We start from the raw sequence: 115,461 nt of genomic DNA on the forward strand, positions 1-115,461 counted from the left end.
AACTGTACTCCCAGATACTTGTAGGTCTTAACCTGCTCCACACATTCTCCATTAATGATCACTGGCTCCATATGAGGCCTAGATCTCCTAAAGTCCACCACCATCTCCTTGGTCTTGGTGACATTGAGACGCAGGTAGTTTGAGTTGCACCATATCACAAAGTCCTGTATCAGTTTCCTATACTCCTCCTCCTGTCCATTCCTGACACACCCCACTATGGCCGTGTCATCAGCGAACTTCTGCACATGGCAGGACTCCGAGTTATATTGGAAGTCAGATGTGTACAGGGTGAACAGGACCGGAGAGAGTACGGTTCCCTGTGGCGCTCCTGTGCTGCTGACCACTGTGTCAGACCTACAGTCTCCCAACCGCACATACTGAGGTCTATCTGTCAAGTAGTCCACTATCCAATCCACCATGTGAGAGTCTACTCCCATCTCCGTTAGTTTGTGCTTTAAGATCTTGGGCTGGATGGTGTTAAAGGCACTAGAGAAGTCAAGGAATGTAATCCTCACAGCACAACTGACCCCATCTAGGTGAGAGAGTGATTTGTGCAGCAAATACGTGATAGCATCCTCCACTCCCACCTTCTCCTTATACGCAAACTGAAGCGGATCCCGGGCGTGCCTGGTTTGTGGCCTCAGATTCTGTATTATCAGCCGCTCCATGGTCTTCATCACGTGCGACCACACTAATGGAATTATATTATTGACCACCGATAGTTAGTGGGAATTAGAGAAGAAAATATGTAGAGATCACAGACTGTTGCAAGAAACATAAGTTTGTCATAGTAGGTGATTTTAATTTTCCACATATTGACTGGGACTCGCATACTGCAAAAGGGCTGGATGGATAGAGTTTGTCAAAGGCATTCAGGAAAGTTTCCTTAGCCAACCGGTTCTAAGGACAGAAATGTCAAAGGCCCCCAAGAGGGAAGGAGAAGGGAGAAGGTGGCATACCACAGGGTAAAGGCAATGGGTGCCAGGGCAACCTAGAGAAGGGAGGGGTGTCATGGTCCTGGGTGGCATTTCCCACCTTTTCCCTTTCCTCCCTAATTGGTCCTTAATTCCCACACTTGATTCCCAATCTTTCCCAGTTCCTCTCAGTCACCAGCACCTGGTTTCCATTAGCCACTGGAGGATAAGACCCCGACAGCTCCGGTCAGCCCTTGTCAGATTGTTGGTCGACTCTCAGAAAGAAAGGAACCTTGCTCCAAGTCTTCAACCCCGTATCTCTTTGTGAATCAAGCCTCCCTAGTCCTGACTCAGTCTGGTCTCGATTCTGCGCTTGCTACGGAGACTCTGCCTCCTGATCCTGCCTCCGTGTCAGAGTCCTGCACTTGGGTTCATTCTTCCTGCCACGTCCCTGTAACAAGGGGAGGTGGCAGCCCAGAGACAGGAGGGTAAGGTGATGACCCAGAGATGATGGGAAGGAGCTGACTGAAGGAGAATTGAGGGGGGAGAGGCACGTCAGAGACAATGGGAGATGGGTGGATGAGGGGTACCGGAAAGGAGACAATCCAGAGACAGAAGGGTAGACAGAGAGTCAATGTGGAGGAGGCATCCCAGAGACTTGGGGGGCGTCCTTGTGACAGGCAGGATGGTGGGGAGGGTTTCATCCCGGGGCAAGAGGTGGATGAGTTTTGCGTGCTGGAGCTGAGATGGAGGAGGAAGAGGAAGTTCAGCGACGAGCTGGGGTTGGGGGAATGGAAGAGGAGGCTAGAGGCATCCCAATGCCATGGGGTGGGGCACAAGAGTCCAAAATCTGGGGAGGGGGTGGATGTTCCAGAGATCAGAGATGTAAGATTGCTTCCCAGAGATGGGGATGGAGGGATAGAGGCATCCAGGTTCAGGGGTCTTGGTCAGGTAGGGATATCACAGAGCTGAGGGAGTAGGTGAGGTGGGGAAGGGGACGTATCAGATCAAGAGGATGGGAAAGAGAGTTTCCAGAGGCTTGGGGGGAAGGATGTGTAGGGAAGTGGAAGTCCCAGGCTGGTAGGGGAGATTGTGTGTGTGGTGCAGTCACAGTCAATTCGGCACAGGAGGCCTCACGCAGGTTGAGAGGTGAAAATTTAAATGAAGGAGCTTTTGTGAATTTCAGCAGCACAGTCACAGATGAATCAGCGCAGGAGGCCTCGCGCCTGTAGTGTAATTAGAGATGGGCAGGAATGATGTTGTGGGCATCACTGAGTCGTGGCTGAAAGAAGATCAATCATTGGCAGCTTAACATCCAATGATATATGTTGCTTCAAAAGGACAAGCAGGTAGGCAGAGGGCATGGAGTGGCTCTGTTTGTAAAAACATGCAATCAAATCATTAGGAGCGAAAGATATAGAATCCTTGTGGGTAGAGTTAAGAAACTGCGAGGGTAAAAAGACCCTGACGGGAGCCTCTGAACAGTAGCCAGGATGTGGGCTACAAATTACACTGGGAGATAGAAAGAGATGCAAAAAGGACAATGTTGCAATAGCCACGGGGGGCTTGATATGTAGGTAGATTGGGGAAATCAAGTTGGTGCTGGATCCCAAGAGAGAGAATTTGTAGGATGCCCACAAGATGGATTTTTGAACAGCTTGTGGTGGAGCCCAACAGAGGATCACACATTCTGGATTGGGTGTTGTGTATGAACCAGATTTGATTAGGGAGCTTAAAATAAGCTAAAGTCTACCCTGCGTGTCATGACCAGGATGCATCACTCCTCGACTGGTTAAATGCCTTTTAAGCCCGGTTTGATGCACAGAAGAAAGTGCTGACGAGGAAGACACACTCCCCCCCCCCCCCCCCCCCCCCAGGGAGCAGACACTCCGTCTGGCTGAAGCTGAAGTGAGGAAGACCCTGGCCAGAGTCAACCCATGTAAAGCTGCGGGGCCCCGATAATATACCAGGTTGAGTTCTGAAAGACTGCGCAGCCCAGCTGACAGAGATGCTGATGTATATATATATTCAACATCTCCCTGAAACAGTCCATTGTCCCCTCGGTTTTCAAGGTGGCAACCATCATTCCAGTGCAAAAGAAGGTGACAGTAATGTTACGAATCCCTAAATTTCGTTTGCTGTGGACTGTCACTTTAAGAGAGTGCCTGAGTGAGGTGGGGCTAACAATGGCGTCAGCCGCCGACTTTCTCAGCTCACTTCTGATTTTTACACAGAGCGAGAGAGAGAGAAAAAAAGAAAAAAACAGCTACTCTCGTAGTCTGAGTAAGACTTGGATTTAAAAACTGCCGGGGCAAGGTTTGCTCCAGAATGTGTGTCTGTCACTTAGTATAATCCAAAGGAGTGGATTTAGGAATGTTCTGCGGGACCAGTCGAAGCTAATCCTTGCCTGCGTTTATTAGGTGGTAATCACTTGAAGATGACATCCCTGTGACAGGTCACTTTGGTGATTTATCGAAGTGGACTTTGGATCGATTCAACGGACAAGATCTTCGACGACGGTTTTCGTTTACCTGTGGAATTCGACATGATCGCCATCTCTCTACATTTACCCTCGATTACAAATATCTCTCTCCTATCATTTATTCCTTGGATTAGTGAATTTTCCTACCTTACCATCTCAAGACTCTAAGCCTTGTTCCCCCAGGCTCGATAGTTTGGGAGTTATATTTACACACATTTATACACATAACACGGTTAACTTTTGTTTATCTTGGTTAAGTTACTATAAGTACATACTGATAAAGATAGTGGTTTTAACGTCAAAACAAGACTCCAGGGTGAACTCTATTGCCGCTGGTTTGTTTCTAAAACGTTGCAGTTTCGTAACAGTAACCAGCCTAAATGACTATCGTCCAGTGGCGGTAACTTCAACCATTAAGAAATGCTTTGTACGGCTGGTCATTGAGAACATTAAAGCCTTACTCCCAGCCATACTGGACCCTTTCCAGTTCACTTGTTGCTCAAATCGATCCACTGACGATGCAATAGCCTCTCTTTTCAGCTCTGTCCTGTCCCATCTGCAAACCGGGGTCTCATATGCCTGGCTGCTGTTTATAGACTTCATTTTGCCATTTAACACCATCATACCCCAGAAACCGGTGGGGAAAACTGTCCTTGCTGGGTCTCAACACCTCCCTCTGCAACTGGATCCTGGGCTTCTTAACAGAAGGGCCACAGTCAGTCCGTGTGGGCAGCAACGCCTCTGGTCTCATTGCACTGGCACTCCCCAGGGCTGTGTGCTCAGCCCGCTGCTGTTCACAGTGCTGATGCATGACTGTGTCACAGGATTCAGCTCAAACCGTGTTATCAAGATTGCGGATGACACAACAGTAGTTAGCCTCATCAAGTAGAGAGAGGAAGCGGAGCGGCTGGTGAATTGGTGTGAGAAGAGTAACCTAATTTGAACATGGAGAAGACCAAGGAAATCATTGTGGACTTCAGGAAGATGAAGATAAGCCATCCCTCTCTGTGAATACGCGGCTCCTCTGAAGAGAGGGTTAAGAACACCAAATTCCTGGGAGTTCATGTCACGGATTACCTCACCTGATCCCTTAATATCACCTCTCTGAACAAAAAGGCACAGCAGAACCTCCACTTCCTAAAGAGATGGAGGCAAGTCAGGTTCCCCCCCTCCCACCGACCCCCCCCCCCCCCCCCGGCATTCTTAATTGAATTTTATAGGAGCACTATTGAGAGCATCCTGACAAGCTGCATCTCCATCTGGTACGGAAACAGCCGAGCATCGGACCTGAAGTCCCTACAAAGGACTGTGAGAAAGGCTGAGAGGATCAAAGGGGTCTCCCTACTATCCATTAGGGGCATTAATCAGGATTGCAGGGCCCTTAGTATTATCAAGGATCCCATCTATCCATCCAGTATCCTCTTTGGCTTTCTACGCTCAGGGAGGAGACTCTAAACGCATAAAAACAAGAACTTTCAGAATAGGAAAGTCCCTTGCCTCAGGCTTCTGAACTCCCTGCCACATTGCATTCAAAGTGTCACCAGTTAATCTGTTCTGTACCTTTCAATATTTAATTTATGCACTTTATTTTTTATTAATGCATAATTCATCTGTAGATTTTATCCTTACTTTCCTAAGTCATTGTGTGCTATATGTTTGTTGTGTGTACTTCTGTGCTTTACACCCTGATCCAGAGAAACTTTGTTTCATTTGATGGTATACATGTGCTGTATATAGTTAAATGACAATAAACTTGATTTGACTAAAGGATCCCTTAGGAGGAGTGATCATAATATGATAACATTCTCCCAGCAATTGGAGAGGGAGAAGCTAAAGTCAGGTGTATCAGTATTACAGTGGAAATGAGAGGCATGACAGAGGAGCTGGCAAAATTGTAAGAGGACACTAGCAGGGATGGCTAGAGTATCTGGGAGCAATCTGGAATGTGCAGGATAGATACATCCCAAGGAAGAATAAGTATTCTAAAGGCAGGATGACGTAACAGTAGCTGACAAGGGAAGTCAGTGCACGAAGCAGATGATTGTCTTGGATGTTTCTCTTGTGATCACAAGACCCTGTTGGACACTGGTAACATAAAATGCTGCACGTCCTATTCTGCTGTTTATCAGTGAGATAGAAGACAGGGAGCTGCGTGGCCTCAGTTGTAGTGAGGACTAGGCCTTAACACCATCATACCATCATACCCATCAACTAGGGTTGCAGGCAGTGGAGTGAGCCGGGAGTAGAGTGAAGGGCTTTGGCTCAACGGGCTTCGGCGGAACCGGGCGAGGCGAGGAAGACCGGAGCTGCAGAGCTCTCACAGCTAGTTGCTTGGTAAGTATTGGTAAGTAGTCCTGCTTCCTTTTACACTTATAACTTTAAAAGTATTGTTAAATAGTGTGATAGTTAGCTGTATTGGGGCAAAGGGTTCTTGCATAACTAATACTAGTACATTAAATTAACTATATAGCATGGAACAGGTGATGTGTTACTGCTGCGAGATGTGGGAACCGGTAGACCCCATTGAGGGACACGGTGACTACATTTGCAGCAAGTGTTTGTTGCTCGAGGAACTCCAGCTTCAGACTGATGAGCTGCAGTCCGAGCTTCAGACACTGCAACACATCAGGGAGGGGGAGAGTTACCTGGACTCTGTGTACCAGGAGATAGTCACACCTAATAGATTAACTAATGTAGATTGCAGTCAAGCACAGGATGGTGTGGCTATGAGTGAGGCAAGTAGGGGAATCCAGGAGGTAGGGCTGGAGGAGATGCAGGCCTTGCTCTTGTCCAACAGATTCGAGGCTTTAACCCCCTGTGAGGGCAGGAGCGGGGACTGTGGGGAGGATGAGCAACCTGCCCATAGCACCGTGGAGTGGGGGGCCATTCCAGAGGGGGGAGTCAATAGAAATGTTGTAGTAATAGGGGACAGTATCGTCAGGGGGATAGATAGGGTTCTCTGCAACCGAGAGCGAGAGTCCCGAAGGCTATGTTGCCTCCTGGTGCCAGGGTTAAGGACATCTCTTCTGGGCTGGAGAGAAACTTGCAGTGGGAGGGGGAGGATCCAGTTGTCTTAGTACACGTCGGTACTAATGACATAGATAGGACAAGGAAGAAGGTTCTTTTACAGGAATATGAGCAGCTAGGGGTCAAATTAAAAAAACAGAACCTCAAGGGTAATAATCTCTGGATTATTACCTGAGCCACGAGCAAATTTGGCTAGGTTAAATAAAATTAGGGAGTTAAACGCGTGGCTCAAAGACTGGTGTGGGAGAAGTGGGTTTTGCTTCTTGGGACACTGGCACCAGTACTTGGACAGGAGAGAACTGTTCCGGAGGGACGGGCTTCACCTGAACCAGGCTGGGGTTAGTGTCCTGGCGAATCATATAACTAGGGCTGCAGAGAGGTCTTTAAACTAACTAGTGGGGGGGAGGATTCTAGAGAGCAAATAATTAAAAAGACAATGGAGAAGGTAATGGATGTAGGTAAAAGTGGAGGAATAAAAAGACAGAGTGTGTCAGGAGGGGAAAGAATGTACGGAGATAAGCGTAAAGTTGTACAAAAGGAAAAGGTAGGAAATAAGTGTCAAACATATTTGAAAGTCCTTTATTTGAATGCATGTAGTATTAGGAATAAAATTGATGAGTTGATGGTACAAATAATTACGTATGGTTATGATATTGTGGCAATTACAGAAACATGGCTGCAGGGTGACCAGGACTGGGAATTAAACATACAAGGGTATTCGACAATTAGGAGAGACAGGCAAGAAGGAAAAGGAGGTGGGGTGGCTATGTTAATAAAGCAAGAAATCACTGCAATAAAGCGAAATGATATTGGCTCAAAGGATCAGGATAACGAAACAATTTGGGTAGAAATAAGAAATAGTAAAGGGAAAAAAGCAGTGGTGGGAGTAGTCTATAGGCCTCCAAACAGCTGTAACTCAGTTGGTCGGAGCATAAATCAGGAAATAGTTGGGGCTTGTAATAAGGGAACAGCTATAATTATGGGGGATTTTAATTTCATATTGACTGGACTAATCAAGTCGGACATGGCAGCCTTGAAGAAGAGTTTATTGAGTGTATTCGGGATGGGTTCCTTGAACAATACGTTACTGAGCCAACAAGGGGGCAAGCAGTCTTAGATCTGGTCCTGTGTAATGAGACAGGACTAATAAAAAATGTCCTAGTAAAGGATCCCCTTGGAATGAGTGACCATAACATGGTCGAATTCCATATTCAATTAGAGGATGAGAGGGTTGGATCTCAAACAAGCGTACTGAGCTTAAATAAAGGAGACTATGATGGTATGAGAACGGAATTGCTTAAGATGGATTGGGAAAATAGATTAAAGGGTAGATCGGTACTTGATCAGTGGTGTATATTTAAGGAGTTATTTTACAACTATCAAGAAAAATATATTCCACTGAAGAAAAAAGGGTGTAAAAGAAAAAATAGTTAGCCGTGGCTAAGTAAAGAAATAAAGCAAAGTATACGACTAAAAAGAAAGTTATATAAGGTAGCTAAATCTAGTGGGAAGATTGAAGATTGAGAAACTTTTAAAGATCAGCAGCAAATAACAAAAAGATTGATTAAGAAGGGGAAGATAGATTATGAAAGTAAATTGGCGAAAAACATAAAAGCAGATAGTAAGAGTTTTTATAGTTACATAAAAAGAAAAAGGGTGGCTAAAGTAAATGTTGGTCCCCTAGAAGATGAGACCGGGAAATTAATGGTAGGGGACATGGAGATGGCAGAAACACTGAACAAATATTTTGTATCAGTTTTTACAGTAGAGGACACTCAAAATATCCCAACACTGGATAAACAGGGGGCTCTAGGGGGAGAGAAGCTAACTACGATTCAAATCACCAAGGAAATGGTACTTGATAAATTAATGGGACTGAAGGTGGATAAATCCCCTGGACTGGATGGCTTGCATCCTAGGGTCTTAAGGGAAGTGGCGGTCAGGATTGTGGATGCATTAGTGAAAATTTTTCAAAACTCGCTGGACTCGGCAATGATCCCGGCAGATTGGAAAAATGCTAATGTAACTCCTTTATTTAAAAAGGGCAATAGACAGAAGGCTGGGAATTATAGGCCAGTTAGCCTAACATCTGTGGTTGGCAAAATGTTGGAATCGATAATTAAGGAGACAGTAACAGGGCATTTGGATAAACATAGCTTAATAGGGCAAAGTCAGCATGGCTTTACAAAAGGGAAGTCATGTTTGACAAATTTGTTGGAGTTCTTTGAGGACATAACATATAGGGTAGATAAAGGGGAACCAGTGGATGTGGTGTATTTGGACTTCCAAAAGGCATTTGACAAGGTGCCACACCAAAGATTATTACTTAAAGTAAAAAATCATGGGATTGGGAATAATATTCTGGCATGGGTGGAGGATTGGCTTTCTAACAGAAAACAGAGAGTTGGGATAAATGGTTTATTCTCAGACTGGCAGTTGGTGACTAGTGGTGTTCCGCAGGGGTCGGTGTTGGGACCCCAACTCTTTACAATCTATATTAATGATTTGGAGAAAGGGACTAAGTGCAACGTATTGAAGTTTGCTGATGACACAAAGATGGGAGGGAGTGTAATGAGTGCGGAGGACATTGAAACCCTGCAGGGGGACATAGATAGGCTGAGTGATTGGGCATACATTTGGCAGATGAAATATAATACTGACAAGTGTGAGGTCTTGCACTTTGGCAGGAAAAATAATAGAGCAAGTTATTATCTAAATGGAGAGAAACTGGAAAGTGCTTCTGTGCAAAGGGATCTGGGGGTCCTGGTGCAGGAAACACAAAAAGTTAGTATGCAAGTGCAGCAGGTGGTCAAGAAGGCCAATGGAATGCTGGCTTTTATTGCTAGGGGGATGGAGTATAAGAACAGGGAGGTCTTACTGCAGTTGTACTGGGTATTAGTGAGACCACACCTGGAGTACTGCGTGCAGTTCTGGTGTCCATATTTAAGGAAGGACATACTGGCTCTCGAGGCAGTGCAGAGAAGGTTCACTAGGTTAATTCCGGGGATGGGTGGGTTGATGTATGATGAGAGGTTGAGTAGATTGGGACTCTACTCATTGGAGTTCCGAAGAATGAGAGGCGATCTTATTGAAACATTAAGATTGTGAAGGGGCTTGATCGGGTGGATGCGGAGAGAATGTTCCCAATGATGGGTGAAACTAGGACTAGGGGGCATAATCTTAAAATAAGGGGATGCCATTCCAGGACTGAGATGCGGAGAAATTTCTTCACTCAGAGGGTAGTGGGGCTGTGGAATTTACTGCCCCAGAGAGCTGTGGAAGCTACTACACTCAATAAATTCAAAACGGAGATAGACATTTTCCTGGATAAAAATGGCATTAGGGGATACGGTGAGCGAGCAGTTTAGATCAGCCATGTGATCTCCTGGACCAGTTTTTGATAGCCTGGATGGGTCAGAGAGGAATTTTCCAGATTTCTTTCTCCTCAATTGGCAACTCGGTTTTTTTCCCCCGGGTGATCACATGGGTTTGGACGGGATGAATAATAAAATAAAATGGGCGGCATGGTGCCCTGTTGGTTGGCACTGTTGCCTTGTGGGATTCGGTGAAAACTAGAGTTAAGATTGGATCAGCCATGATCTTGTTGAATGGCGGAGCAGGCTTGAGGGGCCGATTGGCCTACTCCTGCTCCTATCTCTTATGTTCTTAAGCTGCGGTCTTGCCTGTTGCAGCAGTCTAGGAGTGGAGACTCCAGTGCCGATGTAGCACAGTGTCCATGCTGGGATGGCCGCTGGCCCCTCCACCAGTGCTGCCATCCCGTGTTCGATTGGTGGAAGGATGAGCTGGATCATATGCAGACTACTGAGATCCACTTATTCTTGCCTATAACACCCATGCACCATCGTCTTACAGGACACGTCACTCAGGGATGTGGGTTTTTATATATATATATATATATAAAATTCTTCATGGTTGATCTATTTCCTTCTTAACCCCTTTCTCCTTCCTTCTTGCCATAAACTATCACACCCTGCCCAATCAAGAACATATCAACATCCGCTTTAAATATACCAAATGACTTGACCTTCACAGCCACCCGTGATAATAAATTCCAGATTTGCCACTTTCTGGCAAAAATGATTCCTCATCTGTTTTAAATGAACATCCCTCTATTTTGAGGCGGTGCCCTCTGGTCCCAGACATCTCCACCAAAGGAAACATCCTCTTCACATCCACTCTATCTAGCCTTTTCAACATCAGATATATTTCAATGAGATCCCCACAAAATCTTCTAAATTTCAGCGAGTACAGGACCAGAGCCTTCAATTGCTGCTCATATAACCCTTTCATTTCCAAAATCATTCTCATGAATCTCCCCTAAACCCTCTCCAATAACAGCATATCTTTTTTTTTAAATAAGGGGCCTAAAACAGCTCACAATACTCCAAGTGAAGCCTCACCAGTGCTTTATACAGCCTCAGCATTCCATCCATGCTTTTATATTCTAGTCCTCTCAAAATTAATGCTAACTTTGCATTCGCCTTCCTCACCTCCGATTCAACCTGCAAATTAACCTTTAGAGAAACCTACACTAGCACTCTTTGCACCTCAGATTTTTTAAATTTTCTCCCCTTTTAGAAAATAGTTTATGCTTTTATTCCTTCTACAAAAGTGCATTTCCCTGCAATGTATTCCATCTGCCACCTCTTTGCCCATGCTCCTATTCTAAGTCCTTCTGCAGCATCCCTACTTCCACAACACTACATGCTCCTCCACCTATCTTCATATCATCTGCAAAGCCTTTAATTCTGTCATCCAAATCATTGACATACAACATAAAAAGCGGTCCTAAGACAAACCCTGTGTAACACCACTCTTCACCAACAGCCAACCAGAAAAAGATTCCATTATCCCCACTCTTTGCCCCCTTCAATCACCCAATGCTAGTATCTTTCCTGGAATACCCTTGACTCTTATCTTATTTAGCAACCTCATGTGTGGCACCTTATGAAAGGCCTTCTGAAAATCCAAGTACACAACATCCACTGATTCTCCTTTGTCTATCCTGCTTGTTACTGCTTCAAAGAATTTCAACAGATTTGGTAGGCAAGATTTTCCATTAAGGGCTATTTCCCTCAACTCCAACATCTTCCCAACCACTGTGGTCAGACTAAATAGCCAATAATTTCCTTTCCTCTACATCTCCCTTTCTGAAGAGTGGAGTGACATTTGCAATTTTCCAGTCCTCCAGAACCATTCCAGAATCTATTGATTCTTAAAAGATCATTACTAATGCCTCCACAATCTCTTCAGTCGGACCATTCAGTTTTCTAAGCACCAGCTCCCTAGTAATAGCAACTGCACTCACTTCCGCCCCCAACACTCCCAAATTTCCAACAAACTATTAGTATCTTCCAGTGAAGACTGATGCAAGGTACTTATTCAGTTCATCCGCCATTTTCTTGACCCCAGTTACTATCTCCCCAACTTCATTTTCCAGCTGTCCAATATCTACTCTCACCACTCTTTTATGTGCCTTGTGCAGCGTGTGACTGTTGGTTATGTGTTTTGCACCTTGGCCCTGGAGGTACACTGTTTTGTTTAGCTGTATACATGGGTATTCATGTATGGATGAATGATAATTAAACTTGAACTAAATTTATTTATGACAGATCCACATTAAACTCCAGTGCAATTAAAGGCTCATGTCATCAGAATAAACGCCTCCCATCCCAGTGACCAGAGTTCATCTCCAGATATGATGAACAGCAGCGATAACTGCAGAATCTGACACCAAGTCACTCTTCAACTTGCAACTGGATTCACCGAATATTATTGTTAAAGATTCAACATGGAGTTATTTAAATTGCCTCTCCTGTGTAAACCTCCTGCAGTTTGAGCAGGTGGGGTGACTGAGTAAATCTCTTTGCTCAAAGGGCAGATATGCATTCTCTCAGTCTGAACTTCCAAAGAAGGATAACTGAGTGAATCCCTTCCCAGTCTGAGTAGGTGAGTGGTTTAGCCCCAGTGTGAAGTCACTGGTGTATCATCAGGTGGGATAAATGAGTGAATGGCTTCCAGCGGTGTGTCTGCAGATGGGATGACCTCACACATAAAGAGCAACCATACAGCCTCTCCCCAGTGTGAACCCTCCAATGTGTCAGTAGCTGAGATGAGCTGAGTGAATCCATTCCATAGATGGAGCAGGTGAATGGCCTCTCCCCGGGGTGAACTCTCTGGTGTGACTACAAAGTTCTAAGTAAATTTATTAGCTAAGTACATACACATCACCATGTACAGCCCCAAGATTCGTTTACTTGCAAACATACACAGTAAATTTAAGAACCACAGTGGAATCAATTAAAGACCTTACCAAGCATGATGGTCAACAACCAATGTGCAAAAGGCAACACACTGTAAATACAAAGTATTAATAAACAAATAAGCAATAAGTATTGCGAACATGAGATGTGAGTCCTTGAAGGGGAATCCATAGCTTATGGGAACAGTTCAGTATTGGGGCAAGTGAAATTGAGCGAATTTATCACCTGTAGTTCAAGAACTTGATGGTTGCGTTATGGTCGGGTCCGAAGTCTGCATTCTGGTTCTTGATCCAGTCCGCGGACTCCGGACTCCGGGTCCTTCAACCGCCCCTCATTTCGCCTTGAACTCCAAATAGTCACACCTGAGGATCATCTTAACTTGGTTGGGCTCAAGGAGGCGCACCTGATGCCTATCGGTTGGCTGTGAATATAAGGGGCTCTGGGATTGAGTATAGTTGGGGAGGTCGTTCTGTCTGTCCCGGCTTGGAGTACCACTGTTAACGATGAGTTCTGGGAGTAAGTGATGGACTGGGCTGCTCCATAGCCCGCCCAAGTCTTCCAGCCGCAGTGAGTCTTGAAGTCACCCTGGACCTAGCTCCCTTCCTATCCCTTGCCTCCGTTGGGTAAGCCAGGCCAGATTGCCGTTGCCCGGCGGAGAGCTCTGCCTCTTCCTATACCTTGCCTCCGATGGGTTGTGCCCCACGACCTGCCCAGGCCCCTGTGTCCTGCCTGGGAGGTCCGGGCCCTGCCCAGGAGTTCTGCGGCCCGCCCAGGGGGCTATCCTCCCAGCATTCCTAGTTCCAAGAACCCATCCTCAAGCCAAGCCTCAAGACCCCTGCCTCTAGCCAAGCCTCAAGCAAGCCCCAAGACTTCAGCCTCAAGAACTCATCCTCAAGCCAAGCCTCAAGACCCCCGCAGACCCCAAGATCTCTCTGAGCTCCAAGATCGTCTCTGAACGCCACGGTCTCCACACCTTGTCCTATCCTTTAGCTTGTTCTGTCCTGCCCCCAGTACTTCAGTGCCTGCGTCCTGCAATTGGGTCCAGTCTCACGTCCCCTTATGACAGGTTGAGGGTGACTGAGGAAATTGCCTCACAGATAAAGAGCAAATGTTACAAAGGAAACATCTGTTTACTCCTTAAATAATTCAAAGACAACTTACAAGGTTTATCTCCAAATTGCTTCATCCAAATCTCATCCCTACACTCAACACATGTCCAGGTGTGGTATCTATCTCAATACTATCTAGCAGCTCCAACACCACATTCAAAAAATCAATGGTATTCAAGTTGTGGTGAACTGTTATTCAGACCAGAACAGATCAGGTGTTGTGTTTGAGATTGCCAAACACAACTCCTTTTCATTTTCTGCTGTGTAAAAAGTTTACAAAAGACATTAATGGATGAATGACAGCATTTCAGATGAGACAGTTTTAGTCTCCAAGATGAGCTCTGGCTTCACAATGAGGCTCCACACAAGTTAAGAGAACAAATGCTCATCTTCTATCTGGTCACAGTCCAAGCATCTGGACTTAGCATCGTTCCCTGACTGTCCACCTGTCTGTATCATAATGGAACAATCCTGCCCTTCATCTGTCTATGATTTGGCTCAGTGTGTCTCTGTCAATTGCTAGACCTTAACAGTTCTGGGTATGTCCCTCTGCCCTACCAGGAGTACACAGCATTTGTATGACTGCTCCAGGAGACTTTCTGATTACTGTGGCCCTGAGATGACTGACAGTTTGGAACTCAGCAATGGCAATGAATGTGAAGGGCAGGTGATTAGACTTTCTCAAGAGATTGTTAATGCTTGGTACTATCATGATATGAATGCCACAGGTCACTTGTCACCCAAAACAGAGGTATTCATTATCATCATACACCCAGACAGAATAGAAGAAACAATGGCCTCACTTGACAGAAGGATCCAGAACCAGCTAACGCTCAACAAAAGTGATTTACTCAAGAACAAAAAGTGACACAAGGAGTTTGTATATCCTGTGCAGCTCTAACTGACATTTTAATTCACTGGATGTTGAACCCAGTTCTTTCTTTTAGGCCTCATTCTCAACTATTCTCATTATATCTACTCAACTACATTTACTGAGCTATGGACATCAGCTGGTTCTGGACATCGGACCTAATCTCAATGCTCCACTTCAATTGGTAGAAAATCATGCATCTGCTTATCTAAAAGAGGCATTATATGTCCCAGAGCCTTTTCTCCACTGAACGCATGCATGCCTTTTGACAGAACTTTAGACTTTCAGCACCTGTGGCACAGTGACAGTAACTTTTGAAGCTCAGAGATTTCTGGGTAAGAACAGTGCCATTCAAAGTGTTTACAAGCATTGCCTCCCCTCTGCCAAATGGCACCAATCCAGTCAATATTTTTATGAGAACTCAGTAGACAATTTAACACAGCAAGCTTCCACAAGCAATACACTCAATGTCAACAGACATTGTGTGTGCGTGTCAAGTCAAAATCAACCTAATCTTTTTCAGTCAATCAGCTTACAAATGTTGCTACACTGCCATTCATTGCCATGCCCACTGCTCTGTTTTCTGCTCAACATTATGTTATTACCCCTACCACTGTCCAGAGCCCCAAACTCTGCCCAGTGCTGAATTAGCTCTGGTTTCTGACTCTGCTCCACTGAACAGATGGTTCCCCATTCTGCATTCAGACTTTAAGAGGACAGTGGTGAACCCAGCTGTGTAAGACCCACCCCTACAGGAGTGAAAATGACCATATCATATTGAAATGAGCAGGGAATAAGGAAGTTAACTACAAATCTCATCCTTCCTCAGCCCAGAGATTTGAGGGACGAAGAATGTGTCAAACCTGACTGAACTCAGGTCATCGTCATCTTCAGTCAACAGAAAGTCCTGCAGGAAATTCAAAGGAAACCTACAGAGTGGTGTCTGTTTGGATTCCAAACCATAGCGAGAGTGAGAGGTGGACAGCAGGGAAGGATTTAAAAGGACTTTTGTGGTACAGAAACACTGGCAGATCTGACTGGCAGATCCAGTGAAACGACTCCCTACTGTACACTGTGCTGTAGATTCACGAGGTACCTGAGACAGATTTTAAAGTAAAACTGATTTATTTGTCACAGATCCAGAATATTAAGCCCTAATCCCTTTAAAGGTGAACATTAACAGAAGAAACTCCTCTCATGTCCAGTGGGCAGGGTATAGAACTGGGTGTTAAAAGCAAAAGCAATAATTACTGAGTTCAACACCAACAGTGTCTTTTGGATTTGCCTCTGGATTCAGCAACCGCGATGGTTAAATATCCGGCATGCAGCTTATTTAAATTTTTTTCCCAGCGTGAGTTCGGTAGTGCGCCAGAAGGTGGGATGACTGGGTGAATCCTTTCCCACATTCAGAGCAGGTGAACGGCCTCTCCCCAGTGTGAACTCGCTGATGTACTTTCAGTTGATATGACTGAGTAAATCCCTTCCCACAGTCTGAGCAGGTGAATGGCCTCTCCCCAGTGTGAACTCGCTGGTGTGCCAATAGGTCAGATGATTGAGTGAATCCTTTCCCACAGTCTGAGCAGGTGAACGGTTTCTCCCCAGTGTGAATTGACTGGTGTCTCTGTAGGTTGGATGAGTGAGTAAATCCCTTCCCGCAGTCCGAGCAGGTGAATGGCCTCTCCCCAGTGTGAACTCGCTGGTGTGCCAGTAGGTCAGATGACTGAGTGAACCCTTTCCCACAGTCTGAGCAGGTGAATGGTTTCTCCCCAGTGTGAACTGACTGATGTGCCAGTAGTTGAGATGACTGAGTGAACCCCCTCCCACAGACTGAGCAGGTGAATGGTCTCTCCCCAGTGTGAACTCGCTGATGTACCTTCAATTGAGATGATGAAGTGAAACCCTTCCCACAGTCTGAACAAATGAACGGCCTTTCCCCAGTGTGAACTCGCTGATGTACCTTCAGTTGGGATGACTGCGTGAATCCCTTCCCACAGTCTGAGCAGGTGAATGGTTTTTCCCCAGTGTGAACAGACTGGTGTGTCTGTAGGCTGGATGACTGAGTGAATCCCTTCCCACAGTCTGAGCAGGTAAACGGCCTCTTCCCAGTGTGAATTCTCTGATGTACCTTCAGTTGAGATGACGAAGTGAATCCCTTCCCACAGTCTGAGCAGATGAATGGTTTCTCCCCAGTGTGAACTGACTGATGTGCCAGTAGTTGAGATGACTGAGTAAATCCCTTCCCACACTCTGAGCAGGAGAACGGCCTCTCTCCAGTGTGAACTAACTGGTGTGTCTGTAGGTGGGATGACCGAGTGAATCCTTTCCCACACACAGAGCAAATAAACGGCCTCTCTCCTGTGTGAACTCGCTGGTGTGTTTGTAGATTTGATGACCGAGTGAATCCCTTCCCACAGTCTGAGCAGGTGAATGGCCTCTCCCCAGTGTGAACTCGCTGATGTACCTTCAGTTGAAATGACCGAGGAAATCCCTTCCCGCAGTCTAAGCAGGTAAATGGCATCTCCCCAGTGTGAACTGACTGGTGTGCCAGTAGTTGGGATGACTGAGTGAATCCCTTCTCACACACAGTACAGGTGAATGGCCTCTCTCCCGTGTGAATACGCTGGTGCGTCTGTAGGTGGGAAAACTGAGTGAATCCCTTCCCACAGTCTGAGCAGGTGAACGGCCTCTCCCCAGTGTGAACTCGCTGATGTACTTTCAGTTGAGATGACTGAGTAAATCCCTTCCCACAGTCTGAGCAGGTGAATGGCATTTCTCAATGTGAACTGACTGGTGTGCCAGTATATCAGATGACCAAATGAATCCCTTCCCCCAAGTCTGCGCAGGTGAACAGCTTCTCCTCAGTTTGAACCGACTGGGGTATCAATTGGTCATACCTGATACCGAGTGTGAATTTGCTGATCGGTTGACACTTCTCATACACGGGAACAGTTGAATGGCCTCTTTCCCTTGTGAACTCACTGGTGTGTCTGTGGTGGGCTGAGTGACTGAATCTCTTCCCACAGTCTGAGCAGGTGCACGGCCTCTCACCAGTGTGAAATTCCTGATGTATTTTCAGCTTGGATGACAGAATGAATCACTTTCCACAAAACAGATGAATCATCTCACTATGGAACTAACTTGTTGGATGATCTTCAGGCTGGCTGCCTGAGTAGATCCCTCCCACACACAGAGCAGGTGAATGGCCTCTCCCAGGTGTAAACTCACTAGAGTCTCTGCAGGTGGGCTGAGTGAGTGAATCCCTTCCCACAATGAGAGGAGAATGATATCCCCCTGCGATCAATTTTCCAACAATTCAGAAAGTCAGATGTTGTGAATCCCTCGTACAACCAATGCAGTTGAAGACCTGATCTCCAGTGAACAAATGATGGTGTCCTTCTCAGCACCCCAGTTCCAATGGACTTGACTGAGTTAAAACAGAAAACTTCTTTTCAGAGACACAGCACATTTCCAGCTGGGTGATATAATTCCTCATCTCCAAGGATTAACAACAGATATATTGGTGTTACAAATCTGGACAGAGAGAGCAAACCACGTGTTGTTACATTTGAGATCCCCGTACACAAGTTCTTTGCCGTTTCTAACCTGTAAAAAGACTTACAGAAGTCATCAATGGGTGAAGGACTGCATTTCAGAAGAGATCATTTTAGTCTCTATGGTGAGCTCTGACATCACACTATTACAACAAGGTTCAACCCAAGATGATGGCACAGATCAGGCATCTAGAATAGCATCAAACTCTGTTTTTATCAGAATGGGCTATTTCTGCCAATTTTCAGTTTGTGCCTTGGCTCAGTTTGTCTTTCTCCAATGATACTATTTCAAATCCTCTTCATATCCCACTGCGCTACAGAGTACATGATATTACACGGCTGATCCTGGACATTTTCTAATTACAGTGACCACTCTCCCCAATTCCCCCCCCCCCCATGACTGAAGGAGATGAACTCACTAATGACAAAGGCAATCAATATGAAGGGGAGGGTAGTGGCCTTTCTCAATGGATGTGACCACTCTTTTGTGAAGTGAAAGCTACAAGTCATTCATTACCCAGGAGAAGTTGTTTGATATCATTATGTACCCAGTGAGAATGGTGCAAAACATGTTCTCACAGTTAGAAAGGTCCAGAACAAGATGAAATAGAACAAAGCTGATTTTTTCAAGAACTAAAGCTGATGGAAGGCTTTTTTCCCCCCCCCATGCACTAACTGACATTTTAACTGAGTGGAAAACAGACCAACATCCGCGATTAACTCGGATTTTTGTTCCAAATTCCTAATTCTTGTATTTAGATAGATGGAGCTCGGCAGAGTCTAGGACATCCGCTCCCATTTCCTCCGTCTGCGCTTCCAAAACGCCCTACGGACTGGCGGGGAAAGCGGTAGAATGTCATCCATGGCCGCCTCGGTACCCAGAAACCCCCACGAACGAGAGAGCTATCTATCGGCAACGAGCTCAGCGATGGGCATGCGCCGCAGAAATGGCGTAAGCAACTTCGCTCCATCATCAGAAAGCTTTCTGGGGCCCGGGTACAGATCGTGGGCCTGAGAGAGAGAGAGAAAGGACTGGGAATGTCCCAGATTTGCGGGACCACGGTATGTCCGGAGCTCCCAGCGATTGTTCCTCGGTCTCGGTGTGGACACCGGTGCTGATGAACCCCCACCGCCCGGAGCCGGTAAGTCCCCCACCTCCACCGCCCCGGAACCCCCGCTCCTACCTGCTACCAATCCCCCTGCGCCTCCTGTCTACTGAGCGCATGCGTGATTTTCAGCGCCCCTTGCGCCTGCGCATTTGATCGCTGGGCGCATTCCTAAGTGCGGTGTTTCTGCGTAAACAAGATTCTTTTAAAAGTGCCTGCAGGCACCGGTTCCACGCCACATGCCTCAAAAACAGTCAATATTATTAAGTACAGACAAGAGAAAATCTGCAGATGCTGTAAATCCAAGCAAGACGCACTAAATGCTGGTGGAACTTAGCAGGCTAGGCAGCATATGAGTAAATGTTTCGGGCCGAGACCTCATCAGGACTTACTATTAACACTCAGCCGCTACTTTAACACAACAAGTTCCCACAAACTACAGTACTGTGCGAAAGTCTTAGGCACATATATATAGCCAAGACTATTCCGCAGTACTGTAGTAATTTTATACGTTGCGCTGTACTGCTACCGCGATAAAGGAACACATTTCATTCCATACGTGAGGGATGATAAATCATCCTCAAATCGGTCTGTTGTGGACTGAGAATGGAAAAGGGGCAGGGAGTGGGGAATCATGATTGGGGAAAGGGTGGGGGAGGGGGAAGCACCAGAGAGACATTCTGTAATGATCAATACGCCAATTGTTTGGAACCGAATGACCTTGCTTGGTGTCTCAGGAATGGGTGTGTCTGCACTCACGCCCCCGCCCCGGCACTCCTCTCCCACCTGTCAAATAGCCTTCCCGCGGCGTCCACCCTCGCCATTCCCAACACCCTTTGTTCCTGCCAGATTCACAGTCTCGCTTTCCGCTCCACGTTGACAACTGCAGTTCTGTGCAAAAGTACAGCACCCTAGCTGCGTGTATGTGCTTAAGACTTTTGCACAGTACTCTATATGGTCAATATAAAATACAAAAGATTCTGCAGAGGCTGGAAATATAGAAATATGGAAATACAAAGTGTCGAAGGAACTCAGCAGGGCAGGCAGCATCTAAACAGAGTACGCATGGTGAATGGTTCCCGCCCAAAATGTTGGCTGTTTATTCCTCTTCCACAGATGTTACCTGCCCTGCTGAGTTCCTCCAGCATTTTGCAGAAATAACATTTTTCAGTCAATTAGTTTCGAAATGTTGCTGATTGTTCATTGAGAGCCACATCCTCCTGGCATGATTCCCTCCTCTCCCTCCCTGTAGCCTCCCAACATGTTCTGGAACCCCAAAGCCCTGACTTGGGCTCGCCCCTCTTTGGTTTCTCACTCTGCTCCAGTGAACATTTACCTTCCGTTGTGCTCTTGTACTTTAGGGAGCAGTTGTAATGGAAACGAGCAGGGAAGAAGAGGTTTTACCACCTTCTCCCTTTGCCCTGAGTCCTGAGGAATGAGGAATATTTGAGGCTAAATCCCAGAGAGCCTGTCTTCTGCAGTCTGCAGAAAGACATGGAGAAAATTCAAAAGCCACCAAGTGGTGTCCAATTCTAACCTGCCATCACAGGGAGAGTGAGAGGTGAACAGCAGGGATGGATTTGAAAATACTGACATGGAACAGAAACATGGGCAGTGACCAGCTATACTGAGTGGCCTCTCTGCTCTATGTTGGGCAGGTGAGAGAGACTCTAAGCACCTGAGACACTGGATTTGAAATAGAACTGATTTATAGGTCACAGATCCACACTATTAAACACCAGTTTAATTTAAAGCTGACATCAACAGTGCAAATCCATCCAATGCTCAGTGACCAGGGTTCAGTCCTGGGTGTGATGAGCAGAATCTCACATTAACATTTGGTTGTGAACTTACAAATTATTTCAGCAGGCTAAAGGTGTGAAGGGTAAAATTTTAACATAGAGCATATATGAACTTTCTCCCTGATGTGAAGTTGCTGGTGTTTCAGCAGGTGGGATAACTGAGTAGATCTCTTTGCTCACTCAGGATAGAAGGGTGGCCCCGACTTATTGCGAACTTGCTGCAGCCTCACAAGGCAGGTTAACTGAATGAAACCCTTCCCACACTTGGAACAGATGAATGGCCCCTCACATGAAATGGCTGTAGTTTCAGCAGCTCAGGTAATTTAGTAAATCCCTTTCCACACTTGGAATAGATAAACAGGCTCTCTGCAGCGTGAATCCTCTGGTGTTCCATCGGACTGGATGCTGCCTTCTCAAGCATCTTCTCCACACTTCCAGGATCAGTGGCATTCAAGTGCTGGAGAGCTGACAGACACAGTGGTGTGCTGCTGTGTTTGAGATTCCCACACACAAATCCTTTACCTTTTCTACCCTGTAGAATATCTGAGCTAAGATGATTTTACTCTTTTTCATTACTTCCAATATCGCAGTGATACAGCGAAGCTCAACACAGTTTGGAGTGACAAATCTTCATCTTCTAACTGAGCACAGTTCAGGCATCTGGACACAATATCAAATTCTCTTTCTTACTGTCTGCATCAGAATTGGTCATTGGTTCCCTTCATCAATCTGACTTGGCTTAGTTTGTCTCTCTCCATTACTCACAGAGAAGTATAGCACAGAAACAGGCCCTTCAGCCCATCTAGTCCTTGCCAAACCTAGTCCCATGGACCTACACTGGAACCATAGCCATCCATACCCATACCGTTCATGTACCTATCTGAACTTCTCTTAGACTTTGAAATCGAGCTCGCATGCACCACGTGCTAGAAGCTCATTCCACACTCCCACAACTATCTGGGTGAAGATGTTTCCCCTCATGTTCCCCTTAAACTTTGCACCTTTCACCCTTAACCCATGACCTCTAGTTGTCATCACACCCAACCTCAGTGGGAAAAAAACCTGGTTACATTTATCCTATCTCTACCCCTCACAATTTTGTATTCCTCTACAAATCTCATCTCCATCTTCTACATTCCAAGGAATAAAGTCCTAACGTATTCCATCTTTACTTATAACTCTGGTCCTCCAGTCCTAGCAACATCCTTGTAAACTTTCTCTGTACTCTTTCAACCTTGTTTACATCTTTCCTGTAGGTAGGTGATCAAAACAGTACAGACTACACCAAATTAGGCCTCACCAATGTCTTATACAAATTCAACATAACATCCCATCTTCTGTACTCAATATATTGATTTATGAAGGCCAATGTGCCAAAAGATTTCTTTACGACCCTATCTACCTGTGACACCACTTTCATGGGATTAAGGATCTGTATTCCCAGATCCCTTTGTTCTATCGCACTCCTCAGTGCTCTGCTCTTCACTGTGTAAAGCATACAAAAGTGCAACACATCACACATGTCTGCACTAAATTCCATCTGCCATTTATCTGCCCATTTTTCCAGGTGGTACAGATCCCGCTGCGAGCTCTGATAGTCTTCCTCGCTGCCCACTACACCCCCTATATTTGTGTCATCTGCAAATCTGCTGATCCCGTTAAGCACATTATCATCCAGATCATTATATAGATGACAAACAACAGTTGACCCAGCACCGATCCCTGCGGCGCACCACTAATCACAGGCCTCCATCTACTACCACTCTCTGGTTTCTCCCACAAAGCCAATGTCTAATCCAATTTACTACCTCATCTTGAACGCCAAGCGACTGAACTTTTTTGACCAACCTCCCATGCAGGACCTTGTCAAATGCCTTACTAAAGTCCATTGAGACAACAGCCACCGCCTTGTCTTCATCAACTTTCCTCGTAACTTCCTCGAAAATCTGTTTAAGATTTGTTAGACATGACCTACCATGCACAAAGCCACGCTGACTATCCCTAACAACTCTCACGAAATGCTGTAAGAACTTAGCATCTATGGAAAAGAGTACAGTCAACATTTGGGCCAAGACACTTCATCAGGACTGGAGGACTCTGACTCCTCATCTTTTTTTCTCCAGTCATGATGCAGGAATGGTTTCTACAATTTTTACAACGCATGAGTGGTCCTAGAGCTGTTGAAATACTCTTACCTCTCTTGACCATAATTCATTATGGATACTTCATGATGATCATGGAAACCTCATCCCACAGAAGTCTCTTGTCAACATCACAAATATTGTCATCGAATTTATTCACTAGGGTGTGACGGACATCTGCTGATTATCTGCAAACTCCAACTGCATTCATGTCAAATAAGTGATTTTTTTTCTTGAATTTCTCTAATATTGAAGTACCATCCTGGACAGCACCAATTGGAAAACTTTGCAAAATATTCAGTTGTGAGTACATGCAGACGATCAAGGATATTAACAGATAGTTTACAAACCTCTTGGATGGATTGAGGCTACAATAGAATGCAAATTTATTAATATTCATTTCTCCACTTTCCATTATTTTAATATTGCATCTTATGTGAAAATAATTCTTTTTCCATTCCCTGATTTTCTGTTATACTGTAAGTATTTCCATGACTGCCCATTTCGAACCAATATTTGCCCCTGCTAGTCTTTTGTATTTTGTGCCTATACAATTCTCTGATCTGTTTTGCATATTTCTCCATAGTTTGATAAAGAGAAACTGGATTGGAAATAAACATAGAGGAAACTTATTTCCTGACCATCTCTGCTGAATTATCAACATTCCAAATCCACAGGCTTATTGTTTTATTTTTGGGCAATTTGCCAAGTCTTTAGTTTTAATAGCCTCTTTAATTGTTACTATAATTTAAAACTGGACCACTTTTACAAAGGAATATACACTTGTTATAAATCAAAATTATTACCCTAATTGCTACCTGTCATCCCCCTTCAGATACATTTCTAATCTACCACAGCCAATCCTTTCATCTATTTAGTTAAGATTCCTGAATCCGGGTGGAACTACATCACCTGAATTTATTTATTTATTTATTTATTATTAGTTTTTCAAAACATTTTACAGAATTAAAAACCCCAAATCCCAACGAGGAGCATTAATACAGTGCAAGATTAAGCATACAATAACAATAGGCTACAAAGGAAGAGAATTTAACAAAAAAAGCACCTAAATTAAAGACAAGTGAGCTTAGCGTCCTCCCCAAGCCCCACAACACAAGAAAAAAACAACAACTACTCCCGACCAACCACCACACAGTATAAAGAGTATAAGTCCGGACAGTCAAACTCCCAGACTGTGAATACACTTAGCAACAGAGGATGATAATGCCTACTACCAGAAAAAAAAAGGGAGCTGAAAGCAAGGGACCGAAAAGAAAAAAAAACCCTAGTCAAGAGGAAGGTTATGAAAGTACTCGATAAAAGGTCCCCAGACCTTATGGAACTTTAGATCCGAATTAAGAACCGATTGAATAGCTAAGGCAGATTTAGTAGGTGATCTGGTAACAGAGGACGATCGGTCCAGTTTAGGATCCAACCAACAGTTGAAATCACCACCCAATATATGAGAGTATGAGTTTAAGTCTGGTAGTGAGGAAAAAAACCATTCAAAAAAGTTAACATCATCAAAGTTGGGGGCATACAGGTTTGCTAGTGCAACTTTAGTGTTATATAGTTTACCAGAAACAATAATAAAACGGCCATTTGTATCAGATATTTTATTATGGAGTTCAAAAGGAATATTTGAATTAATAAAAATGGAAACTCCCCTAGCTTTAGCGGCAAGGATGAATGAAAATGCTGACCCGCCCACTTTGACAGAAGCCGGGAGTTATCAAAACAACGAATATGAGTTTCTTGAAGGAAAGCAATGTCAGCTTTGAGTTGTTTGATATGTGAGAATACCTTCCTCCTTTTAACAGGGTGGTTCAGTCCCTTTACATTCCAGCTCACGAATTTAAGTGCACCAGCCATCATCACCTGAATTTAACAAGAGTTCAGCCAACCTTCATCCACAAAGCTAAAAGCAATTGCTCCTGCAGGTCACTACAGCTCAGCCTTGGCACTCCACTCCATACAGTCCCACCAGAAAATGATGCCTCATATGCCAGGATGCTCTTCATTGACTTCAGCTCAGTGTTCAATGTGATCATCCCTCAGAGGCTGGTGGGTAAACTGTCCTTGTTGGAACTGAACTCCCCTCTCTGTAACTGGATCTTGGTCTTCTTGATGGAAAGACCCCCGTCAGTCTGAGTTAACAGCAACATCTCAAGCTCCATCACACTGAGATTGGTGCCTCCCAGGACTGTGTGCTCAGCCTGCTGCTGCTCACGCAGTTGACTCATTGCCTCACTAGTCAAGAAGTCACAGCAGCGTCTACACTTTCTGAGGAGATTGAGGCATGTGAGGCCCCCACTTTAATGAATTTCTACAGGAGCACCATCAAGTGCACTGTTTGGCTGCATCATTGTGTGGTACAGAAGCTGCAAGACCCCACAGAGGGTACTAAAATTTGTTGAAAGGATCATTGGGATCTCCCTTGCACCTATTTGTGACATATACAGCAAGTGTTACTGATGAAGGACACAAACTATTGTTGAGGTTCCCCACCATCCATCCATAATTCGTTGACACACTACCATCAGAAAGGAGGTACAGGAACATCAGGACTAGGACTGTCAGACTGGGTAACAGCTTCTTCCCTCAGGCCGTGAGACTAATGACTACCCTGCCACAATCAAGGTCTTGTCACTAGGACAGTCAGCTGTTTACTGTTTACTCTTTACCTGTGCTACACACTACTTACATTTTTAATTTGTTATTTTATCTTTTTTATTTTATGCTTTCGTTATTTACTGCCGTTTATTTACATTTGCATTTGCATAGTTATGTGTTCATTAATCCTGTAAATTCCCCAGCCCTGCCCTGCCCAGCCCAGCCCTTCTCTGCCCTGCCCTGCCACCTTGCCTTGACCTGCATCGTTTGACCTGCCCTGCCCTGCTTTGCTAACCTAGTCAACTATTGTATGAAGATTCCATTTATTCTTTTAAACTTATCCTGATGATGTGGGCAATGAAAAGACCATTCAATGTTCAACGTTGATATAATTCTTGATAAACATTTCCCGTGACAAGTGTTCCTTGGTCAGAGTCAATGTGACATGGCAATCCCTATCTAGGAACATATTCCTTAATCAGAGTGTGTGTGGCCATAGCTTTTCTTGCTGGGATGGCTTCCACCCATCTTGAAACTTTGTCCACTATTACCAGGGCATCCGAATATCATTGGCACTTTGGTAAAGTAATGTACTTAGTCCACTTGTAGATGTAAAAGTGGACCAGGTAAAGCAGGAGTACTTAGCTGACGTAGTTTACCACTGATCCAGGGTTTGTTTTCTAGCATGTCATATATCTCTCAACTGTTTGTTGATCTTGCATCCTGAACTCTGGATTCCACCACCTCGGAGAGAATCTGCCAATCATCTTTTGCACTCCAATGTGTCCTAGGTAGTGAATCTGCTGTGCCAGATAAGCAAGCAATTCAGTTTGGACCATAGGTTTCCCTACTCATTCATTGTTTAACAACTGGCCATTTTTCATCCACGATCACTTCTCTTGGTCTGAGCACTGATTTTGCATTTTTCAAATATCTTGTATGTTCATCAATGTACAGAGTTTTAACTTGGTTTTCATAGTTATAGTTATCGGGTCTTCTTCAATTTCTTCTATTTTCTTTTTTCCTTCCCTAGTTGCCCCTTTTGCAGTTTCATCTGCGAATGCATTTCCACGGTCTTCCATTGTGGTCATTTCAGAGAGACCTTTACATTCCTGTGAGGCAACTTCTGATAGCAGTTGGATGTCTTTCAGAAGTTCTTCTACCAGTTGGCCATTCTTGATTGAAATTCCCATGGCAGTAAGAAACCCTTCTCATCTTCATAAGTTTCCAAAGTCATGAATTACTCTGAAAACACATTGAGAATCAGTGTGGATGTTAGCTGATTATCCTTCTACTAGCTTACCGGCATCAATCAAAGCTTTTATTTGAGCAGAGGTACCAAGAGCCATCACTTTACTTTCTGTGACAACAGCCCAATCAGCCATTCAAATTCCTCCATCAGGGGTTGAGGAGCCATCAGTGTACAGAATCGGATCTGGGCTCACCAAAGGCACTTCCTTATGGTCATTTGCATCTTCTTGACGTGTCATTGTTGTTGCAGAGTCATGATCACCATGGTCCACTGGCAAGAATGTAGCTGGATTCACTAGACTTGCTCATTGATTGATAATATTAGGTGCCTCGAGAATAGCAGACTACTTGTACCACTGAGCAGCTGTCACTTGAGAGGCCCTGTTCATAGTCAGTAGGGTATGCACTGAATGCAGACATCGAACATTTGAAGTTGGATCCAGCACAACGTTAGAAACAGTCATGACTGCCAGGTAAGTTTCCTGCACTGTTCGTAGATATGAACCCCATCCTAATGCTACACTGTCCAATTTGGCAGAGCAATAACCAATATGATGCTGCTGATATCTATGTTCTTGAGTTAAAACTGCCATCAGAAAGCCACATTTCTTGTTGCCATACAGGGTAAATGGTTCTTCCCGTATCAGGGATACCTTATGTAGGAGCAGTACTTAATATCATCTTTAAAGTTTGGAAAGCTTCTACTTGTTCTTCATTAAGAGTCCTAGGGTTGTCGAAGTGCTGCCTGCCTTTCAGCGGATTAGTAAGGGGTTGAGCAATTTCAGCATATGAATCAACCCATACTCCATTGTAGTTGCACAAACCCAGGAATGATCAAAGTTGCTGGACTGTTGTAGTTGGTCTTACTGACATAACTGCCTTTGCACAATCATCAGTGATTTTACGTTTGTCTCAGGAAATTTTCTGTCCCATCTAAATCACTTCCTCTTGTTGCAGTTGTGCCTTGGAGGCTAGATGATTGGGCAAATAAAGTACATCACTTTCATTTCTGACTAATAATTTAACATATTTCTGTGAATTCCAGTTCCACTTGTTCTATTGGTTAGCAAGTGTAGACTGTTGTTTTAACTGTACTGATCTTATTTAGACTTTGATCTCTCACTCCACTTACTTGGTAGTGTGCACCAGATCACTGCAGGAAATGGCAGTTTCACTCCAATTTGCTTTCATTAGATTCACCATTTTGGTAGCATGGCAGCTAAAATTTGGAAGCCATTCACATGGATGCAATTTGTATTTGTTCTTAATCCATTGAAATTCAGTCCAAGTCTTTAAGGGTCCTTTTTTAGGATGCGGAATTTCTTTGGACAAATGAATCAGAATCATGTTTATTATCACTGGCACGTGATGTGAAATTTGTTAACTTAGCAGCGGCAGTTCAATGCAATACATAATATAGAAGGAAAAAAGAACAAAATAATAATAATAAATAATCTATACGTATATTCAATAGATTAAAAGTTGTGCAGAAAACAGAAATACTATATATTAAAAAAGTGAGGTAATGTCTGAGAGTTCAATGTCCATTAAAGAATTGGATGGCAGAGGGGAAGAAGCTGTTCCTGAATCTCTGAGTGTGTGCCTTCAGGCTTCTGTACCTCCTTTCCGATGACAACAGTGAGAAAAGGGCAAGCACTGGGTGCTGAACATCCTTAATAATGGACACAGCCTTTCTGAGACACCACTCCTTGAAGATGTCCTGGGTACTTTGTAGGCTAGTACCCAAGGTGGAGCTGACTAAATTTACAACCCTCTGCAGCTTCTTTCGGTCCTGTGTAGTAGCCACCCATGCCCCCCCACCCCATACCAGACAGTGATGCAGCCTGTCAGAATGCTCTCCATGGTACATCTACAGAAGTTATAAGTTTCTGTGTATTTTTTTGACATACCAAATCTCTTCAAACTCCTAATGTAGTCGCTGTCTTGCCTTCTTTATAACTACATCGATATGTTGGGGCCAGGTTAGATCCTCAAAGATCTTGACACCCAGGAACTTGAAACTCTCTCCACTTCTGATCCCTCTATGAGAATTGGTATGTGTTCCTTCATCTTACCCTTCCAGAAGTCCACAATCAGCTCTTTCGTCTTGCTGACGTTGAGTGCCAGCTTCATCATGGGAACAAATGGAGGAACTGGTGGGAAGAGGTATAGTCAAGATAACTGTGAGAGTCAAAAGGTTTATAAAAGATATCAGTAGTCAATCTGTCTCCAGAGATCAAGAAAGAGGAGAGAGGTGTCAAAAATAAAGCAAGTGAATTTAAGTACAGGGTGGAAGATTCAGGCAAAGTTGATGAATCCGTCTGCAAGGTGGCTTCTGTAGGAGGTCAAAATCAAAGTAATTTTATTATCTAAGTATATATATGTCAACATATATGACCTTGAGATTCATCCCTTGCTAGCATCACAAGAAAATAAAGAAATACAACAGAATTTAAGAAAAGCTATACATAAACAGATTGACAACCAATGTGCGAAAGAAGACAAACTGTACATAAAATGCAAAAAAGGTGTCATCTGCTGATATAACCCACTGCTCGGGAAATCACTAGAGTTCCATTTGATGTCATGGCCTAAAGGGACGGAGGCTCTCTCACACTTTCGGTTGGACTCCCAGCTCCTGATTGGTTCCCTCCTCCAGATGGAAGACATTTGCTTCCACCTGCCTGATGGGAGGCTCCATCTTCACAATTCCAGGTGCCACATGCTTCGATACAAAAACCTCTGACTCAGCCTTATACTGATACTGACGTTCCTATCTCTGACCCTCAGGAGACATCAGTTTGTTTTCCACCAATTTAAAGAAAATGTAATTCATCAGTCAAATTCATTTCTCATTGTGCACTAAATAAATATATAATTGAAGTTGATGCATTCCTCTCTCAGCAATGAAGGGGCACAGGAACAGGAAAGAAGATCACAGTTCGAAGCTTAACATCCAAAGATATACATTGTATTGAAAGGATGGACAGATAGGCAGAGGGGATGATGTGGCTGTGTTGGTTAAAAATGAAATCAAATTCTCAGAAAGACGGGACATAGGATTGGAAGATGTAGAATCATTGTGGGTAGAATTAAGAAATGAACATGGGTAAAAAGACTCTGATGGGAGTTATATACAGAACTCCAAACAGTAGCCATGATGTTAGGTATAAATTACAACAGGAGATAAAAAGGGCATGTACAATAGTCATGAGGGGTTTCAATATGCACATATATTGGACAAATCTGTTTGGTGCTGGATCCCAAGAGAAGGAATTTGTGAAATGCCTACTAGATGGCTTTTTAGAGCATCTTGTTGCTAAGTCCCAGAAAATCCAATTCTGGATTCAATGATGTATAATGAACTAGATTGGATTATGGAGCTTTGGCAGCACTAATCACAGTATGCTTGCTGCAGTTTGTGTGGGTAAATGGAATTACAGAGGAATGAGAAGAGTAGCTGGCCAAAGTTGATTATAAGGAACACTAGCAGGGATGATGGCAGAGCAGCAATGGCTGGAGCTTCTTTGAATAATTCAGAAGGTGCAGGATAGATTCATGGCAAAGAAGTATTCCAAAGAGGGGATGAGGCAAATGCGGCTGTCAAGGTAAGTCAAAGACACCATAAAAGAAAAAGAGAGTGCATATAATATGGCAAAAGTTAGTGTGAAGTTAGCTAAAGAGATTGTGGAGGCATTACAGTGATCTATCAAGAATCACTGAATTCTAGATTGGTTCTGGAGGACTGGAAAATTGCATGACAAATCTTTTGAGGAAATAACTGACATGATAGACAAAAAAGAGTCAGTGGATCATGGATTTTGAGGCCTTTGACAAGGTGCTCCACGTGAGACTGTTAAATAAGAGCTCATGGTATTACAGAAAAGATACAAGCATAGAGAGAAGATCGGCTGACTGGCAGGATGCAAAGTGTAGTATAAAGGTTTTTTTTCTGGTTGGTTGTTGGTGACTAATGGTATTCTGTAAGAGGTCAGTGTTGGGACTTTTCATGTTGTCCTGTGGGGACATGCCTTATTCTGATTGTCAAAAGTTGTTTCGGTTGTGATTGATCAGTTTATTAGTTGCAGCTGCTTTTTCCTTTGGATAGCTGCCTGGTGTCCAATTTCAAATATCCTGGGTATATAAAATAGCACACAGAAGGGACTTGCTCTCTTCTTCATTTGTTTAAGACATGACCATTGGGAAGGTATGCTGGACATGCACTTTTAACAAAATATGTTTGTTGAATGTGCGTATGTCTGCTGATTATTCGGCTTTATAGTGTCTGTAACTTGAGGAACATGAATGTTTGGTTGAATTTTTGCTGTTGTAAATAAATACCTGTTGCAGAGAATGCTTTCTGTATCACTTGCCAGACGCACAAACCTGATTGAACATTACACATGTTGTATGTCAATCATATGAATGATAAAATTGATGGCTTTGTGGCTAAGTTCTTGGATATTACAAAGAGAGGTGGAGGAGCAGGTAGTGTTGAGGAACAGATTAAGAGAAAGGGAAAAGAAATAGCAGGTGGAATACAGTGTAGGGAAGTGTATGGGCATGCACATTGGCAGAAAGAATAAAGGTGTAGACTATTTTATGAACAGGGAGCTAGTTCAGAAATCAGGGGTGCAGTATTCCCTAAAGGTTAACTTGCAGGTGGAGTCAGTAGTAAGGAAAGGAAATGTAATGTTAGCATTAATTTCAAGAGGACTTTTTTTTATAAATAAAGGGTTTTTATTTATAGGGCATTTGTTGCAGTTTTGGGCCCCTTATCTAAGAAGGGATATGTTGGTATTGGAGAGGGTGCAGTGGAGATCTATAAGAATAATCCCAGAAATGAAAAGACTTAATTTATGGGGACACTGGTGGCTCAGATCCTGGAGTTTAAAAGAACGATGGGGATCTCATTAAAACCTATCGAATAATCAAAGGCCTAGATAGACTGGATATAGAGAGGATGTTTCTTGTAGTGGGGGAGTCTCAAACCAGTGAACACAGCCTCAGAATATGAGAACGTCCCTCGAGAACAGAAATGAAGATGAATTTCTTTAGCCAGAGGGGAGTGAAATTGTAGAATTCATTGTCACAGATGGCTGTGCAGGCCAAGTCATACAAAGCAGACGTTGGTAAGTCCTTGATTAGTAAAAGTGTCAAAAATCACAGGGAGAAGGCAGGATAATGGGGTTGAGGGGGGTAATAAATCAGCCATGATAGAGTGGCAGAGCCGACTAGATGAGCCAAAATGTCCTAATTCTAATTCTGTTCCTATGTCTTACAGGAAAATGGTAGTCAAAAACAAGTAAGCATCCGTAATATTTAGGAACCAAAGTTCAGACAGAGCTCTTGAGTGATGAAGCAGCCAAGGAGGAGCTTACAAATGTACTTATGGGTGCTAGAAGGGAACATGAGAAGGCCCTGATAGGTAGGATTAGGGTAAATTCCAAAGTGTTCTACACATACACAAAAGACAAGATGATGACTAGAGTGAGGGGAGGACACATCAGGGATAAAATGGGAAATGTGCCTGTTGATGGAGGCAGTAGGGGATATCCTTACTACATACTTTGCTTCAGAACTCACCAGCGAGAGGGGCCATAAGATCAGTGTGGAACTGGCTAATACATTGGAACATATCAAGGTTAAGAAAATGGTAGTGTTGGAACTCATGAACAAAGTAGGATAGGTTAAGTCCTGGGGCCAGCTGGGATATAGCTCAGGTGACTACAGAAAGTGAGGAAGAGAATGCTTTGTCATTGACGATGATCTTTGCTTCCTCACTGGCCACAGGAGGAGCACCATCAGATTGGAAGATGGCAAGTGTTATTCCTTTGTTCAAGAAAGGTAACCAGGATAATGATAGGAATTATAGACCAGTGAGGCCTGCATGAGTGTGGACAAACCATTAGAGATGATTCTTAGAGACCGAATTAGCTATAGTATGTCTTTGTGAGGGACAGGTCATGCTTCAGTGCCTGATGGACTTTTTCAAAGAGTGACAGAATTGCAGAAGGTATGGTGGTGGAGGTGGTGTATTGGGATACCAAGAATCCCCATGGATAGACTGTAATGTGAAGGGTTATTGTACCTGCCAGCCAAAAGCTGCTTCCACCATGCCGGTCATTGATTGGACCAGTTGAAGGATACAGCAGCTCCTTCCTTATTTGTTGCCTTGTGTGCCTCAGTACCGGTGTCTGACATAAGAGATATAAAAATAACATATATGAGAGACTGGTGGGCTTTCCTTTGTCTCCAGGGGCTCCTCTTCAAACTGAGGTTGTGACCAGTGCTGAAGAACCATTGGGAAAGTATGCAGAAGTTATGAGGGCTCAGTGCAAACAAAGCTGAGTATCAGTTGAATGTTTAGTTTTGTAGTTGCGTAATCTGCAGAGACTTAATGAAGTACCAGTTGAGTTTGAAGTGTTACTGAATGTTTACTGTTGTAGATTCTGTAGCATAAGGCGACTTAGATGTTTGGTTGAATGTTTTACTGTTTTTCTGTATATAAATGGTTAATGTGCTCTTTCATAATCAGTGTTTTCTGTCTCACTTACCAAACCTGTGAACTGCTTCCTTGTAACATTTGGCACTGCGAGGAGGGGTTGATGACTGAATGGAAGATGAATATCTTTAGAAGGTTATCTAAGAGAGAGACTTGCGTGTGAACAGTAGCGACTCCTGGAATAGACTAACAACAGTATGGGATTTGGGAGTCTCGCCAAATTGCTGGTGGACAATGAGACACCTGTAGACTGGTCAGCAAGCTGGAATCCATTTTAGTGGGTCCATCATCCTTTCCCCACCAGTGTGTCTGCAGGATAAATGAACAATTCAATCCCTTCCTGTACTCTAAGCAGGTGAATCGTTCCACATTCTCACCACCCTCTGAGTGAATAAGTTCCCCTCCTGTTCCCCTTACACATTTCACCTTTCAGCCATAACCTCTGATCTCTAATTCTAGTCTCACCCAACATCAGTGGAAAAAGCCTGTTTGCATCTTCCTGGTCTATTCTCCTCATAATATTGTATCCCTCTCTCCTCAGTCTTCTACGTTCCAGAAAATAAAATCCTAACCTATTCAATCTTTCTCTTTAAATCAAATACTCAAGTCCCGGTAACATTGTTGAAAATGTTCTCTCCACTTATTTACACCTTTCTGGTAGGTTGGTGACCAAAACTGCACTCAATTCTCCAAATTAGGCCTCTCCAAGATCTTATAACATTTCAACATACCATCCCAACTCTTATGTACAATATATTGATTCATGAAGGCCAATGTGCCAAAAGCTTTCTTTACAACCCTCTATACCTGTTCTGCCACTTTCAAGGAATTATGGACCTGTATTCCGAGATCCCTTTGTTCTACTTAACTCCTCAATGCCCTCCATTCACTGTGTGGTCCTCACAAAGTCAACACATTTGTCTGTATTAATTTCCCCCATCAGCTATTTTCAGCTCATTTTTCCAATTGGTCCAGACCCCACTGAAAGCTTTGATAGTCTTCTTCACTGTGCACAATATCCCTTCGAGATCCTTCTTCACCTTTCTGCCTACAGCAACCTCATGTCTTCTTTTAGCCCTCCAATTTCCTTCTTAAGGGTTCTCTTGCATTTCATACACTCCTCGACTACCTTATTTGTACCTTCCTGTCTATACCTGCTATGCACCTTTTTTTTTCTTAACCAGGACCTCAATATCTCTTGAAAACCATGGTTCCCTAAACCTGTTATCCTTGCCTTTTATTCCAACAGGAACATACAAAATTTGTATTCTCAAAATTTCACTTTTGAAGGTCCTCCCACTTACCAAATATACTTTTGCTGGAAAACAACTTGTCCCAATCCATATTTGCCAGATCTTATCTGATACAATCTCCAATGTAGAATCTTAACTCGAGGACCAGACCTATCCTTTTCCATAATTATCTTGAAACTAATGGCATTATGATCATGAGATGCAAAGTGTTCGCCTACACAAACTCCTGTCACCTGCTCAGACTCAATCCACAATAGATCTAGCATCACACACTCACTCCATTTGCGACTTCTATGAACTGATTAAGGAAACTCTCCCGAACACATTTGAGGAACTCTTTCCCATCCAGCCCTTTTACAATATGGGAGTCCCAGTCAATATACAGTATGAAAGGTTACAATCACCTACCATCACAGCCGTATGTTTCTTGCAATGATCTCTCTACACATTTGTTTCTCTAAATCCTGTGGACTGTTGGGAGGTCAATAATGTAATCCAATTAATACCTTCATACCTTTCTCCTTCCTCAGGTCTACGCATAAACCTCACTAGACAAGCTCATCGTCTGGCCTGCCTGAGCATTGCCATGACTTTTTCCCTGATTAGTAATACCACCCCTCCCCAACTGATCCTTCCTGATCTGACACATTTGAAACACTGGAACTCCAGAACATTGACCTGCTAATCCTGCCCCTCCTGCAACCAAGTCTTACCAATGGCTACGAAATCATAATTCCACATGTTGATCCATGCCCTAAGCTCATTTGCCTTTCCTACAATACTCTTGCTCTGAAATATACACAACTCAGGACATTATTAACACCATGTTGAACCTTTTGCTTTCTGACTCTATCTGAAGACATCATCTGACCCCACAACCTCTCCACCAACTGTTCTGGGACTCTGGTTCCCAACCCCAGCAACTGTAGTTTAACTCCACCAGCCCACCACTCCCCCCCCCCCCCCCCCCCCCACACACACACACACTGTGCAGCACAATCCTGCTAGGACAGTAGTCCCACTCCAGTTCAGGTACAAACTGTCTCTTCTGTATGGGCCCCTTCTTCCATGGAAGAGAGCCCACTGATCCAAAAATCTGAAGCCTTCCCTCCAGCACCAACTCCTTCACCACATGTTAAACTGTATGATCTTCCTGCTTCTGGCCTCACTAGCACACAGCATGGGTAGCAATCCTGAGGTCACCACCCTGGAGGTCCTGTCCTTTAACTTAGCACCTAATACCCTTAACTTACATTACAGGACCTTGTCACCCCTCCTACCCATGTCATTCGTAACAACGTGGACCATGACCTCTGGCTTCTCACACCCCACCTACTTAAAAATGCAGTAGACTCCATCTGAGATGTCCCTGACTTGGCACCTGGGAGGCAACATGTCATCCGGGAATCTAATTCATATCCACAGAACCCCCTTTCTGTTCCTCTAACCAATGAACCCCAGATCAAAACAGCTCATCTCGTCTCCCCTGCTTCCCTTCTGAGGCACAGATCCAGAGACTTCACTGCTGTGCCTTCCTACTGCTAGGTCATGCCCCCAACTATATACAAAGCAGTTTATCCATTGTTGAGGAAACAGCCACAGAGGTACTTTGCACTGGCTAGCTATCCCCTCTCCCATTCCTGTGGTCACACAGTTACCTGTGTCCTGCATCTTGGTCTGATCTATCAACTCCTCAGCCTCCCAAACAATCCGAGGAACAAGCTGTTCCAGTAGCAATTCCTTAAGAATTTAGCACGGCAAACTCTCAAACAATATGCTCAATGTTAACAGGCATTGTGTGTGTGTGTGTGTCAACAGTCAAAGTCAACCTAATTTTTCTGTCAGTCAGCTTCCAAATGTTGCCACTCTGCCATTCGTTGCCCTGCACCCCCCTCTGCATTCCTGCTCATCATATGCTCTTACCCCCTCCACTGAACAGAGCCCCATACTCTGCCCAGTCTGACCTGTCTCTGATTTCTGACCCTGCTCCATTGCACATCCAAAGAATGGTTCTCCAGTCTGCTTTCAAATTTTTGAAGATAGTGGTATATTCGGACACACAGCGCCTAAAAGATAATGTCCCATAATGTTGAAATAAGCAGGGATGTCATTCTCCCTCAGCCCAGAGAGTTGAGGGATAAAGAACCTGTCAGCCGTAACTGCACTCAGCTCGTCTTCTTCTTCAGTCTGCAGAAAGTCATGCAGGGAATTCAGGGGAAACCTCTTTACCCACAGACTGGTGACAGTTTGGAACCCATCGCCAGAGGGAGAGAGAGAAGTGAAGAGCAGGGATGGATTTAAAAGGACTTTTGTAGAACAGGAACACTGGCAGGGACCAAGAGGAATGAAATGACTCCCTACTGCACAAAGGATGTGTTGAGAACTCACTAGGAACCTGAGACAGAGTTTAAAAGAGAACTGATTTATTAGTCACAGACCCAGGACATTAAATTCCAGTCCCAATAAAGGTGAACATCAGTGGAAGAAACTCCTCCTATGCCCAGTGGCCAGGCTGAAGAACTGGGAGTGATGAGCAGCAGCAATAATTACTGAGTTCAACACCAACAGTTTCTTTTGAACCTCTGGACTCAGCAACTGTAATGATTATATCCAGCACACAGGTCATTCGTTTCCCCCAGCGTGAATTTGGTAATGCACCACCAGGTTGGTTAACTGAGTAAATCTCTTCCCATATTCAGAACAGGTGAATGACCTCTCTCTTATGTGAGCTTACTTATGTAGCTTCAGTTCAAATGACTGAGTGTAAATCCCTTCCCACATCCGAGCATGGTGAATGTCTTCTCCGCAGTGTGAACTCACTGATGAGATGAAGAAGTGACTCCCTTCCCACAATCTTAGCAAGTGAACAGCACCTCCCCAGTGTGAACTGACTCATGTGTCCAGCAAATCATATGACTGAGTGAATCTCTGTCCTCAATCTGAGCAGGTGAGTGGCCTCTCTCCAGTGTGAACTTACTGATGTACCATCAGATAAGATGATGAAGTGATTCCCTTCCCACAGTCTGAATAGGTGAATGGCATCACACCAGTATGAACTGACTTGGTGTGGTCTGTTGGCTGGACTATCAAGTAAATCCCTTCCCACAGACAGGTGCACAGCCCTTCCCCAGTGTCAGCTGATTGGTGTCCCTGTAGGTCAGTCGACTGAGTTGGTGAACAACTTCTTTCAAGTGTGAATTCGCTGGTGTCTCTGTAGATCAGATGATCGAGAGAATCCCTTCCCACAGTCTGAGCAGGTGAATAGCCTCTCCCCAGTGTGAATTGACTGGTGTGCCAATAGGTGACACTTTTGAGTGAATCCCTTCCCACATTCAGAGCAGACGTATGGCTTCTCTCCTGTGTGAACTCGCTGGTGTCTCTGTAGGTTGGATGAGTAAGTGAATCCCTTCCCACAATTTGAGCAGGTAAACGGCTTCTCCCCAGTGTGAATTAACTGATGTGCCAGAAGGTCAGATGACCGAGAGAATTCCTTCCCACAGTCTGAGCAGGTGAACGGCCTCTCCCCAGTGTGAACTTGCTGATGTATCTTCAGTTGGGAAGACCGTGGAAATGCCTTCCCACAGTCTGAACAGGTGAATGGTTTCTCTCCGGTGTGAACTCGCTGGTGTGTCAGTAGAACAGATGATCGATTGAATCCCTTCCCACAGTCTGAGCAGGTGAATGGTCTCTTCCCAGTGTGAACTGACTGGTGTGCCAGTAGGTCAGATGACTGAGTGAATCCCTTCCCACAGTCTGAGCAGGTGAATGGTCTCTTCCCAGTGTGAACTGACCGATGTGCCAGTAGGTGAGATGATCGAGTGAATCCCTTCCCACAGTCAGAGCAGACATACGGCCTCTCTCCTGTGTGAACTCGCTGATGCCTCTGTAGGTCAGACGATCGAGAGAATCCCTTCCCACAGTCTGAGCAGGTGAATGGCCTCTCCCCAGTGTGAACTCGCTGGTGTGCCAATAGGTCAGATGACTGAGTGAATCCCTTCCCACAATCTGAGCAGGTGAATGGCCTCTCCCCGGTGTGAACTCGCTGATGTATCTTCAGTTGGAAAGCCCGTGGAAATGCCTTCCCACAGTCTGAACAGGTGAATGGTTTCTCTCCAGTGTGAACTCGCTGGTGTCTATGTAGGTCAGATGACCGAGTGAATCCCTTCCCACAGTCTGAGCAGTTGAATGGCCTCTCCCCAGTGTGAACTAACTGGTGTGCCAGTAGGTTAGATGAACGAGTGAATCCCTTCCCACAGTCTGAGCAGGTGAACGGCCTCTCCCCGGTGTGAAGTCGCTGATGTTTCTTCAGTTGAAATGGCCAACGAAATCCTTTCTCACATTCTGAGCAGGTGAACAACATCTCCCAGTGTGAACTTACTGCTACGCCTGTACGTCAAATGACTGAGTGAATCCCTGGCCACAATCTGAGAAGGTGGGACGTGTATGTGAATCCCTTCCTGCAGTTTCTCTATCAGTTCTCTGACAATTCAGAACGTAGTGAATCTCTCATACAATGAATGCAGTTGAAGACCTGATCTCAAGTGAACAAATGCTGGTATGTTCTCAGCACGTCTGTTCCAGTGGATTACACTGAGTTACAACAAAAGGTCCATCTCAGTCACAAAGCACATTTCCAGCAGGGCTGAGATAATTCTTCACCTCCAAGGATCAACGAGAGATAATTGGTGTTGCAAAGGAAATCTCTGGCCACTCCTTAAATATCTGCAGAGACAGCAAAATTGATGTGTAGCTGAGTTTGAGATTCCCATTCACAACATCTCTGCCTTTTCTAAACTGTAAAAAGATTCACAAAACACATCAATGGGTCAAGGACAGTATTTCAGATGAGATAATTTTAGTCTCTATGCTGAGCTCTGACATCAATGTTGAACCCAAGTTGGCGGAACCACTCCTCATCTTCTAAATGGGCATCTGGGCTGACCATCAAGTTCTCTGGCTGTTTCCCTGTGTGTACTAGAATGGGCCATTTCTGACCATCTTTGGCTCAGCTTGTCTCTCTCCATCAGGACATGGAATAGCACAGCACCGAAATAAACTCCTTGGCCTACAATGCTGTGACAAACCTGCTGAAAAGCGAATCAAAAAACACCCAAATACTAATCCCTCCTACCTACACTATCCCTCCATCTTCCTTACATTCATCTAAACATCTCTTAAAAGCCTCCAATGCATTTGCCTCTACCACCATACCAAGCAGCACATTCCTGGCATCCACCACTCTCATTAAAAAGCTTACTACTCACAGATCCCCTTTGAACCTATCCCCTCTCACCTTCAATGCATGCCCCCTGGTATTTCTGGACATTTCAACTCTGGGAAAAAGATACTCCCTCACTACTCTATCTATGCCTCTTATAATCTTATCAGAACTCCCCTCACCTTCTGTCACTCCAAAAAAAAAATCTAAGTTTTTCCAGCCTTTCATGTTAGCACATACCCTCTAAACCAGGGAGCATCCTTGTAAACCTCTTCTGTGCCCGGAGAGCGCCCTCTTCTTTGTGGTGGCATGTTGGGGAGGCAGCATTAAGAAGAGGGACGCCTCACGTCTTAATAAGCTGGTAAGGAAGGCGGGCTCTGTCGTGGGCACAGAACTGGAGAGTATGACATCGGTAGCAGAGCGAAGGGCGCTGAGTAGGCTACGGTCAATCATGGAAAACCCTGAACATCCTCTGCATAGCACCATCCAGAGACAGAGAAGCAGCTTCAGCGGCAGGTTGCTATCGATGCAATGCTCCTCAGACAGGATGAAGAGATCATTACTCCCCAATGCCATTCGGCTTTACAATTCAACCGCCAGGGATAAGATATGTTAAAGTGCCGGGGTTAGGACTGAGCTTAAGTTACCATTCAATGTAGTTTAGTAAACTATTTAAGAACTTTTTAAAAGCTATTTATTAATGCTTTTTGAGAGGGTGATTTTAGATGCATATCATATTTATATTGAGTTAAGTATTGTATGTAATTAGTTTTGCTACAATAAGTGTATGGGACATTGGAAAAAAAGTTGAATTTCCCCATGGGGATGAATAAAGTATCTATCTATCTCTATCTATCAAATCCATCCTATAGTGGGGGTGACCAGACTGTTTGGAATACATCAGATGAGACCTAACCAGAGTTGCAACATAACTTCTTGACTTCACATCAATGCCTCGACTAATAAAAGTAAGTAGCCACTTTCTAGAAACTATGAACTTGGATCCCAAGATCTCTCTGCTTAGCAATGTTATTAAAGATCTTGCCCTTAACACTGCACTTTCTCCTTGCGTTTGCTCTACCAAGGTGCAACACCTCACATTTATCTGGGGGAAATTCCAACAGCCATTTCTCAGCCCATATCTGCAACTGATTTATATTGTGCTGTATTCTTTGCCAGTCTTCTGCACTATCCACAACTCCACCAATGTTGGTATCATCCATAAACTTATTAACCTACATTATCATCAAGGTCATATCTTTTCATCACAAACAGCAGAGGTCCACCACTAATTACAAACCTCCAACTCGAATAAGTCCCTTCAACCATTACCCTCTGTCTTCCATGCTAAGCCAGTTCTGAATCCAAACAGCCAATTCGCTGCGGACCCCATGCATCTTAATCTTCTGGATTAGCCTCCCATGAAGGAGTTTGTCAAATGCCTTACAGGTAGACAACATCCATTGTTCTACTGTCTCAATACCTTGTCAAAAAAACTCAATCAAGTTGGTAAGGAATGACCTGCACGCACAAACCCATGCTGTCTCTGCATAAGTAGGCCATGGGTTTCAAAATACTCATATATCCCATCCCTAAGAATTTTCTCCAGCATCCTCCTTACAACTGACCTGAGACTCACCAATCAATAGTTCCCAGAATTTTCCCTTGTTCCTTTCTTAAACAGAGGTACAGCATTAGCCACTCAACAATCCTCCGGGACCTTCCCTGTGCCTAGAGAGAACACAAAGATACTCAAGACCCCAGCAATGTCGTCTCTTGCCTCCTTCAATAACTTCAGGTAAATCCCACCAGGCCCAGGGATTTATCCACCTTAATACTCATTAAGAGGCCCAACACTTCCTCCTCCTTTGATCTCTAGGTGCCCTAACATATTAATACTCTCAGCATTGATTTCCTGGTCCTTCATCTTCTTTTCCATGGAAAATACTGAAGCAATGTAATCATTAAGTACCTCACTCACATTCTCCGTATCCAACCAAAATCTTCCTCCCTTTATCCTTCAGTGGTCCCACTCTCACCCTAGTTATCCATTTATGCTTGATGTATGTATAGAATGCCTTGGGATTCACCTTAATCCTACTTGACAAGGACTTTTCATGCCCCTCCATGGCTTTCCTCATTCTGGCTTCTTCATACCCCTCACATGGTTTGTTTTATCTCAACTTTAGATGATTTATATACTTTTTTTTCTCGACTAAATTCTTCACCTCTCTCTCCATCTTGTTTTACGGCGGTTGGCACCCAGCTTAATGGTGCATTACCGCCTCCTTCTGTTCTGGAGTATGCGATGGACTCACATTCTAAATCCCTTCACCCAATCACACATACACATACCCTAACCTACACTTTATCCTCCCCATCCTAGTACCCTATTTCTGTTTATCCATCATTTTCTATAAAAAAAACCCCTGTACCCCTTAAGAAAGCTAAAAATACCCTGACCTGTGTTCTCTCACCCATGCCCAGCAACCCTTTTAATGTGAATTCCTGCACCCCCAATTCCCTTAAATTAATTCTCATCATCTCTCTCTGTATCCCATACTTCCTGCAACTCAGAACTACATGTTCTACTGACTCCTCTTCCTGAAATTCCTCACACAGTCCTGTCTGGTGTTTCCCTGTCAATTTCAATGTTTGGTTTAGTGCACAGTGCCCCAGCCTTAACCTAGTCCACACAATTTCCTCTCTTCTGTATCTACTTCCTACCCTAGTACCTGCAACACTTTTTTGTATTTGATATAAATGCCTCCCTTTCCCCTCCCTGTCCCATCTTTCTTACCACATTTGGTTAATTTTTCCCCAGATTACACACTTAACCTCTGTTTTACTGATACTAATGTGCATTTCTATATTTTCTTTCTTTATTGCCCTCTTTGCCAACTCATCCACCCTTTCATTGCCCTTCACCCCTACATGAGCTGGAACCCATAGAAATTTAACCTGACCTCCCTGATTTGCAACTCTTGTGACTGACTGAAGGACTTCATGAAGTACATCTTGCCGGCTGTTTGAGTGAGAAGACCTTAAACTTGCTAGAACTGAAGATGAATCTGAGCATATCAACGCTTTGACTAGTTTCGTTTTCTCCACCCAACGCAACCAACACTGCCATCATCTCCACTGTATACACCGCTAACTTATCAGATGTTCTTCTGCTGATTGCAATTGCTTTTGCTGGTATAGCCACCCCAAACCCTGTCACTCCTGTCTCAGGTTCCTTAGCACCATCTGTATAGACCTGAGTATAATCACTATACTTTTCCATCACATAACAGTTAAATGCACTTAGCAAATCAGTTTTATACTTTCCTTTCCTTTTTACCTCTAACAAATGCCAGTCTACGTCAGGCCATACCAGCTTCCATGGAGCTACAACCGGATAAACTACTGAAGGACTTATCCTTAGATCAAACACTCCACATGATCTAGCAATATCATTCCCTACCCGACTAAAGTTTTCCCTCTGAAACCTCCCATTGTCCCAGGACTCCTGCAACACTCCTTTAGCAGGGTGAGAATCATTGTGTCCCTGCAGATTAACCCAGTAGTTTGCCATCAATTGCATCCTTCTTAATTCCAAAGGCATTATTCCCATTTCTACCTGCAGGGCTGATACTGGTGATGTTTTAAAAGCCCCACTGCACACTCTCAAAACCTGAGCCTGAATCACATCCAGTTTCCTTATAAGAGACCTAGCTGCTGATCCATATGCTACACTTCCATAATCCAACACAGATCTTACTAAAGCCACATACATTCTCTTTAATGCTGAACAACTTGCTCCCCATTCCTTACCAGTCAAACATCTCATCACGTTTATTACTTTTTTACATTTCTCCTCAACTTTCCTGAAATGGTCTGCCCATGTTAATCGTGAATCAAATATAACTCCCATAAATTTAAATGATCCAACCCTTTCTAATTCAATCCCATACATCCTTAACTTCTTCCCTACTTCAATTCTTTTCCTAGTGAAAAATACAGTTTGAGTTTTTTCCACTGAAAATCTACATCCCCAACCATAACCCCACTCTACCACTTCATCAATTGCTCCTTGTAGTTTCCTGATTATATGCTCCATGTTCCTGCCTCTTTTCCACAAGGCCCCATCCTCCGCAAACAGTGACCTACCTATATCCACTGGTACCTTTGTGAAGACATCATTGATCATAATGATGAAAAGTAACGGGCTAATCACACTACCCTGAGGTGTGCCATTTCCCACTATGTACTGTTTTGATAATTCTGATCCAATCCGAACTTGAATTTTTCTACCAAACAAAAAATCTTTAATCCAATTAAAAACTCTCCCCCCAACCCCCATCTTGTGCAGTTTAATTAATAATCCTTCCTTCCACATCATATCATAGGCTTTTTCAATGTCAAAAAACACTGCAGCTACTGATTCTTTATTTGCCTGGGCCTTTCTTATTTCAGTCTCTAACCTTATCACTGAGTCCATGGAATTCCTTCCCTTCCTAAAACCACTTTGATAACTTGCCAGCATTCCTCTCTTCTCAAGATCATATGATAACCTTTCAGTTATCATCCTTTCCATTACCTTACATATATTTGATGTTAGTGCTACTGGCCTGTAGCTAGTGGGTTTTGACGGATCCTTGCCAGGTTTCCTTATTGGAATTACTACAGCTTCTTTCCATGCACTTGCTAATCTTCCCTCCTCCCACACTCTGTTATAAAAATGCAGTAACTTCAAGAGCGCTCCTTCTCCTAGATTTTTTAGCATAACATAGCATATTAGATCTTTCCCTGGGGAGGTTGGTCTCGATCTCTTTATTGCTCTCACCATTTCTGCCAAAGTAAATGGATCATCAATTATATCATCTGTTTCTTTCTTCCTGTTTAACACACCTGGGTATTGACTCACTGTTCTTTCCCTTCTCCTTCTCCCTTCTTCAGACAAATTTTCTGAACTATGTATCTTTACAAATGACTTGGCCATGATCTCAGCCTTATCCCTGCTGGAGACTGCTGTTTCCTCCTCAGATATCATTACTGGATACTCCCAATCCCTTCTATCTCCCCCCATGTACCACAAAGTCTAAAGCTGGTTTCAACCAAGTTTCCTGAATACACACTACATCCAGTTTTACAACCATTTCCTTAATAAAGTCCTTAAGTTCCTGGCCATTGGCCAGTAAACTCCTTGCATTCCATTGCAAAAGAATCACCATAATGAGTACTAACCAACCTATGACACTTCCTGGCTTGACTGATTAGTGCGGTTCTCCCTCACTTCTTCCCATGTCAGTCCTACTAACCCTAAATAGTTTACTGCTGCTTTGAACACCAGCTGAATTTTGTCAATTTTTGACTTTATCTCTGCCGTACTATTAATGACTCCTGCAATGAATGTTACTAGATCTTCACGTCTCTGGACATCCAAGTTTTTTTACCTTGCCATCCCTGTCCTTCCATCTAACTGGAACACACCTTTTCTGTAATCTGGGCAATTGATCTTTAAACACCTTCCACATGTCTCATGTGGACTAGCCAGAAAACAGGTGTTCCCGATTAACTCTTCCTAGTTCTGACCTAATGCCCTCATAACTTACCCAATTCCAATTTAAAACTCTTCAGCAAGGACCATACCTATCCTTATCTGGAGCTATCCTGAAAGTTAAAGAGCTGTGGTCTCTGTTTCCTAACTGCTCACCTGGTCAATCATTAAGCACTAGGTCCAGTACAGCCACTCCTCTCTTTGGACCATCCCCCCCCCCCCCCCCCAGCTGTATCCAAAGAGGTATTCTTGTTGCTGAGGGGAATAGCCAAAGGAGAACTCTGCACTGACTTCCAAATCCCCTTAACTCTCCTGCTGTCACAATCCACTGTCTAAAGCCTGAACTCTGGGTGTGACCAACTCTTCAAAAGTCTCATCTATATTATCTTCGGCCTCCCGAATGATCCTGAGTACATCTCCAACAACTTGATCCAGTCAGTGAGGTGCTGAAGTTGGGTGCACTTCCCTTGGATGCAGTCATTGTATCATTCAAGTTCTAGTCATGTTCCACAATGATACAAAGAGCACATACTATTACATGGGTGATACTTGACACTTTTGAAATACTCTGACTCTCCCCCTCAGGTGATTGGCAGTGGTGAGCTCATCAATAGCAATGCCAAAGAATATGAAGGGGAGGACAGTAGTCTTTTTCATTGGAGTGTGGCACTTTTGTGATGTGAAAGCCACAGATTACTTATTACCCAGGACAAAGGTGTTTAATATCATTAATATACCCAGAAAGAATGGTCCAAGGGTAGAAAGGCCTAAAATACGAGGAAATAGAACAAATGTGATTTTCTCAAGAATTAAAGCTGATGCGAGGTTTCTTGTTATTTTTTTCCATGCAGCACTAATTTATATTATCATTGACTGTAGACTCTTTATCCGAGATTAACTCGGGAAGTATATTTTATGATCCCAGTTACTAATCCTTGGATTTCAGTAGCTGGAGTTCGGCAGTATCTGAGAGATCCAATTGCTGCGCTTCTAAAAACACCTACAGACTGACAACGAAAATGGCTGCCTCTTTACCCAGAAAACCCCACGAATGAGAGACCCATCTACTACGAACCCAGTGATGCGCATGCGCCACGAAACGCCAGCACCTTCGCTCATCAGCAGAAAGCTCAGCGGAATTCGGGTGCGGGTCGTGGTGCTGAGAGAGAGGAAATGGACCCGGACTGTCCCGAGTTTGTGGGGCCACAGTGTGACCGGAACTCACAGCAATTGTCCCTCAACCGCAGTGCGGACACGGGCGCTGATTAAAATCCCACTCGGAGCCATGTTCCTACCTGTTACCAAATCCTCTCGAGTCTTTTGTCAACTGTGCGCATGCGCGATATTCGGAACCCGGTCTCCTCCTGCGCCTGCGCATTTGATCGCTGGGTCTCTGACGGCGAATTCTGAAGTGGGGAACTTCTGTGTAAAACAAGGTACCGAAGTTCAAAGTAAATCTTATCATCAAAGTGCAAACATACAATCCTGGGATTCTTCTATTTCTGCGGGCATACTCACCAAATCTATAGAATGGTAACTAGTAGTACACATAAAATGCTGGAGTCCTGCTGAAGGGTCTCGGCCCTAAACGTCGACTGTACGCTTTTCCATAGATACTGCATGACCTGCTGAGTTCCTCCAGCATTTTGTGTGTGTTGCTTGGATTTCCAGCATCTGCAGATTGTCTCTTCTTTGAGAATAGTTACTAGAACAAGGTTCAATGAAAGATGAAGTAGAGTGCAGAAGATAACTGTTAGAAACATAGACATGTACAGCACATTACAGGCCCTTCGGCTTATAATGTTGTGTAGACCATGCAACCGACTCTAGAAACTGTTCCTAAACTCCATGTACCTCTCTTAAAAGATCCTATTGTATCCACCTCTACCACCGTCGCTGGCAGTGCATTCCACGCACCCACCGCTCTGTAAGAAAAACTGTTCAAAACCAAACAGACATAAATAACCAGAGTATGAAATAAGAGAGTCCTTAAAGTGAGATCATTGGTATTGGGAATATCTCAATAGGTGGGCAGGTGAGTGTAGTTATCCCCTTATGTTCAAGGGCCTGATGACTGAGGGGTAGTAACTGCTCTTGAACCTGCTGGTGCAAGTCCTGAGGCTCTTTTATCTTCTATGTGATGGCAGCAGCAAGAAAAGACGTGGTTATCTTTGACGATGGATGCTGCTTTTCTACAACAGCACTTCATGTACTTGTGCTGAATGGTTGGGAGGGTTTTACCAACGTATTTGGGATGAATCCACCATCTTTTGGAGCATGCAACACACACAAAATGCTGGTGGAACACGGCAGGCCAGGCAGCATCTATAGGAAGAAGTACAGTCGACGTTTCGGGCCCACACCCTTCATAAGGAATAACTGAAAGAACAAATAGTAAGAGATTTGAAAGTGGGAGGGGGAGATCCGAAATGATAGGAGAAGACAGGAGGGGGAGGGATGAAGCTAACAGCTGGAAAGTTGATTGGCAAAAGGGATACATAGCTGGAGAAGATAAAGTATCATGGGACGGGAGGCCTAAGGAGAAAGTAATGGGGAGGGGAGCACCAGAGGAGATGAAGAACAGACAAGGAGTGATTGTGAGAGGGACAGAGAGAGAGAAAAGAAGAAAAAAATGAATAAATAAATAGATAGATAAATAAATAAATAAATAAATAAAGGATGGTGTGATATACTGCGCCCGGTGCAGCCTTCTCTATGTTGGTGAGACCCGACACAGTCTAGACCCTTTCGCTGAACAACTACGCTCTGTCCACCAGGAAAAGCAGTATCTCCCAGTGGCCACGCATTGTAATTCCACTCCCATTCCAATTCTGATATGTCTATCCATGGCCTCCTCTACTGTCAAGATGAAGCCACACTCAGGTCGAAGAAACAACACCTTATGTTCCATCTAGATAGCCTCCAACCTGATAGCATGAACAGTGATTTCTCTAACTTCTGTTAATACCCCCTCACCTTCTTACCCCATCCCTTATTTATTTATTATTTCCCCCTTTTTTTCTTTAACCAGCAGAGGTGAGATAATATGGCCTTGAATTTCACATACAATCCTAAGGGGGCTTGATAGGGTACCTGTTGAGCATTTTGATGGACCTCTCTTCATTAGTAAGAGAGACACAAATTGGTTGATTACTGCAAAATAAGGGGCCACTGAGTCCAAATGGAGACCTATGAGAATTTCTAGAATTGTATGCCTGCGTGTACAAACTCCGGTATTCTCTGGCCCAGTAGGTGGGGAGGTCAGGTGACTGGATATGCTTCAGGTGGAGATAGATAAATATTTAATGAGTGAGGAACTGAGGGGCAGGGAAACAGACAGAGGAGCTGGGATCAGGGTAGATCAGCCACAACTCTGTTGAATAACCATGACCTAAGAGCAGAATTAGGCCATAGAGTCTACTCAGACATTCTATCATGGCTGATTTATTAACGCTCTTAGCCTCATTCTCCCATTTTTGCCCCATAAGCTTTGACACCCTTACCAATCAAGAGCCGATCTACCTCCACTTTAGTCATACCCAATGGCTTAGCCTAAACAGCCATCTGTGGCAATGAATACTGCAGATACACAACACTCTAGCTAAAGAAATTCATCCTCATATCTGTTCTAAAGGAATGTCCCTCTATTCTGAAGCTGTACCCTCTGGTCCTAAACTCTCCCACCATAGGAAACATCCTCGTCACATCCACTCTACCTAGGCCTTTCAATATTCAAGGTCCTCCCACATTATCCTAATCTCCAGTGAGTACTGGCCAAGAACTATATATAATGCAATTCATTCATTACTCTTTCAGTCCTGGAATCAATGTTGTGAACCTCCTTTGAAACCTCTCCAATGTCAGCGCATCCTTTCTTTGAAAGGGGGTCCAAACCTGATCACAGTACTCCAAGTGAGGCCTTACCAGTGCTTTATAAAGCCTTATTATTGCATCCTTGCTTTTATATTCTAGTTTTCTCAAAATGAATGCTAACATTGCATTTGCTTCCTCTCTACTGACTCAACCTGTAAATTAACCTTTAGGAAATGCTGCACAAAGACCCCCAAATCCCTTTACACCACAGGTTTTTGAATCATCTCTCCATTTAGAAAGCAGTTTATACTTTTATTTTTCTCTATCAAAATGCATGACCATAAACTTCCCAACACTGTATTCCATCTGCCACTTATTTGCCCATTATCCCAATCCAGGATTTCTCAACCAGGGTTCCGTGAGAGGTTGCTAGGGGTTCCGCAAGAGATCATGATTAAAAAAAATAAACATTGCTTTTTGAACTTGTCACGATGCACAATGCTAGCATTCTCAGTGGTGGGCAGTGGAACGGTGTTTATCTGATTGAGTCCATTTTCAGTTTTTGATGCAAGATAGGGGGAAGCCGTTGATAATTGGTAAGCGCTGTATTGCACGGAGGGGAGGACAGCAGGCTGATGGTGAATTCTGTATTGCACGGAGGGGAGGACAGTAGGACATTGGGGAGAGTGAAGTGCACTTTCCGTGTATTGAATGGACACACAACTTGTGCTGTGACATCAGCATCTCCTACTCGAATTAACTCTCCTGACTTCCCGTTACATGCCACCAACTGACTTATAGGAGTGAACAAACTCTACCGGTGTAGTAGAAAATTGAGGGAAATTTTCATTCTAAAGAGAGAATTTTTAAGTGCTGTATCTCAGCTGCTGGTCTGCCACTTTGCTTGTTGTTGTAAACGTTGCAAAAGGTGGATTGTGTAGGTTAGAAGTGAATTGTAAGGTGAAGCTATCGTACTCCTGCGGTTTTCTCATTTAGTTATTTATTATGCCATTCTTCTTATACAGTCTGTCTTTATAATGAAAGCTACTTATCACTGGCTTTTCCATGGATTGGGGATCCAAGTTGTCCTAGTCCATTGTACGGAGACTATCCAAACAACTTACACATGCAGCAATGGCTCCAGAAAAACTGAAAAGACACTTAAGTATAAATCACAGCCATATGACACATAAAAGTGCTGATTATTTTAAACCGCTGTTGGAATCTCAAAACAAATAGTAAAGCTTTTAATTAAAATCTGTTTACAATCTTTACTTAAATTAAATCTACCAAAACTACCTTTAGAAAAATTATATCCCATTTTGGCTTAAGTCAGTTCTTTAACAGGAATTTATTATTTTTGCCTTATGAGTTTTAAAAATTCATGAACGGGAAAGAAAGATTAATTTCAAGAAAGGTTGGCTAAAATTCATTCTCTACTCAAAAGAGCATTGACAATTATTTTTACATTATTATTATAACAACTTACTAACCACGCCAACGTACTGTAAGCTGTAGATATAATAATTTTTATGCAGGGGTTCCTTGAGACCTGAAAATTATTTCAAGGGTTCCTTCAGGTCAAAAAGGATGAGAAAGTCTGTCCTAATCTATCTAATCCTTCTATAGCCTCTCTACTTCCTCCATCTATCTTTGTATTGTCCTCAAACTTAGCCACAAACCCATCAATTCTGTCATCCAGATCATTGACATATAATGTAAAAAGAAGCAAACCCTTGTGGAACACCAGCAGCCAACCAGAAAAGGCTCCCTTTATTCCCTCTCTTTGCCACCTGCCAATCAGCCAATGCTCTATCCATACTAGTATCTTTCTTGTAACAACCATGGACTCTCAAGTTGTTAAGCAGCCTAATGTATGGTACCTTGTCAAAGACCTCCTGAAAATCCCAGTGCACAACATCCACCGATCCTCCTTTTTTTTATTGTACTTGTCATTACCAATAGATTTGTCAGGCAAGATGTTCCCTTGAGGAAATCATGTTGACTGCAGACTATTTTATCATGTGCCTCTAAGTATCCCAAAACCACATCATTAACAATCGACTCCAAGATCATACCAGCCACCGAGGTTACACTAACTAGCCTACAATTTCTTCTGCCTCTTTCCTTTCTTGAAGCGTCGAGTCATATTTGCACTTTTCCATTCCTCCAGAACCATGCCAGAATCAATTGATTCTTGAAAGATCATTACTAATTCCTCCACAATCTCTTCAATCTTTTACAGAACCACTGGGTGTATACCCTCTTTTCCAGGTACCTCAGACCTTTCAGTTTTCCAAGAACCATCCCTATACAGACCCCTGTGGAACATCACTAGTCACCAAAAGTCAATCCGAACAGGATCCCTTTATTCCCACACTTTGCCTCCTGCCAATCAGGCAATACTCTACCCATGCTAGTATCTTTTCTTTTATAACCTTGGCTTCTTTAGCAACCTCGCATGTGGCACTATATGAAAGGCCTTCTCAACATCCAAGTGCACAATATCCACTGACTCTCCTTTGCCTATCCTGCCTATTATTTCCTCAAAGAATTCCAACTGATTTCTCAGGCAAGTTTTCCCATTTGGCATATTTTATCATGTCCTTTCAAGTACCCCAAAATCTCATCCTTAATAATGGACCTCAACTTCTTCCTTTGGTTTCAGGTGTAACCCATCCTTTCTGTATCATTCATACCTCTTATGGTGAGTACTGGTAATAACTGTACCCAGGTGCGGAGGAATAACAGACTCCCTTCTCAACCTTGGACGTAGACCGGAGAAGTTTGAGACACTCGGAACATGGACTAGAATAGATGGCAGCCTCACCTTCAGCCAACTGATGTCCAATCCACAGTTCATCCTCCAGAGTCAATTATATCAAGGGTTCCTTTTGTCAAGGTGAGCGCTAACATTAACAATGCAGGTGTGAAAGAATGACAGAGTCCAATGTGGAGATGAAAAGTGTTTATACATAGGACTTCCAAATGAACATCAGTGCCTCAACTGAGTGACATTGTGAGATTAAACATTCTCAAAACCAGGACCCCACCCCCTCCAATAAGCACTATTTGGGAGTCCACTTTAAATAATTACATAACGTGGAAAACCCATGCCAGCCAAAGTCAACTGAAGAAGATGAAACAGAAATTGCCAAGGAGTCACAAGAATTAACAAATCCAGGTGCTCAAAGAAACCTTCAGAACCCAACACTCTCTGGCTCTCCACACAAGCCAGAAGAGCTCATTCCAATACCTTCCCCAGAAGAGATCCTAATGATCCAGTGTTACAAATTAGCAACAATGAATATATGATTTGAGACAGGTTTTTTTTATAACAAATAAAACATTTATTAAACACTGTAAAAAACCCAAAAGTAAACAAACGATTAACTTAACCGAAAGTCAGCTGCAATGCAGCAGCTCGAACAGTTCTTAAAGCAAGAATGCGAAAAGAGTTCTTCAAGCGATTATGCGAAAACAGTTCTTAAAAGTAGTAATGCAAAAGTCCAAATTGATTTACAGTCAGTTAAAGGAGAGGCTTTCCTTGAGAGAATAAATTCTCTTTTGTGGCGTTACTGCTGATCCTAGTTGATGCCCCATTAACTGTGTTTATGTTCCCAGCTCTGTCTATTGCATTGGGGTTATTCTTCCCGGTTATCCCGTCACCCTGGAACCAAGCGTACTCAGTCCTCCATCAGTCGGCGGTTCTGGTGGCCCTCCATGGGAGGTGACATCCACAACTTTGACTCAGCCTGCTTGGTCTGTGCTTAAGGCAAGAACCCTAACCAGTCACCAGCTGGTCTGTTACAACCCCTATCCCCAGGAGACCCTGGTCCCACATAGCCCTGGATTTTGTCACCAGTCTTCCCCATCAGATGGTAATACCACCATCCTCACAGCAGTTGATCGTTTCTCCAAGTCTGTACACTTCATTCCTTTACCTAAACTCTCCTCTGCCAAAGAAACAGCCAAATTACTAGTTTTGCATGTTTTTAAATTACATGGTTTATCTGTAGATATTGTGTCAGAAAGGGGCTCTCAATTCATATCTAACTTCTGGAGGGTATTCTGTAATCTTCTTGATGCCTCTGTGAGTCTGTCTTCAGGATTCCAACCACAGACCAATGGCCAGACCGAGCAGGCCAACCAACAGCTAGAGACTGTATTGCGGTGTCTAATCTCCCAGAACCCCTCTGCATGGAGTCAGCAGCTATGCCTAAACTCTCATCTGTCCTCACCTACTGGCCTGTTCCCCCTTCGAGTGCTGCCTTGGCTACCAACCTTCACTGTTTCCTGCAAAGGAGGAGGAGGTTGGCATTCCATCTGCTGAGGCACTCATCCGCCATTGACAGCGGGCATGGACTACTCACTACCCTCCTCTGTGCCTCTGCCAGGATCAAGCATCAAGCTGACCGCCGTCGTTCCAAGGCCCCACGTTACTGCCAGGGACAGCATGTGTGGCTTTCAACCCGATATCTGCTGCTCAATGTGGATTCCTGCAGCTCACTCCTCAATTCATCGGCCCCTTTCCCATTGCTGAAGTCATCAGCCCTGCTGCTCTCCGTCTCAATCTCCCCTCCACTCTCCACCACATTATCCCACCTTCCATCTGTCCTGCATCAAGCCTTTCATGGGTCAGGGGCCTTCACGATGCGTCAATTACTGGATGTTCGTCACTAAGGCCGTGGCATCTAGTACCTTGTGGACTGGGAGGGCTACAGTCCTGACAAAAGATGCTGGGTCCCCGCTCATAACATTCTGGACCGGACTTTCATCACCAGCAGCCAGCTCTACGTGCCATGATGCCAGGAGTGCTGTCAGTCTGGTTTTGTATTGCCATGTGCTCCTGTCCCTGTTCCTGTTCTACTCCATCTCTCACCTGTTTCTCATTATTACCTGTATTGCTGCACCTGTGTCTCATTGTGCTCCACCTATCATCTGCCTTTGTTTATTGCTCAGTGTATTTCAGTCCTGTGTTTTCACCTGTTTGTTGCTAGATTGTACTATTTAATTTCCCTGAGCCTTTCCAGCATTCGTAGCTGAACTCTGTCTGTCTGAATATCAATTTGCCTGCTTTCCTGATTCTGGTTTTTGGATTTCTCTGGATGTTTTGATCTCTGCCTGAACTTTGATGCCGACTTTGTTTGCACCTCAGGATTTGTTACTCAATTAATATCACTGTGTTTACAGTACTGGGTCTGCAATTGGATCCCTGCTCCAGTGCCCTGACAGATCTTACATCAAGATGCTCTTTATCAAATACAATTGAGCATTTAATGCCAGCATCCCCTCAAAATTAATCAGTAAACTCCAAGACCTAGGCCTCAATACCCCCTTGTGCAACTGGATCCTGGATTTTCTCACTTGCAGGACCCAGTCAGTTCAGATTTGTAAAACCATCTCCACGATCTCCATCAGCATAGGAGCACCAGAGGGATGAGTGCACAGTCCCCTGCTCTACTTGCTTTACACCTGTGACTGTGTGGCTAAGTACACTCCAACACCATATATGTTTGCTGATGACACCACTGTTGGGGGTGATAAATCAGCATACATTCATTGAGATTGAAAAGTTGGGGATTGAATGTGTAGTAACAACCACCTCAGTTTCTGTTGGGGAATTGGTCAGGTCCTACACTGCCCTTGTGCCCATGACTTTGTCTCCTGGGTGATAAGACAATGACACCTAATGTAAAGAATGACAAATTTACTATTTTAAAGGTCTCATCACAGCTGCAAGAATTATATTGCAAAACTGGAAAAAACCCAGATGACCCAATGTGAGGGAATGGACTGAGGAAATGGTTAAGATTTCATCACATAAACACATGTTGGGAAGAATTAACAGTGAGGGAAAAGTGTAAGACACGTGGGATCAATTTTGGTCGTATGTTAATTTAAACGTAAATTATAAGTTTTTTTCTGTTTCTTAATTTTATATGTTTTCCTGTCATGGAATGGCTGTATAAATATGCTGTACTGCATCTGTTCTATGATATGCTGTGCTGCTTTGTAAAATAAGAATAAATAATAATAAAAATTTGAATTATAAAAAAATATAAGACCAAGGAACTGGTTGTAGACTTCAGGAGAGAGAAATTGGAGGTCCATGAGCTAATATTCATTGGAAGGTCAGAGTCAGAGAGGTCAGAAACTTTAAATTCCTGGGTGTCACTATCTCAGAGGACCTGTCCTGGACATATCCTATAAATATATTTGCAGAGAAAGCACGACAGCGCCTCAACTTTCTGAGGAGTCTGCACAGATTTAGCATGTCATCAAAAACCTTGGCAAAATTCTATAGATGTGTGGTGGAAAGTATACTGACTGGCTGCATTACAGCCTGGTATGGGAACACCAATGCCTTTGAGCATAAAGTCCTACAAAAGGCAGCAGATTTTCAGAAGGTATATCATGGGCAAAATCCTCCCAACCATTCAGCACATCTACAGGAAAGGTTGCCATAGCAAAGCAGTGTTCATCATCAAAAGATCCTCACCACCCAGGCCATGCAGCCTTCTCACTGCTGCCATCAGCTGGGAGGTACAAGTGTCCCAGGACTCATATAATCAGGTTCAACAACAGTTGCTGCCCTTCAACCTGCCCTTAGGCTCATGAACAAAAGGGGATAACTATGCATATTCGATTTCAGGTGTTCCCACAACCAATGGTCTCAGCTTAAGGACTCTTTATCTTGTTATTTCATGCTCGTTATTTATTGCTATTTATTTAGAATTGCAGTTTGTTGTTCATTGATTCTGTTTACAGTGAGTGTTCTATGGATTTCGTAAGTATCCCTGCAAGAAAAAAGAATCTCAAGATTGAATGTGGTGACGTGTATGTATTCTGATAATAAATTTTACTCTGAACTTTAATAAAGGCATTTTGAACTTTCTTCCCACTTCCGAAGATGTATCAGTTATGGTTAGAAGTTGTGAGCATGCTATGTTAGTGCTGCAAGTGGTGCGACATTTGTGGGCTATCCCAGCATACCTTGATGCAAGTAACACATTTAACTATATGGTTTAATGTTTTAAAGTATTCCTGACAAATAATGAGAGCTAATCTTTAATAAGTGAGAGCATGTTCCTTAAAGATCAGTGTGGTCATCCACATGTGGAGGCTTAGGGGATGGAAGAGATTTTAAATGAATACTTCTTGTTTGTATTTACTCTGCTGAATATGATGAAAGCTAATGATTTAAGGGAATGAAACATCATGTCTTTGTGCATATTGACATTACAAAACAGGGAGTACTGGAAACTTTAAACCACATTAAGGACAATAAATCATCAATGTCCGATCGTTTATCCTTGGATGCTGTGGAGAAACAAGGAAAGTGTTTGTACGTGTCCTAAAATAGATGAACCACAGTAAACTTCCCTCTGCACCATCACATCACCTATGGTGAAGATACCTCTGTCTGCACCATCCCATCACCTATAGTGAAACTTCCTCTGTACCATCCCATTACATATAGTGAAGATACCTCTGCACTGTCCCATCACACAGTGAACCTCCCTCTGCATCACCCCATCACCTATAGTGAACATCCCTCTTACTGCACTGTCTCGTTACACAGTGAAACTCCCTCTGTACCATCCCATCATACAGTGAACCTCCTCTCTACCATCCCATCACCTATAGTGAACCTCCCTCTGCACTGTCCCATCACACACAGTGAAACTCGTTCTGGACCGTCCCATCACATCCTTGTCTTCTTTCTAAAGGGATGTCCCTTCATTCTGGAGCTGTGCGCTCTGGTCTTAGACTCTCCCTCTGAAGGAAACATACTCTCCACATCAAATTTTTCTGGGCTTTTCACCATTCAATAGATTTCAAGGAGATTCCCCGTCATTCTTCTGAATTCCAGTGAGTACAGGCACAGAGCCACCAAACATTTTTCATATGATAAACCTTTCAATCCTTGAAGCATTCTCGTAAATACCCTTAGTGATTCCACACTTGGAATATTGCACATAGTTCCAGTCTCCCAGCTACAGAAAGGATGTTATTAAGTTGGAAAGGATGCAGAAAAGATTCGTACCAGGTCCGGAGAGCTTGAGTTATAAAGGAAAGCTGGATATGCTGCGACTGTGTTAAAGGAGTGGGTTCTGACCAAAGGGAAAAACGGCTGAAGTCGCTTTGCACTTTCGTGTGTCAAAATTCAAGCATACACTAATTAGTGAAAAGAAACTGCCAATATTTTCAAAAAAAATATCTACCATGACACAATAAATAGCTCCATACTATTTGTCCAGTGTGAACTCATCGCAGCTCAATCTCCGAGAGCAAAAAACCCTGTCAATTATGAACAAACTTAAATTAAGACAAACACGATTTAGACTACGATGCATGCCATAATGTAGTTACAATCATATTACAAAATAAACAAAAGTATCCACGTTACATATAGCACACAAACAATATATACACATTTGACCACTAAAGAAGAATATTCCCCCGTGTGTGGCGGGGAAATACCATAAAGCCAATACCTTATAAGAATGACAGCAGAACTACAAAATATTTGTGTGCGTTTGTGTGTGTGCATAAAGTGCGTTTACCGAGTGTACTCCATCTCTGTCACAGATTGTTTTCCTCAGAATGCAGGACGCTCAGGATGATCATATAAAATTATATTAAGTTTGTAAAGAAGGCAGATGGTCAGTTTTTTTTCTCTCAGGGTAGGGGATGCCTGTTGATATTTGAGGCCGAGGCCTGAGTTTCTCCAGCATTTTGTGATTGTTGCTCCCAACAGCGCAGCGATTCACAATTCGCCCTCAATGACCCGCGATCAACTGCGCAGGCGTAAAAGGTGCCCAAAAAAATATATTCCCAGAAATGCGCATGCGCAGAGCTCAGCGGACAAACTGGTGAATCGGCCGCAGGAAGGGGGCTGCGGCTTCGGGATTCATCAGTACCGCGGCTAACGGAAAACTGCTGTGAGTTCCGGTAATATGGTGGCCCCACAAATTCGGAACAGTCTCGGTGCTTTCCCTCTCTGTCCGCCCCACCTCCCTATTCGGACTCCACTGCGATTTCGCTGATATGCAATGGCGTCGGTGCCATTTCTGCTACGCATGCGCATTTCTGTAATCTGGGCAATTGATCTTTAAACACCTTCCACATGTCTCGTGGACTAGCCAGAAAACAGGTGTTCCCAATTAACTCTTCCTAGTTCTGACCTAATGCCCTCATAACTTACCCAATTCCAATTTAAAACTCTTCAGCAAGGACCATACCTATCCTTATCTGGAGCTATCCTGAAAGTTAAAGAGCTGTGGTCTCTGTTTCCTAACTGCTCACCTGGTCAATCATTAAGCACTAGGTCCAGTACAGCCACTCCTCTCTTTGGACCATCCCCCCCCCCCAGCTGTATCCAAAGAGGTATTCTTGTTGCTGAGGGGAATAGCCAAAGGAGAACTCTGCACTGACTTCCAAATCCCCTTAACTCTCCTGCTGTCACAATCCACTGTCTAAAGCCTGAACTCTGGGTGTGACCAACTCTTCAAAAGTCTCATCTATATTATCTTCAGCCTCCCGAATGATCCTGAGTACATCTCCAACAACTTGATCCAGTCAGTGAGGTGCTGAAGTTGGGTGCACTTCCCTTGGATGCAGTCATTGTATCATTCAAGTTCTAGTCATGTTCCACAATGATACAAAGAGCACATACTATTACATGGGAACTTTAAATTCCTGGGTGTCACTATCTCAGAGGACCTGTCCTGGACACATCCTATAAATATATTTGCAGAGAAAGCACGACAGCACCTCAACTTCCTGAGGAGTCTGCAGTGATTTAGCATGTCATCAAAAACCTTGGCAAAATTCTATAGATGTGTGGTGGAAAGTGTTCTGACTGGCTGCATTACAGCCTGGTATGGGAACAACAATGCCTTTGAGCATAAAATCCTACAAAAGGCAGCAGATTCAGCCAGCATATCACGGGAAAAAATCCTCCTAACCATTGAGCACATCTACAGGAAAGGTTGCCATAGAAAAGCAGTGTTCATCATCAAAAGATCCTCACCACCCAGGCCATGCAGCCTTCTCACTGCTGCCATCAACTGGGAGGTACAAGTGTCCCAGGACTCATATAATCAGGTTCAAGAACAGTTGCTGCCCTTCAACCTGCCCTTAGGCTCTTGAACAAAAGAGGATAACTATGCATATTCGATTTCAGGTGTTCCCACAACCAATGGTCTCACCTTAAGGACTCTTTATCTTGTTATTTCATGCTCGTTATTTATTGCTATTTATTTATAATTGCAGTTTGTTGTTCATTGATTCTGTTTACAGTGACTGTTCTATAGATTTCCTAAGTATCCCTGCAAGAAAAAAGAATCTCAAGATTGAATGTGGTGACATGTATGTATTCTAATAAATTTTACTCTAAACTTTAATAAAGGCATTTTGAACTTTCTTCCCACTTCCAAAGATGTATCAGTTATGGTTAGAAGTTGTGAACATGCTATGTTAGTGCTGGAAGTGGTGCAAAATATGTGGGCTACCCCAGCATACCTCTGTCATTTCTTCCGGACAGCACCAGTGGTCTCTTGATAAATCTATCCCTTTCCCAGTAACATTCATAACAATAGCATGTGTTGGTGGGTTACTTAAGGATATCCATGTAGACCCATTCTTCTAGCTGCTCATCCGATACCCAATCTGGTACCTCATGTGCATCAAGTTGTAACAAATTGGTGCCAAGCATGGTAGCAACCAACTAATACTAGATCCCAGTTTTATGCATTTCTTAGACATTAGATCTATGTGGTCAATAATCAGATTTGTTGTATCTTGAAGGGGCTTCAGAAATTTAACCACATCCAGAGTTACCTGGTCTCGACCAATCTGATTAGTTTGTACCTATTCTTTATAATCTGCTCCAGTAATATCTCATATTTTCAGAAGAGACTGTATCTGGTTTTCCAATTCTGCTATATCTAGGGTGATAACTCTTGCTACCTCGTCTACTTTTGACGGACTTAAATTCACTGCTGCTTAGTTATCTTCCAAAAAGGTGAGTAAATACTTGCATCATTGTAGGTAAGCACCATTATTTCAGTGAGATTAAAAATTACCTGTACAAGCTGGTACCTTGGTACCAAAGTGACAAATTCCACATATCTTCTAACACTGATGCATTCCTGCTTGTATTATACAGGTTATCACTACCTTTAGGCTCTTGTGCAGTTTCCATCACTTGAGGCTGTGGGGTAGACATTTTTCTAAGTTTTAAAAACCTGGAAAGGGCCTGGGCCCTGACAGAAACACTTCCACATCTCCTTTAGGACCTTCTCCATTCTACTCTCCCAGTGTATTATATTCTCCTGTGGACGGTTTATAATGATAGAAGCAACCTTTCAGAAAGACTTGAAGGGCCAGCCCAGTCGACATACCTCTTGTATAGATTGCTACTCCACTCAATAATCACTTGAATGTGATCCCACAGAACTGTAATTTTACCATGGTCATCATTACCTGAAGACTGCTCAATAATTGGACCTAAAGACTGACTTATGATTATCCCCTCTAGGATATTGAATAATGCCACCTCTGGAATTTCATTGCATAGGAATTGTAGCTTTGTACCTCTGGAATACCTAAGGTTTTGTCAAGCCATCTACCCCAGTACAATAAAAATTTGAGTCCTCCATTTCTCCTTTGTTAGTCCACATTACCCGATTCCATTGAGTAGATTTGTTTTTGTTCACTGAGTGTTCTCCAAGCAATGACCTCACCATTGATATGTTTGTGTAATAGCTCTGGAGCAAGACTGACCATGGCCCCAGTCAGGGTTAATTCCATTGCAACAAGATACATTATTCTCTCCATGTTGAATTAAACCTGTAACACACAATGGTAATTTCTCTTCTTATTTCAAATTTAAATCTTAAGTTATTTTAAGTCTATATTTTCAATTTGTTTTTCTAGACCGTCCAATCTGGACTCCAAATTGTCTTTGGACTCAAGGCACCATTTTTTCTTCACCTAACTTAATTTCAGGATAACAGAGACAAGTACTAGCACATTTTACTTTTCCTTTTTTTTTTGGACAAAAATCCCCCAGTTCCCAGGATGAGGGAATGGAAAGTCACCCCTTGCTAGGATCTGTCCCCATCTTCTTGGAAAAGTTGTTCCATCCTCAAGACTCCCAAATCAGGGCTACATCAATTGTTATGTGTCAATGGTGATAACATTCCTGTTTCTCCCCAAGCAATTTCAGTTGGTTGACATGGTACCACACACTTTTATATGGAAGAGTCAGTACTTTGTACACTGAAGGACTTACTTTGTCCATAACTTCAGAGAGCCCTGCAAACCTTGGATTTTAAAATGAGGTGGGTTGGTGTCTTTGAATCATCACTCTTTGTCCTGGGCTTAATTCTATGAGACTGACTTTTGAGTCACAGTAGGCTTCACTTTGTTGATTCTTCATTTTTCTAATTGGTGGGCTGCCACATAATTGGCCTCTTTCACTGTCTCTACCAATTGTTGTAGCCACTTTTCCGACACAATCCCATCAATTTCACATTCTGAGATCTAATCATAACAAATCCTCCAATCCTTTCATATCCCTTCTAGTCATGAGCTTATAAGGAGTGTACCTGTTGAAGATGCCTCTCTATTCCTTATAATCATCAGGGCATAAGGCAAAACTACCTGCAATGTTTCTGCACCATTTTTGCAATCATGTTTTTTTAGTGTTCAATTCATTCTTTCCACAATTCCACTAGATTGTGGTCTACAGGGTTTACGAAACCTCTGCTTGATCCCTTAAACTGCCGTGACATCTTGCATTATCTGGGCTGTGAAATGATGCCTTGATCCCCATCGAGTGAATATCCTTCCAATAAGATTTTTACAAAGCCTTTGCTGTGCTTGTCTTAACTGGAAAAACATCCACCCACTTCATAAAGGTCTCTTTTATTACCAGAATATATTTGTACCCTCCTGGGGTGGACAGTAAGGGACCAACATAATCTATCTGGAAATTAGTCCAAGACCCTTCCACTGGTCTGATCTGTTGTAGGGCTCCTTTCTTTACATTTCTGTCAGGATTATATGGTGCACAGATCAAGCATATCTTGACATGGTGCTCTACGTCATCCTTCATGTTAGGCTACCAGCACACTTCCTTTATCTTTTCCAGAGTGCTTTTGCACCCCTGGACCCCATAGATGATATAGGACTACTTCAACTTTAACAAACACTCCCTTGTTGTCTTTGTATATTTTAGACCCTGCTCCTTCAATTAATTGTTTGAATTGTTTATCTTTCTTCTAGTCTTTGGTTAAATCCATAATCTGTTGTTCCTTCTGACTCCCAATCTCACCGATGTAAAGTGCTCCCATTGGTAGGGTGTTGGTGGGAGTTCCTCGGCAAAATTAAAACATTCGTCATTATCAAAACCGTTATCTAATAGCTTCATTTGTGATATCATACCAATCAATATCTCCACATTCACCTTCCTCCCCTCTTTCAGATGCAAAAGCATATATTATTCCTCGCTGTACAGCAAGTTGGTCCTGCAGCTTTTGTATCTGCTTTAAACACTTTGCATGATTGCCAGTGTTACTCTTCCTTTCCTGTGCTGATTCCTGAATCACATTCATTGCCATCTTTAAATCACAGCACTGTTTCCTTAATCCTTCCACTTCACTTTTCGCTAGTTCGGGGGCTTCCTCTTGTTTACATTTTTCTTTAAGTAATTTCTCACACTTCAGCTGAAACTGGTTCATATGCATCAAGCCCATACTCCTTCAACCCTGTAAATCAGTAACCCTTTCTCTCAAGCTTTCTACCTCCTTTTGTGTTCTCCTTTCAACCTATCTCAGTCAGCTTCTGCTTTATGCCGATTTTCTAATATTTCTTCTTGTAACCTATCTCACTTGGCTTCTGCTTTTCCGTTTCTAATTAGTGCCATTCTGCCTTAGCATTCTCTGGTAATTGTATCAAATCCTCAATTAAACAGCCGTGTCCGGTTTTAGTAATTGTTTAAACTTCCTGCCCGACAGCTTCTCTTGGGCAATTTTCCAAAGTATATAACCTGTAGTTTTCCCTTCGCAGCCAGGGTGACTAACCATCCCCTCATATTGTGGCCAGTTCCTCAACACAAATTTCTAGAGGAATCCCTTACAATCAAAACAATCCAAGTCCTTCTAACTTGCAGATTTTCCTGAATTCTTCCTCCGGGTTAGTAACTGCTGACTATCCTATCTCCACGGCCAGACTTGAACGAAAAGAAAGATTTATCCTTGAGCCACCAACAGGGATGCCAATTTTGTTATAAGGATCTTGTAATAATTACCATTATTACATGATCAGAGAGGCAGACAGAATCTGTATTTACCAACAAGTAACCTTTATTGTCTCAACTAAAGAACACATGGGTTCTCAAACAAGCTGTGTGCATATCCACTGGAATTCCCTGACCCTCCATGAACAGTCAATGAAGAGAAAAGGTTATTACCCAGTAAAGGAATCTACGCTGGACAGGTGTTCTTTGTGGTCCCGATCTCCACGTGTCTGTGGGGTCCTCCTCATCCGTGATGGTTGGACTCTGGTTGCTGGTGTTACATAACAGCAGCAATAGATCACAAATTGAGTCCGGTTTTAATGTTAAAAAACTATATTTATTCACATCTACTCAAAAATATAGAAAATTAAACAAACTACTGTCTTAAACAGAAGTGTTATGCGTCTACAGCTCCCACACGGTCAAGATTATGTACAGTTCTTAACAAATCTTACTCAAGCACAGTCTGAGAATGGCAATTTAGCAAGTTCCAGTAATCCACAAGGTAGGTGAGAGGAGAAACGTGTGAATTCAGAATGCAACGAAGAGGCAATCACGAAGTATTCAAAAGGGTCCAAGCTGGGTAAACAAAGTAACAATCACCGAAGATCTTATCCATCGAGACGTTCCAAAATCCACGTAGAATTATCACAAAGTGACAGTCACGGACTATCTCTTAGCACGAGTGGTTACCTCAAAACATACCCAGAACCAATTAAGGGTTAACAAAAGAGGTTGCCACAAAATTTTCCAAAAATTCCACGTATGAATCACGTCTCCAAAATGCATAGTGTGCCTCTGATTAACCCAATCCTTTGGGCATGGGTAAGTATCAGACTTTACCCTTTTTGGTAGCGAGCAGTCCCGATAGCTAGCATTCCGCAGTCTTAATTCTCTCACTCTTTCCTTCGAAATGAAAGACTCCAGCAATCCGTCTGCATGACTTTTTATACCAACATCATATGTCATAAAGTGACGCTCACATAAACGAAACTGTGGATTCCCAGTAGAACATAACTATGGACTACCAATACACAGAACTATGGACACGTCACACTGGAGAGTTATCACCATTATGCATTTGGAGCTCCAGACTCTTAGCTTCCTTCATCAGTTGAACTAATGGATTTCCATCCCATTCGCTCAAGGTCACCTGACCGACTTTGATCACCTTCTTACTGGCCCTAGTCCAGGGCTACAACCAATGTTGTTTCCATGGTTTCTGCCCCCCATCTTTGTGTATTTGTGCCTTTCAACTCTGACTGGTCCAAACCAGTTAAACGAGCTAACTCAGACACGTGATTACAGATTGCTTCTTTGGCAGGACTGGAACTTTACATAATAAATAGCTACTTGTCTGAGAATGATCTCAGGTTCAGCAGGTCATCACTTGAACCTCCTTATGTCCACATTCAATTGCTCTGATTAGATTATCCCCGAGCAAGTATCAGATCAGAGTTCACAAAATGGGAGGGAAACAAAGACATTTGGATTGTCTGCTACTTCTGTCCTGATTCATCTGAATCCACTGATTTGTAGACTGTTGTTCTTTTTGTCTACTTCCACTGTACTTGATTCATTCAAATCCAATAATTTGTAGACTGTAGTCCCTTCTGGCCAACAAGGATATTCTTCCTCAGGCAAGAGATCTGAGAGAGAAACATAACTGTCTTCTTCCTCAGTCTGTAGTAAGTCATGCGGGAAATTCAAGGGAAACTTCTTCACCCACAGTGGAAACTGTCTGGAACCCATCGCCAAAGGGAGAGTGAGAGGAGAACAGCAGGATGGATTTAAAAGGATTATCATGAAACAGAAACACTGGAAGGGTCTAGCTGAACTGAGTTGACTCCCTACTGTACATGGGGTGAGTTGTAAATTCAGCATGTACCCAAGGTAAAGTTTAAAATACAACTGATTTATTAATCACAGATCCAGAATATTAATTTGCAGTCCCATTAAAGGTGAACAGCAGCAGAAGAAAATCCTCTCATGTCCAGTGGCCAGGGTGGACTGGGTGTGATAAGCAGTAGCAATAATTACAGTTCAACACCAACAATCTCTTTTGAATATGTCTGAGACTTTAGATTTTGCCTCTGAATTCAGCAACTTTGATGGTTAAATATCCAGAATGAGGCATATTTAAACTTTGTCCTCACTGTGAACTTGGTAGTGTGTCATAAGTTCAGATAACCGAATGAATCGCTTCCCACATTCAGAGCAGGAGAATGGCCTCTCACCAGTGTGAACTCGCAAGTGTGTCTGCAGGCTGGATGACTGAGTGAATTGCTTACCACAGTCTGAGCAGGTGAATGGCTTCTCCCCAGTGTGAACTCGCTGATGTGCTTTCAGTTGAGATGACGAGATGCATCCTTTCCCACAATCTGAGCAGGTGAACAACCACTCTCCCGTGTGAACTGACTGGTGTGTCAGTAGGTCTGATGACTGAGAAAATCCCTTTCCACAGTCTGAGCAGGTGAATGGTTTCTTCACACTGTGAGTAGACTCGTGTCTCTTTAGGTGGGATGACCGAGCAAACCCTTTCCCACACACGGAGCAGATGAATGGCCTCTCTCCAGAGTGAAGTCGCTGATGTCTGTACAGGTGAGATGACCAAGTGAATCGCTTCCCACAGTCTGAGCAGGTGAATGGCCTCTCCCCAGTGTGAACTCGCTGATGTATTTTAAGTTCAGATAACCGATTGAATCCTTTCCCACAATCTGAGCAGGTGAACAACCCCTTCCCAGTGTGAACGGACTGGTGTCTGTGAAGGGCAGATAACGAACTGAATCCTTTCCCACAACTTGAGCAGGTGAACAACCACTCCCCAGTGTGAACTGACTGATGTTTCAAAAGGTCAGATGACTGAGTGAATCCCTTCCCACAGTCTGAACAGGTGAATGGTTTCTCCAGAGTGTGAACTGACCGATGTTTCTTCAGGTAAGATGGACGAGTGAATTGCTTCCCACAGTCTGAACAGGTAAATGGCCTCTCCCCAGTATGAACTCGCTCATGTACCTTCAGCTGAGATGATGAATTGAATTCTTTCCCACAGTTTGAGCAGGTGAATCGTTTCTTACTAGTGTGAACTTGTTGATGTAGCTTCAGTTGACATGACCGTGGAAATCCCTTCCCACAGTCTGAGCAAGTAAACGGCATCTCCCCAGTGTGAACTGATTAGTGCGTCATTAGGTCATACGACTGAATAGATTCCTTCCCACATTCTCAGGTGAACAGCAGCTCCCCAAGGTTAACAGCAAGCCAGTTGGTCAGATAACTGAGTGAATTCCTTCCACATGACAGAACTTGAATGATATCGCCCTACTGTCAATTCATTAAGTCAGATGATTGACGTAGTGACTCCCTTGTACAATCAATGCAGTTGAAGACCTAGTGTTCTCAGCACGTCAGTTCTAGTGGATTTCACTGAGTCACAACAGAAAACTTCATCTCAGTCACAAAGCACATTCCCAGCTGGAATGTGATAGTTCTTCATCTCTAAGGATCAACAATAAATATATTGGTGTTACAGAGGAAATATCTGGTCACTCTTTAAAATCTGCACAGAAACAGCAAACCGGAGGTGCTCGAGTTTAAGATTCCCGTTCACAAATTCTTCGCCATTTCTAACCCTGTAAGATTTATAAAATACATCAATGTGTGAAGGACAGCATTTTTGATGTGATAATTTTAGTCTCTATGGTGAGCTCTGACATCACACTGTAACAGCGAAATTCAACCCACATTGAAGTAACACTTCCTCCTCTTCAAACTGGGCAGAGATCAGCCATCTGGACTGACCATCAAATTCTCTCATTGTTTTTTGTCTGTATCAGAATGGGCCATTTCTGCCCATCTTCAACCTGTGTTCAGAGTTTTAGAGGTGAACGAAAAGGAAGTTTTGGGCCTCCTAAGGGGTATTAAGGTGGATTAAGCCTTGATGGCACTTACCCCAGGTTACCTATGACCAGTTTTTTTGTGTACTCTCTAGCAACAGACGAGTCCTGGAGACTGGAGAGTGGATAATGTTGTAGCTGTGCTTAAGAAGGGAAAAAGGGAAAATCCTGGGAACTATAGACCAGTGAGTCTCACGTCAGTTGTAGGGAAAAATGCTGTAGAAAATTCTTAAGGTTAAGATACATAAGCATTTGGAAACCCATGGCCTAATTAGGGAGAGTCAGAATGGCTTTGTGCAGGGCAAGCCATGGCTTACCAGCTTGATTGAGTTTTTTCACAAGGTGATGAGAGAGATTAATGAGGGTAGCAGGGCAGTGGATGTTGTCTACATGGATTTCAGTAAGGCCTGACAAAGTCCCTCATGGGAGGCTAATCCTTAAGATTAAAATGCATGGGATCTCCGCAAAATGGCTGTTTAGATTCAAAACAGGTTTGCACATAGAAGACAGAGGGAATAGGTTGAAGTGACCTATTCGAGCTGGAGGTCTGTAATTAGTGGTGTTCCACAGGGATCAGTGCTGGGATCTCTGCTGTTCGTAATGTATATGAATGACCTGGATGAAAATATAGATGAGTGGGTTAGTAAATTTGCAGATGACACAAAGATTAATGGAGTTGTGGATAGTGTAGAAGACTGGCAAAGAACACAGCACAATATAGATCAGTCACAGATATGGGCTGAGAGATGGCAGATGGAGTTTGACCCCGATAAATGTGAGGCGTTTCACCTCGATAGGCAAATATAAGGATAAGGTATACTGTTAAGGACAAGACCCTTAATAGTGTTGCTGGGCAGAGAGATCTTGGGATTCAAGTTCATAGTTTCTTGAAAGTGTCTTCACAGGTTGACAAGGTGGTTAAGAAGGCTTATGGAATGCTCGCTTTTATTAGTTGAGGGATTGAGTTCTAAAGTCAGGACCTTGTGTTGCAAATTTATAAAACTTTGGTTTGGCCATATCTGGGGTACAGTTCTGGCCAGTCAACTTTAGGAAGGATGTTGAGGCTTTGGAGAGGGTGGAGAAGTAGTTCGACAGGACACTGCCTTCTTCAGAAAGCATGTGCTATCACAAGAGGCTGGATAAACTTGGGTTGGTTTCTCTGAAGCATTGGAGGCTGAGGGGAGATTTGATACATGTTTATAAGATTATGAGTGGCATAGATAGACCGGTCAGTGGCTATGTGTTTCCCAGGGTTGAAATAACAAATACCAGAGGGCATGCATTGACCGTGAGAGTGAATAGGTTAAGGAGGGGGGTGGGAGGGGTAAGTTTTTACTCAGAGTCATGAATCCTGGAATGCACTACCTAGTACGGTGGTAGAGACAAATACATTAGAGGCTTTTAAGAGAAGTTTTCGATGCACACGTAGATACAAGGAAGATGGAGGGATATGGACATGGTGTATGTAGGAGGGATTTAGGTGACTTTGATTTGCTTTCTAGCTGGTTCTGCACGATAATGTGGGCAGAATGGCCTGATCCTGTGCAGTACACTCCTCTGTTCTAAAGCTGATGGAAGGATTTTGTTCTATTTCTCCGTACAGCACTAACTGGCATTTTCAGCGACTGGAAGATTAGATTCCTCACTGGAGATTAAATCGGAACGATATTTTTGTTCCAAGTCACTAATCCTTGGAATTCAGTAGCTGGAGGTCGGCAGTGTTTGGGAGACCCATCCACTCATATTCCCTCCACCTGCGCTTCCAAACACACCCCACGGACTGGTGCAGAAAGTGGTAAAATGTCAGCCATGACTGCCTCTTTACCCAGAAATCCCCACGAATAGGATACCCATCAATCCGTGACGCTTCCAGTAGTGCGCATGCGTAGTAGAAATGGCGCCGTCGCCATTGCATATAAGCAAAAATCAAAGTGGAGTCCGAATAGGGAGGTGGGGCGGACAGAGAGGGAAAGAACCGAGATTGTCCCGAACTTGCGAGGCCACCATATTACCGGAACTCACAGGAGTTTTCCCTTCGCCGCGGTATCGACACCAATACTGATGGATCCCCAACCAGCAGCCCTCCTCCTACCTGCGGCCGATTCGCCAGAGCCGTTTGTCCCTTGAGCCCTGCGCATGCGCAAATCCGGGAGCTCTTTTTTCTGCACCGTTTACGCCTGCGCAGTTGATCGCTCGGTCATTGATGGTGAACTGTGAATCGCTGCGCTGTTGGGAGCAACAAACACAAAATGCTGGAGAAACTCAGGTCCCGGTCTGAAATATCAACAGGCATCCCCTACCCTGAGAGAAAAATAAACTGACCACTGCCATATTTACACACTTAATAATATTATATATGATCACCCTGAGCGTCCTACGTTCTCAGGAAAACGATCAGTGACAGAGACGGAGAACACTTGGTAAACGCACTTTGTGCACACACATCAACATTGCAGTAGTTCTGCTGTCATTCTTTTAAGGTTTTGGCTTTATGGTACTGCCCCGCCGTACACGGGGGTATATTCTTTCTCTTTAGTGATCAGATGTGCAAATATGTATACAGTATATTGTTTGTGTGCTGTATGTAACATAGATACTTTTGTTTATTTTGTAATATGATTGTTACTACATCGTGGTGTGCATCTTAGTCTAAATCATATGTAGTCTTAATTTAAGTTTGTGCATAATTGACAGGGTTCTTCGCTCTCAGAGATCAGGCTGCGATGAGTTCACACTGGACAAATAGTATGGAGTGATTTATTCTGTCAGGGTAGTTATCTTTTTGTAAATATTGGCAGTTTTCGCTAATTCTTGAAAGCTTGATTTTTGACAAACAAATGTACAAAGCGACTTCAGCCGTTTTTTCCCTTTGGTCAGAACCCACTCCTTTAACACAGTCGCAGCATATCCAGCTTTCCTTTATAACTCAAGCTTTCCAGTCCAGGTATGAAACTTTTCTGCATCCTTTCCAACTTAATAACATCCTTTCGGTAGCTGGGAGTCTAGAACTTTGTGCAATATTCCAAGTGTGGAATCACTAAGGGTATTTACGAGAATGGCTCTAGGATTGAAAGGTTTATCATATGAAAAATGTTTGGTGGCTTTGCACCTGTACTCACTGGAATTCAGAAGAATGACGGGAAGTCTCCTTGAAATCTATTGAATGGTGAAAAGCCCAGAAAAATTTGATGTGGAGAGTATGTTTCCTTCAGTGAGGCACAGCTCCAGAATAAAGGGACATCCCTTTAGAAGGAGGAGGAGAAGGAATTTCTTTATTCAGAGAGTAATGAATCTCTAGAATGATCCAGCAGGGGTTTCCCAGCTTTTAGAATAGGCACTACTACTGCCATTTTCCATGGGGAGGGAAGATGGCCCAAACTCCAAATACGATTCAAAAATTTTGTTACAGGTTTAAACATACAATAGCATGTACTTGTATCATCCTTTCCTGGAGCTGACTGGCCCGTATCATTAAATCTTTTCTTAAATTCACACAAAAAAAACTCCACATCACTAGCAATGCTACTGCCAGATTCCAACACATCAGGGTATTCACTTAGAGCTTTATCCCTACATTGTTTAGCCTCTTCACTTACATGATCTTGATTATGAATTGCAGCAAATGACCAAGCTAGAAACTCAACCTTCTCAATTTCAGTAACAATCATTATCTTTAATACTTGAATGTTATTAGCTCTATCAATCCATCCCCACTGCCCATTTTCTTAATAATTTCCCCAAACAGCTCCAAGTTTAATATCCCTTCCAATACTATCACAATATGACCTCCAGTAAACCTTATTCACAACTTTCCCCACTTTTCTCACCACAGCCTGTGCCCTTTTATTCTTAACTAGTATCACTCTCAAAGTGACCTTATTAACTTTCCTAAATGCCTTATTTATCTCTCTGATTGCCTCTGCACACTTATCAGTCCACCATGGTACAGCCTTTCTCCTATTAGAGGTCCTTTTTAATAGGGATCACTTCCACCACAGTTTGGTGAATAACGTGACATTGCAAAAATCCACACTGTCCTCAACATTCAGCCCTAAAAGATGTTCATCACATAAAATCTTACACTTCTCCCAATTTGCTTTATCACGATTCCACCTCCTAAAAGTAGCCTCCTGTCCCCTATACAAATCTAAACCCAAGGTTATAAATACAGGAAAATGATCACTCAGTGTTTCATCTCCCATGACATCCCTCATTCACTCCAGCCAGAATGTTCTAAAGTTAAATCCATAGCAGTTTCATAACTAGTATTAATGCATGTCCCTCCCATCATTAACACACACAAGATCAAAATTACCCAAAAAATATTCTAGTCATTCTGTGAACAATACAGTCAACAATGTGCATTAAAATCCTCACACCTTAGTGAGGTTGAACTACATATGCTTTCCAACAAATCGATTGAAAGCTTACCACAAGAGTTGTAACAATTTACCACTTCAATACCCCTACCCATTGAATCAAATATTTCTACTACCAGTGCCTCATATATGTCATTCACATCCACAACTCTATATCCTACCCCGTTCCTTATAAAACTTGCAACACCACCCTTTATTCTATCACACCTAATTACAATATAATCCTGCAAAGAAAAACTTAAATGTGGCAACAAACAGGTTTCTTGAATACATACAACATCAGATGGATTTGATAAATCAGAAACAAACTTTTAAAGTCTTGACCATTAGAAATTAGGCTTCTCGCATTCCTTTGCAATATTCTTATGTCCATTATGTATCTTTAGAAGGAGACTGAAATACAGATACCCCACCCATTAGAGCTTCATTTACAGCTTCCCACATAACACCTGTCACACCCAGATACTTTTCAGCAGCTTTCACCATGATTTTAATTTTCTCAGTACGATGACCTTTGAGCAGTACAATTCACCACATCTGTTTTCAGCATTACAAACTTCATTTTATCGACTAGAAAAGTATCTTTAGTAAGAGAAGAGAACTATGATGCAGTCATATAGCCTCCAATTTCACATTCTGTTCTCTGACTGTTAACACTTTAGAAGGGTCTTGGCCCGAAACCTCAACAGTGCTTCTCCTTATAGATGCTGCCTGGCCTGCTGTGTTCCACCAGCATTACTTTATCAACGTTTGGTTTAACTCTTTGCAAGGCCTCTGCACAAGACACACCTAACTGTACTTTCACCTACTGAACTTCAGCTGCCTCCTTAAGCACTTCACATCCTCTATAAGCTGCACCATGTTCTCTTCCACAATTACAATTCAACTTTATGCCTTCACAGTCTTCATACTTATGTTCCCCACCACACTTGCTACATCTTAGTTTTGCACAACATACTGCTGCAACATGCACAGACCTCTGATGTTTGTAATATCTAAGTGGAGGTGGAATATAAGCTCATAAATTACAAGTAACATACCCCAAACTTTATCAGGGAACTTCACCTCAAAAATACAGCAATAGAGATAAACCATCCATCCTTTCCGCATTTCTGACAACTTGTAATCTCTTTACACCCTGAACCTTGCCTCCCAATAAATGAGATTTAACCTCTTGTATCAAAATCTCCACCAGAACACCTGTTATGACATCCCCAATACCTATGTTTTCATTGGGCAACAGAGATACTAACCTTTCTCCAGGTAAAGTCTTCAAAGGTAATGCCTTCACACACTGTTTCTTACCCTACAAATGATTAACACATAACCCCCTCTTAAAGTACGAACACAATCTATATTCCCGATGGCTGATTTTAACTCTGTAGATTACTTAATGGGATTGATAGAAGGTAGTTCCGTATCGAGCTTAAACAATACTTTGAAGTATTCTTTTCTTCTCTCCGCCCCCCCGCATATCCTGCCCCTCTTCTTCATCACTTGAAATCATTCCAACATTATATTTATTTTCCCGTTTTCCAGATCTAGATTCAACTTTATTCCAACCTCCTTCCGCCAACCTGCACTTACCCAAACCCTCCATTTGTGGTTCCTTTTCCAGATCCCCCCGCCTGAACCTACACTATTTCCCAACATCCCCACACCAATCACAGTCAGCACAACCAACTTCCATTCCTCCACACTACAAAATCCACAGGATTTCCCAAAAGAGCCCAACAAGCCGATACAGACACTAACTTATGTTCAGGTGTTCCTTAAGTACACAATTCTTAGCGCCCAAAATATGATTATCAATTAACGGGAATATCCTAACCCCTTAAAGAAGCTGCGCCAGCTACCTATACACTGGAAAGTTAGAGTATTTAATTCTCGGAAGCTGGTATGGTTGGGAGTGTCTCGTAGCAATTGCATTATTGAAGCCATGATAGAAATATGGTGAGGCAGGGACAGTCAAGTCAAGTCACTTTTTATTGTCATTTCAAACATAACTGCTGGTACAGTAAACAGTAAAAACAAGACAACATTTTTCAGGACCATGGTGCTAAAAGAAACAATACAAAAACTACACTGAACTACGTAAAAACAACACAGAAAAAAAAAGTACACAAGACTACAGACCTACCCAGGACTGCATAAAGTGCACAAAACAGTGCAAGCATTACAATAAATAAAAAAACAAGACAACAGGCACAGTAGAAGGCAGTAAGTTGGCATCAGTCCAGACTCTGGGTATTGAGGAGTCTGGTATCTTGGGGGAAGAAACTCATTGTTTCACGGTACAGATAAAACAGAGGTAGAGATGAGAGAAGAGAGGCAATTGGCTTTTGGATCAGGGTGAATCAGTATTTAGTAGTATATTTCTGAAGGATTGTCTGGTGAGACTATAGGTGGAAGTTAGAAATATAAAGTATGTGAGGTGATCATTTTGATGGGATTGTGTTATAAACTCCCAGTAATCAGCAGGAATTAGAGAAACAAACATGTAGGGAATCACAGAGAACTGATGGAACAATAGGGTTGCAATAGTAGGTGATGTCAGTGTTCCACATATTGAATGGGACTACCATTGTATTTGAATGGGGAACAATTGGATAAATGTTCCCAGGAAAGTTTTCAGAAACAGTTTGCAGATGAGCGGTCTAGAGTGGATCTCGTATTGGGAAATGAAATTAGGCAAGTAACAGATGGGACAGTGGGGGATCACATTGGGTTCAGTGACCATAAATCTATTAGTTTTAATATAATTATGGAGAAATACAGAACTAATAGACAAATTAAAGTCTGACAATCTGAGAGGACATGCATTTAAAGTGAGGGGAAGAAGTTTCAGGGAGACGGTACATTACAGCCTGGTATGGGAACACCAATGCCTTTGAGCATAAAGTCCTACAAAAGGCAGCAGATTTTCAGAAGGTATATCATGGGCAAAATCCTCCCAACCATTGAGCACATCTACATGAAATGTTGCCATAGCAAAGCAGTGTTCATCATCAAAAAACCACCCAGGCCATGCAGCCTTCTCGCTGCTGCCATCAGCTAGGAGGTACAAGTGTCCCAGGACTCATACAATCAGGTTCAAGAACAGTTGCTGCCCTTCAACCTGCCCTTAGGCTCATGAACAAAAGGGGATAACTATGCATATTCGATTTCAGGTGTTCCCACAACCAATGGTCTCACCTTAAGGACTCTTTATCTTGTTATTTCATGCTCGTTATTTATTGCTATTTATTTATAATTGCAGTTTGTTGTTCATTGATTCTGTTTACAGTGACTGTTCTATAGATTTCCTAAGTATCCCTGCAAGAAAAAAGAATCTCAAGATTGAATGTGGTGACATGTATGTATTCTAATAAATTTTACTCTAAACTTTAATAAAGGCATTTTGAACTTTCTTCCCACTTCCAAAGATGTATCAGTTATGGTTAGAAGTTGTGAACATGCTATGTTAGTGCTGGAAGTGGTGCAAAATATGTGGGCTACCCCAGCATACCTCTGTCATTTCTTCCGGACAGCACCAGTGGTCTCTTGATAAATCTATCCCTTTCCCAGTAACATTCATAACAATAGCATGTGTTGGTGGGTTACTTAAGGATATCCATGTAGACCCATTCTTCTAGCTGCTCATCCGCTACCCAATCTGGTACTTCATGTGCATCAAAGCTATTATTAATGCTTTTTGAGATAGTGATTTAGATGCATATCATATTTTTTACTGAGTTAAGTATTGTATGTAATTAGTTTTGCTACAACAAGTGTATGGGACATTGGAATAAAAGATGAATTTCCCCATGGGGATGAATAAAGTATCTATCTATCTATCTATCTATCAAGTTGTAACAAATTGGTGCCAATCATGGTAGCAACCAACTAGTACTAGATCCCAGTTTTATGCATTTCTTAGACATTAGATCTATGTGGTCAATAATCAGATTTGTTGCATCTTGAAGGGGCTTCAGAAATTTAACCACATCCAGAGTTACCTGGAATGCATCTCGACCAATCTGATTAGTTTGTACCTATTCTTTATAATCTGCTCCAGTAATATCTCATATTTTCAGAAGAGACTGTATCTGGTTTTCCAATTCTGCTATATCTAGGGTGATAACTCTTGCTACCTCTTCTACTTTTGACGGACTTAAATTCACTGCTGCTTAGTTATCTTCCAAAAAGGTGAGTAAATACTTGCATCATTGTAGGTAAGCACCATTATTTCAGTGAGATTAAAAATTACCTGTACAAGCTGGTACCTTGGTACCAAAGTGACAAATTCCACATATCTTCTAACACTGATGCATTCCTGCTTGTATTACACAGGTTATCACTACCTTTAGGCTCTTGTGCAGTTTCCATCACTTGAGGCTGTGGGGTAGACATTTTTCTAAGTTTTAAAAACCTGGAAAGGGCCTGGGCCCTGACAGAAACACTTCCACATCTCCTTTAGGACCTTCTCCATTCTACTCTCCCAGTGTATTATATTCTCCTGTGGTCGGTTTATAATGATAGAAGCAACCTTTCATAAAGACTTGAAGGGCCAGCCCAGTCGACATACCTCTTGTATAGATTGCTACTCCACTCAATAATCATTTGAATGTGATCCCACAGAACTGTAATCTTACCATGGCCATCATTACCTGAAGACTGCTCAATAATTGGACCTAAAGACTGACTTATGATTATCCCCTCTAGGATATTGAATAATGCCACCTCTAGAATTTTATTGAATAGGAATTGTAGCTTTGTACCTCTGGAATACCTAAGGTTTTGTCAAGCCATCTACCCCAGTACAATACAAATTTGATTCCTCCTTTTCTCCTTTGTTAATCCACATTACCCGATTCCATTGAGTAGATTTGTTTTTGTTCACTGAGTGTTCTCCAAGCAATGACCTCACCATTGATATGTTTGTGTAATAGCTCTGGAGCAAGACTGACCATGGCCCCAGTCAGGGTTAATTCCATTGCAACAAGATACATTATTCTCTCCACGTTGAATTAAACCTGTAACACACAATGGTAATTTCTCTTCTTATTTCAAATTTAAATCTTAAGTTATTTTAAGTCTATATTTTCAATTTGTTTTTCTAGACCGTCCAACCTGGACTCCAAATTGTCTTTGGACTCAAGGCACCATTTTTTCTTCACCTAACTTAATTTCAGGATCACAGAGACAAGTACTAGCACATTTTACTTTTCCTTTTTTTTTGGACAAAAATCCCCCAGTTCCCAGGATGAGGGAATGGAAAGTCACCCCTTGCTAGGATCTGTCCCCATCTTCTTGGAAAAGTTGTTCCATCCTCAAGACTCCCAAATCAGGGCTACATCAATTGTTATGTGTCAATGGTGATAACATTCCTGTTTCTCCCCCAGCAATTTCAGTTGGTTGACATGGTACCACGCACTTTTATATGGAAGAGTCAGTACTTTGTACACTGAAGGACTTGCTTTGTCTATAACTTCATAGAGCCCTGCAAACCTTGGATTTAAAAATGAGGTGGGTTGGTGTCTTTGAATCATCACTCTTTGTCCTGGGCTTAATTCTATGAGACTGACTTTTGAGTCACAGTAGGCTTCACTTCGTTGATTCTTCATTTTTCTATTTGGTGGGCTGCCACATAATTGGCCTTTCACTGTCTCTACCAATCGTTGTAGCCACTTTTCCGACACAATCCCATCAATTTCACATTCTGACATCTAATCATAACAAATCCTCCAATCCTTTCATATCCCTTCTAGTCATGAGCTTATAAGGGGTGTACCTGTTGAAGATGCCTCTCTATTCCTAATAATCATCAGGGCATAAGGCAAAACTACCTGCAATGTTTCTGCACCATTTTTGCAATCATGTTTTTTAGTGTTCAATTCATTCTTTCCACAATTCCACTAGATTGTGGTCTACAGGGTTTACGAAACCTCTGCTTGATCCCTTAAACTTCCGTGATATCTTACATTATCTGGGCTGTGAAATGATGCCTTGATCCCCATCGAGTGAATATCCTTCCAATAAGATTTTTACAAAGCCTTTGCTGTGCTTGTCTTAACTGGAAAAACATCCACCCACTTCATAAAGGTCTCTTTTATTACCAGAATATATTTGTACCCTCCTGGGGTGGACAATAAGGGACCAACATAATCTATCTGGAAATTAGTCCAAGACCCTTCCACTGGGCTGGTGTGTTGTAGGGCTCCTTTCTTTACATTTCTGTCAGGATTATATGGTGCACAGATCAAGCATATCTTGACATGATGCTCTACGTCATCCTTCATGTTAGGCTACCAGCAAACTTCCTTTATCTTTTCCAGAGTGCTTTTGCACCCCTGGACCCCATAGATGATATAGGACTACTTCAACTTTAACAAACACTCCCTTGTTGTCTTTGTATATTTTAGACCCTGCTCCTTCAATTAATTGTTTGAATTGTTTATCTTTCTTCTAGTCTTTGGTGAAATCCATAATCTGTTGTTCCTTCTGACTCCCAATCTCACCAATGTAAAGTGCTCCCATTGGTAGGGTGTTGGTGGGAGTTCCTCGGCAAAATTAAAACATTCGTAATTATCAAAACCGTTATCTAATAGCTTCATCTGTGATATCATACCAATCATTATCTCCACATTCACCTTCCTCCCCTTTTTCAGATGCAAAAGCATATATTATTCCTCGCTGTACAGCAAGTTGGTCCTGCAGCTTTTGTATCTGCTTTAAACACTTTGCACGATTGCCAGTGTTATTCTTCCTTTCCTGTGCTGATTCCTGAATCACATTCATTGCCATCTTTAAATCACAGCACTGTTTCCTTAATCCTTCCACTTCACTCTTCGCTAGTTCAGGGGCTTCCTCTTGTTTACATTTTTCTTTAAGCAATTTCTCACATTTCAACTGAAACTGGTTCATATGCATCAAGCCCATACTCCTTTAACCCTGTAAATCAGTAACCCTTTCTCTCAAGCTTTCTACCTCCTTTTGTGTTCTCCTTTCAACCTATCTCAGTCAGCTTCTGCTTTATGCCAATTTTCCAATATTTCTTGTTGTAACCTATCTCACTTGTCTTCTGCTTTTCCATTTCTAATCAGTGCCATTCTGCCTTAGCATTCTGTGGTCATTGTATCAAATCCTCAATTAAACAGCCGTGTCTGGTTTTAGTAATTGTTTAAACTTCCTGCCCGACAGCTTCTCTTGGGCAATTTTCCAAAGTATATCCCTAGTAGTTTTCCCTTCGCAGCCAGGGTGACTAACCATCCCCTCGTATTGTGGCCAGTTCCTCAACACAAATTTCTAGAGGAATCCCTTACAATCAAAACAATCCAAGTCCTTCTAACTTGCAGATTTTCCTGAGTTCTTCCTCCGGGTTAGTAACTGCTGACTATCCTATCTCCACGGCCAGACTTGAACGAAAAGAAAGATTTATCCTTGAACCACCAACAGGGATGCCAATTTTGTTATAAGGATCTTGTAATAATGACCATTATTACATGATCAGAGAGGCAGACAGAATCTGTATTTACCAACAAGTAACCTTTATTGTCTCAACTAAAGAACACATGGGTTCTCAAACAAGCTGTGTGCATATCCACTGGAATTCCCTGACCCTCCATGAACAGTCAATGAAGAGAAAAGGTTATTACCCAGTAAAGGAGTCTACACTGGACAGGTGTTCTTTGTGGTCCCGATCTCCACGTGTCTGTGGGGTCCTCCTCATCCGTGATGGTTGGACTCTGGTTGCTGGTGTTACATAACAGCAGCAATAGATCACAAATTGAGTCCGGTTTTAATGTTAAAAAACTATATTTATTCACATCTACTCAAAAATATAGAAAATTAAACAAACTACTGTCTTAAACAGAAGTGTTATGTGTCTACAGCTCCCATACGGTCAAGATTATGTACAGTTCTTAACAAATCTTACTCAAGCACAGTCTGAGAATGGCAATTTAGCAAGTTCCAGTAATCCACAAGGTAGGTGAGAGGAGAAACGTGTGAATTCAGAATGCAATGAAGAGGCGATCACGAAGTCTTCAAAAGGGTCCACGCTGGGTAAAAAAAGTAACAATCACCGAAGATCTAATCCAGAGACGTTCCAAATTCCACATAGAGATATCACAAAGTGACAGTCACGGACTATCTCTTAGCACGAGTGGTTACCTCAAAACATATCCAGAACCAAGTAAGGGTTAACAAAAGAGGTTGCCACAAAATTTTCCAAAAATTCCACGTATGAATCACGACTCCAAAATGCATAGTGTGCCTCTGATTAACCCAATCCTTTGGGCATGGGTAAGTATCAGACTTTACCCTTTTTGGTAGCGAGCAGTCCCCTGATAGCTAGCATTCCGCAGTCTTAATTCTCTCACTCTTTCCTTCGAAATGAAAGACTCCAGCAATCCGTCCGCATGACTTTTTATACCAACATCATATGTCATAAAGTGACGCTCACATAAACGAAACTGTGGATTCCCAGTAGAACAAAACTATGGACTACCAATACACAGAACTATGGACACGTCACACTGGAGAGTTATCACCATTATGCATTTGGAGCTCCAGACTCTTAGCTTCCTTCATCAGTTGAACTAATGGATTTCCATCCCATTCGCTCAAGGTCACCTGACCGACTTTGATCACCTTCTTACTGGCCCTAGTCCAGGGCTACAACCAATGTTGTTTCCATGGTTTCTGCCCCCCATCTTTGTGTATTTGTGCCTTTCAACTCTGACTGGTCCAAACCAGTTAAACGAGCTAACTCAGACACGTGATTACAGATTGCTTCTTTGGCAGGACTGGAACTTTACATAATAAATAGCTATTTGTCTGAGAATGATCTCAGGTTCAGCAGGTCATCACTTGAACCTCTTTATGTCCAGATTCAATTGCTCTGATTAGATTATCCCCGAGCAAGTATCAGATCAGAGTTCACAAATTGGGAGGGAAACAAAGACATTTGGATTGTCTGCTACTTCTGTCCTGATTCATCTGAATCCACTGATTTGTAGACTGTTGTTCTTTTTGTCTACTTCCACTGTACTTGATTCATTCAAATCCAATAATTTGTAGACTGTAGTCCCTTCTGGCCAACAAGGATATTCTTCCTCAGGCAAGAGATCTGAGAGAGAAACATAACTGTCTTCTTCCTCAGTCTGTAGTAAGTCATGCGTGAAATTCAAGGGAAACTTCTTCACCCACAGTGGAAACTGTCTGGAACCCATCGCCAAAGGGAGAGTGAGAGGAGAACAGCAGGATGGATTTAAAAGGATTATCATGGAACAGAAACACTGGAAGGGTCTAGCTGAACTGAGTTGACTCCCTACTGTACATGGGGTGAGTTGTAAATTCAGCATGTACCCAAGGTAAAGTTTAAAATACAACTGATTTATTAATCACAGATCCAGAATATTAATTTGCAATCCCATTAAAGGTGAACAGCAGAGGAAGAAAATCCTCTCGTGTCCAGTGGCCAGGGTGTGATAAGCAGTAGAAATAATTACTGTTCAACACCAACAATCTCTTTTGAATATGTCTGTGTCTTTAGATTTTGCCTCTGAATTCAGCAACTTTGATGGTTAAATATCCAGAATGAGGCATATTTAAACTTTGTCCTCACTGTGAACTTGGTAGTGTGTCGTAAGTTCAGATAACCGACTGAATCGCTTCCCACATTCAGAGCAGGAGAACGGCCTCTCACCAGTGTGAACTCGCAAGTGTGTCTGCAGGCTGGATGACTGAGTGAATCGCTTTCCACAGTCTGAGCAAGTAAATGGTTTCTCCCCAGTGTGAGCTCGCTGGTGTATCTGTAGGTTGGATAACTGAGTGAATCCTTTCCCACAGTCTGAGCAGGTGAAGGGCTTCTCCCCAGTGTGAACTCGCTGATGTGCTTTCAGTTGAGATGACGAGATGCATCCTTTCCCACAATCTGAGCAGGTGAACAACCACTCTCCCGTGTGAACTGACTGGTGTGTCAGTAGGTCTGATGACTGAGAAAATCCCTTTCCACAGTCTGAGCAGGTGAATGGTTTCTTCACACTGTGAGTTGACTCGTGTCTCTTTAGATGGGATGACCGAGCAAACCCTTTCCCACACACAGAGCAGGTGAATGGCCTCTCTCCAGAGTGAAGTCGCTGATGTCTGTACAGGTGAGATGACCAAGTGAATCGCTTCCCACAGTCTGAGCAGGTGAATGGCCTCTCCCCGGTGTGAACTCGCTGATGAATTTTAAGTTCAGATAACCGATTGAATCCTTTCCCACAATCTGAGCAGGTGAACAACCCCTTCCCAGTGTGAACTGACTGGTGTCTGTGAAGGGCAGATAACGAACTGAATCCTTTCCCACAACTTGAGCAGGTGAACAACCACTCCCCAGTGTGAACTGACTGATGTCTCAGAAGGTCAGATGACTGAGTGAATCCCTTCCCACAGTCTGAACAGGTGAATGGTTTCTCCAGAGTGTGAACTGACTGATGTTTCTGCAGGTAAGATGGGCGAGTGAATTGCTTCCCACAGTCTGAGCAGGTGAATGGCCTCTCCCCAGTATGAACTCGCTCATGTACCTTCAGCTGAGATGATGAATTGAATTCTTTCCCACAGTTTGAGCAGGTGAATCGTTTCTTACTAGTGTGAACTTGTTGATGTAGCTTCAGTTGACATGACCGTGGAAATCCCTTCCCACAGTCTGAGCAAGTAAACGGCATCTCCCCAGTGTGAACTGATTAGTGCGTCATTAGGTCATACGACTGAATAGATTCCTTCCCACATTCTCAGGTGAACAGCAGCTCCCCAAGGTTAACAGCAAGCCAGTTGGTCAGATAACTGAGTGAATTCCTTCCACATGACAGAACTTGAATGATATCGCCCTACTGTCAATTCTCTGGCAATTCATTAAGTCAGATGATCGACGTAGTGACTCCCTTGTACAATCAATGCAGTTGAAGACCTAGTGTTCTCAGCACGTCAGGTCTAGTGGATTTCACTGAGTCACAACAGAAATCTTCACCTCAGTCACAAAGCACATTCCCAGCTGGAATGTGATAGTTCTTCATCTCCAAGCATCAACAATAAATATATTGGTGTTACAGAGGAAATATCTGGTCACTCTTTAAAATCTGCACAGAAACAGCAAACCTGAGGTGCTCGAGTTTAAGATTTCCGTTCACAAATTCTTCGCCATTTCTAACCCTGTAAGATTTATAAAATACATCAATGTGTGAAGGACAGCATTTTTGATGTGATAATTTTAGTCCCTATGGTGAGCTCTGACATCACACTGTAACAGCGAAATTCAACTCACGTTGAAGTAACACTTCCTCCTCTTCCAACTGGGCAGAGATCGGTCATCTGGACTGACCATCAAATTCTCTCATTGTTTTTTGTCTGTATCAGAATGGGCCATTTCTGCCCATCTTCAACCTGTGTTCAGAGTTTTAGAGGTGAACGAAAAGGAAGTTTTGGGCCTCCTAAGGGGTATTAAGGTGGATTAAGCCTTGATGGCACTTACCCCAGGTTACCTATGACCAGTTTTTTTGTGTACTCTCTAGCAACAGACGAGTCCTGGAGACTGGAGAGTGGATAATGTTGTAGCTGTGCTTAAGAAGGGAAAAAGGGAAAATCCTGGGAACTATAGACCAGTGAGTCTCACGTCAGTCGTAGGGAAATAGCTGTAGAAATTTCTGAAGGATATCATATATAAGCATTTGGAAACCCATGGCCTAATTAGGGAGAGTCAGAATGGCTTTGTGCAGGGCAAGCCATGGCTTACCAGCTTGATTGAGTTTTTTCACAAGGTGATGAGAGAGATTAATGAGGGTAGCAGGGCAGTGGATGTTGTCTACATGGATTTCAGTAAGGCCTGACAAAGTCCCTCATGGGAGGCTAATCCTTAAGATTAAAATGCATGGGATCTCCGCAAAATGGCTGTTTAGATTCAAAACAGGTTTGCACATAGAAGACAGAGGGAATAGGTTGAAGTGACCTATTCGAGCTGGAGGTCTGTAATTAGTGGTGTTCCACAGGGATCAGTGCTGGGATCTCTGCTGTTCGTAATGTATATGAATGACCTGGATGAAAATATAGATGAGTGGGTTAGTAAATTTGCAGATGACACAAAGATTAATGGAGTTGTGGATAGTGTAGAAGACTGGCAAAGAACACAGCACAATATAGATCAGTCACAGATATGGGCTGAGAGATGGCAGATGGAGTTTGACCCCGATAAATGTGAGGCGTTTCACCTCGATAGGCAAATATAAGGATAAGGTATACTGTTAAGGACAAGACCCTTAATAGTGTTGCTGGGCAGAGAGATCTTGGGATTCAAGTTCATAGCTTCTTGAAAGTGTCTTCACAGGTTGACAAGGTGGTTAAGAAGGCTTATGGAATGCTTGCTTTTATTAGTTGAGGGATTGAGTTCTAAAGTCAGGATGTTGTGTTGCAAATTTATAAAACTTTGGTTTGGCCATATCTGGGTTACAGTTCTGGTCAGTCAACTTTAGGAAGGATGTTGAGGCTTTGGAGAGGGTGGAGAAGTAGTTCAACAGGGGACTGCCTTCTTCAGAAAGCGTGTGCTATCACAAGAGGCTGGGTAAACTTGGGTTGGTTTCTCTGAAGCATTGGAGGCTGAGGGGAGATTTGATACATGTTTATAAGATTATGAGTGGCATAGATAGACCGGTCAGTGGCTATGTGTTTCCCAGGGTTGAAATAACAAATACCAGAGGGCATGCATTGACCGTGAGAGTGAATAGGTTAAGGAGGGGGGTGGGAGGGGTAAGTTTTTACTCAGAGTCATGAATCCTGGAATGCACTACCTAGTACGGTGGTAGAGACAAATACATTAGAGGCTTTTAAGAGAAGTTTTCGATGCACACGTGGATACAAGGAAGATGGAGGGATATGGACATGGTGTATGTAGGAGGGATTTAGGTGACTTTGATTTGCTTTCTAGCTGGTTCTGCAGGATAATGTGGGCAGAATGGCCTGATCCTGTGCAGTACACTCCTCTGTTCTAAAGCTGATGGAAGGATTTTGTTCTATTTCTCCGTACAGCACTAACTGGCATTTTCAGCGACTGGAAGATTAGATTCCTCACTGGAGATTAAATCGGAACGATATTTTTGTTCCAAGTCACTAATCCTTGGAATTCAGTAGCTGGAGGTCGGCAGTGTTTGGGAGACCCATCCACTCATATTCCCTCCACCTGCGCTTCCAAACACACCCCACGGACTGGTGCAGAAAGTGGTAAAATGTCAGCCATGACTGCCTCTTTACCCAGAAATCCGCACGAATAGGATACCCATCAATCCGTGACACTTCCAGTAGTGCGCATGCGTAGTAGAAATGGCGCCGTCGCCATTGCATATAAGCAAAAATCAAAGTGGAGTCCGAATAGGGAGGTGGGGCGGACAGAGAGGGAAAGGACCGAGATTGTCCCGAACTTGCGAGGCCACCATATTACCGGAACTCACAGGAGTTTTCCCTTCGCCGCGGTACCGACACCAATACTGATGGATCCCCAACCTACAGCCCTCCTCCTACCTGCGGCCGATTCACCAGAGCCGTTTGTCCCTTGAGCCCTGCGCATGCGCATCTCCGAGAGCTTTTTTTTTGGGCACCGTTTACGCCTGCGCAGTTGATCGTTCGGTCATTGATGGTGAACTGTGAATCGCTGCGCTGTTGGGAGCAAAAAACACAAAATGCTGGAGAAACTCAGGTCCCGGTCTGAAATATCAACAGGCATCCCCTACCCTGAGAGAAAAATAAACTGACCACTGCCATATTTACACACTTAATAATATTATATATGATCACCCTGAGCGTCCTACGTTCTCAGGAAAACGATCAGTGACAGAGACGGAGAACACTTGGTAAACGCACTTTGTGCACACACATCAACATTGCAGTAGTTCTGCTGTCATTCTTATAAGGTTTTGGCTTTATGGTACTGCCCCGCCGTACACGGGGGTATATTCTTTCTCTTTAGTGATCAGATGTGCAAATATGTATACAGTATATTGTTTGTGTGCTGTATGTAACATAGATACTTTTGTTTATTTTGTAATATGATTGTAACTACATTGTGGTGTGCATCTTAGTCTAAATCATATGTAGTCTTAATTTAAGTTTGTGCATAATTGACAGGGTTCTTCGCTGTCAGAGATCAGGCTGCGATGAGTTCACTCTGGACAAATAGTATGGAGTGATTTATTCTGTCAGGGTAGTTATCTTTTTGTAAATATTGGCAGTTTTCACTAATTCTTGAAAGCTTGATTTTTGACAAACAAATGTACAAAGCGACTTCAGCCGTTTTTTCCCTTTGGTCAGAACCCACTCCTTTAACACAGTCGCAGCATATCCAGCTTTCCTTTATAACTCAAGCTTTCCAGTCCAGGTATGAAACTTTTCTGCATCCTTTCCAACTTAATAACATCCTTTCTGTAGCTGGGAGTCTAGAACTCTGTGCAATATTCCAAGTGTGGAATCACTAAGGGTATTTAAGAGAATGGTTCGAGGATTGAGAGGTTTATCATATGAAAAATGTTTGGTGGCTCTGTGCCTGTACTCACTGGAATTCAGAAGAATGACGGGAAGTCTCCTTAAAATCTATTGAATGGTGAAGAGCTCAGAAAAATTTGATGTGGAGAGTATGTTTCCTTCAGTGGGGCACAGCTCCAGAATAAAGGGACATCCCTTTAGAAGGAGGAGGAGAAGGAATTTCTTTATTCAGAGAGTAATGAATCTCTAGAATGATCCAGCAGGGGTTTCCCAGCTTTTAGAATAGGCACTACTATTGCCATTTTCCATGGGGAGGGAAGATGGCCCAAACTCCAAATACGATTCAAAAATTTTGTTACAGGTTTAAACATACAATAGCATGTACTTGTATCATCCTTTCCTGGAGCTGACTGGCCTGTATCATTAAATCTTTTCTTAAATTCACACAAAAAAAACTCCACATCACTAGCATTGCTACTGCCAGATTCCAACACATCAGGGTATTCACTTAGAGCTTTATCCCTACATTGTTTAGCCTCTTCACTTACATGATCTTGATTATGAATTGCAGCAAATGACCAAGCTAGAAACTCAACCTTCTCAATTTCAGTAACAATCATTATCTTTAATACTTGAATGTTATTAGCTCTATCAATCCATCCCCACTGCCCATTTTCTTAATAATTTCCCCAAACAGCTCCAAGTTTAATATCCCTTCCAATACTATCACAATATGACCTCCAGTAAACCTTATTCACAACTTTCAACACTTTTCTCACCACAGCCTGTGCCCTTTTATTCTTAACTAGTATCACTCTCCAAGTGACCTTATTAACTTTCCTAAATGCCTTATTTATCTCTCTAATTGCCTCTGCACACTCATCAGTCCACCATGGTACAGCCTTTCTCCTATTAGAGGTCCTTTTTAATAGGGATCACTTCCACCACAGTTTGGTGAATAACGTGACATTGCAAAAATCCACACTGTCCTCAACATTCAGCCCTAAAAGATGTTCATCACATAAAATCTTACACTTCTCCCAATTTGCTTTATCACGATTCCACCTCCTAAAAGTAGCCTCCTGTCCCCTATACAAATCTAAACCCAAGGTTATAAATACAGGAAAATGATCACTCAGTGTTTCATCTCCCATGACATCCCTCATTCACTCCAGCCAGAATGTTCTAAACTAAAGTTAAATCCATAGCAGTTTCATAACTAGTATTAATGCATGTCCCTCCCATCATTAACACACACAAGATCAAAAATACCCAAAAAATCTTCTAGTCATTCTGTGAACAATACAGTGAAATATGTGCATTAAAATCCTCACACCTTAGTGAGGTTGAACTACATATGCTTTCCAACAAATCGACTGAAAGCTTACCACAAGAGTTGTAACAATTTACCACTTCAATACCCCTACCCATTGAATCAAATATTTCTACTACCAGTGCCTCATATATGTCATTCACATCCACAACTCTATATCCTACCCCATTCCTTATAAAACCAGCAACACCACCCTTTATTCTATCACACCTAATTACAATATAATCCTGCAAAGAAAAACTTAAATGTGGCAACAAACAGGTTTCTTGAATACATACAACATCAGATGGATTTGATAAATCAGAAACAAACTTTTAAAGTCTTGACCATTAGAAATTAGGCTTAGATAGATAGATAGATAGATAGATACTTTATTCATCCCCATGGGGAAATTCAACATTTTTTCCAATGTCCCATACACTTGTTGTAGCAAAACTAATTACATACAATACTTAACTCAGTAAAAATATGATATGCATCTAAATCACTCTCTCAAAAAGCATTAATAATAGCTTTTAAAAAGTTCTTAAGTAGTTTACTTAAATACATTAAATACAATCAACCCCGGCACTTTAACATCTCTTGCTCCTGGCGGTTGAATTGTAAAGCCTAATGGCATTGGGGAGTATTGACCTCTTCATCCTGTCTGAGGAGCATTGCATCGATAGCAACCTGTCGCTGAAACTGCTTCTCTGTCTCTGGATGGTGCTATGTAGAGGATGTTCAGGGTTTTCCATAATTGACCGTAGCCTACTCAGCGCCCTTCGCTCAGCTACCGATGTTATACTCTCCAGTACTTTGCCCACGACAGAGCCCGCCTTCCTTACCAGCTTATTAAGACGTGAGGCGTCCCTCTTCTTAATGCTGCCTCCCCAACACGCCACCACAAAGAAGAGGGCGCTCTCCACAACTGACCTATAGAACATCTTCAGCATCTCACTACAGACATTGAATGACGCCAACCTTCTAAGGAAGTACAGTCGACTCTGTGCCTTCCTGCACAAGGCATCTGTGTTGGCAGTCCAGTCTAGCTTCTCGTGTAACTGTACTCCCAGATACTTGTAGGTCTTAACCTGCTCCACACATTCTCCATTAATGATCACTGGCTCCATATGAGGCCTAGATCTCCTAAAGTCCACCACCATCTCCTTGGTCTTGGTGATATTGAGACGCAGGTAGTTTGAGTTGCACCATATCACAAAGTCCTGTATCAGTTTCCTATACTCCTCCTCCTGTCCATTCCTGACATACCCCACTATGGCCGTGTCGTCAGCGAACTTCTGCACATGGCAGGACTCCGAGTTATATTGGAAGTCTGATGTGTACAGGGTGAACAGGACCGGAGAGAGCACGGTCCCCTGCTTCTCGCATTCCTTTGCAATATTCTTATGTCCATTATGTATCTTTAGGAGACTGAAATACAGATACCCCACCCATTAGAGCTTCATTTACAGCTTCCCACATAACACCCGTCACACCCAGATACTTTTCAGCAGCTTTCACCATGATTTTAATTTTCTCAGTACGATGACCTTTGAGCAGTACAATTCACCACATCTGTTTTCAGCATTACAAACTTCATTTTATCGACTAGAAAAGTATCTTTAGTAAGAGAACTATGATGCAGTCATATAGCCTCCAATTTCACATTCTGTTCTCTGACTGGTAATACTTTAGAAGGGTCTTGGCCCGAAACCTCAACAGTGCTTCTCCTTATAGATGCTGCCTGGCCTGCTGTGTTCCACCAGCATTACTTTATCAACGTTTGGTTTAACTCTTTGCAAGGCCTCTGCACAAGACACACCTAACTGTACTTTCACCTACTGAACTTCAGCTGCCTCCTTAAGCACTTCACATCCTCTATAAGCTGCACCATGTTCTCTTCCACAATTACAATTCAACTTTATGCCTTCACAGTCTTCATACTTATGTTCCCCACCACACTTGCTACATCTTAGTTTTGCACAACATACTGCTGCAACATGCACAGACCTCTGATGTTTGTAATATCTAAGTGGAGGTGGAATATAAGCTCATAAATTACAAGTAACATACCCCAAACTTTATCAGGGAACTTCACCTCAAAAATACAGCAATAGAGATAAACCATCCATCCTTTCCGCATTTCTGACAACTTGTAATCTCTTTACACCCTGAACCTTGCCTCCCAATAAATGAGATTTAACCTCTTGTATCAAAATCTCCACCAGAACACCTGTTATGACATCCCCAATACCTATGTTTTCATTGGGCAACAGAGATACTAACCTTTCTCCAGGTAAAGTCTTCAAAGGTAATGCCTTCACACACTGTTTCTTACCCTACAAATGATTAACACATAACCCCCTCTTAAAGTACGAACACAATCTATATTCCCGATGGCTGATTTTAACTCTGTAGATTACTTAATGGGATTGATAGAAGGTAGTTCCGTATCGAGCTTAAACAATACTTTGAAGTATTCTTTTCTTCTCTCCGCCCCCCGCATATCCTGCCCCTCTTCTTCATCACTTGAAATCATTCCAACATTATATTTATTTTCCCGTTTTCCAGATCTAGATTCAACTTTATTCCAACCTCCTTCCGCCAACCTGCACTTACCCAAACCCTCCATTTGTGGTTCCTTTTCCAGATCCCCCCGCCTGAACCTACACTATTTCCCAACATCCCCACACCAATCACAGTCAGCACAACCAACTTCCATTCCTCCACACTACAAAATCCACAGGATTTCCCAAAAGAGCCCAACAAGCCGATACAGACACTAACTTATGTTCAGGTGTTCCTTAAGTACACAATTCTTAGCGCCCAAAATATGATTATCAATTAACGGGAATATCCTAACCCCTTAAAGAAGCTGCGCCAGCTACCTATACACTGGAAAGTTAGAGTATTTAATTCTCGGAAGCTGGTATGGTTGGGAGTGTCTCGTAGCAATTGCATTATTGAAGCCATGATAGAAATATGGTGAGGCAGGGACAGTCAAGTCAAGTCACTTTTTATTGTCATTTCAAACATAACTGCTGGTACAGTAAACAGTAAAAACAAGACAACATTTTTCAGGACCATGGTGCTAAAAGAAACAATACAAAAACTACACTGAACTACGTAAAAACAACACAGAAAAAAAAAGTACACAAGACTACAGACCTACCCAGGACTGCATAAAGTGCACAAAACAGTGCAAGCATTACAATAAATAAAAAAACAAGACAACAGGCACAGTAGAAGGCAGTAAGTTGGCATCAGTCCAGACTCTGGGTATTGAGGAGTCTGGTATCTTGGGGGAAGAAACTCATTGTTTCACGGTACAGATAAAACAGAGGTAGAGATGAGAGAAGAGAGGCAATTGGCTTTTGGATCAGGGTGAATCAGTATTTAGTAGTATATTTCTGAAGGATTGTCTGGTGAGACTATAGGTGGAAGTTAGAAATATAAAGTATGTGAGGTGATCATTTTGATGGGATTGTGTTATAAACTCCCAGTAATCAGCAGGAATTAGAGAAACAAACATGTAGGGAATCACAGAGAACTGATGGAACAATAGGGTTGCAATAGTAGGTGATGTCAGTGTTCCACATATTGAATGGGACTACCATTGTATTTGAATGGGGAACAATTGGATAAATGTTCCCAGGAAAGTTTTCAGAAACAGTTTGCAGATGAGCGGTCTAGAGTGGATCTCGTATTGGGAAATGAAATTAGGCAAGTAACAGATGGGACAGTGGGGGATCACATTGGGTTCAGTGACCATAAATCTATTAGTTTTAATATAATTATGGAGAAATACAGAACTAATAGACAAATTAAAGTCTGACAATCTGAGAGGACATGCATTTAAAGTGAGGGGAAGAAGTTTCAGGGAGACGGTACATTACAGCCTGGTATGGGAACACCAATGCCTTTGAGCATAAAGTCCTACAAAAGGCAGCAGATTTTCAGAAGGTATATCATGGGCAAAATCCTCCCAACCATTGAGCACATCTACATGAAATGTTGCCATAGCAAAGCAGTGTTCATCATCAAAAAACCACCCAGGCCATGCAGCCTTCTCGCTGCTGCCATCAGCTAGGAGGTACAAGTGTCCCAGGACTCATACAATCAGGTTCAAGAACAGTTGCTGCCCTTCAACCTGCCCTTAGGCTCATGAACAAAAGGGGATAACTATGCATATTCGATTTCAGGTGTTCCCACAACCAATGGTCTCACCTTAAGGACTCTTTATCTTGTTATTTCATGCTCGTTATTTATTGCTATTTATTTATAATTGCAGTTTGTTGTTCATTGATTCTGTTTACAGTGACTGTTCTATAGATTTCCTAAGTATCCCTGCAAGAAAAAAGAATCTCAAGATTGAATGTGGTGACATGTATGTATTCTAATAAATTTTACTCTAAACTTTAATAAAGGCATTTTGAACTTTCTTCCCACTTCCAAAGATGTATCAGTTATGGTTAGAAGTTGTGAACATGCTATGTTAGTGCTGGAAGTGGTGCAAAATATGTGGGCTACCCCAGCATACCTCTGTCATTTCTTCCGGACAGCACCAGTGGTCTCTTGATAAATCTATCCCTTTCCCAGTAACATTCATAACAATAGCATGTGTTGGTGGGTTACTTAAGGATATCCATGTAGACCCATTCTTCTAGCTGCTCATCCGCTACCCAATCTGGTACTTCATGTGCATCAAAGCTATTATTAATGCTTTTTGAGATAGTGATTTAGATGCATATCATATTTTTTACTGAGTTAAGTATTGTATGTAATTAGTTTTGCTACAACAAGTGTATGGGACATTGGAATAAAAGATGAATTTCCCCATGGGGATGAATAAAGTATCTATCTATCTATCTATCAAGTTGTAACAAATTGGTGCCAATCATGGTAGCAACCAACTAGTACTAGATCCCAGTTTTATGCATTTCTTAGACATTAGATCTATGTGGTCAATAATCAGATTTGTTGCATCTTGAAGGGGCTTCAGAAATTTAACCACATCCAGAGTTACCTGGAATGCATCTCGACCAATCTGATTAGTTTGTACCTATTCTTTATAATCTGCTCCAGTAATATCTCATATTTTCAGAAGAGACTGTATCTGGTTTTCCAATTCTGCTATATCTAGGGTGATAACTCTTGCTACCTCTTCTACTTTTGACGGACTTAAATTCACTGCTGCTTAGTTATCTTCCAAAAAGGTGAGTAAATACTTGCATCATTGTAGGTAAGCACCATTATTTCAGTGAGATTAAAAATTACCTGTACAAGCTGGTACCTTGGTACCAAAGTGACAAATTCCACATATCTTCTAACACTGATGCATTCCTGCTTGTATTACACAGGTTATCACTACCTTTAGGCTCTTGTGCAGTTTCCATCACTTGAGGCTGTGGGGTAGACATTTTTCTAAGTTTTAAAAACCTGGAAAGGGCCTGGGCCCTGACAGAAACACTTCCACATCTCCTTTAGGACCTTCTCCATTCTACTCTCCCAGTGTATTATATTCTCCTGTGGACGGTTTATAATGATAGAAGCAACCTTTCATAAAGACTTGAAGGGCCAGCCCAGTCGACATACCTCTTGTATAGATTGCTACTCCACTCAATAATCATTTGAATGTGATCCCACAGAACTGTAATCTTACCATGGCCATCATTACCTGAAGACTGCTCAATAATTGGACCTAAAGACTGACTTATGATTATCCCCTCTAGGATATTGAATAATGCCACCTCTAGAATTTTATTGAATAGGAATTGTAGCTTTGTACCTCTGGAATACCTAAGGTTTTGTCAAGCCATCTACCCCAGTACAATACAAATTTGATTCCTCCTTTTCTCCTTTGTTAATCCACATTACCCGATTCCATTGAGTAGATTTGTTTTTGTTCACTGAGTGTTCTCCAAGCAATGACCTCACCATTGATATGTTTGTGTAATAGCTCTGGAGCAAGACTGACCATGGCCCCAGTCAGGGTTAATTCCATTGCAACAAGATACATTATTCTCTCCACGTTGAATTAAACCTGTAACACACAATGGTAATTTCTCTTCTTATTTCAAATTTAAATCTTAAGTTATTTTAAGTCTATATTTTCAATTTGTTTTTCTAGACCGTACAACCTGGACTCCAAATTGTCTTTGGACTCAAGGCACCATTTTTTCTTCACCTAACTTAATTTCAGGATCACAGAGACAAGTACTAGCACATTTTACTTTTCCTTTTTTTTTGGACAAAAATCCCCCAGTTCCCAGGATGAGGGAATGGAAAGTCACCCCTTGCTAGGATCTGTCCCCATCTTCTTGGAAAAGTTGTTCCATCCTCAAGACTCCCAAATCAGGGCTACATCAATTGTTATGTGTCAATGGTGATAACATTCCTGTTTCTCCCCCAGCAATTTCAGTTGGTTGACATGGTACCACGCACTTTTATATGGAAGAGTCAGTACTTTGTACACTGAAGGACTTGCTTTGTCTATAACTTCATAGAGCCCTGCAAACCTTGGATTTAAAAATGAGGTGGGTTGGTGTCTTTGAATCATCACTCTTTGTCCTGGGCTTAATTCTATGAGACTGACTTTTGAGTCACAGTAGGCTTCACTTCGTTGATTCTTCATTTTTCTATTTGGTGGGCTGCCACATAATTGGCCTTTCACTGTCTCTACCAATCGTTGTAGCCACTTTTCCGACACAATCCCATCAATTTCACATTCTGACATCTAATCATAACAAATCCTCCAATCCTTTCATATCCCTTCTAGTCATGAGCTTATAAGGGGTGTACCTGTTGAAGATGCCTCTCTATTCCTAATAATCATCAGGGCATAAGGCAAAACTACCTGCAATGTTTCTGCACCATTTTTGCAATCATGTTTTTTAGTGTTCAATTCATTCTTTCCACAATTCCACTAGATTGTGGTCTACAGGGTCTACGAAACCTCTGCTTGATCCCTTAAACTTCCATGATATCTTACATTATCTGGGCTGTGAAATGATGCCTTGATCCCCATCGAGTGAATATCCTTCCAATAAGATTTTTACAAAGCCTTTGCTGTGCTTGTCTTAACTGGAAAAACATCCACCCACTTCATAAAGGTCTCTTTTATTACCAGAATATATTTGTACCCTCCTGGGGTGGACAATAAGGGACCAACATAATCTATCTGGAAATTAGTCCAAGACCCTTCCACTGGGCTGGTGTGTTGTAGGGCTCCTTTCTTTACATTTCTGTCAGGATTATATGGTGCACAGATCAAGCATATCTTGACATGATGCTCTACGTCATCCTTCATGTTAGGCTACCAGCAAACTTCCTTTATCTTTTCCAGAGTGCTTTTGCACCCCTGGACCCCATAGATGATATAGGACTACTTCAACTTTAACAAACACTCCCTTGTTGTCTTTGTATATTTTAGACCCTGCTCCTTCAATTAATTGTTTGAATTGTTTATCTTTCTTCTAGTCTTTGGTGAAATCCATAATCTGTTGTTCCTTCTGACTCCCAATCTCACCAATGTAAAGTGCTCCCATTGGTAGGGTGTTGGTGGGAGTTCCTCGGCAAAATTAAAACATTCGTAATTATCAAAACCGTTATCTAATAGCTTCATCTGTGATATCATACCAATCATTATCTCCACATTCACCTTCCTCCCCTTTTTCAGATGCAAAAGCATATATTATTCCTCGCTGTACAGCAAGTTGGTCCTGCAGCTTTTGTATCTGCTTTAAACACTTTGCACGATTGCCAGTGTTATTCTTCCTTTCCTGTGCTGATTCCTGAATCACATTCATTGCCATCTTTAAATCACAGCACTGTTTCCTTAATCCTTCCACTTCACTCTTCGCTAGTTCAGGGGCTTCCTCTTGTTTACATTTTTCTTTAAGCAATTTCTCACATTTCAACTGAAACTGGTTCATATGCATCAAGCCCATACTCCTTTAACCCTGTAAATCAGTAACCCTTTCTCTCAAGCTTTCTACCTCCTTTTGTGTTCTCCTTTCAACCTATCTCAGTCAGCTTCTGCTTTATGCCAATTTTCCAATATTTCTTGTTGTAACCTATCTCACTTGTCTTCTGCTTTTCCATTTCTAATCAGTGCCATTCTGCCTTAGCATTCTGTGGTCATTGTATCAAATCCTCAATTAAACAGCCGTGTCTGGTTTTAGTAATTGTTTAAACTTCCTGCCCGACAGCTTCTCTTGGGCAATTTTCCAAAGTATATCCCTAGTAGTTTTCCCTTCGCAGCCAGGGTGACTAACCATCCCCTCGTATTGTGGCCAGTTCCTCAACACAAATTTCTAGAGGAATCCCTTACAATCAAAACAATCCAAGTCCTTCTAACTTGCAGATTTTCCTGAGTTCTTCCTCCGGGTTAGTAACTGCTGACTATCCTATCTCCACGGCCAGACTTGAACGAAAAGAAAGATTTATCCTTGAACCACCAACAGGGATGCCAATTTTGTTATAAGGATCTTGTAATAATGACCATTATTACATGATCAGAGAGGCAGACAGAATCTGTATTTACCAACAAGTAACCTTTATTGTCTCAACTAAAGAACACATGGGTTCTCAAACAAGCTGTGTGCATATCCACTGGAATTCCCTGACCCTCCATGAACAGTCAATGAAGAGAAAAGGTTATTACCCAGTAAAGGAGTCTACACTGGACAGGTGTTCTTTGTGGTCCCGATCTCCACGTGTCTGTGGGGTCCTCCTCATCCGTGATGGTTGGACTCTGGTTGCTGGTGTTACATAACAGCAGCAATAGATCACAAATTGAGTCCGGTTTTAATGTTAAAAAACTATATTTATTCACATCTACTCAAAAATATAGAAAATTAAACAAACTACTGTCTTAAACAGAAGTGTTATGTGTCTACAGCTCCCATACGGTCAAGATTATGTACAGTTCTTAACAAATCTTACTCAAGCACAGTCTGAGAATGGCAATTTAGCAAGTTCCAGTAATCCACAAGGTAGGTGAGAGGAGAAACGTGTGAATTCAGAATGCAATGAAGAGGCGATCACGAAGTCTTCAAAAGGGTCCACGCTGGGTAAAAAAAGTAACAATCACCGAAGATCTAATCCAGAGACGTTCCAAATTCCACGTAGAGATATCACAAAGTGACAGTCACGGACTATCTCTTAGCACGAGTGGTTACCTCAAAACATATCCAGAACCAAGTAAGGGTTAACAAAAGAGGTTGCCACAAAATTTTCCAAAAATTCCACGTATGAATCACGACTCCAAAATGCATAGTGTGCCTCTGATTAACCCAATCCTTTGGGCATGGGTAAGTATCAGACTTTACCCTTTTTGGTAGCGAGCAGTCCCCTGATAGCTAGCATTCCGCAGTCTTAATTCTCTCACTCTTTCCTTCGAAATGAAAGACTCCAGCAATCCGTCCGCATGACTTTTTATACCAACATCATATGTCATAAAGTGACGCTCACATAAACGAAACTGTGGATTCCCAGTAGAACAAAACTATGGACTACCAATACACAGAACTATGGACACGTCACACTGGAGAGTTATCACCATTATGCATTTGGAGCTCCAGACTCTTAGCTTCCTTCATCAGTTGAACTAATGGATTTCCATCCCATTCGCTCAAGGTCACCTGACCGACTTTGATCACCTTCTTACTGGCCCTAGTCCAGGGCAACAACCAATGTTGTTTCCATGGTTTCTGCCCCCCATCTTTGTGTATTTGTGCCTTTCAACTCTGACTGGTCCAAACCAGTTAAACGAGCTAACTCAGACACGTGATTACAGATTGCTTCTTTGGCAGGACTGGAACTTTACATAATAAATAGCTATTTGTCTGAGAATGATCTCAGGTTCAGCAGGTCATCACTTGAACCTCTTTATGTCCAGATTCAATTGCTCTGATTAGATTATCCCCGAGCAAGTATCAGATCAGAGTTCACAAATTGGGAGGGAAACAAAGACATTTGGATTGTCTGCTACTTCTGTCCTGATTCATCTGAATCCACTGATTTGTAGACTGTTGTTCTTTTTGTCTACTTCCACTGTACTTGATTCATTCAAATCCAATAATTTGTAGACTGTAGTCCCTTCTGGCCAACAAGGATATTCTTCCTCAGGCAAGAGATCTGAGAGAGAAACATAACTGTCTTCTTCCTCAGTCTGTAGTAAGTCATGCGTGAAATTCAAGGGAAACTTCTTCACCCACAGTGGAAACTGTCTGGAACCCATCGCCAAAGGGAGAGTGAGAGGAGAACAGCAGGATGGATTTAAAAGGATTATCATGGAACAGAAACACTGGAAGGGTCTAGCTGAACTGAGTTGACTCCCTACTGTACATGGGGTGAGTTGTAAATTCAGCATGTACCCAAGGTAAAGTTTAAAATACAACTGATTTATTAATCACAGATCCAGAATATTAATTTGCAGTCCCATTAAAGGTGAACAGCAGAGGAAGAAAATCCTCTCGTGTCCAGTGGCCAGGGTGTGATAAGCAGTAGAAATAATTACTGTTCAACACCAACAATCTCTTTTGAATATGTCTGTGTCTTTAGATTTTGCCTCTGAATTCAGCAACTTTGATGGTTAAATATCCAGAATGAGGCATATTTAAACTTTGTCCTCACTGTGAACTTGGTAGTGTGTCGTAAGTTCAGATAACCGACTGAATCGCTTCCCACATTCAGAGCAGGAGAACGGCCTCTCACCAGTGTGAACTCGCAAGTGTGTCTGCAGGCTGGATGACTGAGTGAATCGCTTTCCACAGTCTGAGCAAGTAAATGGTTTCTCCCCAGTGTGAGCTCGCTGGTGTATCTGTAGGTTGGATAACTGAGTGAATCCTTTCCCACAGTCTGAGCAGGTGAAGGGCTTCTCCCCAGTGTGAACTCGCTGATGTGCTTTCAGTTGAGATGACGAGATGCATCCTTTCCCACAATCTGAGCAGGTGAACAACCACTCTCCCGTGTGAACTGACTGGTGTGTCAGTAGGTCTGATGACTGAGAAAATCCCTTTCCACAGTCTGAGCAGGTGAATGGTTTCTTCACACTGTGAGTTGACTCGTGTCTCTTTAGATGGGATGACCGAGCAAACCCTTTCCCACACACAGAGCAGGTGAATGGCCTCTCTCCAGAGTGAAGTCGCTGATGTCTGTACAGGTGAGATGACCAAGTGAATCGCTTCCCACAGTCTGAGCAGGTGAATGGCCTCTCCCCGGTGTGAACTCGCTGATGAATTTTAAGTTCAGATAACCGATTGAATCCTTTCCCACAATCTGAGCAGGTGAACAACCCCTTCCCAGTGTGAACTGACTGGTGTCTGTGAAGGGCAGATAACGAACTGAATCCTTTCCCACAACTTGAGCAGGTGAACAACCACTCCCCAGTGTGAACTGACTGATGTCTCAGAAGGTCAGATGACTGAGTGAATCCCTTCCCACAGTCTGAACAGGTGAATGGTTTCTCCAGAGTGTGAACTGACTGATGTTTCTGCAGGTAAGATGGGCGAGTGAATTGCTTCCCACAGTCTGAGCAGGTGAATGGCCTCTCCCCAGTATGAACTCGCTCATGTACCTTCAGCTGAGATGATGAATTGAATTCTTTCCCACAGTTTGAGCAGGTGAATCGTTTCTTACTAGTGTGAACTTGTTGATGTAGCTTCAGTTGACATGACCGTGGAAATCCCTTCCCACAGTCTGAGCAAGTAAACGGCATCTCCCCAGTGTGAACTGATTAGTGCGTCATTAGGTCATACGACTGAATAGATTCCTTCCCACATTCTCAGGTGAACAGCAGCTCCCCAAGGTTAACAGCAAGCCAGTTGGTCAGATAACTGAGTGAATTCCTTCCACATGACAGAACTTGAATGATATCGCCCTACTGTCAATTCTCTGGCAATTCATTAAGTCAGATGATCGACGTAGTGACTCCCTTGTACAATCAATGCAGTTGAAGACCTAGTGTTCTCAGCACGTCAGGTCTAGTGGATTTCACTGAGTCACAACAGAAATCTTCACCTCAGTCACAAAGCACATTCCCAGCTGGAATGTGATAGTTCTTCATCTCCAAGCATCAACAATAAATATATTGGTGTTACAGAGGAAATATCTGGTCACTCTTTAAAATCTGCACAGAAACAGCAAACCTGAGGTGCTCGAGTTTAAGATTTCCGTTCACAAATTCTTCGCCATTTCTAACCCTGTAAGATTTATAAAATACATCAATGTGTGAAGGACAGCATTTTTGATGTGATAATTTTAGTCCCTATGGTGAGCTCTGACATCACACTGTAACAGCGAAATTCAACTCACGTTGAAGTAACACTTCCTCCTCTTCCAACTGGGCAGAGATCGGTCATCTGGACTGACCATCAAATTCTCTCATTGTTTTTTGTCTGTATCAGAATGGGCCATTTCTGCCCATCTTCAACCTGTGTTCAGAGTTTTAGAGGTGAACGAAAAGGAAGTTTTGGGCCTCCTAAGGGGTATTAAGGTGGATTAAGCCTTGATGGGACTTACCCCAGGTTACCTATGACCAGTTTTTTTGTGTACTCTCTAGCAACAGACGAGTCCTGGAGACTGGAGAGTGGATAATGTTGTAGCTGTGCTTAAGAAGGGAAAAAGGGAAAATCCTGGGAACTATAGACCAGTGAGTCTCACGTCAGTCGTAGGGAAATAGCTGTAGAAATTTCTGAAGGATATCATATATAAGCATTTGGAAACCCATGGCCTAATTAGGGAGAGTCAGAATGGCTTTGTGCAGGGCAAGCCATGGCTTACCAGCTTGATTGAGTTTTTTCACAAGGTGATGAGAGAGATTAATGAGGGTAGCAGGGCAGTGGATGTTGTCTACATGGATTTCAGTAAGGCCTGACAAAGTCCCTCATGGGAGGCTAATCCTTAAGATTAAAATGCATGGGATCTCCGCAAAATGGCTGTTTAGATTCAAAACAGGTTTGCACATAGAAGACAGAGGGAATAGGTTGAAGTGACCTATTCGAGCTGGAGGTCTGTAATTAGTGGTGTTCCACAGGAATCAGTGCTGGGATCTCTGCTGTTCGTAATGTATATGAATGACCTGGATGAAAATATAGATGAGTGGGTTAGTAAATTTGCAGATGACACAAAGATTAATGGAGTTGTGGATAGTGTAGAAGACTGGCAAAGAACACAGCACAATATAGATCAGTCACAGTTATGGGCTGAGAGATGGCAGATGGAGTTTGACCCCGATAAATGTGAGGCGTTTCACCTCAATAGGCAAATATAAGGATAAGGTATACTGTTAAGGACAAGACCCTTAATAGTGTTGCTGGGCAGAGAGATCTTGGGATTCAAGTTCATAGCTTCTTGAAAGTGTCTTCACAGGTTGACAAGGTGGTTAAGAAGGCTTATGGAATGCTTGCTTTTATTAGTTGAGGGATTGAGTTCTAAAGTCAGGACGTTGTGTTGCAAATTTATAAAATTTTGGTTTGGCCATATCTGGGGTACAGTTCTGGCCAGTCAACTTCAGGAAGGATGTTGAGGCTTTGGAGAGGGTGGAGAAGTAGTTCGACAGGACACTGCCTTCTTCAGAAAGCATGTGCTATCACAAGAGGCTGGGTAAACTTGGGCTGGTTTCTCTGAAGCATTGGAGGCTGAGGGGAGATTTGATACATGTTTATAAGATTATGAGTGGCATAGATAGACCGGTCAGTGGCTATGTGTTTCCCAGGGTTGAAATAACAAATACCAGAGGGCATGCATTGACCGTGAGAGTGAATAGGTTAAGGAGGGGGGTGGGAGGGGTAAGTTTTTACTCAGAGTCATGAATCCTGGAATGCACTACCTAGTACGGTGGTAGAGACAAATACATTAGAGGCTTTTAAGAGAAGTTTTCGATGCACACGTGGATACAAGGAAGATGGAGGGATATGGACATGGTGTATGTAGGAGGGATTTAGGTGACTTTGATTTGCTTTCTAGCTGGTTCTGCAGGATAATGTGGGCAGAATGGCCTGATCCTGTGCAGTACACTCCTCTGTTCTAAAGCTGATGGAAGGATTTTGTTCTATTTCTCCGTACAGCACTAACTGGCATTTTCAGCGACTGGAAGATTAGATTCCTCACTGGAGATTAAGTCGGAACGATATTTTTGTTCCAAGTCACTAATCCTTGGAATTCAGTAGCTGGAGATCGGCAGTGTTTGGGAGACCCATCCACTCATATTCCCTCCACCTGCGCTTCCAAACACACCCCACGGACTGGTGCAGAAAGTGGTAAAATGTCAGCCATGACTGCCTCTTTACCCAGAAATCCGCACGAATAGGATACCCATCCATCCGTGACACTTCCAGTAGTGCGCATGCGTAGTAGAAATGGCGCCGTCGCCATTGCATATAAGCAAAAATCAAAGTAGAGTCCGAATAGGGAGGTGGGGCGGACAGAGAGGGAAAGGACCGAGATTGTCTCGAACTTGCGAGGCCACCATATTACCGGAACTCACAGGAGTTTTCCCTTCGCCGCGGTACCGACACCAATACTGATGGATCCCCAACCTACAGCCCTCCTCCTACCTGCGGCCGATTCACCAGAGCCGTTTGTCCCTTGAGCCCTGCGCATGCGCATCTCCGAGAGCTTTTTTTTTTGGGCACCGTTTACGCCTGCGCAGTTGATCGTTCGGTCATTGACGGTGGATTGTGAATCGCTGCGCTGTTGGAAGCAAAAAACACAAAATGCTGGAGAAACTCAGGTCCCGGTCTGAAATATCAACAGGCATCCCCTACCCTGAGAGAAAAATAAACTGACCACTGCCATATTTACACACTTAATAATATTATATATGATCACCCTGAGCGTCCTACGTTCTCAGGAAAACGATCAGTGACAGAGTCGGAGAACACTTGGTAAACGCACTTTGTGCACACACATCAACATTGCAGTAGTTCTGCTGTCATTCTTATAAGGTTTTGGCTTTATGGTACTGCCCCGCCGTACACGGGGGTATATTCTTTCTCTTTAGTGATCAGATGTGCAAATATGTATACAGTATATTGTTTGTGTGCTGTATGTAACATAGATACTTTTGTTTATTTTGTAATATGATTGTAACTACATTGTGGTGTGCATCTTAGTCTAAATCATATGTAGTCTTAATTTAAGTTTGTGCATAATTGACAGGGTTCTTCGCTGTCAGAGATCAAGCTGCGATGAGTTCACTCTGGACAAATAGTATGGAGTGATTTATTCTGTCAGGGTAGTTATCTTTTTGTAAATATTGGCAGTTTTCGCTAATTCTTGAAAGCTTGATTTTTGACAAACAAATGTACAAAGCGACTTCAGCCGTTTTTTCCCTTTGGTCAGAACCCAATCCTTTAACACAGTTGCAGTGTATCCAGCTTTCCTTTATAACTCAAGCTTTCCAGTCCAGTTATGAAACTTTTCTGCATCCTTTCCAACTTAATAACATCCTTTCTGTAGCTGGGAGTCTAGAACTCTGTGCAATATTCCAAGTGTGGAATCACTAAGGGTATTTAAGAGAATGGTTCGAAGATTGAGAGGTTTATCATATGAAAAATGTTTGGTGGCTCTGCGCCTGTACTCACTGGAATTCAGAAGAATGACGGGAAGTCTCCTTAAAATCTATTGAATGGTGAAGAGCTCAGAAAAATTTGATGTGGAGAGTATGTTTCCTTCAGTGGGGCACAGCTCCAGAATAAAGGGACATCCCTTTAGAAGGAGGAGGAGAAGGAATTTCTTTATTCAGAGAGTAATGAATCTCTAGAATGATCCAGCAGGGGTTTCCCAGATTTTAGAATAGGCACTACTACTGCCATTTTCCATGGGGAGGGAAGATGGCCCAAACTCCAAATACGATTCAAAAATTTTGTTACAGGTTTAAACATACAATAGCATGTACTTGTATCATCCTTTCCTGGAGCTGACTGGCCCGTATCATTAAATCTTTTCTTAAATTCACACAAAAAAAACTCCACATCACTAGCATTGCTACTGCCAGATTCCAACACATCAGGGTATTCACTTAGAGCTTTATCCCTATATTGTTTAGCCTCTTCACTTAAATGATCTTGATTATGAATTGCAGCAAATGACCAAGCTAGAAACTCAACCTTCTCAATTTCAGTAACAATCATTATCTTTAATACTTGAATGTTATTAGCTCTATCAATCCATCCCCACTGCCCATTTTCTTAATAATTTCCCCAAACAGCTCCAAGTTTAATATCCCTTCCAATACTATCACAATATGACCTCCAGTAAACCTTATTCACAACTTTCAACACTTTTCTCACCACAGCCTGTGCCCTTTTATTCTTAACTAGTATCACTCTCCAAGTGACCTTATTAACTTTCCTAAATGCCTTATTTCTCTCTCTAATTGCCTCTGCACACTCATCAGTGCACTATGGTACAGCCTTTCTCCTATTAGAGGTCCTTTTTAATAGGGATCATTTCCACTGCAGTTTGGTGAATAACGTGACATTGCAAAAATCCACACTGTCCTCAACATTCAGCCCTAAAAGATGTTCATCACATAAAATCTTACACTTCTCCCAATTTGCTTTATCACGATTCCACCTCCTAAAAGTAGCCTCCTGTCCCCGATACAAATCTAAACCCAAGGTTATAAATACAGGAAAATGATCACTCAGTGTTTCATCTCCCATGACATCCCTCATTCACTCCAGCCAGAATGTTCTAAACTAAAGTTAAATCCATAGCAGTTTCATAACTAGTATTAATGCATGTCCCTCCCATCATTAACACACACAAGATCAAAAATACCCAAAAAATCTTCTACAGTCATTCTGTGAACAATACAGTGAAATATGTGCATTAAAATCCTCACACCTTAGTGAGGTTGAACTACATATGCTTTCCAACAAATCGACTGAAAGCTTACCACAAGAGTTGTAACAATTTACCACTTCAATACCCCTACCCATTGAATCAAATATTTCTACTACCAGTGCCTCATATATGTCATTCACATCCACAACTCTATATCCTACCCCGTTCCTTATAAAACCAGCAACACCACCCTTTATTCTATCACACCTAATTACAATATAATCCTGCAAAGAAAAACTTAAATGTGGCAACAAACTGGTTTCTTGAATACATACAACATCAGATGGATTTGATAAATCAGAAACAAACTTTTAAAGTCTTGACCATTAGAAATTAGGCTTAGATAGATAGATAGATAGATAGATAGATACTTTATTCATCCCCATGGGGAAATTCAACATTTTTTCCAATGTCCCATACACTTGTTGTAGCAAAACTAATTACATACAATACTTAACTCAGTAAAAATATGATATGCATCTAAATCACTCTCTCAAAAAGCATTAATAATAGCTTTTAAAAAGTTCTTAAGTAGTTTACTTAAATACATTAAATACAATCAACCCCGGCACTTTAACATATCTTACTCCTGGTGGTTGAATTGTAAAGCCTAATGGCATTGGGGAGTATTGACCTCTTCATCCTGTCTGAGGAGCATTGCATCGATAGCAACCTGTCGCTGAAACTGCTTCTCTGTCTCTGGATGGTGCTATGTAGAGGATGTTCAGGGTTTTCCATAATTGACCGTAGCCTACTCAGCGCCCTTCGCTCAGCTACCGATGTTATACTCTCCAGTACTTTGCCCACGACAGAGCCCGCCTTCCTTACCAGCTTATTAAGACGTGAGGCGTCCCTCTTCTTAATGCTGCCTCCCCAACACGCCACCACAAAGAAGAGGGCGCTCTCCACAACTGACCTATAGAACATCTTCAGCATCTCACTACAGACATTGAATGACGCCAACCTTCTAAGGAAGTACAGTCGACTCTGTGCCTTCCTGCACAAGGCATCTGTGTTGGCAGTCCAGTCTAGCTTCTCGTGTAACTGTACTCCCAGATACTTGTAGGTCTTAACCTGCTCCACACATTCTCCATTAATGATCACTGGCTCCATATGAGGCCTAGATCTCCTAAAGTCCACCACCATCTCCTTGGTCTTGGTGATATTGAGACACAGGTAGTTTGAGTTGCACCATATCACAAAGTCCTGTATCAGTTTCCTATACTCCTCCTCCTGTCCATTCCTGACATACCCCACTATGGCCGTGTCGTCAGCGAACTTCTGCACATGGCAGGACTCCGAGTTATATTGGAAGTCTGATGTGTACAGGGTGAACAGGACCGGAGAGAGTACGGTCCCCTGCTTCTCGCATTCCTTTGCAATATTCTTATGTCCATTATGTATCTTTAGAAGGAGACTGAAATACAGATACCCCACCCATTAGAGCTTCATTTACAGCTTCCCACATAACACCCGTCACACCCAGATACTTTTCAGCAGCTTTCACCATGATTTTAATTTTCTCAGTACGATGACCTTTGAGCAGTACAATTCACCACATCTGTTTTCAGCATTACAAACTTCATTTTATCGACTAGAAAAGTATCTTTAGTAAGAGAAGAGAACTATGATGCAGTCATATAGCCTCCAATTTCACATTCTGTTCTCTGACTGGTAATACTTTAGAAGGGTCTTGGCCCGAAACCTCAACAGTGCTTCTCCTTATAGATGCTGCCTGGCCTGCTGTGTTCCACCAGCATTACTTTATCAACGTTTGGTTTAACTCTTTGCAAGGCCTCTGCACAAGACACACCTAACTGTACTTTCACCTACTGAACTTCAGCTGCCTCCTTAAGCACTTCACATCCTCTATAAGCTGCACCATGTTCTCTTCCACAATTACAATTCAACTTTATGCCTTCACAGTCTTCATACTTATGTTCCACACCACACTTGCTACATCTTAGTTTTGCACAACATACTGCTGCAACATGCACAGACCTCTGATATTTGTAATATCTAAGTGGAGGTGGAATATAAGCTCATAAATTACAAGTAACATACCCCAAACTTTATCAGGGAACTTCACCTCAAAAATACAGCAATAGAGATAAACCATGCATCCTTTCTGCATTTCTGACAACTTGTAATCTCTTTACACCCTGAACCTTGCCTCCCAATAAATGAGATTGAACCTCTTGTATCAAAATCTCCACCAGAACACCTGTTATGACATCCCCAATACCTATGTTTTCATTGGGCAACAGAGATACTATCCTTTCTCCAAGTAAAGTCTTCAAAAGTAATGCCTTCTCACACTGTTTCTTACCTTGCAAATGATTAACACATTACCCCCTCTTAAAGTACGAACACAATCTATATTCCCGATGGCCGATTTTAACTCTGTAGATTACTTAATGGGATTGATAGAAGGTAGTTCCGTATCGAGCTTAAACAATACTTTGAAGTATTCTTTTCTTCTCTCCGCCCCCCCCGTATATCCTGCCCCTCTTCTTCATCACTTGAAATCATTCCAACATTATATTTATTTTCCCGTTTTCCAGATCTAGATTCAACTTTATTCCAACCTCCTTCCGCCAACCTGCACTTACCCAAACCCTCCATTTGTGGTTCCTTTTCCAGATCCCCCCGCCTGAACCTACACTATTTCCCAACATCCCCACACCAATCACAGTCAGCACAACCAACTTCCATTCCTCCACACTACAAAATCCACAGGATTTCCCAAAAGAGCCCAACAAGCCGATACAGGCACCAACTTATGTTCAGGTGTTCCTTAAGTACACAATTCTTAACGCCCAAAATATGATTATCAATTAACGGGAATATCCTAACCCCTTAAAGAAGCTGCGCCAGCTACCTATACACTGGAAAGTTAGAGTATTTAATTCTCGGAAGCTGGTATGGTTGGGAGTGTCTCGTAGCAATTGCATTATTGAAGCCATGATAGAAATATGGTGAGGCAGGGACAGTCAAGTCTAGTCACTTTTTATTGTCATTTCAACCATATCTGCTGGTACAGTACACAGTAAAAACAAGACAACATTTTTCAGGACCATGGTGCTACAAGAAACAATACAAAAACTACACTGAACTACGTAAAAACAACACAGAAAAAAGAAGTACACAAGACTACAGACCTACCCAGGACTGCATAAAGTGCACAAAACAGTGCAAGCATTACAATAAATAAAAAAACAAGACAACAGGCACAGTAGAAGGCAGTAAGTTGGCATCAGTCCAGACTCTGGGTATTGAGGAGTCTGGTATCTTGGGGGAAGAAACTCATTGTTTCACGGTACAGATGAAACAGGTAGAGATGAGAGAAGAGGGGCAATTGTCTTTTGGATCAGGGTGAATCAGTATTTAGTAGTATATTTCTGAAGGATTGTCTGGTGAGACTATAGGTGGAAGTTAGAAATATAAAGTACGTGAGGTGATCATTTTGATGGGATTGTGTTATAAACTCCCAGTAATCAGCAGGAATTAGAGAAACAAACATGTAGGGAATCACAGAGAACTGATGGAACAATAGGGTTGCAATAGTAGGTGATGTCAGTGTTCCACATATTGAATGGGACTACCATTGTATTTGAATGGGGAACAATTGGATAAATGTTCCCAGGAAAGTTTTCAGAAACAGTTTGCAGATGAGCGGTCTAGAGTGGATCTCGTATTGGGAAATGAAATTAGGCAAGTAACAGATGGGACAGTGGGGGATCACATTGGGTTCAGTGACCATAAATCTATTAGTTTTAATATAATTATGGAGAAATACAGAACTAATGGACAAATTAAAGTCTGACAATCTGAGAGGACATGCATTTAAAGTGAGGGGAAGAAGTTTCAGGGAGACGGGCAATGAAAGTCTTTTTTACACAGAGGATGGCAGGTACCTGGAACAAGCTGCCGTAGTGTGGAAACAGAAATGAAAGTGGTGTTTATGAGAATGTTAAATACATATATGTGCATCTGGAGGGATACGGATCATCTACAGACAGAAGAGATTTAGTTCAATTTGGCATCATGTATGTCACAGACATCATGGACTGAAGGACCCATGTTCCTCTGCTGTACAATTCTACAGACAGCAAATGTCGTTGGCTTTTTGATTGATATCTGCTTGCATGAAAAGGGACATCTGACAAATGAGATGGCACTGCTGAAGTGAGGGGCAGAATGGTCGGATTAGGGAACCTTGGTTGTTAAGGGAAGGGGAAAATGTGTATGTTAGGTATAGACAGCAGGGATTGTGAATCCCATGAAGAGTATAAGAGATGGAGGAGTACAGGTTGGGGAAATCAGGAGTGCAAAATGACATTGCATAATTCTGGTAGATAAAGGGAAAGGCGAAGCCTAAGAGAGTCAACAAGTAAAGTAAGAGCAAAAGGGTGCAGGGTAATGTAGCAATTAACATAATCACTTTACATGTGTGATGATCGATCGGGCTTCCGTTCCCAACATTGTCAGTAAGGAGTTTTGTATGTTCTCCACATGACCATGTGGATTAACTGCAATCATTTTACAGTGTGTGATCATCCATTGGGGGGCTCCATTCCCATTGTTGTTGTTATGTCCTCACCGTGACCACATGGATGTCCTCTGGGTGCTCCAGTTTAAGATCTTCCAGTTTAAGGTAGCACCACAGAAGGTGGGTGACAGCTGACAGGTGGTTTTCAAAGCAAAGAATTTGATGAAATACTCTGTTGTTAACACTTTTTATGGAAGATTGTAAACGATCACTGCAAACAATGAAGAAGCAAGCGAAGGCGAGGCTAATCCAAGGTCGACGCATGTGGGTCTGAGACAGAGCTGGGGCAAGACTGAGGCATTTTCCAGGAGAAGTTGGAGAGGAGTAATTAAGTTGGAACTTTAGAGACAAAGTTGGAGTGAGTGGAGTGGAGAAGGTCGAAGTGGAGTTGTTTCGGAGCTCATGGATGTAAACTGGGAGCAAGGATTGATCCATTAGAGCACCGCGCCAATTTGGAAAGGTTGAGTGTGGGCTGGAAGCTCTGCTCTGGCTGCTCTGGGCTTCATGTCCATGAGCTTCGCAGCGATTTACCCACCTGTATGATGGACTGAGAGCATAGGCCTACTCCGGGTTTTGGGTTTATGGACTCAATTCATTCTGAATACTGTTACTTGCTTAATTGTTTGCATGAATCGTTTTTTGTTTCTTCCCCCACTTCTCTCTGAGCATTGGGTGTTGGTCTTTTTTTAAAAAAAAATTGGGTTCTTTTGCATTTCTGGCTTTTGTGGCTGCCTGTAAGTAGACAAATCTCAAGGTTGTATCATTTATACATTCTTTGATAATAAATCCACATTGATGGTGTTTTGAGAAGCTGGTGTTGAAGCATATCAGCTCCTGTCTGAGTGGTGACTTGGATCTGCTCCATTTTGCCTACTGGAACAACAGGTCTACAGCAGATACCATCTTATTGGCGCTGCACACAACCATAGAATATTTGCAAAGCAAAGATACTGTCAGTACCTCCAGGTGAACTCTGTCTTTTTGTGTGTTTCCCCCTAGCTGTCAGTCTGTGGTTTTGTATTGCCATGTGCTCCTGTCCCCACTCCTGCTCTACTCCGGCCCCTGTATCACTGACTACTCCGTCTCTCATCTGTTTCTCATTATTACCTGTATTGCTGTGGCCTGTGTCTCATTGTGCTCCACCTATCATCTGCCTTTGTTTATTGCTCAGTGTATTTCAGTCCTGTGTTTTCACCTACTTGTTGCTAGATTGTGCCAGTGAATTTCCCTGAGCCTTTCTAGCATTTGTATCTGTACTCTGTCAGTCTGAATACTGACTCTGTCTGTTTCCTCATTCTAGTTTTTGGATTTGGATGTTTTGATCTTTGCCTGAACTTTGATGCTGACTTTGTTTGCACCTCAAGATTTGTTACGCAATTACAGTACACTGGCTGCACCACTCTCTGCTGTTACCTCATCAGCTGCCAGATTCTCCTAGTCCCCTGCTACTGGAAAAACATTCTCTGACCAAAAGGATTGTTTCCCCTCTGCCCCCATCCTGATTCAACCCAACACCGTCTGGCAGTTCATTGTGGAGGTGAATGGGTCTGGCATTGGTGTACAAGTGGTTCTTTCTCAGCAGTCAGCCAAGGATGAGAAGGCACACCCCTAAGCCGCCTTCTCTCACTGCCTCAATCTATGGAGCAGAATTACGATGCCAGAATCCTGGAATTGCTGGTTGTGAAACTAGTTCTGGAAGAGTGGAGGCATTGACTGGAGGAGGCAAAGGTGCCATTCTCAGTCTGGACTGATCACAAGAATCTGGAAAATGTCCATACGGCCAGGTGTCTCAACTCCCGTCAAGCTCGTTGGTCCCTGTTTTTCTCGAGATTCAATTTTACACTGTCCTTCCGTCCCGGTTCCAGCAATGGAAAAGCTGATTTCCCTCTCCCAAAATCCCGGGTCATCCTCCTCGCTCGCTGTCTTGTGGGTGCAGCACATTAGGACATTGAAGCAATGGTGCAAGCTGCTCAACAGAGCGAGGCAGCCCCTAGTCAATGTCCCACTAACTGTGTTTATGTTCCCAGCTCTGTCTATTGCATTGGGGTCATTCTTCCCAGTTATCCTGTCACCTTGGAACCAAGCTTACGCAGGCCTTCATCAGTCGGTGGTTCTGGTGGCCCTCCATGGGAGATGACATCCGCAACTTTGTCTCGCTCTGCTTGGTTTGTGCTCAGGGCAAGAATTCGAAACGGTAACCCGCTGGTTTGTTACAACCCCTGTCTATCCCCAAGAGACCCTGGTCCCACGTAGCCCTCGATTTTTGCCACTGTTCTTCCCATCAGATGGAAATAGCACCATTTTCAGGGTAGCTGATTAATTCTCAAAGTCTGTACACTTCATTCCTTTACCTAAACTCCCCTCTGCCAAAGAAACAGCCAAATTACTAGTTTTGCAAGTTTTTAAATTACATGGTTTACCTGTAGATATTGTGTCAGACAGGGTCTCTCAATTCACATCTGACTTCTGGAGGGTATTCTGTAATCTTCTGGGTGCCTCGGTGAGTCTGTCTTCAGGATTCCACCCACAGACCAATGGCCGGATAGAGCAGGCCAACCAACAGCTAGAGACAGTATTGCGGTGTCTGGTCTCCCAGAACCCCTCCTCGTGGAGTCAGCAGCTACCTTGGGCTGAGCATGCCTAATCTGTCCTCATCCAATGGCCTGTTCCCCCTTCAAGTGCTGCCTTGGCTACCAACCTCCACTGTTCCCTGCCCAGGAGGAGGAGGTTTGCGTTCCATCTGCCGAGGCATTCATCCGCCATTGTCCGTGGACATGGAGGCACTCTTGCTCTACCCTTCTCTGTGCCTCTGCTAGGATCAAGCATCAAGCTGACTGCCATCGTTCCAAGGCCCCACATTACTGCCAAGGACAGCGTGTATGGCTTTCAACCTGAGACCTGCCCCTCAAGGTGGATTCCTGCAAGCTCACCCCCCATTCATCGGCCCCTTTCCCATTGCTGAAGTCATCAGCCCTGCTGCTGTCCATCTCAACCTCCCCTCCACTCTCCGCTGCATTCATCCTACCTTCCATGTGTCCTGCATCAAGCCTTTCACGAGCCACTCCCCTTCCATACAGCTCACCGATGGGTCAGAGGTCTTCATGGTGTGTCAACTACTGGATGTTCATCGCTGGGGTCGTGTCCTCCAGTGCCTTGTGGACTGGGAGGGCTATGGTCCTGAGGGGAGGTGCTGGGTCCCCACCCATAATATCCTGGGCCCCTCTTTCATCAGGGACTTTCATCACCAACACCCAGCTCTACCTGCCGTGATGTCAGGAGGCATCGATAGAAGGGGAGTGCTGTCAGTCTGTGGTTTTGTATTCCCATGTGCTCCTATCCCTGTTCCTGCTCTACTCCATCTCTCATCTGTTTCTCATTTTTACCTGTATTGCTGCCACTTCTGTCTCATTGTGCTCCACCTATCATCTGCCTCTCCGTTTATTGCTCAGTGTATTTCAGTCCTGTGTTTTCACCTGTTTGTTGCTAGATTGTGCCAATTAATTTTCTTGAGCCTTTCCAGCATTTGTATCTGTACTCTGTCCATCTGAATATCAACTCTGCCTGATTCTGGGGTTTGGATTTCTCTGGATGTTTCGATCTTTGCCTGAACTTTGACACCACCTTTGTTTACATCTTGGGATTTGTTACACAAATAATATCACTGTGTGCACAGTACTGGGTCTGCAATTGAATCCCTGCTCCTGTGCCCTGACAGATCATACATGAAGATGCTCTTTATCAGATGCAGTTGAGCCATCATCCCCTCAAAATTAAACTGTAAACTCCAAGACCTGGGCCTCAATACCCCCTTGTGCAACTGGATCCTGGATTTTCTCACTTGCAGAACCCAGTCAGTTCAGATTTGTAAAAACATCTCCACGATCTCCATCAGCATAGGAGCACCAGAGGGATGAGTGCTCAGTCCCCTGCTCTACTTGCTTTACACCCATCACTGTGTGGCTAAGTACACTTAAACACCATATAAAGGTTTGCTGACAACTCCACTGTTGGGGGTGATAAATCAGCATACATTCATTGAGATTGAAAACTTGGAGATTGAATGTTTAATAACAACGACCTCGCACTCAATGTCAATAAGACCAAGGAACTGGTTGGAGACTTCAGGAGAGAGAAATTGGAGGTCCATGAGCTAATATTCATTGGAAGGTCAGAGTCAGAGAGGTCAGAAACTTTAAATTCCTGGGTGTCACTATCTCAGAGGACCTGTCCTGGACATATCCTATAAATATATTTGCAGAGAAAGCACGACAGCGCCTCAACTTTCTGAGGAGTCTGCACAGATTTAGCATGTCATCAAAAACCTTGGCAAAATTCTATAGATGTGTGGTGGAAAGTATACTGACTGGCTGCATTACAGTCTGGTATGGGAACACCAATGCCTTTGAGCATAAAGTCCTACAAAAGGCAGCAGATTTTCAGAAGGTATATCATGGGCAAAATCCTCCTAACCATTGAGCACATCTACAGGAAAGGTTGCCATAGCAAAGCAGTGTTCATCATCAAAAGATCCTCACCACCCAGGCCATGCAGCCTTCTCACTGCTGCCATCAGCTGGGAGGTACAAGTGTCCCAGGACTCATATAATCAGGTTCAAGAACAGTTGCTGCCCTTCAACCTGCCCTTAGGCTCTTGAACAAAAGGGGATAACTATGCATATTCGATTTCAGGCGTTCCCACAACCAATGGTCTCACCTCAAGGACTCTTTATCTTGTTATTTCATGCTCGTTATTTATTGCTATTTATTTATAATTGCAGTTTGTTGTTCATTGATTCTGTTTACAGTGAGTGTTCTATGGATTTCCTAAGTATCCCTGCAAGAAAAAAGAATCTCAAGATTGAATGTGGTGACGTGTATGTATTCTGATAATAAATTTTACTCTGAACTTTAATAAAGGCATTTTGAACTTTCTTCCCACTTCCGAAGATGTATCAGTTATGGTTAGAAGTTGTGAGCATGCTATGTTAGTGCTGCAAGTGGTGCGACATTTGTGGGCTATCCCAGCATACCTTGATGCAAGTAACACATTTAACTATATGGTTTAATGTTTTAAAGTATTCCTGACAAATAATGAGAGCTAATCTTTAATAAGTGAGAGCATGTTCCTTAAAGATCAGTGTGGTCATCCACATGTGGAGGCTTAGGGGATGGAAGAGATTTTAAATGAATACTTCTTGTTTGTATTTACTCTGCTGAATATGATGAAAGCTAATGATTTAAGGGAATGAAACATCATGTCTTTGTGCATATTGACATTACAAAACAGGGAGTACTGGAAACTTTAAACCACATTAAGGAGAATAAATCATCAATGTCTGATCGTTTATCCTTGGATGCTGTGGAGAAACAAGGAAAGTGTTTGTACGTGTCCTAAAATAGATGAACCACAGTAAACTTCCCTCTGCACCATCCCATCACCTATAGTGAAACTTCCTCTGTACCATCCCATTACATATAGTAAAGATACCTCTGCACTGTCCCATCACACAGTGAACCTCCCTCTGCATCACCCCATCACCTATAGTGAACATCCCTCTTACTGCACTGTCTCGTTACACAGTGAAACTCCCTCTGTACCATCCCATCATACAGTGAACCTCCTCTCTACCATCCCATCACCAATAGTGAACCTCCCTCTGCACTGTCCCATCACACACAGTGAAACTCGTTCTGGACCGTCCCATCACATCCTTGTCTTCTTTCTAAAGGGATGTCCCTTCATTCTGGAGCTGTGCGCTCTGGTCTTAGACTCTCCCTCTGAAGGAAACATACTCTCCACATCAAATTTTTCTGGGCTTTTCACCATTCAATAGATTTCAAGGAGATTCCCCGTCATTCTTTTGAATTCCAGTGAGTACAGGCACAGAGCCACCAAACATTTTTCATATGATAAACCTTTCAATCCTTGAAGCATTCTCGTAAATACCCTTAGTGATTCCACACTTGGAATATTGCACATAGTTCCAGTCTCACAGCTACGGAAAGGATGTTATTAAGTTGGAAAGGATGCAGAAAAGATTCTTACCAGGACCGGAGAGCTTGAGTTATAAAGGAAAGCTGGATATGCTGCGACTGTGTTAAAGGAGTGGGTTCTGACCAAAGGGAAAAACGGCTGAAGTCGCTTTGCACTTTCGTGTGTCAAAATTCAAGCATACACTAATT

The 115,461-nt window shown here is 42.8% G+C and overlaps 3 protein-coding genes and 1 long non-coding RNA gene across 14 annotated transcripts; 1 reads left to right on the forward strand and 3 right to left on the reverse strand.

Annotated features, from left to right (window-relative positions):
• Nucleotides 1–15,793: 15,793 nt before the first annotated feature.
• On the reverse strand, nucleotides 15,794–19,481 carry LOC140733032 (uncharacterized). 2 transcript variants are annotated; one of them, XM_073055809.1, is made up of 2 exons: nucleotides 19,423–19,481; nucleotides 15,794–18,111 (listed from the first exon to the last, which is right to left on the reverse strand). In XM_073055809.1, exon 2 carries the CDS (start codon nucleotides 17,455–17,457, stop codon nucleotides 16,021–16,023), a length of 1,437 nt encoding a protein of 478 aa, XP_072911910.1. In that variant the 5' UTR covers nucleotides 17,458–18,111; nucleotides 19,423–19,481; the 3' UTR covers nucleotides 15,794–16,020. The 2 variants fall into 2 exon arrangements, with proteins under 2 accessions (XP_072911910.1, XP_072911909.1); XM_073055808.1 differs by having other exon boundaries at nucleotides 15,794–18,218; nucleotides 19,423–19,458.
• A 17,834-nt stretch (nucleotides 19,482–37,315) lies between these two features.
• LOC140732645 (uncharacterized) lies at nucleotides 37,316–102,313 on the reverse strand. Its single transcript, XM_073055340.1, has 5 exons — nucleotides 98,498–102,313; nucleotides 85,599–85,733; nucleotides 69,779–69,912; nucleotides 65,935–66,968; nucleotides 37,316–39,295 (listed from the first exon to the last, which is right to left on the reverse strand). The coding sequence occupies exons 1-5, from the start codon at nucleotides 99,590–99,592 to the stop codon at nucleotides 38,097–38,099; spliced, it is 3,597 nt and encodes a 1,198-aa protein (XP_072911441.1). The 5' UTR covers nucleotides 99,593–102,313; the 3' UTR covers nucleotides 37,316–38,096.
• LOC140733037 (uncharacterized) lies at nucleotides 47,061–56,364 on the forward strand. The gene is made up of 2 exons (XR_012100208.1): nucleotides 47,061–47,105; nucleotides 52,151–56,364. It is a non-coding gene; the product is annotated as an uncharacterized lncRNA (long non-coding RNA).
• On the reverse strand, nucleotides 66,948–85,734 carry LOC140733035 (uncharacterized). 10 transcript variants are annotated; one of them, XM_073055824.1, is made up of 3 exons: nucleotides 85,599–85,734; nucleotides 79,703–83,243; nucleotides 66,948–69,912 (listed from the first exon to the last, which is right to left on the reverse strand). In XM_073055824.1, the coding sequence occupies exon 2, from the start codon at nucleotides 82,757–82,759 to the stop codon at nucleotides 81,659–81,661; it is 1,101 nt and encodes a 366-aa protein (XP_072911925.1). In that variant the 5' UTR covers nucleotides 82,760–83,243; nucleotides 85,599–85,734; the 3' UTR covers nucleotides 66,948–69,912; nucleotides 79,703–81,658. The 10 variants fall into 10 exon arrangements, with proteins under 10 accessions (XP_072911925.1, XP_072911920.1, XP_072911918.1 ...); XM_073055819.1 differs by having other exon boundaries at nucleotides 85,529–85,721; XM_073055817.1 differs by having other exon boundaries at nucleotides 83,356–85,721.
• Nucleotides 102,314–115,461: the final 13,148 nt, after the last annotated feature.

Source organism: Hemitrygon akajei, chromosome 9, assembly GCF_048418815.1.
Source record: "Hemitrygon akajei chromosome 9, sHemAka1.3, whole genome shotgun sequence".
Taxonomy (NCBI): domain Eukaryota; kingdom Metazoa; phylum Chordata; class Chondrichthyes; order Myliobatiformes; family Dasyatidae; genus Hemitrygon; species Hemitrygon akajei.

Coding starts and splice junctions, on each gene's coding strand:
- LOC140733032 (XM_073055809.1), bottom strand. CDS start 17,457: ATGCCATTCACCTGCTCAGACTGTGGGAAGGGATTTACTCAGTCATCT.
- LOC140733035 (XM_073055824.1), bottom strand. CDS start 82,759: ATGCCGTTTACTTGCTCAGACTGTGGGAAGGGATTTCCACGGTCATGT.
- LOC140732645 (XM_073055340.1), bottom strand. CDS start 99,592: ATGCCGTTTACTTGCTCAGACTGTGGGAAGGGATTTCCACGGTCATGT. Junction 85,734..98,497: donor AAGTTCACAGTGAGGACAAA/GTTTAAATATGC, acceptor TGCTCCCAACAG/CGCAGCGATTCACAGTTCAC. Junction 66,969..69,778: donor CTCTGGCGAATCGGCCGCAG/GTAGGAGGAGGG, acceptor AATGACGCACTA/ATCAGTTCACACTGGGGAGA.